This window comes from Desmodus rotundus, chromosome 5 (genome assembly GCF_022682495.2).
Source record: "Desmodus rotundus isolate HL8 chromosome 5, HLdesRot8A.1, whole genome shotgun sequence".
Classification (NCBI taxonomy): domain Eukaryota; kingdom Metazoa; phylum Chordata; class Mammalia; order Chiroptera; family Phyllostomidae; genus Desmodus; species Desmodus rotundus.
In genome coordinates, this window is record NC_071391.1 from 54997083 (window position 1) to 55141261 (window position 144179).

At 41.4% G+C, this 144179-nt stretch overlaps 1 protein-coding gene and 1 pseudogene across 3 annotated transcripts; both read right to left on the reverse strand.

Moving 5' to 3' along the window:
* Positions 1–11860: 11860 nt before the first annotated feature.
* RAB30 (RAB30, member RAS oncogene family) lies at positions 11861–92671 on the reverse strand. Of its 3 annotated transcripts, XM_053924386.2 has the most exons (6): positions 92455–92671; positions 52549–52900; positions 31318–31418; positions 27738–27821; positions 21994–22177; positions 11861–19896 (listed from the first exon to the last, which is right to left on the reverse strand). In XM_053924386.2, exons 3-6 carry the CDS (start codon positions 31408–31410, stop codon positions 19646–19648), a joined length of 612 nt encoding a protein of 203 aa, XP_053780361.1. In that variant the 5' UTR covers positions 31411–31418; positions 52549–52900; positions 92455–92671; the 3' UTR covers positions 11861–19645. The 3 variants fall into 3 exon arrangements, with proteins under 3 accessions (XP_053780361.1, XP_024428438.1, XP_024428439.1); XM_024572670.4 differs by lacking the exon at positions 52549–52900 and having other exon boundaries at positions 92455–92670; XM_024572671.3 differs by lacking the exons at positions 52549–52900; positions 92455–92671 and adding an exon at positions 57154–57542.
* On the reverse strand, positions 77736–85035 carry LOC112315884 (ADP/ATP translocase 2 pseudogene; annotated as a pseudogene).
* Positions 92672–144179: the final 51508 nt, after the last annotated feature.

Sequence of the window (144179 nt, forward strand, 5' to 3'; positions counted from 1 at the left end):
TAAGCTTGAAGTGGTAATAGGAGCAAAAATCAGGAGTAGTTTCTAGACACTCAAGTCCATAGAAGCACCTCAGCTAATAAACCTTAAGCTGTGAAACCTTAACTATCTCTGTTCAGCTCCCTTTACCATTCCCCACAGCAGCTACTCCAAATCTTCATTCTCCTCATGCCACCAGCCTACTGCTACTCTTCTTGCCTCCTCCTTCATGGAGAAGAGTGAGATCAGCTGGAATTTGCTCAACTTCCCACATCCATACCTACCCACTTGTCTATATCTGTACCCACCCACAGCTGCTTTCCTCTAATCTCAGAAAATGATGCACACCTTCTAGTTAGTGCTGAACTTTCTAGTATTTGGCTATTAATCAGTTACACTCATCTTTACCTTCTCACTCTGTTGGTTCTCTTTTTGTCCCCAAATTTGCATTTTGAAAATTTACAAACACAGAAGACTTAAAAGAAAAAAGGACTACAATGATATATCATCTCTACATATCACTTAGATTCAATTATTTTTAACATTCTGCCTTTTGCATATGTGCATATATGCATTTAATATACTGTCTAGATCTATACAGTTTTTGCTGAGCCATTTGAATTTAAGCTGCAGATAGGACATTTCATCCCTAAATACTTCAACATAAATTTCCTTAAAAGATTTTAACTACATAAGTACAGTATCATTGTCACACCAAAGAAAAATAACAGTAATTCTCCAATATCTAATATTCTGCTCATATTCAAATGTTTCTGCTTATCCCTAACTGTCTTATAATTGTTGATGTTGAACTGAGATTTTGTTAAGGTTTGTCCATGGTATGTGATTATGTCTCCTCTCTCTTTTTCTAGAGCTCTTACTCTCTTCCACATTAACTTTGTGAACACGTCAGACCACTGTTGTATAGAATACCCTACATTTTACACTTATGCACTCGTTTCATCGTAGTAGCTGTGCTTTGTCTCTCTTATTCCCCAGTGTTTCCTGTAAATAAGATGTTGCCCATTAGATCTCTCCACTGTAAAGGTGCATTTGTTTGTTTGTTTTTTTACTTTTTTTTTTGCCTATTCTCACCCAAGGACGCGCTCACTGATTTAAACAGAGGGGAAGGGAGAGAAAGGAAAAGAAACATCTATGGAGAGAGAAACATCTATCAGTTGCCTCCCACACATCCCTCGACCTGGGGTGGGGACCAAACCTGCAACCCAAGCATGTGCACTGACAGGGAATCAAACAGGTAACTTCCGGTTTACAGGGACGACACTCCCAACCAACTAAGCCTTTTTTTTTTTTTTTTTTTTTTTTTTAACAGTAAAGAGTCAGTATTATACTTCTCTTACTAGTGGTGTTGAATGAGTTTTCTTTTCCTTCTATCACTACATAGTCAAGAATTTTTTCAGTGGTTTAGCGTCCCTTATACTTACTGTTCTTTTTAGTCCATGTAATACTCCATGCTACCTCCCTGTTAATACACTTGTTCGTAGCCAGTGTCTTAAAAAAATAGTTTCTGTCAACTTTAACACAATTCACTATTCGACTTCCTGATGTGTTCTCTTTCCCACACCTTCAGTGGCTATAGCGTCAGTGGTTTTCTAACTCACATGCAATGAAGTTGCCATTCCTTATTTTATTTCTGTATTTCCTCTGTGTTCAGTGTACCATTCTCACGGTTCCTGGTTTCTTGGTTTCTGCTCTGCTTTGACCAGGGCTGCCTACAGGGCAGATATTTCTTTTGCAGGGCCCTTGTGTATGTAAACAATTTAATTTAAAAATCTATTGTAAAGTTTATGGGCTCCTGTAAGGTAAAGTGGTTTGTCAATGAAGATTTAGAATAATGAATAGAGAAAAGGTGTATGTTTGTTGTTCAGTCAGTGTATGTAAAGATTTTTTTATATTATACAGGCACCATCTCTTGCTCAGCCTAGAAAATAGTCTCATGGTCTTTACTGTCAAATGTGCCGTTTCTGGCTAATTTCACATCCCCACTGCAATAAGAGGAGTAATGCTGTTCCTACTCACAATGCCGTCACTCTTAAAGAACCTGTTTGTATTGAACTGTGCGGGTCTTTTCTCCATAATTCCCTTACACCACTTTTTTGATGCTGGTGACATCATTACTCATTATGCTGCATTCACTGCCTGTGATGACTGGCTTCCAGTAACTCTTAAAGGTAAAACTTTGTTGGTAATTACCAAAAATGAAAGTCTTACCCAGAGTTTGCAGTAAAGTGTAGATACTAATTTCTTTTCTGGTCATTATATTTACCATTTGGACTTTTGGAGCATAAGCATAGAACATGTATTTCACCATGTCTCCTCCTGAATGTGTTAAGCCTGAATGTAATTACTGCATTCCTGGCCACACTCGGGAAGAGAAGGCAAGAGACCCATGGGTGGAGCAAGAAGAGTGGTTTTATTTGTGCAGGGAACAACCATTCCTTCATCAACACTTCCTTAAGCTGAATCCTGGAGAGAACAGTCACCAGGCTTGTGAGCCACACCCTCACATGCCTAGGGGTCTGACTGACTGGAGGCAGCATTATAAATGGAGTGAAGAAAATTAAGAGCCAATTAACAGCCCCTCCCACACACACCTTTGGTAGTCCAGAACCCCCGAATTTATACCAGGTCCAATATGATAGTCACCTAAAAGCACATCGGCACCTTTCTGGCAGCCTAATTTCATACTCTTGTGTGAAGGAAATACTGCTCAGCCAGTGAGAACGGTCCACTCCTCAGACCCAGGACCATTCTGTGGGCACAAGACCCAGAACTCCCTGGGGCATTTGGTCCACACCAAGCATGAGTCCAAGGAGAGAAAAGACACCTATTTCAGGCACCAAGGTGAGACTTAGAAACTCTCAAGAGAGTTTGGGATCTGGCAGCCAGGTCCCACATGGGACCAAATCCAGGCTTGAGATGCCTTTCTAATACTTACGAACTGGAGGAGGATTTATAAAATTTTAAAGAAGGCAAACTAAAGCACAAGAGTCCCTAAAGTGTGGGGTCTGGGGCAGGATCCCTGCTTACTCAGGTCTCAAAGGTGCTGCAGAATCTCCCCCTTTGTCCTTGACTGTCTCCTTATTTGCCTGCCTTTTAAAAGATGGTGCCTTGTCCTCACTGGTGTGGCTTGTCCAGCAAACTGAAGGGTCACCCGGTGAGAGTCCCAGCTAGTACATGCCTAGGCTGTGGGCCAGGTACTCAGTTGGGGGCATGCAAGGGGCAGCTGATGGATGTTTCTCTCACACATGAATGTTTCTTTCCCTCTCCCTCCCTTCTCCTCTCTAAAAATAAAATCTTAAAAAAAATTTTTTTAAATTTAAATGTCAATGAGTTAGAGGAAAAAAAGATAAAAGTCAGAATTTTTAATAAAAAGATGGTGCCTTAATTTAGTGTTGTATTACAGTCCCTTCTATATGTACACTGGTTGAATTCATTCATTCATCTGTAGTTACCCTCCATAAGCTGTTTAAAGTGAAGTCTGTTTTCTAAACCTCCTGAGACCAAGCTTGTATGGTAGCGTTTATGTTGTCATTCAGGCCAAAATATGTGATGACTTCCACATGGTTTCTTTGACTTACGAGTTTTTTTTACAAATGTGTTTCTTAAAACCAGAAAGGATTTTATATTCAATCCTTTGAAATTTGTTGACACTTGTTTAGTGGTCCAGTCTAGTCAGTTTTGTAAATGTTTCGTGTGTGTGTGGAAAGAACATGTATCCTGCAGTTATCGGAAGAGAAATTTGTGTGTGTATACTTAGATATGTTAATCAAGTTGCTCAAATTATATATGTCCTCATCTTTCCCCTGTTCTGTTAATTACTGAAAGAAGGATTTTAAAATCTCCCTCTATAATTGTGAATGTATATATTTCTCATTTTAGTTTTGTCAATTTTTATTTTATATGGAGGCTATTATTAGGTATAAATTTAATCTTATAAATTTGTAATGGACTGAAAATTTCATCATGAAAGCCCCATTTCATTACTGTTAATACTTTTTGTCCTAAAATCTAATTGTTGTCACTACTATGTCAGCTTTGTTTGGTTAGTATTTGCAAGAGGCTTTTTTTTTTTATCTTCAACATTTTTTTAAATATATTTATTGACTATGCTATTACAGTTGTCCCATTCCCCCCCCCACTCCACTCCATCCTGCCCACCCCCTCCCTCCCACATTCCCCCACTATAGTTCATGTCCATGGGTCATACTTATAAGTTCTTTGGCTTCTACATTCCATATACTATTCTTACCCTCCCCCTGTCTATCTTCTACCTACCATTTATGCTACTTATTCTCTGTACCTTTCCCCCCTCTCTCCCCCTCCCACTCCCCTATTGATAACCCTCCATGTGATCTCCATCTCTATGGTTCTGTTCCTGTTCTAGTTGTTTGCTTTTGTTTTTGTTTTAGGTGTGGTTGTTAATAACTGTGAGTTTGCTGTCATTTTTACTGTTCATATTTTTTATCTTCCTTTTCTTAGATAAATCCGTTTAACATTTCATATAATAAGGGCTTGGTGATGATGAACTCCTTTAACTTGACCTTATCTGAGAAGCACTTTATCTGCCCTTTCATTCTAAATGATAGCTTTGCTGGATACAGTAATGTTGGATGTAGGTCCTTGCCTTTCATGACTTGGAATACTTCTTTCCAGCCCCTTCTTGCCTGTAAGGTCTCTTTGGAGAAATCAGCTGGCAGTCTTATGGGAACCCCTTTGTAGGTAACTGTGTCCTTATTTCTTGCTGCTTCTAAGATTCTCTCCTTCTCTTTAATCTTGGGTAATGTAATTATGATGTGCCTTGGTGTGTTCCTCCTTGGATCCAGCTTCTTTGGGGCTCTCTGAGCTTCCTGGACTTCCTGGAAGTCTGTTTCCTTTGCCAGATTAGGGAAGTTCTCCTTCATTATTTGTTCAAATAAGTTTTCAATTTCTTGTTCTTCCTCTTCTCCTTCTGGCACCCCTATAATTCGAATGTTGGAACGTTTCAAGATGTCCTGGAGGTTCCTAAGCCTCTCCTCATTTTTCCGAATTCTTGTTTCTTCATTCTTTTCTGGTTGGATGTTTCTTTCTTCCTTCTGATCCACACCGTTGATTTGAGTCCCAGTTTCCTTTGCATCACTATTGGTTCCCTGTACATTTTCCTTTGTTTCTCTTAGCATCGTCTTCATTTTTTCATCTAATTTGCAACCACATTCAACCATTTCTGTGAGCTTCCTGATTGCCAGTGTTTTGAACTGTGCATCTGATAGGTTGGCTATCTGTTCGCTGCTTATTTCTGGAGCTTTGATCTGTGCTTTCATTTGGGCCATCTTTTTTTTTTTTTTTTTTTTTTGTCTTGGCTTGCTTGTTATGTAAAGGCACAGAGCCTTAGGTGTTCCCCGGGGCGGGGTAACACTGGTCGCTGCGCTCTGACGCTGTACTTGGGGGAGGAGGCGAGAGGGAGCAATGGCGCTTGCTCCACTCTCTGCCGGCTTTCAGTCACTTCCCCCGCTACCCACAATCAAACTGGGCCCCTCTGGTGCTGATTTCTGAGTGGGTGGGCTTGTGCACGCTCTAGGACCCTGTGGGTCTCCAAGGAACTCTCCTGTGAGGCTGGGAGTTTCTCCTGCTGCCGCCTCAACCCCCACGGGTGTTTTCAATCAGAGGTTTGAGGCGTTATTTCCCCGCGCTGGAGCCCTGGGCTGCGTGGTCTGTTTCGCTCCTCTGCCGTTCCTCCTGGTTTATCCATGCGCGAATGTGGGGCCTCGGGGTCTGCTAGCTACAGCCTGGCCGTCCGCGTTTGTCCCACAATCCGCCACATTTCTGGATGCGGCAGCGTGGCCCCGAGTCCTCCACCCCAGTTGCCTGTCTCCACCCCTCCTACTGGTCTGGTGAATGTTTCTTCTTTATCTCCTTGGTTGTCAGACTTCCATGCGGTTCGATTTTCTGGCAGTTCTGGTTGTTTTTTTGTTTTTAAATTGTTGTTGTCCTTTTGGTTGTGCGAGGAGGCGCAATGTGTCTACCTACACCTCCATCTTAGTTCAAGAGGCTTTTGTTTTTGTTTTTCATTTCTTTTTTAGTGTTTCTGTATCTTTATGTCTTAGAGGTGCTCCGTATAAGCCTCATATAGTTGGAGTTTGTTTTGTTGTCCAGTTCAACAGCCTTTGTCCTCTAACTGGAACATCAGTCCACTAATTTACAGTCTACAATTCAATGATTAAAATATATTTCTGGGAACACAAATAGAGGACTCATGGCCATGGACAATAGAGGGGGGTTGACTGTAGGAGTGAGGGGGATGGGGCAGGGGAGAGCAATGGGAAAAAGGCGGGACAGCTGTACCAGAACAACAGTAAAAAAAAGTGCAAATGTGCATCTATACATAGATTTGTGTTTATCGTACTTCATACTTCCTATTTATCCTATTTAATGTTTCTTTTGTTCTTTTTGTTTGTTTGTTAGGTTTTTTTTTGTCATTTCTTTTTCCTTGTGGGTTTGGAGGTTAAATGCTGTCTCTTTTTCTTTTTACCTTAGAAATTACAACATAAATGCTTAGGCTATCAAAATACACATGGTCTCTGATTTACGTTTCAACTTGGGATTTTTTGACTTTATGGCAGTGTGAAAGTGACATGCATGCCGTAGAAACCATACTTAGAATTTTGAATTTTGATCTTTTCCTGGGCTAACGATACCCTGTAAGATACTCTCTCGTGAGAATGAGCAGTGGCAGCAAGCCGCAGCTCCTAGTCAGCCTCAATCGCGAGAGTGAGCGGCCAACACTCCAAAGTGTGCTGTGTTGCCCTCATTTCCTGGACACCATTCAGTAAGTTACATGAGATATTTAACACTTACTACAAAATGCACTGGTTAGATGATTTTTCCCACACATAAGCTAATGTAAGTTACCTGAACATGTGGGAGGTAGGCTAGGCTAAACTATAATGTTCAATAGATTGTGTATTAAATGCATTTTTTACTTATTAATGCATATTTTCAGCTAACCATGGGTTTATTGAGATATACACTGATGCAGATCCCGGCCCGCAGGATCGTGTGTTGTGGCTGCAATAGACAAATACACACAGACTACCGAGTCCTGTGGAGGAAAAGGGACAGCGAGGCCACTCTCTCAAGAGGAGAGCGCCCTGACCCTTGCCTTGACAGGCTTTTATTGCTTTTCTGGGCACATTACATTGAGGATGATCCTCATTTACTATGCACAGGTTCGCTTAGGCAAACAAAGGAGAGGGTGTTGCTAATTACATAAAAGAGGAAGGACATTTGCAAATGTAAAGGGAAAAGTGGTTAAGCTGGTTACACTCATCCTTGGAAGGTTTAGCTCAGATTTTAGGAAGTTACTTTAAAGATACGCAGCAGTAAACATTTGCTGCCTCAATTCAGGGTGAGGGAGTTTTAGCAAGAGCAAGCCTCATAGTGGTCTAGATACAATGCAGGCCTGATTCCCCACGGGAGAACCTATCTGTGGGCATGGGTTCTGCCCACCGAACCCCGCTCCCCACTGGCTTTTCTGAGTGGGGTCTGGGCCACATTTCCCATGCTTGGAACGGTTTCCCATCTAACACCGTAGTAAGTTGAGGAGCATCTGTAATTACAAAATCAATCGAACAAAAATATTATGACAATAGATATTGTCCAAGGTCACTGAAACAGAGACCCCAAAATCAGCAGTAGCTGGAAAAGCATTTTTCCACTCTTTGAAGATGTAAATTTCAGGTTCAAGTGTTTGATAAAATAGCCATAATTCAGCAGGCCTTAACCAGATTACTTGTCTCAGGGCTTGCAGTTTGGATGGTAGCAGATGAAGGGATTGATTGAAAGTGTTTGAACAAATATTAATTTGAACAGGCTGAATGGACACGACTAAATTCGCTGGAGTCAATAAATGCCATGGGGTATTTCCTTCATATATAACACAGTGGAAGTGGGCATGGCTACTCTGATATTAAACCTATGACTCTGAGTAGCCGATGAGCCCGATTAATTAAGACACCATGTACTGTTGACTGAATGTTTGTGTCCTCCCACAAAATCCCCAATTTGATGGTATTGGGAGGTGATTAGGTCATAAGGACAAAGCCCTCCTGATTGGGGTTAGTGCCCTTTTGGAAAGAAGTCACAGGGACCTCCCTCACCCCTTCTGAGCATCAATAAAATTTGTAGAATGTTCAGCCACATACAGTTTTTAGATCTTATGGTTTGATCCTGAAGATCAAAGAAAGGCTAGCCTGTGTTTTAAGCTTGTTTCACCTGGATGTGAAAACATGAGTGTTGTCTGGAAAGCCCAAGTACATTCTAGGTGTGAACATGTAGATAGGATGTCTTATGTGGTTTCCTGCAAGTAGTGGAAATAAGATATTTCAGTTCTTAAAATATTTAGAGGTGACCACCTGACCAAAAGCACAGGCACATGGTATGGTTTAAATATAGCTCCAGTTTTCATCTTTCAGCTGCAGGTGTATTTGAGGGTATATAGATAGCATATATCAGACACAGTTTGTGGGTAGTAGATGTGGAGTAATTGAGTCAATTAATGATAATGATCATCAAGGTTTTTCAAAACACCAATTTCCATATTGCCAAGGAACTGAGTGTCTGAAGCATTACAGTACCCAGTGAGAAGCACAGTAATCTAAACATGTACCTAATTCGGGAATAAACCACATTTACATTTTACTTCCAGTGATCAGTAATGATTTGTACATCAATAAGCATTTAAAAATTCTATTCAAGTTTGCGGTTTCTCCCATGTAACTAATGGAAAAACAAATGTGCAAGGTGAAATTATTTGTCCAAATTTCCTTAGTGGCAAAAAACTAAACAATGTAGAATGAAAGTATGTAACAGTAAGAGTTCCTCCTCCAGCCAGTGGTATTTGTCTCCCAGTCTTTGATGTTTATGACTTACTAGGTCATATTAGAATCATAAGAGATTGCCAATATCTAATCAGCTTTGACCTACAAAAACTGTTCCTGTGCTTCAACACTAATAGGACACTTAAAACCACAGCGTGTCTAAATTCAGAAAAGAAATTTCTGCAAACATCCTCCTAGTGAAGGTGCTAAAATAGCAAAAAGTAAGTTTCATACACTGCAGAGAAGCTGTAGACAATAACAAAGTTATAGTAAATGATTCTGCAAAACCCAGTATTTTATAAATGTTATATGATGACATCTAAGGTTACAGATTGCCTGTGCTTATTAGTTAACTGAAAATCACCATTCCAGGGAGGCCAAAGTCATAGATTTAGTCCCCGTGTCATCCTGTTAGGTTTGCCGTGCTCCGTGCCGCACTGTACGCTTAACCTAAGCTATTTCTTTTATTTATTTACTTTTATTTATTGTTGTTCGAATACAGTTGTCTCCCTTTCCTGCTACCACTTTCCCCCACCCCACCCACTCCCACCCACCCTCAATCCTTCCTCCCTTTGGCTTTATGCATGGGTCCTTTATACATGTTCCTTGACAACCCTTTCCCTTCTTTCCCTTGTTAGCTTCCTCTCCCCACCCTTCTGGTTACTGTCAGTTTGTTCTTTATTGCAGTGTATTTGGTTATATTTAGCTTGCTTGTGTGTTTTGCTCATTAGGTTCCACTTATAGGTGAGATCATATGATATTTGTCTTTCACCACCTGGATTATTTCACTTAGCATAATGCTCTCCAGTTCCATCCATGCTGTAGCAAAGGGTAAGAGCTCTTTTCTTTCTGCTACATAGTATTCCACTGTGTAAATGTAACACAGTTTTTTGATCCACTCACTTACTGATGGGCACTTAGGTTGATTCCAGCACTTGGCTATGGTAAATCATGCTGCTGTGAACATCAGGGTGCATAGGTTCTTTTGAACGGTGTTCCAGGATTCTTAGGGTATAATCCCAGCAGTGGAATTGCCAGGTTAAAAGGCAGTTCCATTTTCAGTTTTCTGAGGAAATTCTATACTGTTTTCCATAGTGGCTGCACCAGTCTGCATTCCCACCAACAGGGTTCCCTTTTCTCCACATCCTTGCCAGCACTTGTTGTTGTTGATTTGTTTATAATGGCAGTTCTGACCTGTGTGAAGTGGTATCTTATTGTGGTTTTAATTTGCATCTCTCTGATGGCTAGTGATGCTGAATATCCTTTCATAAGACATTTGTCTTTTAAATGCATGTCCCAAGGCAGAGGGTGTGAGACAAGAGTTGGGATGGGGTTGAATTTCAAAAAAAAAAAAAAAAGTGAAAATCCATGACCACTACAGTGGAGATAGGGGACACCTAAACACAGATTCCTGCACCTGCCCTGTTGTATATGGTGAGTAAATGAATGGCCAAATGAATGCCTTCCTAGTGATAAGTAAGTAGTCTCATTCTTAATGAAGGATAATATCTTAAGTGATATCTCTAAAGAATATAAAACCACCATATAATATGTAATTGAAAATATGTAGTGTCCCACAGCTCCTCAGTGTCAGAACTGAGACTAGAATTTGACTCCTTGTTCTTAGTGTACTGATACTTCCAAGATATCATTGGATAAAGCATCTTTCTCACCACTAGAAATAACACACACTTTTCACATCCTGAATATAGCAATCTTATTTAGTATTCTCAGAGGCCATAAAGATTATTCAGTATAGCCCCTTACTTTACAGAGGAGAGATCCATGGTGCAAAATGTTAAATGACTTGTCCAGGCTAGCCAGTTAAGAGAATCAACCAACCCAGGTCTCCAGATGGCCAAGTCCAGAGCATGTTCCGTGTCATGCTGAAAGACGGTGGTGTACCTAAAGCTCATGTGTTTTTTATATACTCTGATAGCATATCCTCCCAGTGTGGGCAACAGGAAATACTTATTTATGTACAAGTACATGGGAGAGCAATTTCCATTCATGATTTTTAAAAATCTGTTACAAATAGTTGTTGATACATTCATCCTTTGCACAAAAAATACATCTTTTACTTTGACTATCAGCATGAATTATAATTCTTAATCATAAACACAAGCTACAATGGACAGTCAGGTGGTTTGGCTATTTTTCAATCCCTTTTCAAGAAGAAAAATCCAAACTGTAAAAGACAATTGATATGTAAAGGAAAATGTGTATTAAAGGTGCTCTTTCATGGAATCCTGAAAGATTGAGTACTTCTCTCCAGCATGATTTGTAGCTGTCCTTTGAAACAATGGAAAGGACTGTAGAAATTCTCTGTATGATGACAACTGAAGCAGTCTTCATGAAAATGATTATCGTAGCTAAATAATAGGCTCATGGAAAAATTCTTATGGACATGTTGGAGAGTTAGCTGTTATTTAGGGGTCTCCTAAGTGAACAATTGATTTAAGAGTGTAAGTCGCATTACCTAAGTAGGAGTTTAAGATGTTCTGCTTAAATAAACACACACTCTTGATTTGCAAGACTACCTGCTTTTAAGAGAGCTGTGAAAACGTGTGTATGCAATGTCCACAGAAAACTTGAATGCAGTGTTCACAGCAGCGTATCTGTAGTGGCCAAAAAGTGGAAACCACCCAAATACCCATCACCTGATGAATGGGCAAATAAAGTGTGGTATATACATACATGCAATGCAATATTATTTAGTCATAAAAAGAATGTATTGATTCATGCTACAGCATGAAACCTGAAAACATTATGCTAAATTTAGAAAGAAGTCAGCCACAAAAGACCACACATTGTATAATTATATGTATGTGAAATGCCCAGGACAGCCCAAATCCGTAGAGACAGAAAGTAAAGCAGTGCTTGCCAGATGCTGGGGGAGGAGGGAGGGAGAGTAACTGCAAACGAGTATAGAGTTTCTTTGGGGGGGATGGTGGTTCTGGAGACATGTAGTGGTAATGGTTGTACAACTCTGTAAATATACTAAATAACACTGACCTGTACACTTTAGAGTGAGCTGTATCGTCCTAAGTGCTTTCACTGTAAGCATCTTTACTTACCACTGTGTAGACCATCATAAGGGCTAGCTAAGATTTGTATGTAATACCGAAATGGGAGTAACTGAGAGAATTTCATCAATGGTAACAGGAAACCAAACTGACAACTAGCTTAAATGTGTTGTCTTAAAAATATTAAGGAAGTGGATTTGTCAGTGAAGAAATGAAACCAACCAAACTGTCAACCAGTTATTTTATCTTTTTTTACAGCAGTTGATTGATTTGTCAATGGAGAAATGAAACCAAACAAAAAACAAGAGTTACTATATTTTATCATTTTTAATAGCAAAATGGCCTTATGAACAGTTATATAGCAAAAATGTTTCCGACAAAGATGTCTACAGCAAAAAATGCCGTACACAGAATTATATGGTGTGTGGATTATATTTTAATTTTTTAGAGAGAGTGCAACTTCATCCCTCCTTTTTAATATTGATTGAAGTTTTCAAAAAATCACCTTTCTACAAAATGGTCATCATGGGCTTATATTTCCAACAGGCTTTTTATTAAGAAAAAATACATGATCACGTAAGGCATGGAATAGTGTACTGTTAATATCTGCATATTAACATTTAGAGCCAAGTGTTATGTTTGCATTGAAGCTGATGGTTAGATTTGATACACGGGTGTATTCAGATATTATTGAGAGCCTATGCTTAAAACCAAGAGCAAATATTAAGAATTGAGTTCCTAAGATTTGATGACTGACACACATACTAAAACGATGTTGAAGTCCATGTTTTAATGAGAAGAGATAGGGAACAGGTGGGCGGGGGGAGTCAAGGACTCTAAATCTTTGTATAACAGCTTCTCTAAATATTTCGCTAGCTGCTGAGAAGCCCTCCAGAATGATGTATTTTTGCACTTTTCATCCCTATACGAAAAGTCAGGCACCAAACTGTATGCGGCAATATACACGGGGCACTTTTCCCTTTAGATGATCGACAATCTCTTCTTAACCCTTTCTTCTCTGAAATTTTGAGCAGTTTTGGGTTTTTTAAGGGGGGGCTGCTGAAGCCAGTAATTTTACTCACACATTTACACTTACACATTTACGTAGCTCCCTTACCTATTGTCAAAGGAGCTCCAGCCATCTGGTGTGTCTAGAGGACAGGACCCTGCAGGGAGCAGAAATTAGAAGCTAGCGTTTCGGTCATTGGAATTGTTCTGCAACAGGGACTTGAGAGCCCCAACACAACTTAAAGGGATATGAGGGTTGTTGAAAACTTTATTTAAATGAATTAGCATTCCTTATCAAATAGCCTGTAAGAAAGATCCACTGGCATTCTGCGAGTGTATAGGACAAGAGAATATTTATTCCTGTGGATTACATTTGAGAAAGCAGTATGTTTAGCAGCTGTTTTTCAGAGGGTTTATCAAGTCTTGCTACTGTTATTTAATCCAGGCAAAACTAACCTTAAACAAAAGCTATGCAGCATTCAACCAACTAGTTACAAATTATCCTAACAGACCAGATTCTTATCTTTTGTTATGCTGTACATGAATTTTTGCTTAATTAGACATTTGGTATTACAATTGTTATTTCAGAATTTAGTACACACATAAACAGGGAAAGAACCCCAGCTAAATTTCAACGTTGGTAATTACATCTATCAAATAATGTCATCTATGAAATTAAACTCTAAAAGCAGATGGTATAACTAGAATTATGACTGCATTTTTACTAAGAGAAAGAAACTAGGGCCCCACAGCCAGAATAATTCTTCAGAAGCACACTTTGTTATCAATTATGTTCGATAAAGAAAATACGTAACATAAGAGTTAGCCAACAGTAAGATTATAATCTAAATCACACCAATAAGAAGCTAAGAATTTATTATAAATACCTATCCTGACATTCCCTCAAGGAATAATTACCACCTTAATGAGCTTTTCTGACTGTCATTTTTAAAAATGAGGAAAAAGGGCAATAATAAATGGCAAACATGACCCCTTGAAAAGATAGGATCACCCAGTTTTCTTCCCATGAAGAACAGAATCAAGAATAAAGGTTCAAATTGCACAATGAGGTATTTCAGTAATAAGGTTAAATTTCCTTAATGAGGAGTTTACGACCCTGGAATTGCCTGTAGGGGGAGAGAGAGAGAATGCCTTTCCTGAAGTATGTAAAGAAATGAAGTCTTGGGTAACAGTAGTGCCCAAAGGCCCTTTCAGATGGAGTTCTTTTCTTCAAAACGAAAAAGGATTCTTTGTTTTGTCCTAAGGATCTATACTTGCATCAGAGCAGCCAAAGTCTGCTCTTAATCAAAGAGAAAAGAACTAATATATGAGTGCTTACTGTTACTAAGCACCGTACTTTCAATTTATCTTATCTAATTTTCACAGTCCCCACAGGCATTATAAGTCTATAGGTGAGGGAACTGATACTCAAGAGATTGTACTTTGCATAAAGTTCACTAGCCCATGGCAGTACTCGGACTCCAGGCACCCTCTATATACCTCCCTTCATCCTTCCCTTATGTGTCAGAATCACGGCCCTCTAGGGATTCCTTCAGGAACTAGAATAAAACATCTCCAAAAGTTCTGCTTTAACTCAGTGGGAAAGTAAAATTTTGACTCGTGTTTCATGAAGTCAACTAAGAGATGGATAGCTTTTATGCTCTGTGCTTTTAGCTAAAGGAATCAAAGGAAGTCTCACCCAAATTCAGGTGTTTCTACTGATGCAAGACCAATGACTTTATTATTTAATAAAGACCAATGAAATCTATCAGCCCAGCAAGGACGCAGGTTGTTTTGCAGGTGGAATCATTTGTGTCATGGGATTTATTAGCAAATGTTTATAGTTATCTCTCATTTTCAAAGACCTGCGTTTTGTTACTTTGTACATGAAGCAATTTGGCCTCCTTTCTGTTAAAATCATTTTCAGATCATGTTTTTGGTTTTTTTCCAAGAGAATCAAACCAAGTAACAAAATGTTATTTTTTTTCCAAAATAGATATCGGAGACTCCTTTATGCCGGTCATTTATCCGCCCATCTCTGATGGGAGCTGTGCACCTCATGTTGGTGTATTTATGGGGTCTTTAACTGAAGATTCTGCTCTACTAAAAAGGCCTATCCTGAAATCCTGAAGGACACCAATTATTCACCAAACTGAGCCTGATCTATTTTTGGCCAAGTGACAAAAACACAATTTTCATGATTTCATGTAACTTCTATTAAGACACCACCTTTAAAAAAATGTTTTAACTGAAGTTTGTGATTTCAACAGGACATCAACAAATGGACTGACAAAGGAATTCTAGCCTAGGGCATAAGGGCAAGTAGTCTGGCCCAACAACGTGTAACCAACCTCCTTCCTGGAAGGTAGGGTGCACTTTTGGCAGCCTTTTTTTTTTTAAACCATTATCTGTATGGGTCAACACATTTAATTGAATGTGTTACGAGGAGCAAAGCACTGCAACATAGAATTTTAAGTTAGTAGGTCATCTGGTCCGATGCCTGATCAATTCTGGGATCCTCTCTGCATCACCTCTGCTGAGGTCTTACCTAACGTCCACCTGACAGGGACCATGGCTGCAGCAGCGCCGTCACAGCGAACCCTCTGGCCTCTGTTTAACAGGCCTCATCACACCCCTTTGAGCCCCAGAGTCTTGCTCTAATGCACTAATTGCATTCCTCTTCCCCAAGCCTTATCTCCCCAAATCCTTCAAATATTCAGATGTCTTAAATTTTAAATCCCTTAACCATCTCCTTTTATGCTTCAATTTGTTTTTAATGTCCAAGTATGGCTTCCAACATTCCAATGTTACAGACTTAGGAAAGGAGATGACGTGTTCATCTCCCTTGGTCTAACATACTAATAATTAGGCAACTTAACAGTATTAATAGTTGTCTGAAGAGATGACAAGTTCTTAACTCAGTGTGCTTTCTACCCAATGTGAAGGATGTGTGGGGAAACAGTGTTCCTTGCGAATACAAGTAGGCTCATGTGACAGAAATGAAATCTGAAAAGAAGAAAACACATCCCTCTCTTATCCCAAAGTTAGTGAACTATACTCCTTATGTCTGAAAGATGGGATACATATGTTTTTTTCACTACTTTTGATGTTCTGGTTAAGTCTTAAAAGTATTATTATACTTGCATTAAACACATCTGTCTGGACCATGAATGAGGAAAGTAAGTAACCAGTTGCAGTTAAAAAGAAAAATTCTAGATGAAAGAAAGGGCAAACCCTAGAGAAACTCTTCCAGAGACTGGTGTGGCTTGGTTTATTAAAAAAAAGATGTTTTCATTTTAGAGGACCAATTCAAAATCACTCACAACTGATACTTATTCAGAATGATTCATTACCTGAGAGCTGATGCTAAATCTGGAAGAATTATGGGACAGCTAAAAGGGTAAGTGAGGGAAATCATTGGTCTAACACTGGAAGTCACCAGTGTCTTCCAAGGGCATGCAATCATGAACAGATGAGTCCAGTTTCCCATTAAATTCTCCCTCCACCCTCCAAGACGTCTAAATTCCTTAAAATAAATAATCCTAATCCAAATATCTTATTATTGCCAGTGGCTTTTAGCAAACCCTAAGTCAGGAATTAATACATTGTTAAATCAATCCATTTGACTTCCACTTTGAGTTTTTTTTGCTACTTTACTCAGGAAGAGACAGAACATGAAATGACTAAAAGGGAAAAAGAAAGGCCAGGAAAAACTAATAGGCTAATTTAAGTAATCCACAGAAAGGGTAACTGGCCCCGTATAATCAAAATTAAATGTTAACATAATTCAATACATCTAATAGAGGCAATATAAAGGAATAAAAAGCCTTGCATAGGTAAAGGAGAAAGCATAAAATCCTTTGAGGATGCAGTCTACACAAAGCTATAAAAAATCATTAATATCAGCAAGCTATATGATTTCACAGATTTTCCCAAACCTGATTCATGACATGAATATGATACATTGTCACATATTTAGTAACTTTAATAAAAGAAGAAAGATCACACCAAAAATTCAAGTAGACATGGAGCCTGACAGCCTTATGAGTCAGGTCAAACCAAACTGAATTATGAGAAAGCAACTTCCTTTTCCACCCACCATTAAATGGGAACTCATTTTTATTTAAGAAAACTCACCTTGGCAAATATTGCCGTGACAAGAACTAGTAGGCAAACAAATAAGTTTAGGTCCTGGCCTGGGTTGAGATGACATTTAATTAACATCCTTTCTCAAGTTCTTTTTGAGAAATTTTGATTTAACTGTTCCTCTTGGCACTAATTTATTCATTCAACTATACTTATTAAGCACCTACAATATTGTCAGGGGTTATTTTCAAACTTGAGCTACATCAGTGACCAAGTGTCCATAAAGCCTAATCTGGAATTCACACAACCAAGTGGGGCAGGGAAGGCCTACATTCTCCTGGGCAATGGCTGGGTGACTAAGTTACGGAAACGCTGGAAGGAGTAACAGGGAGGAAAGGGGCCAGGAGCAAAGCGTTCTAATCCCCTTGTAAGTGCAGCCAGCAATAGATAGAGGAGGGTGAGCCTTAGGGAATAAGAATTTCAGAATGCAAGAGTAACTCTAAGAGCTGTTATTTTACATAAATTTGTCCAATCTAACAAAAGTCTTACTTCAAGTTCACAAAGCAACTTGATTTTCAACACACTTGCTGCTGTGAGACAAAGTTGGGTCATGATGTACGAGGGTAATTGGATTTTTGCCCTAATTAAAAGATAATAAACCTAAACTTAGGCACATTTCCTCACAGTTTAAAAAGAGAAATTCTTCTGCCCAACTTGGTCAACTTGTTTTCTGAATACCTGTAGTTGCTGCCTTAGTGGGGAAGACGAGGGAAAAAAAGGCAACAGCTGTAAATTCTTTTGGTTAGTGTTTAATAAAATGATTTTTCTTTCCTGTAGAGAGAGATTCTAAAATAAAAACAATTCCAGCTTCTGGGCTCTCTCTTACTCATACGATCAGGGCAAACACAGCGGGGCCAACCAAAAGCATCAGTCCCTTAAAGAATAATGTACAGTCCCCATGTGCAAGGATGGGTCACTCTGCAACCTGCTAGAGAATTCTAGAAATGCTTTATCCATCTCGCATCTCTCCAGGACTCACTGCTTTAAAATTAGCTTTCAAACATCAACATATCAGGACCGGGATTGCCATCATCTACAGAAACAGTGGGATTACGTATTATATCCTTATTCCACCACTCACCCCTCAGTTATGCTAAGCAGCAAGCTACATAAACGTCTGAGAGCATCAACGTCACACAGGTTTATTTTTCCAATTTGCATTTGTATCGGTAAACAAATTGGACGGTATCAAAGTATGGCACTGAAGAAATAACACACATTCAGCAGCATGTCTTCCTTTTCGGAGTCCCGGTTTAAATTGGCTAAGTAAAGGCATATACGCCTCCATCTGAACTGGAGATGTGCATAACACATGCATATAAGGAAAGGAGGCAGTTAGGAAGAGGGAGGGAGGGAAGAGGAAAAAAAGGGAGAGGCCAGGAAAGAAAGGAAAAGAAAAAAAAAAAAAAACAAAGAATGCAAGTCCAAATGTAACACTACTACACAAGAGAGACAAATGACGATTGAACCTGCCTCCACAAAGCAGGTATTTTCTAAGGTTATCATTGAAGATACAAAAATGGTTCGTGAGAGTTTGCATCTGTTGCTGTTTTCACTCACACTAAAAACCTACAAAATCCTAGGCCTTGGTCTGTCCAAGATCCATAGTGCCGGGCAGCAGATGTGCCTGCGCCCAGGGCTGTGCTCTGCCTGGAACCTTCACTGCAGCCCAGTCATCCACAGTATTTTGGTCAGATCCGGTCTGTTTTCTCATACTTACTTGAAATGTCTTAGAGCTAATCTTTTATATTAGAATATTATCTACCATTATTTTTTTTCCATTTTTCCACTTTTTTTTTTCACTTAAAAGGGCAGGAAAGATGAGAAAATGGTTAAGATTTAGAGGGGAATGTAAAAGAAAGTATTCTCTTCCAACCAATCCACCCTAGAAAAGGTATAATGAGACTTTGAGAAAGAGTGCTGATTCATGGACTTCCCTTATTTTTTTTTATTTCTATGAAATACATTTAAGGACATAAATGTACTAAAACATTTGGTCTGTGAAATAGCAGAATCATTAGCACCAAAAGGAGTTGTGGAACTTGTATATATTATTAAAACAATAACTGTTAACTGTTGGTCATGGGTAAAGATTTCATTTCATTTTTTATATCCCAAAGTTCTTGAAAGTGCCTGTGGACAAGAGAAATAACACTTTTCAAAATCTCCATGGGGTCATCAACACGCACCATGGAGATAGTACTTGGCCTTCCCAGTTTTGGTTATCTGGTGGACAAGAAAACCAAGGCCCCCAGAAGCCCTAAAGAACAGCCCCTACATGTACCCACCGATGGGCAGGAGGGATTTCTCCGGACTGTGTTCAGGAATGCGCTTTTGCTTGCTTTTTAAAAAAACAAAAGCAACATGCTCTGCAGGTCATGGAGTGCCCAGTGCAATTTTTTCCTTGCTCTGCCTCCAGACTGCAAAAGGATGAAACCATTATATGTTCTGCTAATGCCGGCCTGTGGCCCAGGCCCTTGGCCTGCCATGCTTTGTAAACTCAGGAGTCAGAAGGTCCGAGAGCGGGAGCCACCATCACCGCCAGGTCTCCCCAGCAATTTGTGGCCCATCGGGGCAGCTGCTGATTCCTTTTGCTCCTCCGTGCCTCAGCCTTTAGTTGAAATTACAACAAGTCAAATAACTGATGCTTTTCCCTTCTCCAGGTAAGGGTGATGATACATTGTTCACAAGGGTGTTCTGCCTGGCTTCACTGATGAGGCGGCATGCTAAGTCAAGGAAGAGTTTCTCCACGTTATCAGATTCCTTGGCTGAGGTCTCCAGATAATACATGTCCTGGGCTTCTGAGAATTCTTCAGCTCTCTGCTGGGAGACCTCTCTCCTTTCAGCCAAATCAATCTTGTTGCCTAAAAAGGGGTAGAATCACAGAAGGAATCATCATTTGGCTTTCTGTAGGCTTGCAAACATCAAAATTCAATTCCATATCTGAAGTCGAACCAGACAACGGGCAAGTAAAGCAGAGCATATGGGAGTGTAATTACTGGAATGTTTAAACACCAGTGCCATCTGTAATGGCAAAGAACTGGAAACAGCCCAAATGTCCATCGGTCGGTCCCTGGCTGAATACACGATCATACACTGATTGTCATTTGGAGTCATCTGCCACTGCAAAAAGCTGCAAAGAATATCTCTACGTGCTGCCAGTGAGTGAGACACTGGGATGCATTGTTAAGTAAATAGAGCAAAGCAGAAGAAAGTGTGTATAATTCACAACTGTCTGTCTAAGAACAAGGATAAGAATATATACACAGTTTATTTGCTTATTTTTAAGGGGAGAATAAACCAAAATCCTAAAGATAATGGTTACCCATTAAACGAATAAGGTTAAGGGATACGGAGGAATAGAAACTAGACCTCTCTAAATATACCTTACTTTATAGATTTGACTTCAGAATCTAAATGTTTTATATAACTTTATAATTAATTATAATTATACAATTAATATGAAACTAAAGTTTAAAAGCAATTCCTAAAATTGAAAGCAAAGCTAAACAAATGGACCCATTTATCATGAAGTGGCATAACCACACAGAGTAACGATTTCACGTGAGTTGAGGAGACAGTAACTTAGCTATGCGTCCCCAGCCATATACATGTATACGCCAAGAATGAAAAGAGTTGAAGGGAAAAAATCTTGAATTGTCGCAGTAATCATCTTGTCAGTGGTAGTTCTGGCGTTGTTATTCTGAGGCAGCTATGAACATTTTGGGGGATAAAACAAATGAGTAACTATGTAGGTGTCATTGGGACAGGGATTTTGGGCATGAGAAAAAGGAACTACGGATATAAGATCAATGAGGTTAAGCCCAGGCTGGAGTCACTCAGGGGACTGAGCAGCAGCCTGTGAAGTGAAAAGGTCACCAGTTCGATTCCTGATTGGGGCCCATGCCTAGGTTGTTGGCCAGGCCCCCAGTCAGGGGCATGCGAGAGGCAACCACACATGGATGTTTCTCTCCCTCTCCTTATCCCTCCCTTCCCCACTCTCTGAAAATAAATAAAATCTTTTTAAAATGTTTAATGAGGTTAAGTAAAAGTTCTAAAGTTCTAAATTATAAATGGAAGTAGCAGCATGAATAACTCATGGTGTATTTTATCTTGAAAAACATTTCTACCTCCATTTTCTGTGAAATCCGACAAAGGTGATATGTCAACCATGTTAGTTGGCAACATTTTCTATGATAACTCCCACCTGGCCTGGGAATTCTGTGAGGCTGTCTACCCAGATTTCCAAATCATGTCTTGCTAGAATATATAGTAATGTTCCTTCTTAGGAAGAAAACATTTTAAACACCATATATTCTTAACATGTTGCCATCACCACTAGAGGGATTTTTAATGGTCTGGTATTTCGCTGCAACGCCATTCTCAGTGAGTGTACTTGTCACCACAGAAAACCACGGGCTGTATTCTGCTTTTCTCCCACACGAACCAGGTTCTACCTTCCTACAAAATGACACAAACTACAGAATTTCCCTTCGTAGATTCTTTCTGAAAATTAGAATTTCTCAAGTCAGCATAAATGTAAGAAGGGAAAAACTTAGCCTAAGTCCATTTTTTAGGCAAAAAAACCATTGCTTCACTGATGAATTCCTTATCAACTTCAGAGATATATTTTACTCCGAGACCACCAGTTTCTTGATGTCGTGATCAGATTTAAAATAACGTTTGGCAGCCACGTGACTTCATGGCAGTCGACCTTCTTCCCTGGAGCCTCCTTGGACAGAAACATCAGTGAGCAATGTTTCCTACGTTGCTCTTCTAAACCATCACCACGGGATAGGGCCGATTTCACTTCCTCTTCGGTTGCAGAACTGAATGTCGACTGCTTGAATCATACAGCCATAGACTACATTCTTGAAAGGTGCCAAGGCACAAGCTTTATGTGATTATAAACTCTCCGATGCCCCCCAAATCGACTTCTCCCCTCGTTAGTCCTTACTTACCAACTAGCACAGTGATGACCTTGTTGCTGGCATATTGCTCTATTTCCCGCAGCCACTCGGGAAGGCAGCGGAAGGATTCCTCACAGGTGATGTCATAGGTGAGGATCAAGGCATTGGCGCTTCGGTAATAGCTCTGGGTGATGGACCGAAATCTCTCTTGACCTGCTGTGTCCCAGATCTGAAGCTGAAAGGCACACGGGAAGGGTCAGGTTGGAGAAGCAGCAAAGAAAGCAAGCAGTGCTTTACTTAGTTCAGAAGTGGAAACACCTTCACCCAAATAATTTCATAGTTATTTTCTGCCCTAATAAAAAAGCACCTGTAGTTTTTAAAAAATCTGTTGTGTGTGTCTAATTAGGGACAGGCACTGCTTTGGTTTTATTTTTCTTTGTTAGATTATTTAAGAGTTTCCCCTTTACTCTTTTTTTTTCTTTTATTGAATTTATTGGGGTGACACTGGTTCACAAAACCATCCAGGTTTCAAGTGTACAACTCAACAAAACTATCTGCACACAGCACTGTGCACCCACCACCCCAAAGTCTATTTCCATTCCACTCCCCCCGTTTTGCACACTTCTACCTACCCCCACCCCCTTCCCTCTGGCTAATACCACACTGTTGTCTGTGTCTTTGAGCATTTACTACGTGTCAAGCTCTATTCTAATCACTTCACATGTAAAAACTCTCTTAATCCTGACAATAACTATGAGGTGGGTACTTTTACTGTATCCAATTCTCACAGGAGGCACAGAGACATTAATTAAGTTGCTCCACATCTCACAGGGAGTGTGTCCCAGCTCCAGTTCAGCCAGGCAGTACGGTCCCAGAGTCTGCCCTTGTTACCACGGTGCTGGCAAGCTGTCATTCTGTGACTGCTGGCATTGCAGTCAGCAATGGGAGAGGGAGGAAATCCAACCTCACCACCTTTACCAGTTCAAAATGCAAATGAATACACTGAGGTGCTATCTTTGTTGATGAAAACAGGAACAATGCTATGGCAGACAAAAGTAGTGACTTTCTTCCACAACTTCCGCTCTGTGACCTTGAGCAAGCCACTTAGTCTCTTTAGGCTTCAGTGGTTTCTTTATAAGAAAAGGTTAGTAAACATGTAAGCCTGCTGAGAGTTCACATTTTCTGAAGTCATCTACCAGTTCCATGACCTGATAACTGATGGTCCTAATTACAAAGAAAAAGGCAAAGCACTCACTTCTCCCTGAATTTCCCTGCCCAGAGCAGAAGATACTGAGCGAGAACTGTTCTCCAGAGACGGCTGAGTGCGGAACAAGACCAAAGGCCTTGAGAAATAACAACAATAATCTTCCCTTCTAACTGCATAAATTTCACACATCACAAAATGCATTCACCCCCATCAGCAGAACACATTTCCTCGGAGAAGCCCCCTCAGATTGGGCCAGGCTCCCCACCCCCACATACCCTCTCCTGCAACCCACTCTGTAACTCTCCCTCACAGCACCTGACACATCCGAATCATTTATTTAGTTGTAATCATTTGTTTGATGGCTGTCTTCCTCACTCAACTGAAAGCTTCATGAAGTAGTCAGGGTCCATTTTACTCACAGTTTGCCCTGCACCAAATAGAGTGTCTGGCACACAGTAGGCTGTTCAGGTATTTACCGACAATCCTGACTAACCCCTGCAGCAATCCAGTGGTTTAGGCAAGTTTAGGCCTGCCCATCATTAGCAGGCAACTCCATCACCTAATGGTTCCTCACAAAGCTGGGACCCGGACTCCAGGCCTCCTCATTCGCCAGCAGGCACTCGTTTCAGGCCACTGTGCTGTGTCCGCTCCCAGGGACTGATTTAAATGTGCATCGGCATCCAGACAGGATGCGTCGGCTGGTGTCACCCTCTGCTCACACCAGTTTAGCCAAGGAAACTGACGAGCGAGTGACGGGCAGGCTGTCCCTGCCTCCGGCAGAGACTCCTTCGGTTTGGAGTTGCAGCTGCTCTTCGACGGTGCGCAGGAGAGTCTGCGGATGCTGCAGGCGACCATACAGTTGTTCCGGCTTTTGCCTGAGCAACAGTTACTTCTCTGCTCTGCCCTGAAGGTGGGGGTATGGTTCCCCTCTGCCAGGACCTTAGACAATAGACTACTGGGTTTTTTTCAACAGACTATTGTTTTAATGCCACAATGAGCCTCTAAAAACACTTGTGATGGGATTTGACACTGTCAATCATTAGAAATCAGTATGTTTTCATGATGGGCACATCTTGAAAACAGCTTTGAGAATTAAAGCCACTGAAATATTTTCTTAAAAAGCTGACTGCATTGCCCTGCCAAGATGCTTTCTCATAGGAGGCCACCTGTTTCCAGCCTTGTCAGAGATTCTCGAGGATATCCATATTCCATTGCCTTTATCAGTCAACTTGGTCTCACCTTTCTCTCTGCAATTCATTTGCTCCTTTTCAGCATTTATAGCTCATTAATATATGCAGAGCACTGTCTTAAGCACAGGGATGATACAAAGATGAATAACACACAATCCCTGACCTCAAAGAGCTCACAGTCTACAGGGAGGGTAGACACAATATTAACTAACCACAATATCAAATATGAGATGTCCTTTTATGAGGCACCAGCAGGAGAAAACATCTCCTAGTGTTCGTCTCATGCCAGTCAATTCTGTCCTCAATACCACAGCCATAGGCCTTCTAGCCACTGTCGCCCCCAGCATGGGGCTACACTGTTTATCTCCTCGCTGTCTTTCCACCCTCCTCACACCTCTGCTGTCTCACGGTCACGGTCACGACAACCTACTGCAATCACTGGTTCACTGGAGTGCCTCCTTGCTAGACTGAGTTCTTCAAGGGCGAGGACTGTTTCTCACTTAATTTTGTACTCCCCTGCCTTCCTAACGAGGTCCACGGTGCGCGGAGACCCGTTTGAACGAGGGCTAACTGAACAACAAAGGCCGTGGAGTCACAGAGGAAGGAGGAGTTCTGCATAATGGTTAGTGGGGTACTGAAGAAGTTCTCACAGACAGCGTGTGTGAGATAGATGGTAGCGAGTTGCTAGGGAGCGAAGGCACTTCACCTAACACAGGCTCGGAACAAAGCATCTGCTGTAACACAGGACGGATGAGTAAACGGATGGACGGAGAGTCAGATGAGCAAATACATGTGCGTACTTTCAAGACTTTCCTATCTATACAAAATATGCCTGATTAGAGAGAAATCCAAAAAATCTTCTATTGCTATAGTGAAACTCCTAAAGTTGAAAGGTTTTAGACGAGCTTACCATTTTACTTTTTATTCATTTATTTATTATAGACTTAAAATATCAACGGATAGAAGAAAATTCTATGTACATTTTAGTTGTATTTTCTACTCCAGCACAGCACCTTAAGAAAAGGGCCTCTTCCTCAGCTTTGCCTTTACTGTTAGCAATAAGCCTTAATAGCTGTAAGCATCTTTCTAATTTTGATTTCCTGTCCTCAATCCTGGAAGCCCTCTCAGAAATAACTGAGACTTGTAGGGGAGGGGGCACAGAGGAGAAGTCAGGAGGGACCGGGGTTCTGGTCCAGCCCGCCATGCGCCCAGCGGGTGGTCTCTTTTCCAAGGTCTCTATGGGGCTCGGAGCAAACCTGCAAACTACTAGCAAAACAGACACTTAATCACCAGGAAGAGGTGGCAGTAAATGTTCAGGAAGAAGGGCAACAATAACACAGCAAGTGTTTCCCTCGCAGAGCCTGGGCCTCTCTGCCTCTTCAACTGAAAGACTGAAGAAGGTGGGCCTCATGTGTCCAAGTGTCAATGAGGCCCTTGGATTAATGTGGTGGAAAGGGCCATTTGGTACCTTGATTCTACATGTATGGCTACAGAGAATCACACACAAATGGGTTAGGGCTTCATCCGGGAGATAGCCAACCCTCACTTTTTACGGATGAAAGTCCAGAGGCCCTAACAGGCGATGGCGACAGGAACCACGCTGTGAATACAAACACGAGTGAGACACAACCTTGCTCTTGGGTGGCCTGTGGTCTCATGACGGAGTCAGATGTTATAAAAAGATGGGTTTTTAGCTGAGCACTTAAAAATGAGGTCATGGTTCGCAGGAAGTGGAATAAATCTAGTAACTAAACCTGGGGATTCAGAAAAGAAAAGTAAGCCTGCTCTTTAACAGCACGGACCATTTCTCACTCCCATTGCTGGCACACAGCAGGCACCGACACTTCCGGTGAGAGGAATGAACTCGCACACGTACGTGAACATAAATAGGAAACCCAGACACTTGGAAATAAAATGCCTGAAACAGTAGTCATCTCTACTCAGCTCCTCGACACGGCAGCCACCTCCACTCTCCTGGAACAACAGAGAGGCGCAAGTGGCTGCTCCTGCCCACGCCTGCTGAATGCCCACTCCTGTCTCCCTCCGACCCCCACGCCCTAGCGCCTTCTCCCCACACCAATGCAGGACTTCTGTGAGCTTTCCGGGTGGCATTTACGTGGATTTCACACCCTGTTTTTGTTTTCCGGAGCCCCCAGCTCTCCATCACTATTGTGTTTGGTGTAAACATATACAGCAAGGAATCACTCTGGAGTCACAGCTGGAAGAGCCAATGGAGCACTTCTGTCCCCACACAGGAACCTCGTCCAAAACACTTCTCTGTGTCTGCAATATGCTGCAGGAGCACCTGGGAACTTCTCTGTCCTTCCCAAAGTGTGTGAAGACCAGAACACAGGTGCATGTAGGAGAAGGATGCAAATGCCGTGGGCTCCATCTTGAGACGCTTAGGCTGGGAGCTAGCGGGGACTCTGGTGCCAGTTTTCACTGTGCAGCAGACACCAGGGTTGTGGCTACTTTCCATCGGCCTGAGGTCCAGAAGATCTGAGTGGGATTCCACCACCTCTAAGGGGCACGTCCCTCTACCCTCCTTGTGTGTGGTTTAGCCTCATTTCACCCACCCATCATCTTTCTTTCCTTGCTCCAAGGTGATGAGCTTATTGTGCCTTCACACCCCTCTTCTTTCATGGCAGGGCAGACCCCAGGAAGACAGTGGGGTGCACTAGCCCACCAGACTGGTTCAGATCCTGCCACCAAACTGGTTCAGATCCTGCCTTACCTCCCTTCCTAACTGTGAAGCCACAGACCAGTCACTCAACCTCTCTGAAACACATAGAATGAAGACAATTTACTATTTACCTGGCAACTCATGCAAAATCACCTAGTAGAGGGACTGACACATACCGGGTACTCGATAAGCACCACCCCCTCCTGGACTCCATAGTTCTTACAGGTGCCAAACTATTCAGAGGTCACAAAGTGGAAGGAGCAATCATGGAGTCCTCCTGCAGTACTTCCCCCTTGCTGGGAACAGGGGTATGATGGGAGACGGCGAATGACCCCTCTGACTGAGTAGCCCACAACCAACGTAGGAATCCACTGCTTCTTTCGCAGGGCTGCTGTTCAGAGGAGGTAGCACCGCTTCCTGGCCCAGCTCAGGCGATCCCAACAAGAAATTCCTTGCTTGTTTTTACATCACCTCTGACTGACATCCCAGGAAACAGGACCAGCTTGCCTCAGCCCTCCTTTCTCTGTCTTCCCATCTGTAAATGCATCACCCACAACCCCTTCCTGCCCCCATAAAGGGGATGTTTGGAAATAAGCTGCCATAGCTGAGGATATTACTTTCAACATGGTTTTCAACTGAGAGATATGAATAATGCTATGAAAACACTCCTTCCTCTCACACAGCACAACAAAAGGCATCGAAAACAGCGTCCTACCTTTACTTTTTCACCATTAATCTCCACTGTCTTAATCATAAAGTCAACTCCAATTGTGGCTCCTTGACCTGGGGGGAAAAGACCCTAAAGGAGAAATAATGAAAAACAACAATTAAGCAAATCTTTCAATTAAGTGAAATTTTCCCACTTCCCCCATCACCACCCTCCCCAGTCCCTTCCTTTGGCTGAGTTAACTAGTAGAGAACTCTGGTTTGTGTCTGGGAAGCCCTGTTTTAATTTAACTTTGTATGTATGTTTGTATGTTTTGAGGGATGGAGAAAAGAAGAAGGGGAGTAATTCTGAAAGAAAAAGAAAGGGAGAGGGGGACAAATAAGGAGGGGGACAAATAAGACAGAGAGTGCGGGCAGAAAATTGGAAAGGGCAGGGGGATCCAATTTCAGTGAAACAGAAAAATCAGATACAAGTATAAGATGGAGAAGCCTGGAGCCACAGGGATGAGATCAGGATTGCTGGAGTGAGGGCAAAATGGTAGGCTCTCTAAGGAGGGAACAGCAAGGAGGAGTAAAACCAGGGCAGGAACAGCCACAGGGGAGGACAACCAACATGCACAAACAAGCAGTCAGTACGAGGAAAATGAACAAGGCAAGGAAGCTCTTGGACTTCCCTCTGCCCTGAGGTGATGTAATTACATGAGATCAGGGCCCGTGATAACGGGGAGATAACTGAAGAAACAAAAGTCATGCAGGGAGAAAGTCCAGCAGCAATAGCACTAAACCAGTAGGTAGCGGCCTCAGGATCTCTGTGTGACCTCAGGCAAACCAGTTCCCCTCTCTGGGCCTCAAATCCAGTGCGTTTGAGGCTGACATAAGCATTTCAAAACAAAACAAGTTTTACCTCACTCATCTAGCAATAGTTGACTTTAAGTCAAACTTTTAAGCTGTGATACATTTACACAAGGAATACTATGCAGCAGTAAAAAACAAGAAAGAAACTCTTAGATTTTGCAGCAGCATGGAGGGACCTGGAGAAAATTATGCTTAAGTGGATTAAATCAGTCAGTGAAAGAAAAATATCACATGATCTCACTTCTATGTGGAGTCTAACAAACACAATAAACTAACAAACAAAATAGAAATAGAAGCTTAGATACATAAAACAGACTGACAACTTCCAGAAAGGAGGGGGTAAGGAGAACGGGATGAAAGATGGTGAAGGGATTAACCGAAGAACATTATGCACGATGCCCAGACTCGGGCAACAGTGTGAGGACTGACTTGGGGGGGTGGGGAGGGCTGGGTGGAGGTGGGGAAAGGGAAAAAAGTGTGAACAACCGAAACAGCATAAACAATACAAACATTTACAAACTTTTTTTAAAGTTTTACCTCAAACTGGAAGCTGCACAAGAAAGATTTCATCAAAATCGCACGTATAATATTACATAATATTTCCTGTAAGCTTAGGGAGGGAGGTGGAGGTAGAAAGCAATTTGATCGAGAAAGAACATTTCACCTAGTTTCTCTTCCCTCTTCGCTTACATTCCAGGATTTCCAGAAATTAAAATAAAATGGACTTTATTAGCTCTGGCAGCTAAGATTAGGCCATCTTTAATTAAGTCCATTCCTTAACAAAAGCATTCTTAATTAATGTTTAAACTTAAAAGGCTGAGCTTCAAACCAACAGAAAATGTTCCATTGCATGTCTGCAAAAGATGAAAACATAAACATTCATAACTTTACTTACAAATATTGAATCAATTTTCTTCTATTTTGGTTTGGCTCAAACACAAGGCTGCCAAGCTTCAAGTTTGCAGCTCCAGCTGTTTTGCAGTCTAACAAATGCCAAAAATTAAAACAAATCCTTCCCCGTGTCTTCTCCGTCATTTTGTTCCCCGACTCCTCATGCCTCAAAAACAGCTGAGTCCAATTCATTTTAACTGTCTACTAAATAACAAAACCAAACATAATCCTATGAAATATGAACTTTGGGGGGGGGAGTTGAGAGACTGCGAGGGGTAAAAAGTAGACAGAAATGAAAAATAAGGGGTAGAGTGTGTATTGATAAAAATCAGTATTTGAAAATGAATGCATTTTTACCCTAATGACAAGGTTTATGCTTTTAAAAAAAAATGCAAGATTCCTATGATTTCAGAGGTTAGAACACGCAGAAGAGAAAACTGATCAGGCTGAGAACCAGGAGACCGGGGTTCTAATGCCAGCCTTGCCGCTAACATGACACGAGGTACTACGGAGTTATCTCATCCCCCTGAGTTTTTCATCCATAAAATGAGAGGAGTGGGCTGATAATCTCCAAGGGATCTTTCGGTAATATGACAGTGTCACAGGAATTTTTGCAAAGGGGACTAAACACTGCTCTACATCTCTGCTGTCCTGTTCTGCCCAAAGCAGAAAAGCGGCCAATGTCGGGTGGCAGTAAAACCGGTCGGAGTGCCCAGTATAACACCATGGTGGTTTTGACTGACCCCAGATGCGTCAGCGTGTTCCTTTCGATTCCACGAGGCTAAGACTCAGAAAGAGCACAGGCCCTACTGTGCTCGTTGTCGTGGGGAAAACCCGGGCCTTTCCAAAGGTGACTTTCTGTCCTAAAGCTGTGTGTCTTTCCAATCTGCCTCTCCAGTTGTCCGCAGAAGCACAGACTGCTATTGCTGCACGGCGCCTTGGAGACCCACCTGTGTGCATCAGGGCGGCAGGGAGGCCCAGCAAGGGTGGGCAGCCCACCCAGCTCACGGAGGAGCCAGGGCCAGAGCTGGGCCTGGGTCCTGGGTCCTGACTCTCAAGCCACTGCAGGGCAGCGGGCTGCCCTGTGCCTCGGCGAGAAGAGCTGGTTCCACCTTGCCCAACTAGCACTTCGTGAAAATGCAAGATACTTGCATAACACCAGAAAGGTCGCCATTCATGTCTTTTCCGGAAAAGTACAAAAGAAGGTCAACCCCAGAACGATTTCCCACCATTTCTGTAAAAAAACAAGTATATAATCTCTGGCAGTAGTGCTCAAAAGGGCAGCCCCACAGGAAACTTGTACTAGATCATAAGATAAGGATTCAACCCAGAGAGAACATTTGACTTAGTTCAAATAGTCCTTCGCTGTTCTCGTTTCATACTTATTTAATAAACCTAGAAAAATCAGCATACTTGGTACTGAACCCATATGATTCACCGAGTTTTCTGGGAGAACTGGAGAGGGTGTAGGCAGGGAGTTCACTGGTTTAGTTTGTATTTACGTTTTTTAAATTAATATTTAGGTTTAATTTGATGTCTAGATTCATTTGTTTCTACCTTTGGATTATGATTAACTAATAATCTATTTATTCATCGAACAATCTATTTTTAATATTGCACCGTGAAAGCAGAAGACTTGCCCCTGTCAGTGAAGGACTCAACGAGAGGCACAGGGGGAGTGTGGCGGGGACCCACGCAGCCTTATTCCTGCAAAGTGGTTTAAAGAGCTCTGTCTACGCTTCCCAGCTGGTGCCCCTTCAAAGGGTGCGTTCCGAACTGGCAGCCAAGAGGCTGGCGCTGGGCCAGCCACTCATCCTCTGAGCTTCTCCTAACCCCGCAGGCCAGAGCAAGAAAGCCAGCCCTAGACTTCTGAGTGCTCTTACCTGAGTGAATCGTCGGACTAGGCACGTCTTCCCCACACCAGCGTTGCCAATTAAAACAATTTTAAACAGGAAATCATAATCTTCCATACTCATTTACACAGCTGCAAGGCAAACAAACACAGCAAGAGTGAGATGGGGCCTGGGCAGACTTGCCCACAGAGCTCAAGCTGCGCCGGCCCTGTCTCCTCGGGAACAACAGGCCTGACTCATTTGAAGAGCAATTTAACGCTTCCCTCTGGTGACTCTGGCGGTGAGGGAGGAACACAGGTGTTTGGTCACAGATGGACTTTATTCCTTCCCAGTCACCTCACACAACAGAAAGCAAATGACACAGACGTCCTTTTACCTGGTAACCTTTATTCTTCCAGGTAGTCAGGTCGCAGGTCACTCATGTGGTGAGATGTGTTTTCACATGGAAAGGAGATTACAAATCCATGCATAGACAAGCTGGGGGTGCTGGGAAGCAGGGCAGAGGGGAGTCCCTCCAAAGCTTCAAGGTGCTTTATGTACAGTCTGTGTATGCCTCTGGGAGGAAGGGTGAGGGACTGGGACACTGAATGAAGGGGGAGAAACTAGGAAGGAACCTCTCAGTTCCTCTTAAGCTGTGGGGCCTCGGGGTCTCACCAGTGGGAGTACCGCCATCTTTACCTTCGACCAGCACCCACTGCCATCCACCGCCTGCTACAGGGCCACCCAGGGTGCCCATGCCCACTCCCACGGGCTTTGGTGTATGTCACTTCCTCTGGCTGCGGTGCCCTCCTCCCACTCTTTCTGCACCAGCAGGCCAGTTCTTGAAGGCCCAGTGCAACCATCTCTTTCTCTCTGAATTCCTCACTGATCTTCCCCAAATAAAAGTAAATACTTTCGTTCATCATTTCTCTGTCCTAAAACTCCACTTGCTACATACAATTATCTGTTTAAATGTCTATCCCATCCTCAAGGGAAGGGATTACATCCTTCGGCTCTATTTTCCTCGCCCATGGGAGAGAGTTACACCGAGTAAATGACTACTCTAGAATTAAAGAACTAACCAGTGGTCATATTGCTTAGGTGCAAGCACTAGTTTCTCCAGTTGTGCTAAAAAGAACACTACATACTCTGTGTACTTCAGAGGATTGTTGTGAAGATTAAAAAAACAAAACTATACAAAAGAGCTTCGGTATCCATCAAGCCCCATCCTGTGAAAACAACTGTAATCTACTGAGTACCTATGACAGAACTGTGCCAATCACCATAGGAAACATAGAGACGCGGCAGTATCTGTCCCCCAGAGCAGCACGAGAAAAGTTCAATTCAAATGCGCACAGCACTCATTTCATAAGGTGCAGGCAGAACAAGTCCAGTGGACTCTAGAGGAAGAGGAAAGGGCTGACAGCAAGTCCACGAGGGGAAGGATGCTTGGGAGAGCTAGAGAAGCCTCAGGTCACTCCTACCAGCCAGCCGAAGGGCAGAGGGCTGCAGGTTGCAGGGCAGAAGGAGAGCCCACCATACTGAGACCTGTAGATCCCCTGTGTGCAAAGGTGATTTCTACAGGAGTTCAACAGGTCCTTGGAAAGATGACTGACAACCAGGCCAGGTGCAGCTGGCAGCTCATGGGGTTCTGTCCCAGGTCGGGGGACCAGGAAAGGAAAACATTCCTCTGTCAGCAGCCTGGATCTATAGGACATCGTTGCACTCACTGTATGCCGGCAATGTGCAATGCTGGGCACTTGATGTGTGTTTCCATTTATTTTCACAAGTCTATGAGGCTGGTATTTACGTTATCCATTTTACAAGTGAGTAAACTGAAGAGAAAGGAAGTTAAGAGAGCAGCCTGAAGTCAGAAAGCCAACAGCCAGACCTCAAGTTCAGAAGGGTACGGTGTCACCGAGAGAACTCTAGCTTTGGAGGCCAAGAAGCCTAGGTTCAGATCTTGACTGAATGGCCCTCTAAGTCTGTGCCTTTGGGCAAGTGGAAATTTTTTAGTCTTACTTCGCCATCAACCACATAGGCTAATAACACCTAGATCACGGAGTTGTGATGCTTGAGGAAATGAAAGAAAACCCCCAAGAGCAGTAGCTGACTAAACAGTCCCCAAATCCTCATGACACAGCTTCCATGGCCCGGCTCCTCCCTTCGCTATTGCCAGTGCCGCCTCCCTCCGCTCTCCTCGCGTCCCGTGCTCTAGGCCACTAGATTTCTTCAGTGTCTTGAACACCATGAGACTTGCTCTTCAGACCTTCACGTACACCGTTCCTTCTGCACACAACACAGAACACAGCCTCCCCTCACCGCCCCAAGCCCAGCTAACTTCTATTCCTCCGTAAACATCACTCTCCCTGGTGTGCTTCTCTGCCCTGTGAGAGAGGCTGGTCACCCTGCTATGTGCTCCCGCCATACCCTGGCCCTCTCCTTTAGTCATACCCACACGCTTTCCTGTACTCCATCATGTGTACGTGCCTCACACTCCAACATCATGCCTCAGCGCCTCAGCTCACACACACACACACACACACACACACACGCAGGACTGTGAGTAGTGTGAGAGCAACAAAGTGGTTCCGTCCTGATCCCAACCCGTCCCCGTCATCATCATCTCACTCTACGTTATTAATTCATTTCATTCTCCAAACAATCCTGTCAGGTGGACACTACTAGCATCCTAACAGGCAGAAGAGAAGGTAAATAAGAAGAGGTTAAGGCCCCACTGACTACTGCCTGGATCCAGCACCCACGTCCTTGAACCTCTGCCCTGAAGTGCCTTTCACAACACCTGGCTCACAGGAGGAGCTTAAGCAGATGAATTAAATAATGAAGGGTAGGCACTTAAGAAATGTGATTTCCCTTCTGTCTCTGGCTTCAAATCCAAAACTCTCTTCTTGCATACTGTAGTAATCTAAACAAGAACCAAGGTCAAACTCTGAATAAAAACTCAAGAGACATAGTATGTTAATTAAAATTCAAGCCATTAACCGTGAAAAGAAACTAAAACCCAGAGCCAGGCACAAGGACAGCAGAAAGACTGGAGGCTCTGTGGGCCTCCCGCGGACCACGGCTCACAGCGTTCACAAGCCCACGAGCAGGGAACACAGGAGGGGGCCGCGGTCTCCCTGTGCTGAGACTGCTCGCCACATGTTTACTTCTCCGTCTTTGACAGAGGTCAAAGAAACAAGCTGAGAATCCAGACGACAGCATCCAAATATAAGGACCAGAGAAACAGGGCTCCTAAGAGAAGGGTGTCAGTGCCCAGATTATGAACCTTCAGGAAGGGAGGGCAAAGAGTTACTTGGTCAGAGTCAGTGTTCACAGTTAAATCCAGGGTAGTTACCACCTGGAGCGAGCCACAGAATAAAAAGTAAGGCCCTTCTCCTTTCTGTGAGAAATCACTTTAATGCTCTGTTGCATGGGTTTTTTTTTTTTAATAAACATCTAAAAAAGTGTTTAGTCTCTTTAAAAACGCAGGCTGTCTGGGGCTAAGGCTGGACTGTACACTCCAGGTTACCTGCTGTGGTTACTGTTTCATTTCTAATAGAAAACACAGTGCTGAATGAAAAGCTCCCAAAAGTCTCTGGAAACTGCCCACTGGGGAAGCCCTTCTGTTTGGTAAGTAATGTAACAGCTCAGGCATCAGGATCACCATGTGATGAGGCAGCTTTGCAGGATGGAACCCCATTAAGAAGCAGTCAGTTATATGCAACAAGAAACTGGCAACAAAGTTACACCTTGTTTAGGAGGCAAACACACCCCAAAATATGCCACTGGCCAAGCTCTCTTCTAGGAATGTGATATTCTATTGTTGTTAATAATAATAATAGCTGACATTCAGTGCTTAAGATGTGCCAGGTTCTCTTCCATGAATACAAGTGTTCCTTCACTTAATCCTCACAACAACTCTATAAGGTAGGACTATTATCGTCACCCCTAGCTTTCAGAAGATGAAACTGAGGCACAGCGAGATTATCCTCAAGTTCCACAGCTAGTCAGTCTCAGGATCAGGATTCAAACCCAGATCCATCAAACTCCAAAGCCCAACTCCTTCTGAAACAGGACGCCCTGCCCCTTGCCTCACGGCTGACAGCGTTGCTGTATGTGTCGTGAGATCAGGAGGCTCTACTGAATGGAACCCCAGTCCCCGCTGAACCACAGGGCTCGAGGTAGGGCCACACACCGATTCCACATCCTGCAACACGGCTCCTCACCGGGCCCACCACGCTCAGGCTTCTTTTCGGAACTAGACCCAGACTTTCCCTGCACACCACCTCCACAGACCAGTCATCGCTCTTCCATGCGACTAAGTACCAGGCTCAGGGGTATAAACAGGATCACTGCTCAGACACACAAGTAAAGCCCCACATAACGTAATGACCACACTGGCTGTAAGTAAACAGATACATGCCTAAGATTCAAAAAATGAAAAACAGATGAAGAAAAGGAAAAAATCAATTTAAAAAAGATACAGGAAATGTGCACTTTGCAAAGCCTTTAGAGAAAAAAAATCTAAGCAATGTGATTTTGGCAACATAGATCATATATCAAAGTGACCTTTTAAAAGACAAAACGAAACTGTATTCACCGTTGTACATCACAACATTTTCCCCCGTGCCCTTTTAAAGATCTAGTACAACAGATAAAGTCAAAGCCTGTGGCGAAGAGAAGGCCAGGTCCTCGTCCTGCCTTCTGATCCCCAGACCTTGCCCAAGGACCGTATCCTTGTTCAAAAACCACGTGGCCCACTCAGGTACTTTGCCCTCGCAGGGTCTCAACCATAGTCTGTGAACCAAAGGGGCTGGGCGGACAGGCGCCAGAACCCCTTTCCAGGGAGGGGTGTGCGGCCTCTACCTTACACGAAGGAGGCAGCCCGGTAATGAAACCGGGGACCTGACTCTGCTGCAGAGCTGTGTGAGTTCCCTCCTCCGCAGAGGAGGGGTAATATCAGAACCACCACCACTGAATGCTTGGGAGGCAAATAAAATAATATGTGGAATAGTGACCCCTTTAAAAATAAAATAATCAAAAAGTTGTGACCCTTCTGACAAGAGTCACATATTCGGATTACAGAACATACCAACAAAAAGGAAAGAAAATCACCCATAATCTTTCCCCATCCACGCCCCCTACTGGGGATCACATTTAACATTTTGGTATGCATCCTTCTAGTTTCTTCATGCATATATACCCATATCTATGTGTGTATTTTGTAAATTTATACTTTTTAAAACAAAAACAGAATCATAACATTATACAAAGCTGTTGGTTTTTTCTATAGAGTGGTATTTTCCCAAAGCCCAAAATCAGAACTCACGGCCCACAAATAGAGACCGTCAACATCCATTCAACCTGTGCTCCTGTGACCCTAAATACTCAGGAACAGGGAGCGGGAGGAGAGAGACATACCTTTCAGAAATACTACCTATACAACCCAATGTTGGAGATTTAAAAGGTTCTGAAAATTCCCATAATGAGGAAAATCCAACAAACTTTGTTTACTCTAGGATTTACCAAGCATGATTTTAGCTCAGAATCTGTTTCTCATATAACACCTCTTAACATCCCCTGCTACCAGACCTCCATGAAACAGTGGTGTGGTAACTGCTATTTTACAGCATTTGAAATCAGGAGGAAGGAAGGGAGCAAAGAAGGAAGGGAAGGAGGGAAGAAAAGGAGAAAGAGGACACACCCAGTTAAATTTGAATTTCAGGTAGCAACAAATACATTTTAATATGTTTGTTCCAAATATGACAAGGGCATGTGAATGCTTTTTAGTATAAAAGTATGACCCAAATACTGTGTGGGGCATATTTACACTTAAAAATTATTAGTTGTTTATCCGAAATTCAAATTTAACTGGGCATCCCATATTTCATCCGGCAACCCTGCCCAGGGACAATCTGAGTCAGCAAGTGCAGTAGAAACAGAGGCCCTGAACACAACACCAGGCCCACCCAGGGAGGGAGACGTGTTGAGCATGGGAAACAGGACATACCTGATGAATCCAAAACAACTGAACAGAGAGAATAAAAGAGCGCAACAAGTGACATTGAAGAAGGCATTACTGAGCTGGGTGGGGCTCTTTAGCTGCTGGGCCACACTTTGGGGACCGGGCTCACACTGGCATACAGGGCTCTGCAGAAGTTTCTCCCTCCGGACAACCCCAGAGCACTGCCGGCCTTCCTCCAAGTACATGTAGGCATGTGCGCCTGCCTGGTGGAGGGGAGGTGCTCTGCATCCCTATGGCCCCTACTGTCCTTACGGACAAGAAGCATTCTTCAACAGGACACTCAGGCGGGCGTAGCCCGCTGCTGTGCTCCAGATGTATACACTGAGTTGAAAGCCTTTGAGCATCTTTTGCTCTAACAAGGTTCTGTCTCAGGAAGCTCATTATTGCTTAATTACTAGAAGGCACTTACTAAACATTACTATAGTCAACTGCTGCAAGCTCCCTTGCTTTATATCAGCTGTTAATTTCATGGTATTGCAAGGTAATTAGGCTCCTTTGGCCAGGGCTGCCCGACACCCACAGGTGCCACGGCTGCCCCACGTTCACCGGGCCGTAATCTCCAGCTTTTTCATATGGCCCATTACAGGCTACACTAGTCCGGACCTGCCAATGATCTCATGAACTGTTCTTATCATTCAATATGCAGGTGAGGAAGCTGAGGGTTTAGGTGATAAAGTGACTCACCCTGAATCACAGGGCAGTGAGTTGCAGGGTGACCTCTGTATCCCAGCCACGTGCAACGTCTCCCCTTTCCTGGAACACGCCAGTAATCCCAGGGTCCTGAGTGTTTGGGCCATGATTTGAATAGGTGCCAGGAGCCATGCTAAGTGCTTTCCATATATAATTTAGCCTTTTCAACAGCCTCATTAGGTAGGTTTTATTATTATTCCCATTATACAGATAAGGAAATTGAGGTTCGGAGAAGTTAAGTAATTTGTTCAAAATGACACAGCTAGTGAGTAAAGTGCATGTTTCAAGGCCCACATTTTTCTGGGGAAAAGTCAAGTGGGAGCTCTAGCTCACTATTAATGCTAAAATAAATTCCAGATGAATTAAAGATTTGGATTTAAAAAAATAAAGCGCAAAAGTCCTGGAAGAAAACTTGATACATACAAAGTCTTAAAGTGGGGATGACCTAAGACGTACTCAAAATCAAGGTCATAAAATAAAGAGAATGACCAATGTGACTAATTAAAATTTTAAAAATTCTATATGGCAAAACAATAAAAAAAACTGTATTTGGTTTTGAATTTTAGCTTCAGTTGTTGATACTTGTGATTTTGTTGCCATTTTACTGTTCATAGTTTTGATCTTCTTTTCACATTTAAACAGGAACAGAATCACAGAAATGGAGATCATATGGAGGATTATCAGTGGGAGGGGGATGGAGGAGAATGGGGGAAAAGGTACAGGGAATGAGAATAAGAAGCATAAATGGTAGGTACAAAATAGACAGGAGGAGGTTAAGAATAGTATAGAAAATGGAGAAGCCAAAAAACATATATGTATGACCCATGGACATGAGCTAAGGGGGGGAATGCTGGAAGGAATGGGGTACAGGGCCGAGAGGGATAAAGGGGAGAAAAAAATGGGACAACTGTAATAGCATAATCAATAAAATATACTTAAAAAACTGATTAAAATATGTGAAATATAATAACTAAGGACTAATTTCCTCAAATATATGAGTTCCTACAAATCAGTAAGAAAAACTGAATAACCCAACAGAAAAAAATGGGCAAAGGACACAAGCAGATATTTTACAAGACAGGAGGTAAATGGCACTTCTATATTTTTAAAAGATCAGCCTCACTCATAAGAGTAAATCAAATTCTAATGAACTTATAATTTATAATGAAAATTATAATGAATGTTTAATCAGAAGCCAGTTTTCATCACAGGTTGGCAAAGCTCATTCTGTCCTGGAGAGAATGTGGGGAAGTGGAGCACGGCATACTGCTGGTGGGAGGTAATCCACCACCACCTCTATGGAGCGCAACACTGATTTAAAGCAAAAAGGCTACTACAAACTCTCTGACCAGCAATTCCGTTTCTCGGAGTCTATCCTACAGTTACACTGATACACATGTGCAAAGACAGGCAGAGTAGGATATTCACTACAACAATGTTTGCAACATATGAAACAACCTTAAGGTCCAGCAGCAGGAAAATGGTCGTACAGGTTTTAGAAACTCTACATCAATGTGCCAGGCAGCCTGCTACAGACACCTGAAATGTGCACGAAGTGAAAGGAGGAAGGTAGAGAGTGGGATGGATAGTATGAAAAGGGGGCTTCTAATCATCTGTATACAGCATGCAGGATCTCTGCAAGGATACAAAAGAAAACTAACAGCAGTGTTTGCTTCTGGGGAGGCTGCAGTGTCCAGCTCTTTCTAGGAAAGGAGATGAGCTCCACTTCTTGAGAAGTCATACTTTGCCCGTCTATTCAGTCTACAGTAGTGCTCAAAAGGCAAGCCAGTTTTCTTAATACAGGGAGAGAGGCCCTTTTTAAAAAGCCTGTTTGGGATACTCTGTTTCTGTCTTTGTCTTTTTCTTTGTCTGCTCCACTGCACCGTTTCACATGGCATGGAAGGAGTGCCCCACGAGACTCGGGTTGCTTTTTCCAATTAATGGTGTGTGTACCACTGCTTCTCTATTAAACGATATCTCAGCAAGTTCCTGCACAGCAGATTCATTTCTTCATACCAAGTATCCACCATGCGACAGCCAAAACCAATGGGTAGAACAATAGTTTATTTGTGCCCTGGCCGATGTGGCTTAGTTGATTGGGCATCATCCCACAAGACAAAAAGTTGTGGGTTTGATTCCCATCATGCCCAGGTTTCGAGCCTGCTCGCCAGTTTGGGCACGTGCAAGGGGCAACCAATAGGTGTTTCTCTTTCACACCAATGTTTCTCTCCGTCTCTTTCTCCCTACCTTCCCCTTTCTCAAATAAATTCTTAGAAGTGTATGACAGCATCCTCTCTGCTAAATTACATTTTAAAAAAGATAGTTTATTTGCATCACTAATAAAAATAAAACTCCTGCACATGTGTATCATATTGTTGGGAACCACCCTGCCTGGTTTCAGAAGCTGTAACCCCCCATGGCAAAGGCTGACTGAGACACTTGGGGACGCTAACCCACTAAGGAGACAAAGCTTATCTCCCTGGCAGGAGCGCCACCTCTGCCCACTTTACTTCACCCTGCCTGGACCCCAGTGCATGACCGGTTAGCCAATGACAGGTAAGATTCCTCAAGGGAGGGATGACCTAAGACAAGCATGATCACGAGGGGGCCCACAGGGAAGGACTTGGGGGGCTATAGAAAAAGGGGATGATGGACCCTTGCCCCTCGGTTTGATATAGCCCGAGTCCTCATTCTGTCTGCAAGAAGTCTCCTCATCTCTTGGCTGCCTTACTTCCCCTGCTTGACCTAAGCCTGAAACAATGCTGGAGGTGGGTGCAGCCCTGTGCTGGAAAGGACGAATTCCCCAGGGAGATCAGGCCTGAGAAAGAACGAGTAAAATCCTGTGAAACCTGCTTTGCTAATACCCTCAATTTAAATGATAAGGGTCCAAGCATGAAATGAGTTTGTTTCCCCAAAGTTTCATGGCCCTTTAGCTATCTGACCCTGACTCAGAATAAGCCCTCAGAGTTCTTTGAAAGTTATCTATTGTTTGATTCTACTGCCTGACAATGATTGGTGGGCTTTCCATATATGCTCTGTATTCCTATGCAAATAAACCCAATAAAAGCCCATTGAGGGACAGCTTCCTGGCCCTTCTCCTTTGAGAGATAGGCCACCTCTCCTCCCCAAGCAGATCATGTCTTGGTAGACTTATTCTCAGCCACAATGCTGTGGACACTGCAGGCCCGTACCCGCATCAATATATTACTGCTCAGAAACTACTCTCACTGCACTCTGACACAGAATCTTCCTGGAGAAGCAGGAGAAGCCTGTCTTCTTCTCCCCATTTTACAGAAATGGATTTGAAACCAAGAGTGAGTGGCCTTGGGCCATGCACCCTGCCAGCAACAGCCAGAAGAACATTCACAGGTCCCCTGACTCTAGGTCAGAGCTGCCGCGAGGACAAATAAAGTCTGCGAAGGTAACTCCCTACTGAGCAAGGCCACGGGCATAACCGCCAAGGCAGCTGGCATGGACTCATTGATGAGAAGCAGCTCAAAAGCAGTCCTTGGGAATGTTTTTAACAACAATAAAAAAATTATTAAAATTTTTAAAAGATATGTAAGATATAAGAAATAAAGTAGGCCTGAGACCTCCACAATTATTATTTTCAAAAACTAAAGCAATAAAATATCTTACTATTTTATTCTTTGTATCCTCATATATTGTCTTTTATATTTTCCTATTTCCTAGAAACATACAATATATTTGGGATACTAGACACATAAGGAAAGTGAAAATTGAGCCTTGAACCAGCGTTTCGGTACAGTAACCAAAGCAAATGTCTAAGCCACATTGTTGAAGGGATAGTGCTCTGTCACCTTCAGTAGTGAGAAGGTGTCTGTTGCTGCACTGAGCACAGCTTTGGTTTCCTACAGAGGTGAAAGGACAAAGGAGGGCCCCTTCAGGGGACCCCCAATTCAGTGAACTCCCCAGGCTAATTTGTTTTGTAACATAGCACTTGGGAGCAGGTGTCTGACAGAGCCTTGGGTGCTCCTGGAAATACTAGCACCCTGTTTCCAGGGGGAAAAGAAAGATACCCTTCCCACTCATTAATCCCTTTACAAGATGGAGAGATTCTGTCTGCGAATCTTGTTTTTTGAACTGATCTGAAAAAAAAAGGGCCCTTCCAGACCCAACTTGCTGTTTCCTCTTCTCCACAAGCAGGTCAGGCTCCCTCCATTGTCCTCCTCCAACAATAAACAATGCCGCCCGCAAAGAGCTAGGGGAGGGGTGTTTTTGTCCCGACTCCCTCCTGTTGTTCTCTGAATCAGGGACTGGGTCTAATCTGTCCTCTGCAGAAGCCTTCCTGCCCTGTCTGGCTGGATGGGAAGGGCCTCCTTATCAGTGTCCTCGGGCTCCTCCCCGGGCTGAACACACAGTGCATCCCGGCCAGGCAGCAGGAGGTCAGGGCTGCAGCCCACAAATGGGCTCAAGGCTTCCCTCTGTCTGAGAGACCCAAGGCCTACCAAGGACGGAGGTGTCTCCTTCCCTGCCAGAAGACTGTCGCTCCAGGCTGAACCCTTATCAGTGGTTCACACAGATTCCCTCCTTGCTGGAAGCAGGAAAATAAAAGGGAAGAAAGTGTCCACATGCTCTGGGACTGCCACGGATGAGGAAAAAATAAGGAATTTTCCCAAGTTTGTGCAGCTTCTCAAGAGAACGACTATTTGCCTAGAGCCTCGGCACTTTACACACACCAGCCCATTTCATCCCCGAAACAGCCCTGTTGGGTGGGATTTCTTAGTTACTGTTGCTGCCAATAAGCTTTTACATCTATACAGCACCTCAGGTTTGCAAGTGCTTTCTAATTATCTTATCTGCATCTTGGCAAGTTTCTGATGTGGAAGACAAGGTAGAAATCCTTTCTCAGCATGGTCTCCCCTGGCCATCCCCTACACCCCCCCCCACACACACACACAGCTTGCCATCTGTCACCAAGGTCTGCAGATTTTCTTTCAGAAATGTTGCTTAAAACCCCCTCTGCTCCAGCTTGTCTCTACTGCACCCACCTGGCTCAGGCCTTCGTCAGCTGTCACCCAGCCTGTCTCCTCTACGCTTCTCACCAGGTAAAGGATAACGTGGCACAACTTTCCTCAACGGCAAGTTTTCAGTTTTCACCAAAAGCCTGAACAAGGGCCATGTTCTTTGATCCAGCAATTCTGCTTGGGGAGCTTTTCCTACGGGATGTTTCCAAGACGTGCCACACAAAGTTTCCACACAAAACTTTTCACAAGAAATGCATTCCAGTATTACTTCAAATAAACCCCCGAATGGAGAAAGGACTAAACATTCATCGAACGACAGCGAAGAGGTTATACTTTCTTAGAGCGAGATGATGTAACATTATGAAGCATATACTTGGAAGAAAATACACTTTTTAAATGCTTACCTCTAGGTGATAGAATTATGGATACTTTATTTTCTTCTTTACATATTTTTATCTTTTCTAAATTTTCTTCAGTGAACATAATTAGAAACACACTGTTGAAATATCACAAAGGCTCAGTGCCGAGGGAAACGTGAGACAGATACGCATGTGTGCAGCTAGCGGCCATCCACATTCAGTTGCTTCTTCTAGAAATCACAATCTCACCGGTACAAACCGAAGCCGTTACAGTGTTCAAAGCTTCCATTCACTGAGCTCACTGCTGGGAATTCACTTCAGGGAAAAAAAACTGAACAATCTCAAAATGCTAAATGAACAAAAATGCTCATTACATCTTATCGAAGAGAACTGGAAAGAATCCAAATGTCCAACAAGGGACAGTTCAGTGTGGAACATCAACACCATGGAATGCAGGGCAGCGACCAGAAATGCCAATTATGAAAACTATGTAGAAATAGGAAATAATGTTGACTATAGGCTGTAAAATAAAAAGAATACACAAAGCTACACTTGTCAGGACTATGAAAAATAAGTATGTATGTGAACAAGGGCATCTCAAAAATAAGAACATATGTTGTGTTAGGGTTGTGGGATTATAGGGAGCTTATTATTTTTTAAGCTTTGTCCTTTTTTAAACAAGTTTTTAACATTTTGCATGTACCACAGACACATTTCTTTTAAAAACTTAGAAAACATAGAAAAGGGGAAAATAAATTACCAAAAGGAATACAATCATGGTCAGTATTTTGATATGATTCTCCCTTTCTCTTTCTCCTATACTCTAGGTGGTTTAGTTTTTATCATTGTAATTAAGTTAAAGTTTTCTTTAAAATAATTACAAAATCATTTTGATTTTTTAAAAACAATCGGTGAACTTAACAGAAGACCTGTAAGAGAAACATCACAGCGGTTTTCGAGGCCCCGTGACAGGCGAGACAGGTGGGTCGCGTTCCTGACCCCTGCCGAGGTTCTCACGCCTACTTCAGAGGCCACAACCCCGGAGCATGGAGAGTTGCTGTGTCACTAAAAAGTTCACGTGGTTGGAAATTAAAAGGGATTTTACCAGGCTTTGAAAATACAAAGATACAATGATGAACTATGTTTTCCAATCAGAAAAAGCTTGAAGGGAACAAATGCAACTGGTCACTGGGTCCAAAATATTTAACCTCCTTTTCATCTCTCACGTCCACATTCACCTGCCCACCTGCCTGACCTTCGCCGGGCCAGCCTCTCATACTGGGCAGCAGCTGCCCATGCAGCCTGCTGTCTCTCTGCCTTCTTCCCACTTCCCCACTCGCACACAGACCTTCCTCCCCTCTGCTGTCGTCACGCACGGGCCTAACTTACATCCGTGCCACTCCTCCCCGGAGAGAAACAGGCACAGGGAAATCACTAAGCACCACTTGGGCTCTGCCAGCCATTAAGTGACTGTGGGCCCTGGCGAAAGTGGGAGGGGTGGCTGAGTCTGCTGTCACTACTGAGGGGCTCAGTTTCCATAAGAGTGTGATGCTTTTGTGCTTTTCAAACAACAGGGCCCCTCGACACAAACGGACTATTCATCGCTCACATGCATGTCTACCAAAGACTGCCTTCTGTTCCAAGGCTGGGGGAAAGCCGCTGTGCCGGGCTGACTGAGACATGAGATACCACCGCTAACACAGCAAACCTCACTCGGGCACTCCTCACGTCGAGGGAAAATGTAACTCTGCACTTTTTGCCTTAGATGCCTTTAGAAACCAACCCCTATACAAGAGGCAATGTGACTCCACAGCCACCTTTCCAAAGAACTAATCTGACCTTGTCATTCCCACACTTAAATCTCCTTAGGGGCTCCCTGCTGCCTGTACACAACTATCTGAAAGGAAGTACGTGCCCTGGTGAAGAGGGCCAACTTTGGAGCCAAACTGCCCGGGTCTGAGTCCTGCCTCTGCCTCAGGTGACTTTGGGCAAGTTCCCTATTCTTGGTGCCTAAGCTTCTCTATTTGCAAATAGGGGTAATAACAGTACCTACTCCTAAGGTGGTTGTGCGATTAAAGGAATGGATGTAGTACAGCACGAAGAAGAGAACCTGGTATGGAGGAAGCGCCCGATGAACGCTAGGTGCCGTTCCCGTCACTGTCACTGCTGGAGAAAGTTCATACTCCGAGCAGGGCACACAGCGCCACCCATGACTCAGTCCCTGCGCATCTCTCTGGCTTTGCTTCCTGTGGCCTTTGAGTTAGCACCACGGCTGACATCACGCAGGCACACGAGGCTCCCAGCCTGTGGACCCGAGGCAGCCTCATCCCTTCAGAACTTGACTCACATGCCCATTCTCTCCTTGTTGGCTGGCTGGTGAGCAACCACATCTCTCCGAAACCTCCCTTCCCCCTCCCCTCCACTTGAATCAGCCACTAGTGTCTCGGTGCCTCCACTATGGTATAAGGAGACGCTCTCCATGGACACTTTACTGCCCTCTCTGGTGTGTGTATCCTGCTCTCCCCATAGACCTTAAGGACAGAGGCTGCGAGATTCCCACCTGCATCCCCGTTGCCTGGCACTCAGCTTACCCTACATAAATATCTGTTAAATAAACGCAAAAGAGAAAGTGATCAGAACACACAAGGGCTGGGAATACTTTTCAGAGAACCTGATTCTACAGAGAATTAATTGGCAAAGACCATATAACCAAAGAGAAGAAGAAAATTATAATTTCCCAAGAGAAAGCCAAACCTTGTTATAACGCAGTGTTTCTGTGTGTACTGGGGGACAGGGGACAAGGGGACGTTAATAATGGTTCTAAACTACCTTATGTTGACTACTCACTGGATAATGCTTTTTAAACCTCTTCTTCAGGAAAAAAAAATAGAGACTCATAGCTGACTGGACAGTACCTCTCACTCTGTCCAGAGGGCAGGTTACTTAAACAAAAAAGACCGCAGGGGGTGCAGCTTGTAAGAAAGAAAGACAAGTAGTCTTTGTTCAATGTCTATGATGAGCCAGATACTTAGAAAACAGCACCGTTTCCATTTATTAAACTCAGTGTGATAGACACAGAACTACTCACTTTACGGGTATTATCAAATAAGTCCTCGACATTTCTGAGACAAAATTAGCTCTCCATTCTACAGAGGAGAAAAACATATTCACTCATCCATACATCTGTACTGAGCATCTACTATGGACAAGTCACTGGTCCAGGAACTAGAGCTATGAACAAGCCAAGTCCCCCCTCATGAAACATACATTCCAGGTGGGCAGAAAACAGAGCAATGAGTGAATGAGGAAATGAGCATATACATAAATGAACCAGAAGAGCATCAGACGGTGACAAGTGCTAGTGGAGCATTAAAATCGGAAGAAGGGACAGAGGCGACTGGGCAGCTATTGCAGACTGGGTTTTAGGGAAGGCAGGCCTCTCTGAGATGGCTGTATTTAAGATGTTATTTGAATAAGGAAAAGCCTAGCACATAAAAACGAAAGAAGACTATTTCAGACTAAAGGGGCTTAAAGTGAGAATGAACTTGGCACATACAAGAAACCAAAAGAACAACGAGACTAGGTGCTTGGTCAAGGAGAACAGGCAGAGAATGACACGGGGCAGGTCATGCAGAGCCTGGTCAGCCAGAGCAGGGAGTCTGCATGTCATTCTGCATGTGGGAGGCCACCAGAGGGATTTATGGAACGTGACACAAACGGATGAACAGTCTGAAACGATTTCTCTGGTCCTTGTAATGGAGGGTATTTTGGTATGGAGATACACGTAGGAGACTGGTGAAGGGGTTACTGCAAGTCTGCTAGGGGAGAGATGCTGTGGCCTGGACTAGGGTGCTCACAGTAGAGATGGAGGGAAGGAGATAAACTTGGGAATGGTTTTGAAGATAGGACTTGCTGGAGAACTGGACAATGATGGAGAAGAAAAAGAATCGAAAGTAACACCTAGATATTTTGGCTTGAGCACTTGGAGGAATAGTAGCACCACTGACTGAGGTTGGGAAGACTCAGGGAAGAGCAAGTTTGACGTGGAGGAAAACTCAAGAGTTCTTTTTCAGCAATGTTGAATTTGCACTGCCTCTTAGGCATCTATCTGAAAGGGAGTCTGGTGGTCCAGAGAAAGTCTGAGGATTAAGATGCAAATTTAAGGGTCATCAGCAAATGAATTGTTATTGAAGCTATTGGATTAGAAGAGGTTATCTTTGGAAAGTGAATAAGTAAAGAAGAGAAGGGCCATTTCAGAATATGGGGCATATTGTCATTTAGAGACTGAAGAGAATGGACTTGAAAAATAGGAAGAGACGCAGGAAAATAGTTTCCAAGAAAACCATGATAGACCTTGTCAAATACAGCTCAGAGAATTAGTAAGGTTACAAGGGAGCAGTGGCCTTAGATTTGGCAACACGAAGGTCGTCAGTTGACACAGACAAGACCAATCCTGGTAGAATGATAGGAAGAGACTGGAGTGAGGGGGAGAAGTCAAAGCCTAAACTATGGACAACTTCTAAGTTTCACTGAGAAAGGGGAAAAAAACTAGAAAACAGCCTGGGATGGATATAAAGGCAACAGAGTTTAAAATTAAATAATAAACAAAATTAGAAAAGGTTTTGGGATTTTATATTTTGCTTTCAGATAAGAAATATTAGAGCATGCTCATTTGCTGCTGAGGATTACCCAGGGGTGAGGGTAAATTTTATGATGGCAAACCAGGGGGCATAATTACAGGATCAAAGATCGATATAAGGCTACTCTTAACACAGTTAATAACGTGCCCCAGGTAAAAGAACTGGCAGGCAGAGGAGCTGGGGCCCTGATCCAGGTGTGTTTTGACTGGAAGGTGCGTCGTCTTTCTACCACACCGTTGACTGTAATATATACAGGGTGGGGCAAAAGTAGGTTTGCAGTTGTTCATGTGGAAAATGATACAATAATGAACTGTGTTTTATATACCCACAATTGTAAACCTATTTTCCCCACCCTGTATAACACAATAGTATTTGCAAAAAACAAAAAAAACCCAACTACAGTCTCTGAAGTGACCCATAACACAGACGGAAGGGATATTCAGAGAGCTGTGCGAGCCAGCACAGACACACACGCCCTCTTCTCAGGCGGACTTCTGCCATCGCACTTTCACTCAGAGGTCGCTTACGGCACGCCTAGCTTTGGCCCTACTGGCTGTAGGGCCCTCCACTGTTGCCCTTCTGTGTTCCTAGTGGGTTTGAGAAGAGGGTGGGGTCGCTAAATCAACCCCAGTGCACTCATGTAAGGGAGAAACTATAGGGAGTAAACTCTCCATTGACTGTAATAAGGTAGTAAAAAGAGTTTTTAAACACCAATTGTGTATTTATATTCAGCAAAAGTAAAGATGGAAATTAAGGAACATGATCATTCTTGTTTCCTTCCTCTTTACATGGCTATCTCAAAAAGCAAGTGACCGTGGCCATGCCTCTGGTCATCCGTTCCCCGTGCTCACTCCTGCTCTCCCACATGGCGGCACAACCTCACCCCTCCAGCCACATCTTTCTCCCCCTGGCTTCGTATTATCTGTTGTACTCTCCCTGTCCCAGGAAGTCCTCTCTCATCTCTCCTTCTCTGAATCTTTATGGCACTAGGTACTGGCTCTTGATCATATTAAGCCTTAAAAGTATTCTCTGATTCAAATATCAGAGTAAGAGTAACAGTACTTTTCAGTAGGAATTCAGTACAATCATTGGCCACTGTTACTTTGAGGAGTTGCTTAGTCGTGGAAAGATTAAGGCGGATCTGAGTTGAAATCGTGGCTCTGTTTCTCCTCTGACAAACTGGGTAATCTTGAGCAAGACACCTTCTGAGCCGAAGTTCCCATCCCTAGATGAGTTCCCCATCTAGAAAATGGGGATACCACTACCTACTACCCACTACCTGGATATGTATCCAAAATGTGCTATACAGCTTGCTTTTCTGCTGAAAACTGTACAGTGGCTTCCCATTACATTCAAAATCAAGTCCAAAACTTTCAACACGTTTAAACCAGCGTCTCGACTTCCTCAGCCTCACTTCTCACCTAACTCGCATTTCATACTCCAGTAATAATAAATTCCTCATGATATATCTCACCCCATGCTTTTATTTGTCTGTTTGTTTCTATTTCTGTGTGTATATGTACTTTTGGTCCCTTCAAGCCCTGCACTCTTGCTCCCCCTTGCGCAGCATCACTCTCTGGGAAGCCTTCCTGGATTTGTCACCTTAACCCCCAACACAGGTTCTCCCATGATACCCTGACCACAGATTAATCATTGCAGCTACCCCACTGTTTATAATTCTTTATTGACAGGACTATTTGCTCCATAAAACTAGGGTTCCTTCAGGGAAAGGCCTGAGTTTTATTCATCTTTGTGTCCTCAGCACAGTGCTGAAACATACAGGTACTTCCTCCTACTTCACCTTTCTGGTGCCCATTTCTTCATCTATGAAATGGGAAGAATACTATCTACTTGACAAGTTGGGATTAAGGTTAAGTATCCAAAGCTGACCACATGGTAGCTGGCATACAACCAGCCTTCAGTACATTTGATTAATATTCTCAGTACCTCCTGACTTAGCTTCCCTATTCTGCCCTCAGGACCAGGCTCTCAAGCCGGCCCTATGCCCTTGCGGGGAGCCCTGTCCCCCACCCATATCCCTCAGCAGTTAGAGTCCTAAGCTCCAGACCTGTCTGGGGCTCCCACCTCTGCCAGTGCCCCCTGGACTCTGCGGATGACTCAGCTCGGGCAGCAGAGGCAGCACTGCAGACGTTTCCCAAGCACCTTCGTACCAGGCAACGTCCCAGATGCAGTGGAAGTGACACAACATGTGTAAGGAACTGGTGATCTCCTAGGGAGTAGGGGAGACGTAGGGAGGCAGTCAGACAAATGAAGGCCATGCAGTTGAACGAAGGAAAAGGTTCTGTATCTCTTGGTGGAAGGCAGGAAAGCCTTGGAGAACATGGCATCTGAACTAGACCTCAAAGGATGAATTCATGCCAAGGGGCTATTTCCAGAGATGTGTGTGTTCCACAAAACACAAACCTAAAATCGGCTGCTCCTCAGATGAAAAGTAAATCTAGGAAATTCTGCCTACTGCATACCGTACAGGAGACCCACAGTGCACAGCAGCAAGACTCGGAGAAGTCTTAAAGTAAAGAACCTTATTTAACTTTGTTTAATCCAGCACTCCAAATTTGACTCTGGTTCTCTATATTCCCTCCCCCCACCGGAGGGTCATCGTAGCATCTTGAGGACATACCTTAAGAAAAAACAGGTTAAGTGTTACCCTTGCAAAGTCATATTTTGCAACAGGACCTCTTATAGATAACACCTTAACACCAATTTTTTTTAAACAATGTAATCAATAATTTTTTAAATTTTCCTGGCATTTTGCCCAAAGGGGAAAACAGGCAATGGGAGACCGTACAGAACTAAGTAGCTGTTGAAAGAACGAACACCCTCCTTCTCAAGTGGGAGGGGGACTGTAGACCACAAGCCTTTCCGCCAAGGCAGGGAGGGAAACGACGCATCTCTGACCAACTCCTTCCTTCTTTGGTAGGATGTTTACACTCCAGTAGCCACCCCCCCTCCCTCTCCAACCTGCTGACTGGGTGAAAAACATCAGACTTGAAAGCAAACGGAACAGCGTTGCATAACAACAAGCCATCGGACAAGGCATGCCTTGCTCCTTAATATTTACCAAACAGTGGTGCCAGTAAAGGGCGAGAAGGGGCATTGTCTGCTGTCTGTCCTCCCCCTGGAAGCACAGTGTTCAACCACCGGTCTGTGAGTTAACAAAGGTTTACTGGCAGTGAGGCATTGTGCTCAGGATTCAGAGAAGAACAAGACACAGTCCTACTCACAAGTCCTGCTTCGCAGGGGAAACAGGCAGGTAAAAGAACTGCAGCGCAGCACGCAAAGAGCAAGCAAACAGTTCTACAAGAGGGGAGCACAAAACGCCAGCAAGGCACAAACGCAGGGCCTCCTTCACTTTGCCTAGACTCAAGGTCTGAAGAAAGATGTGGTAAAATAAGGAGATTCCCCTTAGTGCTCAGAAGATTGGGAACGGGTTTTGAAGACAAGTCAAAACATACACAAATAAATAAATAGGGCCTGAGGGTTGAGTAGAGCAGAGCAGGGTAGCGCACGACTGAAGAAACAAATAGAAAAGAGCAGCCACTCTCCCTGAGAAGAGCAGGGGCTCACGGAACAGCTGCATCTGATTGCACTGGCTCCTGGAACTCTCACAAAAAGTCAGTGGAGTGCTTTTTTTCTTTATAACAAAACCAAACAAGTCCAGGGAAAAAGAAGACTGACTTAGCAGTCTCAAGAAATCTGAATCCTAAACCAGATGCAGGGCAAGCTGAGACCCAGGCCAATGTAAACCACAGCACCCTCCCAGGCCCGGGACTGGCAGTCCCGTGTCCCCAGGGGTAGAGGATGCTACAGTAAAGAAGACAAGAGTAGAAGCTGCTTGAAAAGAAGTCCAGTCCCTGTATCCTCTCCCCACTGCCAGAATTCTACAGGCTTAGTCTCTGGAGAGCCGAACACAGAAATGTCTAGTATTTGCTTTAAAACAATCTGGGGGAAGGGTTTGGGGGATACAGATGAGACAAAAGTGTCCATGAAGTGATCACTGGTGAACCTGGGTGATGGGAACATGGGGGTTCACTGTACCACCCTCTCTACGTTTGTAAATCTTTGACATTTTCCATCGTAAAAAGTAAGGGTGTCTGTCCAGAAGGACGCAGGACGTCTGAAGGGAAGCAAAACAAAGGGCGCTGTGCCTGCTAAAGGCAGAGTGCCACGCGTCTTCCTGACTACACCACAGGCAGAAGCCCACGCCCCACAAAGAGGAGTGTAAGACCCCTCCCGGATGCTTGCCACCCTGGAGACGCCGCCTCAGGGGCCCCCCAAAACAGCCCAGTCATGCTACAGTGAGGCTCAGTTAATGCTATCATCCCATATCCAGTTCCCTGACAGCTCTATTAAGATAAAACTCACATAGCCAGTTCGCCTTTTCAAAGTGCACAATTCCATGGTGTTTAGTATACTCAGGGTTGTACAGCCATCACCACTGGGGTGGTTTATTAAGATATACTATTAAACTTCATTAAGATATAAGTCACATACTCGATTCACTCTTCTAAAGTACACAGTTCACTCTTCCGGGAACGGCGTCGTCAGGAACTCACCGTGCCCCAGCCTTTGACACACCGTTGACAACACCGTCGAGTCTGTCCTGCAGCGCGGCCTCTAGCAAACTAGGCTGTCCCGAATCCCGCCAATAGAATTGTTTACCTTTATACCAAAAAAGGTCGGGAGAGCCGCAAAACCTGCACGTGGCATGCGCCCAGAACCACTTCACGGACTTCGAGCTGCTGCGAGACCGGACGTTGTAACGAGGTTGTCTAAACCACCCACGTGGGCGGGCCTGTGGCGCATGCGCGTGCTACGTGTGTCCCTGACGGGAGCCGGCGGCTCTCCTTGCTGAGGGGCAGGGCACCGTTGCGGACGTATGGAAGGCACGAGCCCTGAGTCAGAAAGCTAAATTAAAAAAAAAAAAATGATGCTTTTTGAGTAATAAAAACAATTAAAAGGCTAAAAAATTAAAAACTAATAAAGTATACAATACAGCAGTGTTTCACATGTCACAGAGTTGTACAACCATCGCCACAATGCAGATTAGAACATTTCTATCACCCTCCAAAGAAAACCCTGCACCCATCAGCACTCACTCTGCATCTCACCCACGCTCCAGCCTCAGGAAAGTACTAATCTATTTTCTGCCTCTATAGATTTGCTTATTCTGAACATTCCACATAAATGAAATCATACACTATGGGGTCTTTTGTGAGTGGCTTCTTTCACTTACCATAATGTCAAGGTCTTGACAGCATTTTCTTTTTTTGAAGATTTTATTTACTTACTTTTTTAGAGAAAAGGGAAGGGAGAGAGAAAGGGAGAGAAACATCAATGTGTGGTTGTCTCTCATGTGCCCCTCCACCAGGGGCCTGGCCTACAACCCAGGCAAGTGCCCTGACTGGGAATCGAACCAGCAACCCTTTGGTTCTCAGGCTGGCACTCAATCCACTAAGCCACACCAGCCACGGCTTGAAAGGTTTTTTTTTAAACCCCCCCCCAACCTTAATCAGGGCAATACAGCCAAGGATCACATCTGGAGTGACATCTTGGGGAAGACTCTAATAAAAACACAGACCACAGCAAACACAAAAAAAGCAACTTGAAGGAAACAGATATTATGCGGGGGGAGGGGAAGAAGTACCATTAATATTCTTACAAAAAGGAAATAAAACTGCATCCACGAAGCGAAAATAGATACTATTAGAGGAAACACTAAGAGAACAAGAGAGCTCTTAAAAATTGACAACTTAATAGCAAAAATTAAAAAGACTCAATAAAAGGATTAAAAGATAAAGATGAGGAAATGTCCTAGAGTGTAAAGACAAACATATGAAAAACAGGAGAGAGAAGTTAACATTCTAGAGGACCAGTACAGGGGTCCCATATCTGAATAAGAGAAATTCCCAAGAAAGAGATAACAACAACCAACCACCACAATATAAACAAAACTGAAGAACAGAGGGGTGCAGGCTGTAGGGTGGAGAGGGTCCAGAACACCAAGCACAACGTGAAATTACTGCCGACAGAGGATTCTACAAGCTGAAGGATGCCATTCACCAAGTGCTAGAAAGAATCAGAGGGTCCAGCAGAGTAGGAAACAAAGGACCGCAAATAACTACCACACGAAGAAGCCAACCAGACCAGAGAAGGTAAGTCCGCAGAGAGACACAGTGAAGATGGTCATCACCAACAATCCCACTGTTGTTAACCCTCTATATATTTAAAACATATGATTTTACAATTTTCAACACTCTCAGAAATAGAGCCCGAGTACCCATCACCCAGACTCAATAATTATGAACATCTCGACCTGTTAACTTTGATCTATCCTTTTTTTTCCTTTTTAAAAAATTTGTTTCCATATTTTAAAACAAATTCCACATCATATCATTTCACCCCTATGTACTTCAGAACCCATCTCTACATTACTCATTTTCTAACACCACAATACTACTATCACACCTAGAAAATTAATAATAATCCCTTGACATCAATCAGTCCATAATAAAATTTCCCCAACATCTCAAAAACGCCTTTTTACAATGACGCTGTTACGGGCTAAAGTGTGCCCTCCACACACACACGAATTTTATGTTGAAGCTCGACACAACCCGCAGTACTCAGAATGTGACTGTAGCTGAAGACTGGACTTTAAGGATGTATTAAATTAAAATGAGGCCTTTAGTGTGGACCCTAATCCAACCCCACTGGTGTCCTTGTAAGAGCAGATCAGGACAGAGAGACTGAGAGAGAGAGAGTCACCAGGGTGGCATGTGCACACAGGGGCAAGCGTGCGCAGAGACAGGAAGAGGGCAGCATCTGAAAGCCAAGGAGAGAGGCCTCAGAGGAAACCAACCTCGCCAGCACCTTGATCCCGGTCTTCCAGCCTCCAGAACTATAAGCAAATACACTTCTGTTGTTTAAGCAACCCAGTCTGTGATATTTTGGTATGGCAGCTATAGCAAACTAATACATAGACTACACAAATCAAAACAAGGTTTACACGTTACATTTGGTTGTCATTCTTAAGCCACATTATTTTTTTCATGCCATTAACTTCTTGCAGAAGCCAAGTCAGTTGTTCAACACTGATTTGTTGATTTGACAGAGAGAGAGAGAGAGATTGGGAATTCATTGTTCCACTTATTTATACATTAATTGGATTCTTAGATGTGCCCTGACTAGGGATTGAACCCACAACGCTGGCATATCAGGACAACGCTCTGACGAACCGAGCTACCCAGCCAGGGCCCTTAGAGTGTAATTTAATTTGTCATCCTTTCTCCTGTATTCCTACTAAGTCAAAATCAGCTCTAGAGGCTTAATACGATTTAGAGGTCTACTTTTAGGTAGGAATATTCCATAGGTGGTACTACACACTCTCTTTTTAACCTGACAAATTATGATAAATAAACTTGGTCCAGATTCTTTTCTGATTCTATTTGCCTTGACCATGTGCTGATGAAGTATCTGCTGTCCCCTCCCTGCTGTCCATCTGGGTTAGCTGATGGCATTTCCTTTATCCCACAGATGAGTTTTGCCTTGACCCGCTCTGTAAGAGCTAGAGACAGGCAACAGAGAGACTAGCGGCAGAAAAGACAGAGCAGTCCACCCTCCGCAGCCACACGTAGCTGGATGTGCAGTGCCTGGCCCACGCACCACCCCGCCTGACGTCGCAGTAGTGGTGCGCCTCAGATTTCCTAGGGTTTACTCACAGCCTTGCCCAGTGACTCCCCCACTGGGACCTTTGGGAACTCCCAGGGAAGCTAAAACCAGACTATGACCCCAAGTAAGTTCAGCTTATTTTTAGATCTAAGAGTGGTAGTGTCACCCTTTTCTGACAAAGCTTGCTAGATTTATGCTTGCATCTTGATTTTTAAATAACTAAACAACATATAGTTTAGTAATACCAACATGGGTGACTAAGCCATAAAGAAAAGTAAGGGAACGATGAACACAAAAGTCTAGATAACCATTGCTTCTGGTGAGGAAGGAGAGAGATTGATTCGGAGGCAGGAGGACAGAAGCAGCTTCTGGGGCCAATAATACTCAACTGGGTGAGCTGGGTGGTGGGCACACAATTTTCATTCCATTATTCTTCTTTAAACTGTGAATGTGTACAATGTGTTCCATATTAGTTATTTTACGAGAGTAGTGCACCGTGGCTAGGATGCAGGGCTTGCACAGTAGAGTGAAAGGAAAAAAGACTGAAAATGGAGTTGACTCTGAAGGCAACTGGGAGTCTCGGTGATGCTCTCTTGAGGGTACCTAGAGGGGACATTTATACCCAAGATCAATGACAAGGGCTTTCTCATATTCTTTCCATCAACCACAATGTCAAAAATCCTTTTTTTTTTCCCCCTCATAAGTTGCCCAGAGATGAAACATCCAACATTGTAAGCCTTTCAGCAGGACTCATAATGCGTTGGTGTATTTTTCCAAAGAAAGGAGCTTCAACTTGCCCTGGGAGCACATCTGCCTCAAATTCTTAAGTGACACAAAGCTGGGAGGGACGCAGAACAAATGCTAGACGGCAGAATTGGGATAGATCTTGGTGAGCAGGAGGGACAGGTCCAATCCAGGCAAGTTATATCACAGCCCCATTTACTGAGAACATAGGATATGCCAAGAGCTTTACATAATTTATCTCACTGAATCCTCACAACCTCAGGGAGACCCAGGGAAGGAACCTGCCCAAGGTCACAAAGCACGTCAATAGCAGAGTCATAATTTGAACCTAGGTCTTCAGATTAAAGTTCAGTCACAAGTGAGATTTCTTCAGCTACCAGAAATTAACATTTAAAAACTAAATCATCTTCACTAGACTCAGTCTGTCACCCTCAGAAAACTGCCACCCAATTCTGTTTCCCCTGGGCTTATGAGGGTGTCAGAACCTCAGAAAAAGAGTTACACCAGACTGATTTCACTGATGAATGTAACATTCGGGGACCCTCCGATAGCTTCCAGGAAACTTCTGTCTGCACTCCATAGCAAGTCTGTCATCAAGAGCAAGCTGTAAACGGGTTCCCAGCTCAGCTATGTCTGCCTCCCCATCTGTATTGAAGAGTTGGCAAAATTCAAGCTCTGCTATTGTAGATGAGGGTCCCTTACACAAAGGTTGCTGAGCAAGACCCCTTAGCCAGCCTGTCCCCCACCTTCAGTTTTCTCTCATCCTCGGGCCGCCGCTAGTTGATGGGTGTGTGAGGCTAAGAGAACGGCACACCAACTCCAACACATAGTCACAGGGAACGGAACAATCCAAAATGACAGCCAGAGAATTTTAATGAAAACCAGAAAACTCCTGGCCACCAAGTCCAAATGCAGTTGAGGCTGCCAGCCCCTCCTCCTGCAGCTAAGAATCCCTGAGCCAGCATCCTCCCAAAGAGCAGAGAGAAAAATCCATTTTGCATTCAGCAGCCTCCCTTAGCAGCCACTTTCCAGGGTCATTTAGGTGAGAGGCAAGGCACACACTAACTGCAAGAGAACCCGGGGGGCCCTGGGAGGCACAGGGTGTGGCAGCAGCAGATCTGAGCCAACAGATTATGAAACAGTCATTTAAACAAACAAACAAAAAAAAAAGTGCCTTTCTGCCAAAGCTGTCTGAGCACAGCTGCATACAAGGCTAGTGAGGAATCTTAACAAGCTTAAAGGGACCGCATTTCAAATAACCAAGAACCAAAGGTAATGAAAATTAGTATCTTGAGCACTTACTATGTGTCAGGCGCTCTTATCTCACTCTGCATTCACTTTGAGGTGGGAACTATAACTGCACGTAACCGATAAGAACACTGACTCAGAGGTTAGATACCTTGTCCGAGGCACACAGCTGCCAAGTGGCGAACCGAGACTCGAAGTTCAACATGGGAGACACTTGTCAGAAATAAACTCGGAACCCTAACCTAATAAAAAGAATCACTAATTACTGAGCATCGACTACGGACGGCCCTGGGACTAAGCTAAGACTTTTGCATTCACTCTATCATCTAATCCTCGCAGCAACCAAACAGGACAGGAATCATTACTATCCCCATTTTCAGTGAGGACACTAAGGCTAGATGTTAAATAATTTGGTCAAGGTCATGACACTGCCAGGATATGATCCCTGGTCTCTCTTATTTCAGAGCCCCCATGTTAAAGTACCCTAACAGCCCACAGAGGGGAACCACGGAGGCCATCATGCCCAGCAAGCAGGTTCCAGAGAGACTTCTGTCACCCTCCCCAGCAGGTAACCCATGTTCCAGGGTTACCTATTTTTAAAAAAGATTTCACTTATTTATTTATAGAGAGAGGGGGAGGGAGGGAGAAAAAGAGGGAAAGAAATATTGACGTGACAGAGAAACATTGATCAGCTGCCTCTCGTACACGCTCTGACCAGGAATTGAGTCCACAGCCTTCATTTTGCAGGACGACGCCCAACCAACCACGCCACACCAGTCAGGGCATCCAGGGTTGCCTTGTAGTTCCTCTGAGGGTTCCTCAGTGGGGGCACAGAATCACTGGCTCTGGGCAAGCTGACAGTGACATTTCCACCTTCCCAGGGACTGTGCGCTCTGTTGACACTGCATGTGTGAAGCAGAAGGCTACCACCATGACCTGAGATGCTTGTGAGCGTAGAAGCCAACAGCTCCTTTCTGCAGGCTCTGCTCCACAGGCCCACACACCTCACAGCAACCTCCACCCAACCCCCACAGAAAAGCTCACAGGCCTATTTTGTATTCTTGACAGGAGACCATGTGCCTCTTCTTAGAGCAACTGTGATTTCCCAAGGGAGACAACTGTCTAGACAGAGCATCCCAATCCATCTTGACAAGAGACGGACCCCAACAAAGTCAGGTCTGAGCATTTAGTTGTGGGGAGGTGTGTTCAGTGGCCCAGTGAAGGCCCTGGACCTGGCACCCTGTGTTATCAGACTGAGCACCACTACGCACAACAGCTGATATCCAGGGTTAGAACTGTCTTCCCAGCCACACAAACATTACCTCAGGGGAGTCCCATGCATCTTACACCCAGCCGATGAGTCACACACAGGCACACTATGTAAACAGTTCCATTAATCAAGCTGAGACTCCAGAGAACTCTTCTACACATGTTCAGAATTAAGCACCAGCCTTTGAGGTAAGCTGAACACCTCATATGGGCCAGGTATGTGGAGGTACATTCACACCAGATATCTTAATTATCTTTACAACATTCTGTGAGGTAGATAAGATTGCTATTATACAGTTAAGGAAACTGAAGCCCAGAGAGGTAACATAATTTGCCCCAAATCACAAAGTTGCAAAGCTCTGATTCAACTCCATTTTTAACATGATGCCACACCCTCACATTCAGTCAATGATGAGGCCATTCATTATCCCTCAGGCACTTAATGCGACACCTTGTGTGCACAGCTGCTGTGCCACTCGTAAAGGACGCGACTGCTAACGTGACAGCCTAGGTCCAGTCACCAAGAACTTATATCCTCATGAGGAGAGAAGGCAAGGTGGTCTGAAAGAGAGATACAGGATGATGAGATAGGGCTTTAGATGAGTGATCAGGACAGGCCTCTTGGAGGAAGTGGCATCTGAGCTGAGACCTGGAAGATGAGAATGAGCCAGCCATGTGCAAAGCTCAGAAAAGAAGAGCACAGGCAGAAGACACAGTGCGAGAGCCGTCTGCAGGAAAACACTTGGCATGGCCGAGAACACAAAGGCCACCAGTAAGTACCAAGGCTGAGTGAGCGACAGGGAAGAAAGAATGTTTGAAGTGAGGTAGGGCCTCGTTGACCACAAAAAAGAGTTTGGATTTTGTCATAAGTGCAATGGGAAGCCAAAGAAGAATTTTAATTAGGGAAGTGACCATCTGATTTGTGCCTAAAGAGAGAATTCTGGTTACTGGGTGGAAGAGGGAGTACAGGGAGGGGGCGAGAGTTAGGGATGAGGGCAAAGCGCTCAGCTGATGTAAGGGCTCTCTCCCGGTCAGTGCCGTGGAAAGTGGAACGGGGTGCTGATGACTTCCCTGTCATTGGAAACATTAAAGAATAAACCAGCCCTGGCCGGTGTGGCTCACTTGGTTGGAGCGCCGTACTGTAAACTGAAAGGTTATGGGTTCATTCCAGGTTGGGGCCTGTACAAGAGGCAAGAGATCGATGTTTCTCACTCCCATGTTGATATTTCTCTCCCTCTCTCTCTCCCTCCCTTCCCCTCTCTCTAAAATCAATAATCATGTTCTTGGGTGAGGATTAAAAAAGTAAATAAATAAACCAGAAGACCCCTTAGCTAGATGGTTAAAGAATTCAATAATTGGGCAAGCAAATCCTCCTAAACCTAAAATCCTTCTAAACCTTAGAATTCTGTGGATTTAAGATAAAATCATTACTAATCTGACTTTCAGGACTGGCATTTCCAAAAATACAGGGCACAACTTCCTTGTAAATCCTACATTTTCAAAGGCAAATAAAAACAATATTAGCTTATTTCAGTCAATATAAAGTGATTCCTAGTTTACTTCTAAGTGTCACACAAGACACGGAAAGGTTTGGGTGTAGGTAAAGGCACAAACTATGGAATCAGACAGCCCAGGCCAGCTCTGCAATATCTGGCAAGTTATTTAAATCCTTTGTGTCTTAGTTTCTTTTTTTGAAAAATACAAGAAAAATAATGCCTAATTCAGGATAATTGCTGTGAGGACCAAAGTCCAATGTCTGAAACATTATAATAAGAATAATGATAACTGACATTTATGGAGCCATTACTATGTGCTAGCATGTACTATATAATCCATTTGCATTTTTTCATCTAATCCTTACCTCTCCCCAAAAAACAGAAGGTAGGCACTATTACCATCCCTGTATTAAAAATTAGCAAACAGATTTCTAAAGGTTGAGTAACTTAGCCAAAAGTCATATAGCTAGTTATTGCTCAAATTAGGGGGAAAAAACCCAAGCAAATAAATTCCAACAAGAAGTTGAAAGACAAAGGCAAAGAAGCCCATATATACATAATTTGGGGGGAAGAGGGAAAAGATGTAACCTACTGTTAAATTTAAAAAACAATTTAATTCACTAACTAGACATTTAGTAAACATTTATTGAACATACAAATGAAGCAGGATGATCCAACATGGTGGCAGAGTAGGAGGAAGCTAACCTCCTCCCAGGACCAAGCTGGAATTACAACTAAATTATAGAAAACTCATCCTGAATAACCAACTGAACACTAGCTGGAGAGGAGCCTTATAACCAAAGACTTATGAAAGAAACCACATCACCACAACAAGACTAGTATGGAGTGTGGAGGAGGTGCAAGAGGGCCAGCTGGGCTCCCATGAATGGCTGCTGAAGTTTCAGAGGGATATCTCAGCAGCTGGCAGAGGTGGGGGTTCCCCCTGAGAATTGTGGTGTCTAAACCCCAAGGTGGGATCCCCAGCCTACAACACCAGAACCAGTATAGGAACCCAAATAACATACACCTTTGAAAAGCAGTAGAGTTCCTGTTAACCAGGGAAAGATGTCTAGAGATACAGAAAGCCTCTTAAAAAGCCAATACACTAAATTTTGTTTTTAGCCACTTACCCTGGGCTCCAGCAGAGGGAGGGCAGATGAGACTAGAGTCATGTGAGAAGAGTCTGGTGTTGGTGGCTCTGGAGAGAGAACTGAAGGAACAGCCACCGGCATTCCTATGCTCACTCATACCCCATACTGCAGAAGCCATCCTTCTCGGTCAGAGCACAGCATCAACCTGAGAGGAAGCAGTAGCCCTCCAGCAGGAATCCCTCTTGCCCGACCATATGGAGCTTAACCCCAGCCTCTGTGGAATACATCTGGAGGCGCTTTAAGTGATTAAGCCTAACAGGAAGCCTGCAGATGGAGGCAGATCTCTAGGAGCTTTGAGACTTCAGCTGACTCTCCCCAGGGCCTGGTGCTAGTAAGAACCAGTCTTGGTGTGCAGCCTAGTTCTTTCTGTATACACCCAAGTCCAGCAGAGGGAGCCACAAGCTGTGGATTGCTCCAAACAGGTTGCCCAGGGCCAGTCACAGGAGGTGTCTGACATAGGACTTCACCAGAGTCTTTGCATATCTACCTAATACAGACAGACAAACACAAAGAGGCAGCCAAAGTAGGAAGACAAAGAAACAGGCCCCAAATGAAAGAATAAGAGAATTCTCCAGAAGAAAAGATAAATGAAATGGAGGCAAGCAATTTATCAGATAGAGAGTTTAAAGTAATGAATACAAGGATGCTCAACAGCATGAAAAAAGACAAAGAAGCCATAAAAAAGGACCAGTCAGATATAAAGAATGTGATATCTGAAATAAAAAATACACGGGAATACACAGTAGGGTAGATGAAGCTGAGGACTGAATTAGCAATTTGGAAGACAAGGTAGAAAAAACACCCAAGGAGAGCAGAAAAAACATTTGTTTCAAAGAGGAGAGTTTAAAGGACCTTTGGGACAACATGATGCATAACATCCACATCATGGGAATACCAGAAGGAGAGAGAGTGAGCAAGGGATTGAGAACCTATTTGAAGAAATAATGACCAAAAACTTCCCTAATCTGGTGAAGGAAAAGACACGCAAGTCCAGGAACCGCAGAGGGTCCCAAACAAGATGGACCCAGAGAGGCCCACACCAAGACACATCATAATTAAAATGGCAAAGCTTAAAGACAAGGAGAGAATCTTAAAAGCTACAAGAGAAAATCAGTTAGTTACCCACAAGGGAGCTCCCATAAGATGGTCATCTGATTTCTCAACAGAAACACTTAAGGCCAGAAGGGATTGGCATGAAATATTCAAAGTGATGAAAAGCAAGGACTTACAACGAAGGCTACTTTACTTAGCAAGGCTATAATTTAAAATTGAAGAAGTAAAGAGCTTCCCAGACAAGAAAAAGCTAAAAGAGTTTGTTACCATCAAACCAGCACTGCAACAAATGTTAAAGGGCTTGCTTTAAGAAGAAAAATAAAAATGAACATGTAAGTGAATAACTGAATGAATAAATCATTCCAACAAACACGGAGTTCCTACCAGGCACAGCATCAAAAAACTAAGGTTGCAGAACATTAATTTAAATGCAAGTTGGTCATTTAAACCACAAGCTTCAAACTGCAGATAAATTGCCAACATAATGCCCCATAGTCCATAAAAGAAGGTCCTAAGAAATATCATTCTCGTACAGACCAAAAGAAGCCAGAGTAACTACTGTTCTTTCTTTGGAAAGTCAGACAGTTAGAGGGGTGCTCAGAGCAGGTGGCAGAAGACAGAGTCCAAAATAAATGGAAGCCTACCAGAAATAGTTTCCAAGAAAAGATGAGAAACCTTCCAAAGGAGGGAGAATCTAAGAGAACAAAGCCTGACTTATTAACTAGGAATCTGCTAATGAACTTCATTAGAATTATAGGAAAGAACAGCAAGTCTCAAGGACATTTAGATGAATGGGTTAAGGAGGAAGGGGACACACAATTTGTTAAGTAACAAAAGGTAACTGATTAAAAACAAGATTTAAATATAGAGTGTGTCTTATGGAATCAATGTGAATTTCCAGGGCATGATAATGCTGTTGTGGTGATGTAGAAGAATGTCCTTACACTTAGGAGCTAATTATTGACATACTTAGAGATCAAGTATCATGATGTCTACCCCCCAAAAAATAAATCTGCATAGATAAAGATAAAGCAAATGCGGCAAAATGTTAAGAATTAGTAAGTCTAAGACTTTTTGAGTATCCTTTATACCAATCTGTTCATTTGAAATATTTGGAAATGAAAACTCAGAAATATAAATGCACACCTATCTCCAGAACATGGTGATACCAAATACTTGTCTGGCAACACAGCAGCCACCGTGCAGTGAACAGATACTTCTGTCCTCTGCCGTCCTCTGCGTCCTCCCCCTTTTTACTGAAAGTGACTACTGCTGCTGAAGAGGGAGTGGAGTAACCCAGGGGTACACCCCGGGAGAGTTAAGAGAAAGACTCACTAATAGATAAGAAATGTTTAAAAGTCAGTATGAACAGCAAGCAATTGCTAAGTGAGATTTTTCTCCCTAATATAATTGGGAGGAAAATGTAGCAGTTGGCTGAAACTTAAAAAGAAAAAAACTTCAGCAAAAAACATGGGCAGGTCCTTGAATTATTTTGTGTTAGAAAACAAATATTCTTCTGTTTATTTTAAGGGATTTCTCAAATGCCTACTAATGAGAAGAGTATCTTGTATTACATCTCTTCCCCCTGAAAATCCCTCAAGTTCTTACCAATACAGCCTGAATCTGTTTTTTCCAAACCTAATGAAAGCCTCTTTTATTTAATTTGGATTTTCCTCCCAGTGACATGCAATTATTAATGCTGTGTATTGACTTATATGAACCAAGCCAGGGGTGTAGGTTCAAAGGAGATAACTTTTTGAGCTTAAATCCAAGAATCTCAACTTTTCTATGCCACACAAAGAAGCTCTGCTTACAATAAATGGCAAACAATGCCCATGCTGTTTTTTATATAAAAAGCAGTAATTTAGATAGGGTTTTTTTTTTTTAGAATAATCTCTACAAATCTGTTAAAAATGTTTTTGACTTCAAAAACCTCCAATGAAACAAGCCCATGCATTACCATTCCACTGTCAGGTGAGAAAAGCATTCAACTTACAAGAAAGGAAAACATCACAAGGTACCATACATCTAATGAGTTGGTTGTTCTCATCTGTCACAACTAAAACATTAATGCAGCAAAGATATTTGTTTGGGGCATTCTTTGGCTCAAAGCCAAATCCATGCACGCCCATGCCTTCTTATCTTAAAGGATCCCTCAATTCTTTAGCCCACAAACCCCAGGATGCCTCACATTATAGTTTGAAACTATAATACAACTTTAAATTAAATGGTGGTTCCAAAAAAAAAAAAGAAGAAGAAGAAGGCACCACATGCAGAGAGAATCTTCCAGTTGCCTCTACTTCTGAAACTTCACCAGATTCAGAGAAGCCAACTAGGCGGTCACATCTTCAAGGAACCTTTGATATTCAAAAAGAATTCTTCTGTGGACGTTCATTCTCAAACTGTTCAGTGACACTGTAAAGACAGCTGCAGAGCAATAGGCTTTTCTGGCTCACATCTGCATGCTAGTGCATGCAGCTGGTGAAAGGATGAGACATCAACAGACCTGGGCATAGGTCTAGCTCAGCCACTGAGTTCCCATTCACTTGTCAATAAAACTGTTAACTGCTTAAAGTACAATTTGATTCACTGATTCATTGATTCATTCACTGGACAAATATCTGTTGAGCAAATTTTACATGCCAATCCAAGAATGGGGAAACACACACGAAGGGGACGTGCGCCCTGCTCACAGAAGCTCATAAGCTAATGAAGAAGCACAGGCCCAACACTTAGGCAAGTGGGAGTAAAGGTTTCTGAACAGGTTAAACATTTGAGCCTGAATTTGAATCCTGGCTCTACCACTTATTGGCTGGGTGACTTTGGGCAAATTTTACTTAACCTGTTCAAGTTTAGTTTCCTCAGCTGCAAAATGAGGATGGTAATTATACCTATTATATTGGGTTACTGTCAGAGTTAAACGAGGTAATATATATTACTGCACATGTCAATAAACTTTCTTTTCTATTTATTTATTTTAGAGAGAAAGAGTGGGGAGGGGAGAGAAGGGGGGTAGAGAGAGAGAGAAATAAATTGATTTGTTGGTCCACTTACTTATGCATTCATTTGTTGATTCTTGTATGTGCCCTGACCTAGGATCGAACCTGCAATCTTGGTATATCAGGACAATGCTCTAACCAAATGAGCTATCTGGACAGGGCTATGTCAATAAACTTTCAATAAATATTGGCTGTGATTATTATTCTTTATTATTATCTGGATGATTTTACTAGATATCATTTAAGGTCCTTTGCAGCACTAAGATTCTATGAATTAATTGTGTGACCCAGAAATTTAACATCTTTGGGCCTTGTGTTCTTTATCTGTTAAATGAAAGGGTATATAGCTAAGTGATCTCTGAAGTCCTTCCAGCTCTAGAATATTAAAAGGCTCTATGATTGACATTACATGATTTCAGATGTGTCTCGGGGCCCCTGCTTAAATAAACCAGTACAACAAAGCAAGTGCCAAATCAGTCATCTGTCTCTAGTGAGGGTCTGACTCTTTTTTCACTTTAGTTCCTTTAATTTCATAACCCACCCATGCATACATAGACTATACATGAGGTATGAGTCCCCAAAGAGAAAAACAAGCAAGTGGGGAAGACGCCAGGACCCTGTCCCCTTCCTTTAGTCCAGACAGTGGCATCCAAAACACAAGTGGGAGAGGCATAAAGAATGAATGGATTCATTCACTCCCCACAGGAGCATCCCACATACAGCAGGAGTGCCTTCCTGTGCCTCACAGCACCCACTACTTGTCTCCATATGCGACTTTCCACACGGCCTCTTATCTGCCTGCACCTACAGCTAAGCTGGTTGAGGCCCGGGACTTTGTTGTGCTAACTTTGCATCCTCAATCCAAAGCACAGTGCCTAGAACGTGGTAGGCACCTAATAATTTAAAAACAGACTAAAATTCCTACTTCCCCAAGACCAAAACTATACATCTGCAAAATGACTAGGCACTTCGGGGATCCTTTCCTAAGGGTCACCAATCCAACAATGGCAAGAACTAGCTGTGTGACCATGGGGGAGCGGGAAAGGTAACGAGTGGGGGGAATCATTTCACCCTCTGGCTCCCCGTTTCCCCTTTTATTAAAAAAAACGAGGGGAATGGATTAGATCAGGGTTGGCAAAGTATGCAACTATGGCTCATGGACCAAATCCAGCCTTTGTGCCCCACCCCCAAGTTTCAAGTAATTTTCACATATTTAAATGTAAAAGCAAACAAAGAATAATATACATCAGAAACTGTGGTCCCCTAAAATGAATATACTTACTCCCTTGTCCTTTACAGAAAAAGCTCGCTGCCCTTGATTAGATTGCCACTGAGGTTCCTTCAGACTGCTGGTTCCTTAACAGTCCGATTCCGGCTCTTTGCAGAGAGTATTCCCCAAGAGGGAAGCAATACTCGAGGCACAGCAGGAGCTCAGTTGTTATGTGTTATTGAGTAAATGGGCTCTGCAGCAGTGACCCTAAGAACTAAGTCCCCCACCAAGAGGGTCCACGTGTATCAAATGACCTCCTATAAATGCCCCCAGGATCGACTCCCCACAACAAGGGGAACACGTGGCTCTGCTGGCCCTTTGGATGACAGTGGCCCCTGTACCAGCCTGGAGCTCAGATAACCAGGGTTAAGACTCACCTTGTTCCACCAAATAAAAAAGACATTTAGCCATCCCCTGAACAAACACCCCTTGGGCAAATTATAAGGCTGTCTAGAAATAGCTATCAGAAACACAGATCATCTGAACAGATTATCTTAATAGCCACGGACCCAAGGGAATAAATCCCACCTACAGTAAGGCATACAGAATAATATAGCACAGAACATTGTTTCTTCCCTCTGTTGTTAAGAATGTATAATACCAAAACAAGGACTGCAAACAGTTATGTCAGGGCAGCAAGCCAAAGAAAGACTAGAATATATGATCCTATTAACACTAATGGAAGTTGGAGCAGGTGAAATAGAAAACAAAGCTCCCTGCCTCCGCTCTCACTACACATACTTCTCCCGAATAAACAGCCAGTAATTGCTCTTTTAATGTTCCTCCTCTGTACACCCATAAATCACTGCTAAGGATATACCTTTTGCTGATTCCAAAGGATGAGTTTCTCTTTCTTTTCCCCCCTTCCCTTTGCTCTTCCTTATTCTGTGTGCCTGCAAGGCATTCTCCCAACAGGGGCTAGGGATGCTTTTCTGCCATCCCTCAATCAAGCATCTCCAGTAGGACAAGTACAGCACACCCCAACCTCACACTTTGTCGGACGGTCCTTAGAAATTTCAAAGTTGACCTAGAGATTCTGCCCTCTTTACTTTCCTCTAATGAAGCTACTTGGACTCTCCCTCCTCTCAACTGACCAGAAGCCAGAAGGCCCCCATGCCCAGTAGTGAGTTGGATTCACACATGTCACCCCCCACCCCCAGCCCCAGGCACCATGCTCCAGAAGCACTGATCTGGAAGGTTGAAAAAAAAATCCTGTCTATCTCAATGGTTTCTTCCAGGTTCTTCATAAACCAGGGAAGAGAATAAAGTTTGCATTTGTCTTCCTGACTCATTAGGTAAGCGTTTTCTAAGCCAGAATGGACAAACAGATGCTGGCCCTCTGCTAAGGTCTGTATGAACCTCAGAAAATTCCCTTCACTTCCCAGAGTCTTGTTGTTTTCATGTGTTTTAAGTGAATAAAAACAAGTTTAATCTTAGCTGAAGGATAAGGACAATCTTTGCTTGGAAGATAAGGATCCTGCACTCAGGTTATAGTGTTGGATTCTGGGACTGTCTGAGGAAGAGGCCAACAACGGCTGTCCTCTGCTCCCTGGTCCACACAGCCTCACCACATTTTCTCCCAATCCTACCACTGCCATCCCCGCTTCATGGACAGAACACGGCCCTGAGCCTGCACCAGCCCTACTTGGCGGCTCCTGCTCTTCTGCAGAGCATGTGATCCAGAGCAGCCACCTAGGGCCTGAAAAATCACCACTCAGTGAAAAAGATTCTCTGGAAGGAGTCTAGGTAGTTAATGTACAGAAACGCAGACTGCCACCACCACAAGATAAAACTGCTATCCACTTACTTAGTCTCTATACAAGGCATCGCAGACTATTAATATTTACACAAAGAGGAGACTCACATGTGCCTTTTGAATGTGAAGTTTAATAGGAAGTTTGAGGTGATTCAAATAAGTGTTGAAAAACACATTGGCCTACCTATTATTATCAAGTATATGTGGGGAAATTGCATACTAATACTCAAATTAGACTACTATTTATTTTTTTAACAGTGTACATTCATCTTGGTAAACATAGCACAACCATTCTCACGCCTCAAAGCAGAATTGACCATGCCCTCTACTTTGGGGGCCCAATGTACCCTGTAAGGACTTTAATAACAGAATCTGCGGCCCTTTATTTATTCATTTGTTTCTATGACTGTGTCCCCATACCCCACTGCTTCTAGGACCCCAGGCCATAAGTCCCTGAGGACAGGGACGCATCTTATTCCTTCTTGAGCACTCAGTGTCCAACAGACTGCCTGGCATGCAGCAGGCACTACGTAACACCGGATGGAAAAGGGGGAGAGGTGGCAAGCATTTAAGGGCAGAAAATGAATCATTCATTGTTACCTGGCCTATAAATGTGTTTTCAATTAATGGATGGACTAAAGAAAAAAAGAGCAGTGGTACTGAAACATGAAAGTATAGAGCTTGGTTGTGGAGTAATAAATATCATCTTTCATTAGTTCTAAAAACATTTTTTCTTACATTTTGGCAGCTTGGAAATTAGGGTGCATTTTACAATGGAGGGCATCTTGGTATTGTGTAACATAGTCACACCTCAGAACTCATCAGCTTCGGAACTCGTCACAGGCTGTACTGGTCACATTTTGATGAGAAAAAAATGTTTCAGCACTTGGCACTTGCTCCAGATTTGTCACACGTGCTAGAACTTGCATGAGTCAAAACACTGCCCCGCAAGAGAAAATGCTTCATCACTTGTCACTTGCTCACCGCTGGGCATCCCTCTCGCAATGAAACAAAGGTCAATGTGTCAAGTGTCACAGCAGCTTGTGAACAATGCAGAATCCGCACACATTTGCTGTTACTGTCCTGTACTTTTGTGCATTTTAAGTGCTAATCATGGGTCGCAAAAAGGTTAAGAGTGATACTACTAACCCTAAAATGTAGTTCATAAGACCCACAATTAGAAAGAAAAACGAGATCGTAGCTAAGTATGAGAGTGGTGTAGGTGTGACTGATATCACTCATGTTCTAGATGCTAAGTAAAACTGTATCGACGATAGTGATAGTATAGAAATAAGGAAGCAATTAAAGCAGCAAGTGTTGCTAAAGGTGTAAAGTGTGTGAGTAAGCAACGTTCACAGACAATGGAAAAAGCTGAAAAATTGCTTTACATGTGGATTAATGAAAAACAGCAGTTGACAGCATTTCTGAGGCAATAATTTTCATGAAAGCTAGGCGATTGCATGCTGATCTCTTAAAAGACAAGCCTGGTATGAGTGATGAGAGCGCTTTAAAGTCAGTGTTTAAAGTCAGTCATGGATGGTTCAATAAGTTTAAAAAGGGAACTGGCATTCCTAGTGTGGTGAGGCATGGAGAGGCAGCCAGTGCCAACAAAGAAGCTACTGAACGAGTTTAGGGATTATGTAGAGGCTGAGGCTTTTATAACCCAACAAATGCTTAACTGCGACCAGACTGGTTTGTTCTGGAAGTAAATGCCTAACGGATCCTACATCACTCAAGAGAAGGCATTGCCAGGGCACAAGCCGATGAAGGACAAGGTAACTCTATTGTTGTGTGGGAATGCTAGTGGGGTTAAAACTTAAGCCTCTACTGGTTCATCACAGTGAAAACCTGTGAATTTTCAAAAGAGAGAGAATGTGATAAAAAGCAAGTTAAGTGTGACATGGAGGGCCAATACTAAAGCTTGGATGATAAGGCAGTTCTTTACAGAGTGGATAAATGAAGTTTTGGGCCCCAGTGCGAAAAAATACTTGCAGGGAAACAAACTGCCTCTGAGGGCTTTGTTAATTATGGACAGTGCTCCTGCTCACCCTCCAGGCTCAGAAGACGACTTACTGGGAGTTCAGTTTCATAACTGTGAAGTTCCTGCCCCCTAACACAACTCCTCTGCTCCAGGCCCCGGACCTGGACCTGCAGGTCGTTTCCAACTTCAAAACACTCTATGAAGGTCCTTTTCCAGAGGTGTTCTGAAGTAACCTCGGATACGCATTTGACAACCAGAGAGTTCTAGACAGACCATTTTAATATCCTCCACTGTTACTCTCACAGATGAGGCCTGGCGTGAAGTTTCTTACAAGTCCATGAACTCTGCCTGCAAGAAATTGTGGCCAGAAGCTATAATTCCAAGGGACTTTGAAGGCTTTGTGGATGATCCTGGTAGCCCAACAGTGGACCATATTGTGTCTCTGGGCAAGTCCATGGGCCTGGAGGTCAATGCTGAAGATGTCGAAGAGTTAGCGGAGGGGCACACAGAGCAGAGCTCAGCACTGAGGAGCTGCAGGAACTTCAACAGGAGCAGCAACAGAGAGTGGCTGAGGACCTTTCTCCAGGTGAGGAGGAGGGAAGGGAGGAGTGTCTACTGCACTGATAAAAGAAATGTGCAGTAAATGGGTTCAAAACTTGGTGGAAAAACATCACCCAAAGCTCTAGCAAGCAGCCCGAATGTGGACCTGTTCAATGAACAGTGTCATACTTTAGAAACATTTTGAAACAGACAGAAACAAGTTTCTGTTGATAGGTTTTGAGTGAAATTGCCTAAATCTGAGTCTCCAACAGTGTTCAGTGAAGACAAGAGACAGAAAACAGAAGAAACCCCTGAGAAATTGCTGGAAATTGTCTTGGAAGAGGACTCCTCCTGCAACAATTAACCCTTCTCCTCCTCCTTCTCTACCTCTCCACCATCCCATGATGCCAGGAATACCTTTCAGTATAGGTAAAGTGAAGTTAAATTTTATTTTATTTTTATGCAATTAATTGCTTTTTATCCATGTCTGTTTAGTCTTAAGGTTCTGTATTACAAAACAACATCATTACTTAATATTAGCCCAGTAAAATGTGAAAGTTCTGGGGAACTTTCATGAATTATTTCTAACTACATTATTTCCTATGGGGAAAGTTTGCTGAGTACTTGTCAGTTTCAGCACTCATCAGGTCAGGAACAAATTAACGGCGAGTACGGAGGGACCACTGTAGTTTTGTTGGAACCTTATTTTCTTTGTCAGTGGTACACAGAATAGTCATACATTTTCCAAATGATGAAGGCATGGATTCAGTGAAATATAACCGTTTGATTTAGCTGTGGTAAGAAGGATTGGAAAGATGACTGTAAAACTGCACTGAATTTTCCACAAGAGTAGAAACAAAAGGAGAGGTTAGGCCTTTTTAGTGGCTGGCAAGTGGGGTGGCTGTCTCACAACGATTCCTCCTCTCTAAGAGCAGCCCCAGTGGGGCTCTCAGTGGCCAAGTCTACACTAAATGACCCTGCCCTTTTGCCCACCACTGATTGGTTCAAGAGTGGTCACATGACCCAAACTGAGCCAATCCTTACTCTGAGAATTTTTATCAGGAGCCAGTAAGTATATGCCAGTTGTCTCTGCTGCTAACAACAGTGAGATTAAGAGTTCAGGAATGCCCAGGTTGCAGGGCTGATCCCCAGTCAGTGCACAAATACGAATCAACTAATGAATGCATAAATAAGTGAAACAACAAATCTGTCTCTGTCTCTCTCCTCTCTCCCTCTCTCTTCCCCCTCCTCTCTCTCTCTCAAAAACCAATAAGTTAAAAAAAAAAAAGTTCAGGAATAATCGTGGCCATGCTCCCTGATGTGCAGGAGAGAAGCAATAGCAAGAAACAGAATCTTAACATCATTTGATTCCCTTTGTGACTCAAACGAGCTATATGCTCACCAAACCTTCTTCTTCCTGCAAACAGGCCATATTTCTCAGCCTACTTTACCATTATGTGGGGTCATGTACTGAGTAGTAATTGATGGAATGAGGACAGAAATGATATAAGCCACTTCTAGACCTGGCACATGAGAACCTCCCACACAAGATCCTTCAATCTCCTTCTCCACCTGCAGGTTAAAAGGAGAGAACTTTGAGACACCTAGAGGAGAAGGGATCCACAAGATGGAAGGAGCCTGGGTGGCCTAACTGGGAAACACCATGTTCAACTGCTACACAAGCAAATAAGAAATAAGCTTTGTGTTAAGCACCAAAGTGTGGGAGTGGTTAGGGCAATTACGTGCTCTAATATTTCTTGGTTCCAGCTGCACCCATCCTTCCATGGTTACATGAAATACCCCAGTGTTCTTCCCATAAATTCCCCCTTTGTCCAAGCTAGTTTGAGTTGGGGGTCTTTCATTTACAACTTAGAGAGTTCTGAGGAACACAGTCAAGAAGAATAAACTGCAAACGCTTGAAGTGGCAAGAAGAAAGAAGTACGCAACAATCCCCAAGTGTTTAGGGAACACCTAGAAAATTTCTCAGAACGCAGTCATAATTCTAACACACTGATGGCAATACACAAAATGCTCTTCAGTTCCCAAGGGCCACCAGCTCTAAAATCATCGACCAGTTAATAGTAAGATACTCTCTCTCCATTCTCATTCTGTTCCCAGAAGCATGTACCAAGTTGTAATAGCCCAGCCTTAGGGTTCACCTGCTATGGGATATCCTCAGGAGTCCTCAATCATACAGAACCCTAACAAGCAAGATAAACCTCATTTATCATACATAACCAGCTCTGCTGTCCCATGATTTATTGGGAAATGGATTGACATAGAGCTCTGAGGATTCAAATAATTAATCTTGGGTAAATAGCTCTGGGTATAACTGAACAACCCTGACCAGAGTTTTCAAAGATAAATATTCGAGAATCATCAAAGCTTCTGAGAGCATTTATAAGACTATAAATGAAAAGACTACAAAAACAAAGAGGAGAATGACGCCATTAATGCCTACTTGAGCAATAAAAAGGTTTGCCAGGAACTGAGGGCCAGTGATGACAGAGCATGCATCCGGCTCAGTTTCCAGAAATGTTTCTCATTAAGCCAAAATTGTTTTATAACAACAAGCACTAACATCCGTGATATATTCTACGGGCTTGCTATAAATTACTTTTGCATTATACACTGAGTTATCTGACTCTCAGAACAGTGCGAAGATGAGATTGTCACAGCTGAGAACACGGGCTCAGGCAGGTCCAGTGCTCATGGCCCCAGGATTTGTGACTTCAGCCAAGACTTGAGGTCCAATGTCCTAACCCCAGATCCTCTATCCATTTCACTGTAGCCCAAACTATGGAGTTCCAGGGCTGGGAAATGGCCTGGCTAGACGAGACTTTTTCCCAGTGCAATAATTCTTGAACCCATGTTGGAGGTTAGTTTTCTTGTTTCATGCAGCCATATGTGGGAACTTTCTGGGGGGTTAAAGGTCCTGGGATAGATGTCTGGCCTGCCTCCAGATCCAGCTGGGAAAACATTCCCTTACATAAGACACCATAGCTTATGCCCACAGGGAGGCCTTGAGGGAGGAGGAGGGGGCCTGAGGCATGGGTTAGAAGTGCTGAGACCTCCATGAGATTTTGTCAGAATGTCATAGCTGGAGGCCTTGGAGAGCAAGACAACAAGGTCTCCTGGGACTCCAAAGATAGAATCCAGGGCAAATGAGCTGAAGATGCTCTTTGTTGGAGAAGGAGAGGGCATCACCTATGTAGACCTAGCTGGTCTCAATCAGCATTGTGTCAGATGATTTCTATGAGCCATTTGTAATAGACAAATTATCAAAATCAAACATTCATATACTGTCTGGGAAAGGCAAAAAGGGGGGAAATAATTAACATTTTAGTAAGAGCCATTTACCCCTGGTAGCTGGTGATCCACCAACTCAGAAGAAAGACACAGGAGATGGAGGGAGCTGTCCTTCAGCATGGTGGAAAATGTGAAGAGCTGGACTTTCCTGACTAGTGTTACTTCCTGGGCTCCAAGGATGAGAGGGAGGCCCTGTACCACAGTGAAGTTTCTCCAGAAATAGAAAACCCAGGATTGTGAAGGAACATGGGGTAGTGTGAAGTGCAAAGGTTTTGATTTAAACAACCTGTGCTGTCTGTAGTTAGCTACAACCTCTTTAAGCTTCAGTTTCTACATCTGTAAAGAATAAGAACACCTATCTTACAGGACTGTGGGGAGGATAAAACAAAATTATGAATCTAAAGGGCATAGCACAGTGCCTGATACACAGTAGCTGCTCAATGAATATTAGCTCCTAAGTTTTCCCCCTCAACCTCACTTCAATTCTTTAGCATTGGAATTCTAATAGTTAGTCATTCTAATTATTAGTAGTCTACCAGCCCTTAGTAATTTTGGAAGAATCACATATATTATCCAATAACTTCACTATTTCACTTGCCTCTTTGATATATAACCATCTGTGACTTTAGTTGAACTCTGGGCCCTTGGGTCTCTTACTAGTCTACTTGATGCTTCCTAAATTCCAAGGAAGGAAGGAAAGGGGAGAGGAGAAGGGAGGAAGGGAGGGAGGAGAGAAAAGAATAGAAAAGAAAAGGAAAGAAAAACTCCTAGGTCTCTTTGCAACTTTATAATCTTTCTCTAATCTGAAAGAGAATCCAAACCTTATGGATCTTCAGCACATAGCTGTACTTAACAACGATCAAATTCGACTAAACTTTCCACAAGGCTTAAAATAAAAAGGAGTTCTGACTTTACCAATGTTTTATTGAATTTAATAAATATGGCCATAGGGACAACAGGAAGGATGAGGTTCTTGTAGTCTTCTTTATTATCCTCCTGATTTTTGGAATCATTTCCTCTTGACATCCTCTTATCCAAGACAGGGTCAGGCACCCCTCCTCTATGCTCCAGTCTTCTGTATACACCACTACCAGCAATATGACTATACTGTACAATAACCATCTATTTTATGTCTCCTTCACTAGGTTACAACTTCTTTCAGACAAGAATAGTGTTCTGCAAAATCTCAATTACCAGTACCCACCAGCACAGCTCCTGGTATATAATAGATAATAAATTAGTGTTGGGTGGATGGATTGATGGATGGATGGAAGGAGGGATGAACAGGGTTTCTAATCTGAGAAAATATTAGAAATAATCTGGTCTAATACAAGGTCTTCATTTCACAGATACGGAAGGAGCCTCAGAGCTGTAAGATAACTCAGCCAAGGTAGCCTCAAAAGCAGCAAGAAGAGCACAAGTGGTGGCAGTCACATGCCATTTTGACTGTGAGTTCAAAGAGACATCATTTCTCACTCACCCCCAGGGGGAGGCAGTGTAGCCTGGAGGACACAGAATGGACTCCACAGCAAAGTCTTGTTCCTGCTACCTATCAGTCATGTGACTTTGGGCAAGTTACTTCATCTCTGAGTCACAATTTCTGCATCTGTTAATTGAGACTATTAATAACTTCAGAGTTGTTGGGAGGTATTAAATCCACCAACATATATCAAGTGCCTAGCATATTTAGCACTGTGTGCTAAATACATGTTTACTGAATGAATCATGCATAAGTCCCTGTCCAGCATAACACAACCTCATGAATATGGTTTAGACTTTGCATTTAAGTCTCTGCCCACATGGAAGAACACTGAGACACCCATAATTACAGAGCCATGTACCTGGAGATTTGTTCCTTGCTAGAAATGGATCTTAAAGCAGCACCAAGTAGCCTTAATAACTTTGCTCACTGTTCCCTTCACCTGGGTTGCCCTTCCTACCTTCCTTATTGTCACCAAAATCTTACCCATCTCCAACTGCCCAGCTATATCTACCCTATCTAGGAAGCCATCTCTAATTCCTATAATTTCATTAGATCTTCCTGTTTCACTAATTAGTTTCATTTGTGGTAAGATATACATAATATAAAATTTACCATCTTAACCATTTTTAAGTATACAGTTCAGTACTATTAAGTATATTCACATTGTTATACAACCAATCTCCAGAACTTTTTCATTTAGCAAAACTGAAACTCTATGCCCATTAAGCAACCACTTCTCCACCACCCCAGCCCCTGGCAGCAACCATTCTAATTTCTGTTTCTATGAGTTTGACTATTCTAGGTACCTATGTAGTCACCGTGTCGAAAGTGGAATTATACAATGTTTGCCCATTTGTGTCTCATTTATTTCACTTAGCGTAATGTGTCCAAGGTTCATCCACGTTGTAGAATGTGTCAGAATTTCCTTCCTTTTCAAGACTGAGTAACATTCCACTGTATGTACATACCATATTTTGCTTGTCCATTCAACTGTTGGTGGGCACTTGGGTTGCTTACACCTTTTGGCACCTTTTGGCTATTGTGAATAAGGTTGCTATGAACATAGGTGTACAGGGGTGCATCTGTTTTACCTCCTTGACTTGAGTGTGAACTTCTTAAGGGCAAAGACTAGGTCTCAATCATCTCTACAGTTCTCAAGGTGCCTGACAGGTGATGGACACTCAATAAATACCTATCAAGTAAATAAGACAGAACTCTCCTCCAAACACAAAGTGAAAAAGTAATCATTTCCACACAAATTTGCAAAAGGGCAGGATCACAGCAGAAAAGCACAGGCTTTACAGTAAGACAGTCTTCATTTCTGATCCTGGATCTGCTTCTTACTGGTCATCGGATCTTACGTATGTTATCGATACTTCAGCTCTCAGAGCTTTAACTTCCTCATGTGGTTTTTGTTTTTTTTAATTTCAGGTATTTTTTATTTCTTCAAACGTTCTGTTTATCAGGAGTGACTGAAATAAAAAGTATAATTGAGCCCCACCATCATCATGGAAATGGCTTTTAAAAAAACTGGTCAGGTGAATATTATTGCTTCCCATTTTCAACCAGTAAACAGTTGCCATTGATAAAGAGACAGTCAACAGTCTGTCAAAAATGCTTAGGGACAAAACCAAGGTGGAGGGTGGAGGCGGGGGAAGGAGGTGGGTTTGGCTGGGGTGGGGTGGAGGGGTGGGGAGAAAATGCAGACAACTGTAACTGAACAACAATAAAAAAAAAGTTGGAAAAAAATAAAATGTAGATTTGTGGCTTACATAAAAAAAGTGTTTAAGGTATGTCACATAGACAACATGTCTGTTCATAGGGGGTGGGGGCAGGAAAGACTAGGAAATAAGTTATATGAACTTCTGGACTTCATCATACAAGACAAGCACAAAAGCACCACATGCCTCTGAGAACACTGGACCATGAATGCTTGAAAAAATATTTGCCTCCTTCATCACACGCAATCTTGCCCCAGTAGTCGAGTGTGCCTTGTACATGATATCAATTTCTTCGAGCCTGACTGGATCATCATACAGCAAGAAACAGTGTCAAGCAAATAGAAGTCAACCCAGCCACCGCTGTGATGGACTGTGCAATCACCCAGCTGATGAAGTTGTGAGTATTCTCCGGAACTGGAAGCATTCCCTTTGCAGAGTCATAGATACCAAACTAGGCAGCTCAGTATATGATAATACCCTGCACAGGCATATTAAAGCCTTGGTACAGGCCCTATATCCCATCAGATTTGTAGATCTTAACCAAGCAGTCACTGAGGCTTTTGATTTCCCTTTCAGCTTCAGCTCTGCCCACATCAGTTGCTGGATGGGCAAAATCAAGAGGATACACAAAACACAATGAGGTGGCCCCAGCAGCACCACCTGATGTCAGGTTCTCTGCAAAGTAGCGCCAAAACTGGGTTCTCTGGTCCTCACCACCCAGGAAGATCTGCTTGTACTGACTTTTGAAGGCAAAGTTGAGAGCGTGGGTGGGGAAGTAGCTAATGACATTGGCCAGGTTACCACACCAGAAGGATAGGACTCCCTGCTCCTTGGGGATATGAATCACGCCCTTATATTGCTTATCTGCTTAATGGGTGCTACTACTGTCTTGGAGATGGCCACAGCCACTCCACTTGCCAGGAAGTCTTTGGCAAAGGACACGGCGGCATCTGTCACGTTGAAAGGAAAGAAGTGGGCAACTGCAGGACTGGACTCATAACCGACTGGGACTCCGAGGTTCTCCTCGTGTGGTTTTGCCACAATTAAATGCTATATGTAAACTTATGTAAAGTAGCACAGCGCTTGGCACATCATACATAAACTCAAAAACTGTTTGCCAGTATTATTATTATAAAGTTATATAATAAAAGTCACTTACTGTGCATACAAACATGCCTTTTAGCTTCCTGACTATGATTAACTTTAAAAGCAAAAAGCATGCAGTATTCTGAGACCAAACAGCTTATGGCAAGTAGTAGTCAAAACAGACACTATCACAGCAGTAACAATGAATCCAGATTGGTGTTACTGAAAGCTGAATCATTTTTTAAAAAAGATTTTATTTATTTCTTTTTAGACAGAGGGGAAGGGAAGGAGAAAGAAGAGAAGGAGAGAAACATCAATGTGTGGTTGCCTCTCATGTACCCCCTACTGGGGACCTGGTCCACAACCCAGGCGTGTGCCCTGACTGGGAATCGAACCCACAACCCTTTGGTTTGCAGGCCAGCACTCAATCCACTGGTCCACACCAGCCAGTGCTGAATGTGGAATCCTGAACTATACAGTTACAACTCTAGTAATTAGAAATGTTGTCACTTCAAAGGGACAGACCTAAATGTTATACTAAGGATCACCTCACTTGGCAAGGCAGCCTGTCCAAGATCTCATAAATGTTTTTTTAATCAGAATTACTTGAAGTTTTTTTGGTGCCTTAGCTAAATCTATTTTGAGTTTATTCAGTCATGTTTTAAAGCTTTTAGCAAAAAGATGAAAGAAAGAAATAGATCTTTATTACTCTTTCAGACAGAAATATTTGTTTCAATCTGTCAGAAAGGAAATTGAACTCCCCACCCTACTCCCAGTTCCTCTAGGACGTGAATTCCTTTCTAGGTTGCTATCTGAATGTTCCAGACCAGAAACATTCCTTCCAAAGTTAGCTCTTAGAAGATAGTTTTCAAGTATTAGAGGAAAAAGCTTCTTAAGTTTCTTTTTGTCTGACAAAACAATTAACACTGGGCATGGCTAATTAAAATGGTTCTCTGAGACAAAATCAGAAACTTGGTTGTGTGGTGGAGGAGAGAGAAGGGAAGGAAAAGTAAGGCTAAATGGAAGTTGCCTGAATGCTAATGCTGGTCCAAATATGGCCCCAAGCAAACCACCCCTAACTTTTCTAGGTCAACCCTGACTTCATGTAAATTTAACACTACATTAAGATGATCTGTTAAATGGCTAACTAAATGAGATTTGATATATATATTTTTGGAAGACTGGGTAATTCAATGAATTTATAAATAAAGAAAAAACTCTTTGTCAGACCATCAATTCCAATTTTGGATTCAGAACAACATGGTCACCATCTGCCATGTGTCAATTTTAATTTGGCTCCCAAGCACTGGCTAAGAGCTACTGGCTGCCTTATCCATCCAGGATGCTCACATGTACCTCGAGACCCACCAGGTGAAGGGCACCATGCTGAGACTTGACACACGGGGCCCTTTTGAATACTCACAACAACCCTGAGCTCTAGGTATTGGCTTCTCCCCTCACTCCTTTTTAACGGTTTTGAATTAACTTCAGACATACCAAAAAAAAAGAAAAAAAAAGCGAAATTACTAGAAATTCATATATACCCTTTACCTAGACTACCTAAATGTTAATATTTTCCCATACTTGCTTTATCATTCTCTCTCTGTAAATGGATTTTACATTATCATTACTTGGTATTTCCTTTAAAATAAGGACATTCTCTTATATTTTCACAGTATGATTATCAAAATCAGAAAATTAGTAGAGATATTACACTATAATCGAACCTCAACCCTTATTCAAATTTCACCAGTTCATGAAATAATGTCCATTACAGCAAAAGAAAAAAATCTTCTCTGGTCCAGTCCAATCCAGGATCACATGATGCATTTAGTTTCTCTGAGTCTTTAGTCTCCATTAGTCTAGAACTGTTTCTCAGTCTTTGTCTTTCTTGAACTTGACATTTTTTAAAAATATGGTCCATTTATTTTGTAGAACATTTCTCAATTTGAGTTTATCTAATATTTCCTCGTGATTAAATTCAGATCATGCATTTTCTGCAGGAATGTCGCCCAAGTTATATGTCCTTTTCATTTGTCGATTTGTCTCATCACTGGAATTAACTTTGATCTATTAGTAAAAATGGTGTCTGCCACCTTTCTCCACTCTAAAGTCACTCTCTCCGCCTTTGTAATTAATAAGTAGCTTCAGAGGAGACGCTTTAGACTAGACTCCTCTAGGGCAGATGAGGAGCCTCAGGCTAAGAGAAGGTGTAACTTGCTCAAGATCACACAGCTTAAAAATGCCAGAACACAGATTCAAACTCCAGTCTGTAGCCTCCCATACTTGGGTTTCTTCTAAAGCGCCCCACACCTCTGAGACCAGTCACCAATGACTAAAGCAACCTTGTCTAATGCCCTCACCATGCACACTGGGGACACCAATGTGAGGGCACCATGGCCCACAGAATCCTGGTACTTCCATGGTCTTAAGAACTAACATGGTACTAGCCACTCTGTCTCTAGAGCTGCTTCTAAAGAACAAGAAAACTGGATGCAACACTATTCAAAAGCCCCCAGATCTCTGGGCAATGAACCTGGGAGAGCACTGGAGAAGGAAAAGTCAGCTGGTATGGAAAAACAGAAGAGGAAAATGTATATGCATCAAGACACCAGTCCAAAGAAAACCCTACGGCTAAGGCCATCTCACCACACCTTGACCCTTCGGCTGGCCATCTGAAACTTCTTTTTGAGCTGTCATTTCTTTCTATTTTCTCTTTTAATTTTATTATATTTTTGGCATACATATTACATTGGTAATATATTCATATGGTTCAAAACTCAATGTGACATACCCATTAGAAGGGTTATAATAAAAAAGACAGATAATAACAAGTGTTTGCAAGGATGTGGCGAAATTGCTGGAGGGAATATAAAATAGTGCAGCTGCTTCGGAAAACAATTTGGCATTTCCTCAAAAGTTCAAACATAAAGTTTCCAGTTGACACAGCAATTGCATTCCTACATACAGATGTAAATTAAATAAAAACAAATGCCCACTTAAATACCTGTATGAAATGTTTATAGCAGCATTATTCGTAACAGTCAAAAGGTGGAAAAACCCAAATGCCCATCAACTGACAAATAAATAAACAAACTGTGGAATATTCATACGATAAAATATTATTTGGTAATAAAACAAGAATGGAGTACCAACCTATGCTACAACACAATGAACCTTGAAGAGACTATGCTAATTCTTTAATTTATATGAAATGTCCAGAACAGGCAAATCTACAGAGATGGAAAAGACTGTCTGGGGCTGGGGCCCTGAGGGGAGGAAGATGGCAGATGACCTCGAATGAGCACAGGGCTTCTCTGGGGGATAATGAAAATGTTCTAAATGTAGTCTCCTGGTGGTTGCACAATTCTGTGAACACACTAAAAACCACTGAATTGTACACTTTAAATGGGTGAATTGTGTGATATGTGAATGATAGCTCAATAAAGCTACTTGAAAAGTCAGCATTATGTAAAATAGTAAATGTTAAGAAATCTCACTACACACACGCACACCACTCACTCCTACTGCCCTATGCCAATAACCACTTTGTTATTTTACATCCTTCCAGGGGTGTCATTGAAATGTGGGATTTAGCCCCATTTCTTTCACAAAATATGCACTGTTCTACCACCTTTCTTCTTTCACTTAATATGTCCTTGGAGATCTTTCCACATTAGTACCTGAAGAATACCCTAATTCTTATTTGTAGTTTAATAGTTTTCCCTTGTGTGAACATATCTATTTAACCAGTTTCCCACTGATTTACACTTAGGTTGTTTCCAAGCCTTTGCTATTACCAACAATGATGCAATGCTTTTAACTTGGTTTCATCAGATGACCTTCTGCTCTTGGACTGCCAGGAAGCAGCGTGAATAGCAGGAACAACTTCATAGTCAGTCAGAACTGGGTTTGCATCTGGCCTCCTCTACTACCTATGTGACTCTGGGAAGATTACCTGCACTTTCGGAGCCTTAATTTCCTCACTTATAAAGTGGACAAAATCTCACCTACTTTATTAGGTTGCTTTTAGGGTCAAAATTACACAAATATATACCCTGTGGCCAAATCTGAGACAATTTGTGTATCAAAATGCATAAGGTTGAAAAAAATGAAGACATAAGGTTGGTAATGGATTATAATACATTGGGTGGATAAAAGAGTCTAAGTGATACAAAAAAAAAAAAGAAGAAGAAGAAGGGATGTGAAAGCTCATCAAACAGAAAAACATCAATAGATACCAATTGACCTAGGCAAGGATTATGAATAGATGATAATCTTTATCACTGGAGGAAAGTTATTGAGGAACACGATATCTAAACAATCTCAAAGGATCACCCCATAAATTATGTTATTAATTACAAACAGAAAAGGGTACTTTTACAATGCAGAGATCTGGCAATACCACCTCACCCAAATGATCAAGCCTCACATCACCAGTGATGTTACAACTAACATTATGTGTCACCTACTGTGATGTAAGGGGAAGGGTGCAACATTCCCTATGGGGAATTCTTACCACAAATGTTTAACCTGAGACTAATAGTGAGAAAATAATCAGACAAATCCAACTTTTAGTCTACAACAAGGCAACAGACTTGGAATCTTCAAAATTTCAATGTCTCCCTGGCCGGGTGGCTCAGTTGGTTGGAATGGGGTCCCATACACCAAAAGGTTGCAGGTTCAATCCCTGGTCCGGGCACATACCTAGGTTGCAGGTTTGATCTCTGGTCGGGGCATGTATAGGAGGCAATCTATTGATGTTTCTCTCTCACATGGAAGTTTCCCTCCAACTCTCTCGCTCTCTCTCTTTCCCTCCTTCCCTTGTTCCCTCCCTCCCTTCTTCCCCCATTCTTCTCTCTCTAAAAAATAAAATCAATAAACATATCCCCAGGGGAGGATTTACAAAATAAAATTGCAATGTCATAAAAGATATGTTAAAGGAAACTAAAGAGACACAGCTACCTTGTGTAATGCTTGATTACATGTTGGGTTCAAAAAAAAAGGTTATCAACAACATTGGAACTGGGAAAATCTGAAAATATTACTGTTTTAATGTAAAGTATTATGGTTACACAGAAGAATGCCCTTGTTCTTAAGAGATACATGCTCCAGTACTTACAGATAAAGTGTTGTGATGTCTGCAACTCAGTTTTAAGTGGTTTAGGAAAAAAGTGTGTGTGTGTGTGTGTGTGTGTGTATAGTTAAAGAAAGCAAATGAATCTAGATGAAGGGTATATGGGGTGTTCACTGTAATATTTTTGCAATTTTTCTATGTTTGCAAATTTTCAAAGTAAGTTGGGGGGAAAAATCAAATAAAATATGTAAACCACCTGGCACCCAGAGGGTGCTATGACAGTTCACATCAGTTTCAGTTAACTCAATAGGTCTAGAAAGCTCCTATCCCTATGCCTGTAGGTAAAATGAACCACATTAAAGTAAAGGCCACCAGGCTGTCCTGCCTTTGTGAAATTTATAGTTTGGTCAGAAGGCAAGGCAAGAACAGGAAGCAGCTGCAGAAGCACCGGTTTTGGTTCCAGAAAATCTACCTAGGGCCTACATCTGCAAAATTTTTTTAAGCTAGGTAACTTTAAAAAAAAAAAAAAAGTTACTTAACCTCACTAAGAGTTGTTTCCTCATTTATATGGAGAAAATTGAGCTCAAATCCACACCTAGGACTGAGAAAATAAGACAGCATACATAATACACCCTTGTAAAACATCTTTTATTGAAGACTCTCTTTAAAAAATATTAGTCTCCTGGAATAAAAGTGGGGAAGAAGGAAATCTCCTGGGTGGCGCCAGCTTTGCTTCCCTATCAGAACACCCAGCACAGGACCTTGCATTTGGCGTATGCTCACCAATATTGGTTAGAGAAGTAACAAGCCACAACACGAGACACAGGTCTCTTGGGCTACAACTTCTGTTAAAGGAGAAATGAATATGAGCTGGCCCAGTCAGAGGCAGCAGCCCTCCACAACAGCCCGTATTTACGTGCACATAAACTTGCCAAAATCTTTTAAAAGTACACGTTATCTCATTTGAGCCTTACAATAATCCCCATTTCATAGATGAAGCAACTGCAGCGTAGATGAATTACCCACTTAGCACACAACTCAAACTTGGGTTTGCTCCGCTCAGCCACAAAAGAATGGAAATAATTGGCTAAAAGAACGGAAATAATTCACAGCTCACGATGCTTACCATCTCTTCGTCGGGGTCTCTGCTGGGGCAGAGTGAGTCACTGCTGGCTACTCCTACACTCATACCTTTTCTGCAGAATAATGTCAAAAATCTGCCCTAGGATTGGCTTCTATTGATATCCAGAAAGGTGAGCAGTCAGGCCTTCAACCACCTGCTTCAGATATTTTAAAAGTGAAGCTTAAATTCCCCTTTTTAGTGTCAAGGGACTGAGATGGAGAGGAAGTAAGCAGAAGAGGCTTATTTTCATGGTGTCCACATTTTAGCGAAGTTAACCGTAACTCGAAAAGAAAATTTCCTGCAGAATTTTCTGCGGAAAACTCTTGGCGGCTTTATTCTTTCAGTTCACTTTTAAATATCATGCTGGGCCGCACGCAGGGATACTGTATTTTACTTCTCTCTTCCGGAGGTCTCTGTGTTATGTATATATCAACCTTTATTGCAACCATCACAAAAAACAGCAGGAACGCTGAAATTCCATTTTTGGCCATTTTGTCCACCCGTGGCAACTTCCTTCCCTTAGTGAGAGAGTTTAGCTCAAGTGGCTAATGGACTAGGCAGAGATACGTAGCAATGGCACTGTCAAAGACTGTTTATAAGAATTTAAATCAGGGGACAATTAAAGGGAACTGTTCAGGCCATCTGACCTAGTATTTCTACCTAGTATCCATTACAAAGGGATGCTACTCAAACGCTCACTGCAGCAGTGGCCAGCGGCCATTACAACGGGTAGGTTAGAGCCAAATGCAAAAACGTGGAATGAATTCCCAAAATACAACGAGTTAAAGAAAGAAAGCAATGTGTATTATATATTAATATCATTATTTTTATGTGGGAGGTGACACAGGGACACACATCAACATCTCAACAGTTGATTATCATTGTGGGCGGAATTAAGGGGAACTTTTCCTACGTAGTTCATTGTGTATTTCTGTGATAAGTGTTGATTAATCTTTTGTCTAGAATCAAAAACCAAATTTAAGGTATATATTTTTGGGGGGGGCTCCAGTTTGATCCAATATTTATTGTTCTTTTACAACATGTCATTTTTGGTTTAGAAACTCCTTGTGATTAGTTTTCCAACAATAACTCAAAAGCATGTAAAATAAGATCAACCTACTCTCTATATAAACACCCAGCAACTGTGGCCCTTCACCCTCCTGGCCTGGCCTGGCTGGACCTTGTTCCCTGAGGGTGGGGGCGCTTGCCCAGGAGGGACCAAGGATGCGCCCACAGCCTTCTCCATTTCTCAGTCTGAACAGTTCAGCTACAGTCAGACTCTGGACAGGGGGTTTCTGTTGCAAAAAAACAAAACAAAAGCGATAAAATAAAGATTTTCATTTGGGAGAGTGAATTACCAACAAGGTAGATATTTATGTGCCCCTTCTTGAGCTTTCCTTTTCACTTTGGAAACAGCTAGTTTGCAGCTCCGCCTGCATTACTACCTCTGGTCACATCAAAGATAGAGTGCCAGCTGTACGAGTTTGCCTTCTTATAGAATAGACAGGATCGTGCTTAGTTAGAAAGGACACAGAGATCACTGACAATATCCCCAACAAATGGTATTCCAGCACACAGACTGTTAAATACTTGCAGTGATCAAGACAATCACTACCTTCTGAAGCAGCCCTTGACGTCCTCTAGCGTTGCTGTAGCGTTCCTAGAAACATGCCAGGCGAAGCAGACAGTACCATTATCACATTCAAAAAAACTTACACTGTTACTGATTGTCCAATAAGCTGCTCCCATTAAAATTTCCCCAGCTGTCCCCAAAATGTCTTTTACAGCTTCTTTTTTTAAAGTCCAGGATCCAATCAAAGGTTACATGTTGCATTTGGTTGTCACAACTCTTCGGTCTCCTTTAATCTGTCAGATCAGTCGCCCATACATTTTGTTGTATTTCATTCTGTTTGTCTTTCATGGCGTTGGCATTTTCAAAGATCACAGGCCAGCTGTTTTGCAGTATGTCCCACAATCTGGATTTGCCTGCTTTTTTGCCACGATTAGATTTAGGGTAAACACTTCTGGCAAGAACTCTGCATCAGCGATGCTGTATTCTTTCTGTTGCATCAGGTTTTCTAGTTACTCTAAGTTATCTTCCATTCATTTTGTCACTGTGGGCACTACGCAAGCATCGGCTAATAAATAAAATATTTAAAACAATAAATACATTTAATGTTAAGAACTGCTACCATGAGCACCAGATATACCAGGCATAGTACCAGACTTTCAGAACATAGTCTCTCATTTAAACCTGACAACACTCTTGCAAAGAGACAGAGGTTCAAAGAAGTTAAGTAACTTGCCCAAGGATACACACGTAGTGATAGATGTGTGTGCACACGTGAACTCACACACACACTAACATATGATCTCAGGGGTTCATGGTCTCCCTCCATGGATCCTCCAGGGACAAATTAAGAACCCCTACCTTAAACTAACCTTGAGGAGGCCTATCTAGATTTTAAAGGTTGGATTCCTACGGGGAAGAAACTGAAAATAAAATATCTATGGTCCATATAAAATTCTTCCATTCTTGGAAATGTTCTTATTTGGAGATGGGCCACATTTTCATCACAGCCAAGAACATAGGGCAATGGTCCCATAAATTATTATACTATTAAGTATTTTTATGTTTGTCATCTTTTAACTATTATTCAACAAAATGAGAAAATAAGGAAAATGTAAAGAATTTTTCATAAAGCTAAATATATATTTCTTTATTTTAAAATTATGCTCTTCTTACAACTCTTGTTATCAAATGTCCTTTATGGGTTAAAAGTGAAAGGGGACATTTAAAAAGGTACGGTTTTTTTCCTTTTTTACTGTAGCTTTTCCATTACTAAAAAACATCTTTATGACCTGGCTGGGTAGCTCAGTTGGTTAGACTGTCCTCCCAATATGCCAAGGGTTCAAGTTCGATCCTGGGTAGGCACATACAAGAATGCATAAATAAGTGAACAACAAATCTCTCTCTCATCAATCAATCAATCAAATTTTCAAAAATCTTTGCTATAGAAAAATTGTCATCAGCTCGTGCCCCCCGCCATTTTATCTTATTTTTTTGTAACTTTATCTATAAAATTCAAAAGTCTAAGACCCATTGATTTCAGGAACTATATACAATTAAATTATTTTTTAAGAAACTAATCTGAATAAAGGAAGTCCAGATCAAAAGGAAAACAGATCTGAAATATTTCTGAATTTCCCCAAAAGTCATCCACGAAACATCTCAAAGGCGTCAGGTCTCAGGAATACATGTTAATTGATTTGTTAAAGGCATTTCGCAGTTGACATCTGCATTACTAATTACCCTCTTCCAACATGTGGATATTTCCAGCTTTTGAATGGGCCTTTAGTGACCTAGATTAGTTCACTCAATCAACAAATATTCACAGAGTCCCTAATTTATGCAAGGTACTCTATTAGGTGCCTGGGGACACAGTCTGGAGAGTTCTTTCTGCCTCCTGTCTCCGGTCAAAGGTCGCCAGCCCCTTTGTGGATACTATCCTTCCCCCAGGAAAGAATGAAAGCCTCCCTTCGCACTATGCTCTCCTACCAAGACCTACACACCTTTCTATATGTGATTATTTGTCTTTCTCTCTCACCTGAGAAAATTCTCTCAAAGCAAATACTACCTTATTCAATGTCATCTTCTTGGAACAGTACACATATAGCTTGTGATCAGGATACATTCGTGGGATAGATATATTTTACAGATGAGGAAATTAAAGGTCAGGAAAAAGATGACATGTCCAACATCATACCGCTAATAAATAAGTAGGACCCGGTCTTAGAATGCTCTCACCAGAGCTCTCTTCTATTCCGCTGCGCTGCATCATACATGCACGCAGGGTGAGAGAAAGGTCTTAGATGTCTTCCTGGAACTTCAAACTCAGCATGTCCCAAAGTCACTCCAAGTCACTCCTTCTTGAAAAAAGCCAACAAAAATCTGGACCCCATCCAGTGTTCTCATTCTCCATAGGTGGCACCCCCAGTGACTCAAGGAAAAACTCAAGTCATCTTGATTCTCTCTTCCCCCTATCCCCACATCCAATCAATCAACAATCTCATCAAATGTCGTGTCTTTATAATCTTTTCCCTTCTCTTCAAGCCCTCTGCCACTACCCTAGATCCCAGCCACCATCATCACTTACAGAGATGAAAAAAAAAAATGACTTACTACTTGGTCTTCACACATTCAGTTTGGCCAATTCTCTCCAACCTCTTCTCCACTTAAGTGCCATGGTGACGTTTTAAATATCTTTCTACATATGTAATTGATCTAGTTAATTAAAGTCCTTTACTAAGTTCCTATTCTCTTAGGATAAAGGCCAAAATTCCCTGTGGCTCAGAACACTGCCCACCTCTCCAGCCTCATTCTTTTTCATTCTGGTCCCTTCTCCCATATACTGACTGCTCTCCTTTCAAATCCTCATATTCACCACTTTTCCCTGTGTTCTTTGAACATGCAGTTCCCTCTGTCAGAAACCCTCTTTGTGCCCCTCCAAGAACCTCCCATTGACATCCTAAAGTATTTACACTCACTCAAGTCTCTTAAAATGTCACTCCTACAGGAAACTTCCCCCAACTCCCCAGGTGAGGGGAGAGTAACAGTCAGGCACTCCTATTCCACCTTGTAATACAAACCCCTTTGTCAGTAACATTCACCACAATTGCAAAAACTTGTCTAACGATTGTCTCCCCTATTAGAATATAAACTCCATGAGGGCAAGAGCAGCGTCTCATTTCACTGATGTACCCATAGTCCTTAAAACATAGTAGCTGCTCAAATAATATTTGTTGTCAGAATACCAGGCTGGGGCCAGAGCGTAGCAGGCTATGACATGAGGCCAAATAAACCAAGAGGCAAGGATCATTATCCTTTTGCAAACATGTAAACTGAGACATCCTTGAATGGCATAGTTATTTAAGGTCAGAGAGGTAGCATTTCTCCTCCCGAACATGCTAAAAAGTATGGCTGGGAGAGGGAGCATCTTGGGAAAAGAATACAGAAATGAGAAAGTGGTGATAAAGAGGTCTAGGATGACAGCTTCTGAATCTGCTTATCACACTAGTTGCCTCTGGCATGGAAAGTCTAACCGCCAGACAGACTTTCCATGCCTAGAAAAGCACTAATGTTAAACAAATATAACTACCACCGCACCCTTTTTCTTAACAGGGGGGTATAAAATAACAAATTTCTTTCACCCACAAAGGAGAAGAAACCACGGGAGAGAAAGATTTTTTACTCAAATGTCCCCCTCTCTCCACCCCCAAAAAAGGCAGTTTTGCTACCTGGATCGTGCTCCTCAGTAACCAAAAGAGAAGTGAAGGGGAGAAGACCGACCGCCTTCCCACCAATTACTGGAGCAGGGGGAATAAAAAATAAAAAGAAAATATTTCATGTAAAGCATTTAAAAAACCTTGCTAACTGACTGGCAGTTCTTAACACAGGTAGCAATACAGTTGGCATGAGCTCTACTGCAACATTTCACTGTTCATGCTGCCTACAGCCAAGTTATGTCTGTCACAAGAGCCACAAACCAGGCCAAGGGGTCAGGCTCATTGTTGCTCATGCTGCCAAGCACCAACTCCAAGAAAAAGAAAAGATAAAGCCTCCTGTGGAATTCTGTGGAATAAATATTCACCCTGTCTACACACACAGCCTGGAGTTTCTGGGTGAGGTAGAGCAGGGGTGGGGAGGGTTTTCAGAGATTGGAAAAGAGACTTAAACAAATAGATGTGATATACTGGTGATGAGGGAGATTCTGAAACACAGAGGAAAAATGAGAATTGCAAATAGGGAAACAGGGAAAGAAAGTGAAAGAACTTCAAGACATGTAAAGGAGTGGGGAAAGGAAGGTACAGGGGGAAAGGGTAAAGTGCAGCCAAAAAAGCAGATAGTAAGCAACAGAGAGAGAGGCAAAGCCAGGCAGTCCATCTTTCCCCAAATCCAAAAGCTGCTCATTGCATTCCAATAAATCACTCTACTACAAAGCTCATACAATGGTTTAACCTTTGTATTCTGTAACAAGAAGCATTAAAAGAAGCATCACCCAGCTGTAACTTTGGAGATCTAACGGTCTGAATTAAAAATGGGCAAAATCAGTTCAGCAGGAGAAGACAACCAGTAAATACTTTCCTCCAATGCCTGACTTGACTATAAAAAGGTTTGGCATTTTTTTTTCTTGTGTGTATGTGTGTGTGTGTTTTTCTAAAAAGGCTTGGCATTTTAGAGTTAAGTTTAAAGTACTGGCATTTCTCCTTCTTCTGACATTGCAAGAGGGGGTTGTGGTTGACCCCAGGACCATTCATTTCCAAGGTTGTAGATCTCTCAGCTAAGACTGACCCCATCTGCTCTTGAGTCAGCCAGTTGTTTATCTCAAAGTAAAATATTTATGGCACTAATCATCCTAATAACTCACAAGAAAGCCAACATCATACAAGTCAAGAATGCTTTCTGTCCTGTTAAATGTGTCAGTTCCTTTAAAAAGAAAAACTAAAAACCACTACTATGCTCCTTGGCTTCCTCGGCCAGGATCACTCTTCCATGTGTACCTTTCAGTAATGCCAAGTGAAGGTTATCACTGTTTCTAACTTTCCCTTTCCCTAATGCCTTAAAATTAACCCAGGTTTCATTAATGATCCCTTCTCCAAACCGTTATTTGTCACTGGTGACTGCGCCTCAGGAAACAGCAGCTCATTATGGTACATACCACTGCCAGTGGCAAGGAGCCTATTGCAATGTAATTTAAAACACTCACACAAGCACAAATCTGTCGGCTCCACTTCCAAACAATCCTGAAATCCTGCAGTCGGGAGAACATTTAACAAAAATGCTGCTTCCAGCAGCCTAAGAGAAGCTTCCCCAGATACGTGAAATATTTCTAACTGGCACGGAGCGCACCATTAAAGGACACTGTCACCTCAAATCAGCAGGAAAGGCGGCGTAAACGATATAGACACACATATAAATTAGAGCTCTTCAAAACTTAACCTACCTAGAGGAAGCCCGCTCATCTTAAAAGCGAATAGTGTGTGCTTGCCCAAGCGACACAGAAATGTTCTAAAGTAGTGCGACCACATTAAATCAGTGTCTCCATTTCTCCGCACGCATCACCCCTTCAGACTCAAACCTCAGCACTCGGGCCGTTTGTGACAGGACTGCAGTCTCCCACCTCCGCCTTTTTCTGATTTTCCAAGAGCACTTCCCAACATCCTCCCCAGCCCAGCCCCCTCTCTCAGCTTCAAAAAGGTTGAGGGGAGTTGCACTAGAGAATTGGCAGGAATCTGTCCTCCTGCGGGGGAAGGTTTCTGGAGTTGGTCTTTGCAGTGACCCAAATTGCACAGAGCTTTTCGCTTAGCATCGCTTGCGAGCACCTCCCCAGTCCTCCCTCCCCCCACCTTCCCAAAAGAAAGCCTTGCGAATTAAGCGGGAGGAATAACTTGGTATAACCGTTTGAATAAATCACTTCAACTCACCTGGTTTGGGATTTTTCTCCCCACCCCAGGCATAAACAGAAATGAGTGCGAATGAGTCACGCACGCAACGTGAGATGGTAAGATGTCTTAAGTCCAAGGGCTGGAGTCAGTCCCTGCCCTGATGCCGCTGCTACTCTTAGCTCAGCTGGAGCGAGCGGCAATCACAAGCCCAGCAGCGGCGGGGGGGCGGATAGACCGTAGCACAATGAATGCAGTGGGGTTTTTGCAATGACATCACCCCTCTGTCCAAAGGGCCCCAATAGCCATGCTCAGGAGCGCTGCATTCTGGGAATTGTAGTCTTCTGACGGCCTGTGGGGACCCTGGGGCTATTGCCGGAACTACAATGCCCAAAATGCGCCAAGGTCGGACGCACCCTGAGAGGACGAAAGGAGCGAAGGAAACTCTGCCGCCATGTCAGGAGTGCTGGGACGTGTCTGCGGAGCCGGGCTGAGGTTTTAGGGAGCGCGCGAGGAGAGTGATAGTGTGTTGGGCACGGTGAGGTCGCGGACAAGCCTATTGAAAATCCGGGGGTCCGAACCTGGGAACTGGAGTGGCGAGGCTTCACCTGGGGACAGATGTAGGGCGGGTCTGGCTGGAGGCGGCAGCCAGAGGTCGAGTGGGCCTCGTTCTCACGGTCCTGCAGGGTTTGCATAGGCCCCCTTACGCCTCTTGCTCCATTTTCTAAGTAAGGTACTGAAGGAGTCAGCCGGCTTCTCGGCTCCGAGCATTATTTAGACCAGGTAACAGAACAGTCGGGGTGGTTGGTGACTTTGTTGGGACGCGGGGACCCCGGACAGCGACCTTCTCGTCTGTGGTTAGAGAGGCTTCCACGCACGGAGTCGGGCGGTCCCTTCCAAATTTATTTTTAATTTTTTAATTTATTTTCCATCCTTCCTTATCCTTCCAGAAGGTTTATGACTCTTCGTTGGTTTTTCATACAGAATGATTTACAAAATGGTCCCAAGAAATCGATGTTGGGAAGGTAGACAAGTGCTTTGGGACGGACGGTGCTTTGCCTCTGCAATTAAGAAAAGATAAGGAGCAACCTAAAAGAGTGTACCTACCAGCAAAAGGAGGAAGATGTTGAAGGGGGATATTATTGACGCTTGCGATCGGTTCCCGAGTAGCATGCGTCCTTGGGTCAACTTAGAGTACACGCTAAAATACTGCAGAGTTGAGATGTTCATTAGCATGGATAACCAGCTTATTTAAATTTGTGGTACTCCATATTTACAACCACTTTAACAACTAATTTTTTTAAACTAATAACTGAAACCAAAATCACTAGTCTTTATTTTGTCTAGTATCTGGAACTTTTTTTTTTTTAATCAATTGTTACTAAAACAATGCTCTTGTTTATTTTTCAGAGTCTGTCTACACTATGGAAAGATGGGAGCTTTCTTCCCCTCCTGAGGGTTTCTGAAGGGTTAAAAATGCTGCTATATTTTGTGCTCTTTTTCTTCCTCTCCTTTGCACTTTATTCTGAAAACAAAATTAACTAGTTACTTTGGGTCAGTAAGGTATGCACTTCACCTGTTAGGAGTTAATACAACTGTAACTGATAAATTCTCTTATCAAAGAAAGGCTAGGCCCAATGATTGATTACAAGTATAAAAACATGGTAGAAATAGTCTCTTAAATGTGTGCGGATAACTACAAAAACAGTTTTATGAAGAATCACATATCTTGTTTTGGGGAACGAGTCACAAGATGAGTGGGTTTGTTTTACTTTAAAACAAAGGTAATATGTATTGGTCTCATTCATTCATGAATACAACAATGGGAAAGGCTCATGCAAATAATTGTCATTCAAAAATACCTTTTTAAGGAATGGTGGTAAGTACAGGAAAAGGAAAAAATGTTTACTATTTTCTTTCTAACCTTCAATATAACTATAGAAGTGTTTTAAACTTAATAGACTAGAGAGGTTCACATTTAGGCTTAGTTTTGAACTCTTAAATTATTTTTATTCAGGCTGTTTTTGTGTCCTATGCAACATTATAGTGAATTTTGTTCGTTTTGTAACATATTTCTTTATATAAGCAATAACTTCCTCAATTTGAGTTACTGTGGAGGACACATTTGTGGGGGAAGAAACCCTAACAGATTCTCAGAAATCTCGTGTGTGAGAAGTGAGACGTGTAATGATTTCTGTAATGTGTCATGTGTTTGGGTAGTTTGCAGCTTTTCCAGCCTTACATTCTATGGCCATCTAACCATAAAGAAACAGATCTAGCTAATATCTATAAAAAGACTATGGTTTAACCCTTAATTTTTAGGGGGAAAAAATCTAATACTGTTATTTAGGAAATTTTATTTACAAAATTAATTTTTGAGGAGTTGGTCATGTCAACTTCTGAAACAGTAACCTCAATGTTCCAGCGAAAACACTGGGTTAGGGGAACTTTGAAAAGTGGAATTAGGCATGCTTTAGGTAGATACAGAAACCTACTTTTTTCCATCTGTCTAAAGAGAATTAGGACATTGATTTTTATTATAATTAGAGGTAACTCATTAAAGAATATTGTAGTGAGTCAGTTGAGTTGCTGTTGGAACAAGGGTTAAGTATCAGGATCATCTATAGCAGGGGTGTCAAAACTCATTTTAACTGGGGGTCACATCAGCCTTGCAGTTGCCTTCAAAGGACCGAATGTAATTTTAGGACTGTATAAATGTAACTACTCCTTAACTAGGGGCAAGGAGCTCGGAGCTGCTACCAAGTAGAAACAAGGTGGAGGGCCAGATTCCGCCTGTGGGCCTTGAGTTTGACACCTGTGATCTATAGAACTCTAAAATATATTATTGCTCGTGCATCCCTGCCAAATTGTCCAGGGTTGGAACCAGGTATTGTGTATTTTTTCAACTACAGGTGACTGTACAGGGGTAGGGTAGAGTAGCCCTTCACATCCCATATTTGTGTTTTCAGTAGTAAGTCACACTAGTAATGTTTTGGCAGAGACTTTAGGTTTATAACTAATTAACCCATAAATGAATTGTGAAAATGTATAGATGAAGAAATCACCTAGGGATTAATTTATACTTGGTAGTTGGGGAGGGAGGGAAGAAAAGATCGATTTTAGCCTCGAGAATGTGTACCAAAATACCTTGACTTAACTGGGTATTTTTTAGAGTAAGGGTTTAGCCTAATTCTAAGGAGGTGATAAGAGACACATCCAGTAAGAGCTTAATGCTGTGATAAAAGTACGGTAAAGAAGTCTCTAGGTGGAAGCAACCAGATATTAGAATTTTCTGCAAATAATTTTTTAAGTAACTCCTTTCCCTGAAACCTAATTTAAAAAAATTTTGATGTTATCTTAGTATTCTTGTTATTTGGATACATGATATGTAATACTGTATCTTCTTTAGCTCCAAATTTGACTCAAATACTGAATTCGGGCTTTTTTACACTCAAAATCCTGTAGCATTCTTTCAACCATATCTGCTAAAGAATAAAGACAAGACGCCAGAGAACAAGCACTGGAAATTTTTAAAGCAGCCCCCAGATGCAGACACATAAGGGATCTATTGGAGAAGGAAGGTCCTTTTGAGAGATGGTAAATGAAAACTCACTGTAGTGTCTTAGAGGATAATATCAGTGACCTCTGGATTCCTGCTGCTTTAGTTTGAAATCTTTCTTTTTAAGATTTTATTTATTTTTATTTTTAGAGAAAGAGGGAAAGAAACATCCTTCAGTTGCCTATTGCAGTCCTCCAAGGAACCTGATGGGGTATCGAACCCTGTCTTCGAGATGACACCCAACCCACTGAGCTATACCAGTCAGAGCTGAAATCTAGTAACATTCTAAACCTCAGTGATCGAAGCCTCAAGGGTGTGGGAGAGAATTAAACAAAATAATCTATGTAAAGCATTTAGCTAGGGCTTTGGAACAGGTGTGTGTGTGGTTAGAAAGTAGCTCCAAAGTACATAGGACCCCAAAGATAGGTATTACTTCAGATTTACTCTTTAAACAATTTATTGATAAGTCAAACGTACATGACCAAGCTGTAAGCTATATTACCAAAATACAGCTTCACTTCTTCCTGTAATAGAGGGCAATAACAATTCTTTTCACCCCTTACCATAAGGAATGTAAAATACTGATTACTGAGTTGTGTCATTAAGGTTATTGTAGTGCCTGAAGTGGCTGCAGAAATGTGATAACAGATTTGCTTGTGTACCTCTGTAGCTTGAAAAAGGCTCATAGTTGATTATGACAATCAGGTCCTATCTTAATTGAGCATCACTGTAGTTCTCTAAAAGATAATCTTTAAATTATAAAAAATGTTAGAATTACGTCATGCTTTACACAGTTCTAAAGTAATGCTTTTATATTCCAAGCCATGAAATTTGAGAGAACAGCTGTCTGTTGTCTGCCTTTCTATATCTCTCTTCCAAAATACAATCAATTTTCTTTCTTGTTTCAGAAATGAAATGCCAGCAACCCAAAGGTGATGGAGACCCAGCAGTTAGTTACATTAAAATTATTCTAACCTGATCACTGAGTTGAGACTAACAAGCTTAAGGGGGGGCGGGGGGAATACATTTTACCAAAAGATCTTTTCAGGCCCCACCTTCGATGGAGTTAAAAGTCTTCTGCAATGTACATTTCTGTAAGTGGACACATGAGCATGCCATACAGGGTTCAGCAGTTAGAGTTTCCTAAAGATGATCTTTAACTCATGTAAACTAACATTTCACATTTTACTTTGAGTTAATATTCAGGAAAAGCATATTTTCTAGTCTTCTTTAGTTGTGTTTATAGCAAATTGATACAATTTTAACTTCTGGCTTGAAAATGCCACTAAAGGTAAATGTAGTAAATGCCCCAAAGTCAAGATTTAAAATCCAAATGTGCATAGTTAATTATTAACCAGAAAAATCTGCCCTCTTTCTCAGTTTTTACAGGTTTGGGTAATTAAGGTGTCTGCTCGTGTGTGTGCAAGAAAAAAAAACATTGCAAGGATAAGTATATGAAAATGAACTTAAATATAATATGTTCATGAATATAGCCATTTAATAACATCATCAGGTGATTCCTCCACCTAATTTCACTTAAAATCACTGAGATAAAATAATTTACCAAATTCAGACCTCTTAAGTGTAATCCCCCTCTCTTATGTTCCCCATTTAGTCTTTCCGTTTTGCTCAGTACCCATTATTGTTGAAAGTCCAAGACATAGATGCCATTTTTTTAATGTTTCTGTGTACATATATTCCGTGAAGATTATAATCCAACCATGTGAGCAAGTATTGCTTAATGAAGGTGTGTAATAGTTTTCGTAGGGAAATGAAAAAGTTATATATGATTTATACCTTCACCCAAATGCATTTAAGACATTTTTTAATAAGAAACCCTGCAGTACTCTACTATAGATATCAAGTATCAGTATTTGGTATGTGCAGTTTCAACCAGTTCTAAATCTATTTCATTCTGTAAGTATGGCATAATTAACAAATAAGTACAAAGCTCTAGAGGTACATGGTGATTATGATCCATCAGACCATTAAACTCAACCTTTTTAGTGTCATTTTCAAAAAATACAGAATATTGGATTATACAAGGAGCCAATATTGAAATAATTATCAAAAATTAATTTTTTGATACAGGAACATGCTTTATTAACAAGATCTGGCACTGGATGTAATTATGTAATATTAACTGAACAAATATTTCAAGTTGTCTACATTTACTGCTAACACTATGGTCTATTGCCTACATTCAAATTTCATTAGAAGTTACTGAAAATAGAGATGTAATTTTTTTTCCACCTAAGACCTACACACTGAAAAACTTACGATGCCTTACCTCATTCAATTCAAAATCAGATTATACCATAAAGTGGATTTAAGGAAGTTAACATATTTCTCATGGTGAGGATGCACTTTTTAGAAAGAACTAAACTATCTGCATTTGTTTTCAGTTAGAGACAGGCAGGGGGAGAGGCTGCTTTGCTGTTATCTGAAAGTGTATATTATCCAAGCTTGTCTATCCACACATGGAACATAGTAAGAGCTCAGTAACAGTAGAATGAATGAATGGACTTTTTCTACAAGGGGTTCACAGTTTGAGAACATTAAATTCATCAAGGTACAAGAAAAATGAAATACTATAGTAGGGTTGAATGCTTTATTTGCTGATTGGAGGGGACTTTGTATCTTAGTGAGTCCTAAGTAGAAGTAAAAGTTAGGGCTAGCTACTATTCTCAAGTGGTACACTGGTGTATGAGCTCCATGAGGGAAGCTTTTTGTGTATGTGGTTCTGCAGCTGGTGTATTACAAAAGCCTAGGCAAGTGCCTGCCACCACCACCAAGTGTATCCTCACCTAATCAGCCTCAAATCGGTGGTACCTCTTTTTCTCTAGACACTGCTCAGACATTTCAGCGTTAACCTACCTCAAACCGTGGAAAGGAAAAATCCTTCCTTAGATGTTCAATAAGTGAATGAAATGATACTTTCTCCACAACAGAAAGCCAATAACTACTAAGTATGTTTTCGGCTTCCATTTTTAAATAAGGCACAAATCTGCTCAAGGTCACCCATTAACAAACAGAGGAATTAAGAATAAAACTCGGGTTGTTAACTTAAAATCTACACAAGAACTGCTACCCCCAATCTTTTTGGTTCCAGGGGCCCGTTTAGCCACGAAGTGGGGTGGGGACAGGAGGCGGAGCGCAGGCTGCAATGCCAGGAAAGCTTCGCTGGCTTGTCTAGTGCAGCCGATTCTCAAGAGGCCTGGGCCCGGGGACTTCAGAACCCCTATTACAGGGGAAACAAGGAAGTAAATATAACATTTAAGTATCTCCCATTTGGTCAAGACTACAAATGCGGTCCTTCACCCACATTTCCCAAAGATAAAACGTGAAACGAAGATGGTGTGGTAAAACAAACGTCCCACAACTATTTAAAAGCACGTTTTTAAAAATAGATAAGCTGAAGTTTAATGCCGCATTTTTCTGGGGGGCGTGGGTGGGTGTGTGGTTGGTTGGTTGGTTTGGGGTTTTTTCGTTTTGGTGTTTTGTGGGTTTTTCCCCCCCTTTTACAATGTATCTTGTCTACCCTCCCAGGAAAAAACAGTTTCTGGGGTTTGTGTTGGTAATTTACAACGGAAAGGATTTAGTGCCCCTTCTCCCCCTCTACCCCTCATCAGTATCAATGGGTGTGTTTTCACATAGCTTGTTTAGAAGGCTGTAAAGCAGCTTATACAAAAACACTGGACTGGAAAAACATGTTAATGAAAGTGAATAGTGGTTTTCAAGCTTTTTTGATCCATATGGGGCCCATTAGGCTGATGTCTCTAAATTAGTGCATAATACAGGAACATATTACAATTCTGGTTGAGAAGCACTAACGCTGGTCAATTCTTAAAGAAATAGAACTTCATTTTACAGGTGAGGAAATGGGGCAGCTGGCAAGTACAGCCTGGCTTGATCTGTGGAGATGTGTAACTTTACAGGTTTTACCCATGCTGCTAGGTGTGAGCATTCATTCACTTCACTGCAGAGATGTCATTTGATACCAATTTGCTGACATAGACCCTGCTGGGGATGTTTCATAATACATAGTATATGGACCTTATTGCCATTCTGAATGTCAGGGATTTCTGAATTGTGCGTCACACCTGGTCCCAAGGGTTTAGGATAAAGGATTGTTGACCTGCAGTTACTTCCTTTCCACAATGGTCATCTAGGTGATTTGGTACTTAGAAGCATAAACACAGTGACAATGTGTCCCATACTTTACAGAACAATTTTCATTTTCAGTATTCTTTTTTAAGTTGTAGTTTTTGTGCAATCCACATGACAAATTTTGAAAATAATTGTGGGTATACAGCATCATTTAGTACTTGAGCTGTAAAGGTAGAACCAGTGGCAAATTGTGCACCAATGCAGAGAATTAGAAAACCACCCTTAAAATTCACAGTGCACCCTAAAAGCTAACTAGGATGTCTAAGAAACACTTGATTCCACCATCTAACTCCCTTGTAGCACAAAGTTGCAAAATGACTGGCTCATAGACCAGATTATTGCTTCCTATAGGTAATACACTTCTGCCTGGCATACACACGGTAGACATGCAGCAATTGTTTAATAGATAAGTAGTTAGGTTTATAAAATTTATAGTAATCTTATTGCTTAGTCCTTTAATAATTGACTTACATCACTCCTTATCACCTGCCTCTTAGGACAGATTTTGTGCTAGTGAAGTAGACTATCAGACAGTGAAGGAAATAGAACATTGCTTGATGAAGTTCTTCAAGGCTTGGACAGGAAACTTAATTGGAATCCTGGATTCCTAGTGCAGAGAAGACCATGATATGTGAGAATAAAATAATTTTTGGTAACTGGGCTTTATGCCATTATGCATTAATGCCATGACCAATAAAGGCATTACTGTAACGCTTAATTTATCTTCTAAAAGAAGCCTGCAAAATTACTCCAAAATGACTTTGTATAACGTGACAATATGTATAAGGTGACAATAATTACTGTTTTCCTTCAGGATCTGATTTTTTATGTAAGGTTTCAAGATGATGCAGACTTGTCAAAGATGTTTCATTCATATATATATGAATGAAATATATATATATTATATTATATATATAAATATATATATTAAATCTCCATATATCCAAAAAGTCCGTTTAGTTTTTTTCATAAAAGATACATTTTTCATTTTCACCAATAACTATTGATTTGGATATTTTGAGTATGTCATTTACTCAATGGATCTCTCTCCTTAATCAATTGAGTATGCCTTTACTCAGTTAGCCACTGGTTCTACCTTTTACAGGTCAAGTACTAAATGATGCTGTATACCCACAATTGTTTTCAAAATATAAGTGTCATGTGGATTGCACAAAAATCTGTCTCCCACATAGAATAACTGATTGTTCTCAGTGTCTCAACTTCAATTGGTCTACATGACGTAGAGTATCATCCGGCGAGAAATCTCCAACACAAAATTTCACAGACCACTGTGACACATTCCATCAGTCACAGCCCCTTTGTGCCCTGAACAAATCTTTGCATTTCAGTTGCGTTTTTACCTTTCCTGAAATAAAGTGTAATATGCCAAAAATGTTGCTCATTTTCTTCCATCTTTAATATTTAAACAACTACACAAAAATTCAATTTTGACAAGTTTTTTAAAAAATGCATGCTGGTATGACAGCAGTCACAATACAGTGTAACAAAATTGTGTCAGATGAAGTTAAAGACAACTAAGCGCTACTAGAGCCATCTTACAGAACAAACCAAATGAACTTTTTGGCCATAGGTACATTTTTTTCATTCTGTAATTAGGTAAAGCATTATTAGGTTACCTCCACCTGGTCTATTTTTCTGTCACCCAGTAAGGTTTTTCATCATCAGCCGTAGTTCTATGAAGGGACATTAAAAGGTCTCCTGTTGCACACCATAGCACCAATGTTTATAATAGAACATTAAGATAGGTTGAAGGTTTCCATGATCACACTCAATCTTTCCCTATTTTCTGCCCTTTTATTTCCCACTTATGTTTGTATACTATTAACTACATTGCAAAATAGCCACTAAGTTCACATTTCCTGTGCTTAAAACGACTTTTGTTTCTTCAGCAGATATTCATTGAGTATCCACTAGGTGTCAGATATACTAGGTAGATTCTGGGACACCGAGATAACTGCAGACATGCCTTTAGGCCAATAGTCTTGTGGAGGAAAGGTGAGAAAAGCCAAAAAGTTACATTCTCATATATTCTAGTGGAGTGGGAGAGTTCCTCGTTTAAGATCACGAACAACCATCATTTCCAAAAATATCTCCCCAATAAGTCTACCTCCATGACTATTTGCCTCTGGGCAGGAAAACTAAGGGGCATTAATAGGCTATGAAATTGCTTTATTCCCCCCTCCTTTAAAAAAAAATTTGTTAGTTTAAAATGTTTAATACAGTGAGACTCTTGATGTATGGTTCTATGAGTTTTAACAAATGCATAGTCATGTAATCACCACCGCAACAAAGATAGAGAACAGTTCCATTATACCCCCCACCAAATTTTCTTGTGCTGCCACTTTTATAATTTTTGTAGTAAAAAAGTATTTTTCAAAAAGTAATGTTTGAATGTTACATGTACAACTTGTTCAAAAAAAGTATTTGGGACAGAACTTTTTCTAATAAGCCTCTTTAGAAATACAGATATCCAAGGAGGTGCTAAATTATTACACCATTGTTAGTCATCTACACCTTTGTGTAGATCAAGCTGTTGAAAACAAGACTCAGAAAAGGTAAAGGGTACATGTGGTGTATGTAGTATGTGTGTTAGGGTAGAAAGAGTACGGGGTCAGCGGCTAGAGTTGGAGATTAGGACCTGACAATGTGTTCTGAACAATGTGCATGCAATGATAGGTATGGGTAGTGTGTTTTGTGTAGCATTAAAGGCCCTGTGTTCTTAAAGATACAGGGTACCAAAGAAAGAGATGAGCCCTGAGGAGGGCTGGCCTTCATGTAACATTTGATCTGTCTTTATTTGAAGCTGCAGAACTGGGATTCTAGTACTGACTCTGCCAGTAACTTGTCTTGAAAAGTCACTTCCCCTTTCTGGACCTCAATTTCATCATGTGTAAAAACTAAGATTGGATTAAGTATATTCCAAAGTCCAATTCAGTGTTCTCCAGCTACACCTAAAACCCTTTGTGTATATGTGTGACTGTGTGTCCTCAGTTTCTGTCCTCCAATTTTAACTGGAGAGACACATGTGTATAACAATAACCAAACTCAGCAAGCATTATGATCTCAAAATTTCGTGTAAGTTGATGTCAGAAGTGGCAAAGTTAAGGCTGATCTGAACTGGACTCCTGTGAAATAGCTCTGTAATACCGAGCCTTCTCATGTACAGAATGACTGAATATACTGCAATGTTCCTTGTAGTTTCGCAGGTTATGACTATGAAACCTGGTCAGTCTTACCAGTATTACTTCTCACTTCCCCTGGGTTTGCACCTGTTGTTCTAATTTTGAATTTTTTGGTTTATTTTTATTAGCCACTACTCATTTAGTACCATCTACGTGCCAGAACTTTTTACTGTAAAGTATTTGACCTACATTATTTAAGGATTTTTATACTGCTGCCATCCTTAATAGACATACAGATACAGGGAAATCACACCATGACTTCCTACTCCCAACCTGGATAACATAGTCCTACAGCAAGACCTCCTTTCAATGAATATTAAAAGTAGCACTAAAGAAGAGAAGAAGGGGGAAGATGTATGTGGCTTTAAATTGATAAGTGAAGGGAAATGAAGTAACGATTGAGGGCTAACAATGTGCTAGGCACTTTATATGTCTGTCTTTTTCAGGTGATTGAGAGAAGCAGATAGGTAGAGATGTCACAAAGGAGCCTGCTTTCTTTTTTATTCCCCTCACCTGAGGACATTTTTTTCATTGCTTTAGAGAGACAGGAAGGGAGAGAGAGAAACATTGATCGGTTGCCTCCTGTACATGCCTGGACTGAGGATCAAACCCACAACCTAGGTATGTGCCCTGACCAGGATTCAAACCTGCAACCTTTTGGTTACAGGACAATTCTCCAACTGAGACACACCAGTGAGGGTGAGCCTGCTTGTTTTGATAACAAAAAGGAGAGAAACTATTTCATACCATAAATCATTGGAATTATTCAGAATATTTGTTTTTCATGTTATTCTCCATTATGAGGGCACAGACATCATAGTGCCTGTATGTAGAGTTTGGTGGATGTTTGTTGAATGAATAGGGATTTTTCTCATACCTTAGAGTAGTAGTTTTTAGGGTCCATGAGCCTCTTAGAATTTTAGAAAAACTATGGACCCATCTCAGATGTCATCTCCTCCATATACACAGAAAGAAACAACCAAGTCCGTCTCATCCTAACCACCTTTCACATATGCATTTGGAATGTTTTTAGTCTCTCTTACACTCCCCTCTTGAGCCCCAGGTTAAGAGTTCTGCCCAGGAAACATTTCTGGGTATCCAGGCAGCCTAGAAACATAGCTTCATTAACATACAGTGCTACCGTCCTTTCTTGGTCCTTTATAGATGAGGGAAAACTACACCATAACTCCTGAGCATTAACTAATGGTCATGTTCATTTTTCTTTTTATGAGCAAAGATTGTATTCAACTTGCTCTTAGGTTGATTAATATGTGCTACAACCAAAGGACCGGCATTACCTTATGAGAGTAACATATCTCTGGCTTTCTGTTTTTACCCCTCCCCATTCAAATACCCACTTAAAACACAGTTAGGGTAGTGCCCTTGTCAGCAAAATTGTATCTAGATAGAGAAAGATAATTTAAAACCTGCCTTGTCTCATGGTGGAGGAGAATGACATGTAAAAGAAATACCAGGGTTAGGGGTACCAACCTCCCGTGCAGTGGAAAATTCAGGTATATCTACAGATAGCCATCCACACACAGTGATTCTCTGTGTGGATGTAAAAAAATGTTTTTTTGTAAAAAAAAATTACATATAAAATGGACCCATGTTCAAGAGTCAACTGTATTCTAAATAATTCCAATTATGATAATGAGAACTACCCCATAAAGTTAGTTGTGAGGATCAGACTAGTTAAAGTGATGACTTTTACCTTGACATAAAATCCTCAGAAACTAATACAGTCCAACCAGATACCTACCTAATCTCCAAAAGTGTTGTTCCTTTACCGGGGCTGGTGAGGCTCAGTGGATTGAGTGCTGGCCTGCGAGTCGCCGGTTTGATTCCTAGTCAGAGCACATGCCTGGGTTGCAGGCCAGGTCCCCAGTACAGGGTGTACAAGAGGCAACCACACATTGCTGTTTCTCTCCCTCTCTTTCTCCCTCCCTTCCCCTCTCTAAAAATAAATAAATAAAATCTTTAAAAAAAAAAAGTGTTGTCCCTTGTACATATGACAGCAAGACCACTTGCATCTCACCAGGCTTGTAATGGAAAAAACTAGAGTTGTTTACTATTATTGTTAAACTGGAAAGCAGGGAGTGTTTGATCACACAAATTAATGTTTTGAGCATTTACTCTGTGCTAGGGGCTTTTGAAGTTACACAAAAGCTTTCTGGGTGAGAGTGAGAGAGTCTCCATTGTTCACATACCCAAGGCTACACAGTTACAGCTAACATTTGATCTCTTCCTGTACGCAAAGTTTTATTCAGAAGTTTCTCAATATTTAGAAAAACTCTGTAAAATACTGTTAATATTGTCATCTCTAATTTATCAATGAGAAAATTGAAATTTGCAATGGTCATGTGGCTCAGTTGGAGTGCCATCCCATACACCAAAAGTTTGTGGGTTCGATCCCCTGTCAGGGCACATACCTAGGTTGTGGGTGGCCCATGTGGGAGGCAAACAATCAAATGTTTCTCTCTCTCTCTCTCTCTCTCTCTCTCTCTCTCTCTCTCAAATCAATGAACAAATCTTTGGTTGAGGATTTTTTTTTTAAAGGAAGAAAATAGAAATTTAAGGAATTAAGACAATTTATCTAACAATATTAGAAAGCTAAGACGTTAAACTCTGGCTGATTTGACTGCAAAGTCTTGACTCCATTCCAATAGGCTACCAAAGCTTCCAAGCATTATTGTTAATCTTTGTTGTCCCTGAGGTGGGGGCAGTTGGTAAGGGAGGTATTAAGGGGAAGTTACTGGGCCATATCTGAGATGTGGTGCTTTTCTCTGCAAATAAGTTTCTTGTGAAATTAGGTTGGAAGAATAAAATTAAGGCTGAGGAAGGTGGAGGTGGCGTGGTTGAGCCCGTTCAGGAACTGATTACATCTGAGCTGCTGTCCCTTTAGCCTGCCAGCTGACTCAGAACTGGCTGATTGGCCAAAGCCCAGACAGGTTGATTTCATGGGCTGTGTACTTCAAAGGATCTGATTCCTGGCACTGCTATGCACACTGCTTTTCAGAGGGCACAGTCTTATGGGTGAGGGAACAGGATGGTCTCCATGAAGTGTTTGCCGAAGGCCAAGGCAGTGTTTGCTCTAAATCCAAATATACACAACTTTGATCTAGCCCTGAGCATGGTTGAAAACTGGGTATTTAAACCATAAGTATTTCTCTACAGTAAATACTATGGGCCTGAGAGTCAGATTCTAATCTTGGCTCCCACTCAACTGTGGATGAATAACTAGGCCTCAGTTTTTTCATGTGTGAAGTGAGGATTAAGGTAGTACCTACTTCATATGGTTGTTGTGAAAATTAAACAAACACTCATGAAACATTACTCATAATTATTTAAAGAAAACTCATATTTTATAAGAGCTTAAATAAAATAAATTAATCCTTCATCATTCTTTCGCTTAATAGACACTCAAGGTATTTATTATTTTGTTGGGTGGGAGGGGTAGAGAAAACAGCTGCTTTGTTTAACACCTAAAATGAGCCGTGTGTGTGTGTGTGTATGAATAAAATCTCCTTTGTTTTCACTAAGTTCTTTCAGGAAAGTGATTTTTATTCTTCAGACTCCAAACTTAAATCCAGGGACTCAGAGGAAGATATCTCTGTGAATAACATTTTGCACTGTCATTCCTAAGAACTAGCAGAGAGCTGGCTCAAGCTAAGGAGTGTAGGTTTGGCATTGGGGTACCATAGCAGTGAGCCATATATTTTTAAAAATTGTTATCCTATTTAAGGTTCACAGAAATCCTATGAAGTATATTCCCGCTTTATAAATGAGACCCCAGATTGAGAGAGGTATAGTTATGTGCCTAAGATCATATAATCAACACTAACTCCAAAGCCTATGAATAAGATCGCCTTTATGCATACTGGAACATGTTATTCAGCAGGCAGCCCGGCACACAAACAACTATGTACATTCAAAGTGCTGTTATTGATGCTTGTAGTAGGTGCTTGGGAGCACAGAGGAGAGAAGGAAAACTTGGAGCAGAGGGTGGGTGGTAAAGATGGTCCCCTTCACAGGAATAAATGCTAATAGTAAGACTTCATGTGGGAATGAGATAGGGGCTTTTGCTGGTAGAGGAGTTAAAAGAGGTCTTTCTCAGTTTCCTCAAGTCACCATGAAAGAGGGGTTAGAAGAAGGGCTTTCTGGAATTTCTCAATACGACTGCCTCTTGATCTAGTTTTGTAGTTGCAGCAAATGTTATGGTTGCAAAAAACCTGTCTCCAGAGAGACCAGTTTATGTTGTTTACTTGGGGTAAAATGGTGGGGTTACTATATGAATGATGTCTCTCTACCTCCGAATTATCTATACTTCCTTGGGCTTTTGGACTGAATGCAAATAATAGCAACTAACTTTTTTTCTTACTGATTTTTTCATTGTATTTTTTCCATTACCGTTTATCCCCCTATACCCTCTCCCACCTCCATACAACCCCCTCCTGCAACAAACTCATGTGGCATGATCATCAGGTACTAGTCACTACTGTGCTCATAGGCCAGAACCCTTAACTAGAGAGAGGTAGAAGGGTTTTTGTCTGAGTCTGTACAGCAGTCCCTCCCTTATTTGTGGTTTCACGTTCCAAGGTTTCAGTTACCTGCTGTCAACCATGGTCTAAAAATATTAAATGGAAAAATCCAGATAAAAACAATTCATAAGTTTTAAATTGCACACCATTCTGAATACTATGATAATATCTTGTTCCTTCCGACTCCATTCCTTCTGGATGTGAATCACTCCTTTGTCCAGCATGTCCATACTCTATCCAAGGGTGCCCACAGGCTGCATGTGGCCCAGGATGGCTATGATGGGCCCAAAACAGAATCAAAATTTACTAAACCATTTTTTTGCTCATCAGTTTTTGTTACTGTTGGTGTATTTAGTGGGTGGCCCAAGACAACTCTTCTTCCAGTGTGGCCCAGAGATGCCAAAAGTTTGGATACCCCTGCATAATACCCATCCCATTAGTTGGTTAATAGCTGGCTTGGTTACCAGATCTACTGGCACAGTATCGAAGTGCTTGTGTTCTAATAACGCTTGCAGTAACCTAACTCTAGGTGACCATGATGCCTGCACCATTCACCTCACTTCCCGTCATCACAGAGGCATTGTATCATCGCATATCGTCACAAGAAGAAGGTTGGGTATAGTACAATAAGGTATTTTGAGAGAGACCACATTCACATAACTATTACAGTATACTGTTATAATTGTTCTATTTTATTATTGGTTATTGTTGTTAATCTCTTACTGTGCCTAATTTATAGATTAAACTATGTATGCCTGGGAAACAACATAGTATATGTAGGGGTCAGTACTATCTGCAGTTTCTGTTACTGGGAGTCTTGGAATATATTCTGTGCACATAAGGGGGAACTACTATGTCTCAAATTAAGTACACTTAATTTGGACATATATCCTCAATATATGTAGATTACTCTGCTAGTATATGATGCCCATTATGAGATGTAAATAAAATCAAGAATTTTAAGAAAGGAAATGAAGTTGAAATAAACTTCAGGTCAAAAGATATCCTTAGGATTCTGTACTTGCTTTTAATAGTGAACATAAATTAATGTTTCAAACAGGCTACATAATTGTTTAGGATTTTTTGGTCAATTTATCAGATTTGATTACATCACAGGTGGCAAACACAAGGCCCGTGGGCCAAATCCAGCCCTCCACCTTGTTTTATCCTGCCCGGCACCTTGTTTCTACCCGGTGGCAGCGCCGAGCTCCTTGCCCCTAGTTAAGGACTGGTTACATTTACACAGTCCTAAAATTACATTTGGCCCTTTGAAGGCAACCGCAAGGCTGATGTGGCCCCCAGTGAAAATGAGTTTGACACCCCTGGATCAGATCATCATTGTATTTAATCTCGTAATGTGACTGATACTAAGTAGATTCTGCCTTTTTTTAATCCTTCAATTAACAGAGTTCTTTTCTAGCAATCTTTTTAAACCAGCTGTTCATTTTGTGAGACTTAGTTTAGTGAAAATTAGATTTTAAAGAAATTTATCAATCTTTTTTTGAACTGCCATGTCACTGACTCCTGAAAGTGAAAGAACCTCTATTCATACCTCACGTGACACGTGAGTATCAAATATAGGGACAGTGTGGGCATGCCAAGTTCAATCCATATTAATAGAGGTTAATTTTTTACAATTAATTACAAACATACATTGAAGTTACAAAATTTTTATCACACTTCAGTGGATTGTCCTACATACCTCCAGAGCGGCAATTTTCAACGTTTTTCATTTTGTGGCACACATATACTACTGAAATTCTGCGGTGCACCAAAAAATACATTTTTTTGTTGATCTGACCAAAAAATAGGTATAATTTTGATTCATTCACACTGGACAGCTATTGTTGTGTTGGCAGTTGTCATTTTTTTATTTGACAATTAAGAGGAAAGAGATCAGTGCCCTTGATTAAATAGTCAGGTATTGCATGTTTAAGAAATTCTTGCAGCACACCGACGGAAAATCACTGCTCTCGAGTGAGCACGCTCCGCTGTGCAGATCAGTGGTCTGAGGAACAAAACCTGCAGCAATGAAGTGGGAATAACCACTCCCATCTTTAGCAATGATTGGTCGAAATTCACTTATGAATGGCAAATGGGAAGGGTACAACACGATGTCCCAGGAAATCAGAAGAGCTGAGCATAGCTGAACTTTTGAGAGTGTGGCCTGTCCCTAAATAGCCTAATTTGGCGAGTGCCTCAAACAAATACATTCTAGTTTTTAAGAAAATGGGCCTTGTCAGAGCTACTTAGATCTGCAATTTACTAGCCATTCAATTCTGGAAAAGCAACAACCTCTTGGGATCTTTCTCATCTCTGACATGAGGATAATTAACACCAGCCCCTATCTCACTGAGAAGAAGAGTTTAATATGTGGTACTATTAAACCTTCACAACGTACATAGAGATGCTGAGCTAAACTCTTTATGAGGAATTAATTTAATCCTCACAATATACTAGTATGGTGGAGGCTAACTAGTTGTTCACCAAAACATTTTCATTTCCTTCTGGGCACACAAAAGGACTACATTTCCTGACCTCCCTTGCAGCCATACTATTGGGTTCTGGCCAATGAGATATGGACAGAAGTGATGATCACCATGTCCAGGCCTGACCCGTAAACCTTTCCTTTGAAATTCTCCATGTTCTCTTCTGTCATCTTTCAGAGGGACCAGCAGAACCAATGGGTGCAAGGGCCTCTCTCTTCCTTCCCCCAGCTCCAACCTGCATTGGATTGTGATGTGAGCCAGAATTAAACTCTTATTAAGTTATTGAGACATGGGGTTGTTACAGAACTTAGTGCATCCTAACACAATGAGGTTTGACAAGAACCCAGAGAAGGGAAAGATAGAGTGTTTACAGCGTCTGGCACATGATATACAATAAAAAGGGTAATTAACCTCATTGACTTAGGAAATATAAAGATTACTTTTTAAAAAAATTATTGTTGTTTAATTACAGTTGTCTGCATTTTCTCCCCATCCCTCCCTCCCATCCCATCCAAACCCACCTCCCTCCCTTGCTTCCACCCTCCCCCTTGGTTTTGTCCATGTGTCCTTTATAGCAGTTCCTGAAAACCCTTCTCCCCACTGTTCCCTCCCCCCTCCCCTCTGGCTATTGTTAGATTGTTCTTAACTTCAATGACTCTGGTTATATTTTGTTTGCTTTTTTCTTTTTAAAGATTACTTTTATAAGATAGCTTATGTGCATCTATCTGTAAAAGTCCTTTGGGTAAAGTGTGAGAAAATGTTAGGAATCCTCAATTAACACTCTGGTTTCCAAACTTTTCATAGACACCATTGGGAACACCTCAGTTCAACATGTTTCTCTAGGTTTTATAAAAATTCACAAGTATGAGTATATTTTTTATCTGCATTGGTAATCAATGGTTCCTCCATCTTGATCTCTCAAGTTAGCTTGTATATAATAAATAGTTTTCCTTCATTCTAACACATTTTCTGGACATTACAGTACTTAGCTGGAGCTGTATTTCTACCTTGAGGTTTTGAATTCCTATAATTTGGATTACCCTTGCTCTCTGAATTATGTCATGTCGTATTTTTGGTCTAGCAACTATTGCTATGTTTTCCTCTCTTTCTCTTTCATGCTTGTTGGTAAAATTGATTCTTATAGAATTGCATGAATAGCTGCTTAGGCTCTTGACTTCACATTTTCTCCTCAAACATGAGATAAAGATGAATTATTTCTTCTTGTCTTTGGTGAATCAGAATATTAGCACAGCCCCTCAAAGACTACTTGCAGCTATTACCCTTATCATGCATGTCCCCTCAACCTTATGTTTCCAAAACATTCAGGAGCTGAGTAATTGGTTTTGAAGCCTTGATGAGTGTTCACAGAAGCTATGTAGCTTAGAGGAAACAAACAGGCTGTGTGTTCAGAGAGACCTGATTTCCAGCCTGGAATAGCCACCACCTAGCTCTATGTGACCTTGTTCAGTCAGTCAACTTCTTAGGAGTCACAGGTAAAATGGAGGTGGTAAACCCATTTTGTGAGAGTGATGAGAAAACCCACCTTGCAAAGGTAAATGGGATGTTTAGGCTGATTTGACTTGTGAATATGGATACAAAAATCTTTAAAAAATACTGGTGAACCAAATCTAAAACAGGCATCATAACTATGTATTCACATCAGGAATATAAGTTTGGTTTAGTGTTTTTAAAAATCAAAGATGTGATTTGTATCTTAACAGATTGATGGGATAAATATAGTCATTTCAAAGATGCAGAAAACATTTTTATAAAATTCAGCATGCACCCATGAAAACAAAAACCTTGGCAAACTGTGAATAGAACTTCGTAAACTGATAAATGATATCTATTTAAAAGCCTTATACTTAAGGGAACAAAAGCTTTTTTAAGATGATAAAAAGATAACTTTTGAAAGTATATCATACTAAATGGTTAAAAGATGAAAAGTTTCTCTTTGAAATCAAGAATAAGATTCCTTTTATTCGCCATTGTCCTGGAGGTCATATCTAGCTCAGGAAAGCAAAAAATATATATAAATAAAAGGTATTAAGGATTGGACAAGAAGAAAGAAAATCTAAAAACAACTACATATAAATTATTAGACTTAAGGGCTTAGAAAGTTACTAAATATAAGACTAATGTATAAAAATCAGTTGTATTTTTATATACCAGTCACAAATTGTTTTTATAAGTATCTGAAATAGACAACTTACAACAGCATTAAAAATATTGAGACTTAGGACTAATGTAACAAAAGATGACACTATCTCTAAGGAGAAGACTAAAACTTTGTTCAGAGACATCAAAGAAGACAAATCAGTGGGGAAATATGCATCATGTTCAGACTGTCTCCTTCACCCTGCTTCTTACTGCTGGGTAAAGTATTCCAGCTGGCCCCCAAATCCCAGTGCCTCAGAACCCTTCCTTGCACTATTGTATGCAGTCCTGGACATAAGCTCACTGTTGCCTGCTCTTATGGCAAGGAACACTCTACTGGGGCTGCATGGTAGACCTTGATATTTGAGAGTTCTGGGGAAGTCCAGCCCTTCTCCAAACAGAACGACAATAGTCAACATTTATGGACAGGTTCACTCCATTCAAATCACATTCCTTCATTTGACCATTAGCACAAGCTCATCAGGAAAGGATTTGTATTATTCCCATTTCATATGTGAGAAAACTGAAGGTTCTCAGAGACCCACAGTCAGTCATGGGTGAGAACTCAAACCCAGCGTTTTTGACATTAAATGTGATGCATTCTCTTATAAAGAACAATATATATTTTTTTCTTTTATTGCCTCTAGAGAGAAGGAAAGAGAGTGAGAAAGAGAGGGAAAGAAATATCAATCGGTTGCCTCTTGCAGCACCCTGACCAGGAACTGAACCCTCAACTCAGGCATGTGCTCTGGCTGAATCAAACCTGTGACCTTTTGGTTTGTGGGGTGATGCCCAACCAACTGAGCCACACCGGCCAGGGCTAAAAACAATATATTTCTGAGAGCAGCCCTGTCCTACCACATTTATCAGGACAAATACAATGTCTTCTGTATTCTTGAGTCTTTTGACTAGGCAAATTTTTTCCTGATGCCTCTATTCTCAAACAGCTGAGTTTCTGTAGGCACATTTTCACATCTTAAGAAGAGAAGAGTTGGAAAGAAGAAAGGAGAGAGAAAAGAAGGGCTGTTACAGTATTTGCCTCACAAATTGGCAGCTGATTTTTGTAGACAAGCCAAAATCTCCTTTACCTTGCCTGTGATTTATCTCTCAGGCTTTTGAGTATTAAATGAAGTAAAACATGAAAAGGGCTTAGCGCAGTGCCTAGTACAGAGTATTTGCTCAGTATGTGAGTATGCTAACTATTGCTACTGGCAACAACTACAGTCACCACAAGAAGATAATCCTGCAGGCTTTACAAGCAGGGTATCACCAAGGTCAGGGCAGAGGACACAACACCAGACTGACTGCAGCCTCCTTTTCCCTGGAGAACTACAGTGGGGAGGAAGACCCTTGGAAGCTGCCTAAGTGTTTTTGATTCTCATCATGTAATTCATATGGGAACTCATATTGTCTAAGGCATTTCCTATGTTCATTCTTTTATTTTTTTACTCAGTTGGTATTTACTGAAGAGAACTATGCTAGTTGCTGAGAATGTAGAGAAGTACATCATAAGGTAGCATTGCACAGGGAGCTCTCTGGTGATCATTCCAGGCATCACGGTTTGAGGGAGTCCGAGACTGTTCGTTTGGAGGAAGACGGGGCAGACTACCAGGTATGGTAGGAAAAGTATGAGCTTTGGCATCAGAGGGATTGAAGTTTTAATCTGTGTACACTTGAACAAATCTTTCACATGTCAAAACCTCCATTTCTTCATCTGTTAAATGGGAATGATATGTTTACCATGAAGAGTAATTATGACAATTCAATGGTGTGTATGGAATATTCCTGACCATTCTCATGAAAATGATCTGGCCCTCTTCCCCTCCAACTTCTTTGTACCAAGTTGCATTTTTTTTGTGTCTTTTGTAGTCATTTTCCCTTTAAACCTGACCTTACTTTGCTGTAAAACCTGTTCTCAAACACAGAATGATAAAATGGAGAAGTGGGTGGGACACACACTGTACTTTGCCCCCAACCAGGAAGCCACTCTCCCAATTCCTCTTCCCACACAGCCATCATTGTTTCCAGCACAGACTGCAAAGGTCAGTCATCCTTAATTGTCCGTGACCAAGTACTTTGGGCCATCTCTGCTTAGTACATCAAAAGCAGTCCCTTTGGTGCAGGTGGGCTATTTCCACATTGGCTCTTTATCCCTCTGTGCTGGTCGGACTGTGCAGAGGGACGAAAGATCCTGTAAGGAAGTTGACTCTAAAGGGATGCTGAATATGTCATTTTGGGCTCCTGATATATCAAGACAAATGGCCTTTGTCCTCTTCTGGAGAGTGATGGCATTGCTTCTTTGTGTCTATTTGAATCCAGCTCTAGACACTGAGAAAGTTGTTTTGTTTCATTTTTCATTTAATTATTTATTCATTTGTTCAATCAGTAGACACTTTCACCACCAGCTATGTGCCAGACCTTGAGGAAGTAGCAATGGGAAACACAGACAGACTAGACCCTTAGCCTTATGGAATTTACATCCTACAGGTGGGGGGGGGGGGAGAATGAGAGAGAGAGAGAAAGAGAGAGAGAATGAACCAAGGAAATGTATAAAAGAGTAATTGGGTAGGATGGGAGGCAAACAAACAGAGTGGTCAGAGTGGGCCTTTTGAGGAGAAAATATTTAAATTGAGCTCTGAGGTGCCAATTATGTGAAGAGCCAGGAAAAAGCTCAGCAGAGAGAAAAGTAAATGCAAAGACCTCTGAGTGGAGGAAGGGCTTGGCAGGTTTAGAGAAATTAAAGGGGTATGAAATGAGAGTGGAAAGGCTGGCAGAAGACAAATTAAACAGGGTTTTTGTAAGCTTGGACTATGGAATTTACTTTAAGTACAATTCATTAAGTATTCAACAAGCACTGATTGAGTGCCTAGTGAATGCCAGGCACTGTTCTAGGTTCTGGGCATGTAGCAGTAGCATTGAAAGTAACCATTAAAGTTACATTCTAGCAGGGAAGACAGGCAATAATAAAAATAACTAAAATGACATTTTTAGATAGTGCTAAGGAGACTATTTTAACAAACTAAAAGGAGCTAAGAAGTGTCGGGTTACAAGTTTAGATAAGAGTGGCCAGATAAGGCCTCATTGAAAAAACTACATTTAAGTAAAGATTTGAAGTGTCCGTGTGCTTTCCAGGGATACAGCCCTAAGCCAATCCAATATTTAGAGGTCAGAGAAGTTAAGAGCACCAGAAAAGGAGAATAGCAAGAAACATCCGAAACAGTAAGAGAAAAATCAGGCAAGTGTCCTGAAAGCTAGACAATATTTTGGGGAGGAGAGAGCTCAACAGTATGAAGTGCTACAGAAATTAAGTAACGATGAGAACTGAGACCCAGTCATAGGATTTTGCAATGTGGAGATCATTGGTAACCTTGAGAAGAACCGTTTCACTGCTGTGGTGGAAGCAAAACCCTGGCAGGAATATGTTCAAGAGGAAGTTGGAGGAAGGGACCTGGAGAGTCTGATTATAGACACTTTCAAGAAGTTGTATCATAAAGTAAGGGGATGATCAAAAGAGGGTTTTTCCTGCCCTGGCTGGTATGGCTCAGTGGATTGAGCACCAGACTGTTAATTAAAAGGTCACCGGTTCGATTCCCAGTCAGGGCACATGCCTGGGTTGCAGGCCAGGTCCCCAGTTGGGGGGCACATGAGAGGCAACTGATTGATGCATCTTCACACGTCGGTGTTTCTCTCCTCTTTCTCCTTTCCTTCCTGTCTCTCTAAGAATAAATAAAATCTTAAAACAAACAAAAGAGGGTTTTTCCTCCAAATTTTAAAAAATGTTCAAACGTACAGAAAAGTAGAAATAACAGTACACTACCCATATATCCTTCACCTAGTTGCAGCAATTGTTGCCATTTTGCCACATTTGCTTTCTCTCTGTAGAGAGGGTTTTTTAAAAAATATTTTTCAAACTATGAAATATATAATGCATATACAGGAAAGTTAATAAAACAAAATGTATAACTCAATGAAATGATCACAAAGCGAACACCCATGTAACCACCACCATCAAGAAACAGGACACCACCGTTGCGGGTCTGGCTCGGTTTGTTGGCACATCATCCTGTACAACAAGAGGTTGGGGGTTTGATTCCCTGTCCGGCACACAGCTGGGTTGTGGGTTGAATCCCTGAGCAGGGTGCTTATGGGAGGCAACCAACTGATGTTTCTCTCTCACATCAATGTTTCTCTCTCCCCTCCTCTCTCTCTAATACCAATAAATACTTTAAAATAAAAATAAATAATAAATAAATAAAAACAAATAGAACACTACTGGCACCCCCTTCCTCCCATCAAACAGTAACCACCAACCTGAATTTTCATACACAAAACATACACAGGAACGTGCTTGTGTAAATTTCTTGATGCAAGTGTGCATGCATTCCATTAGGTTTATTCCTAGGAGCACAGTTCATTTGTATATGCGATTTACTTCCGCAGCTATTACAAAAGAGTGTTCCTCATTGGTTGAACCAATTTATATTCTCATCACCAATGAATGAGTACTGTTGCTCCACATCCTTTTCCTTCTTTTTCTTTCTTAATATTAACCATTTCAGTCGGTCTGTTGTAGTATATCAGTGTGGTTTAGTTAGCATTTTCCTGAATCCTAATGTTTATTGGCCATTTAGATATCTTCTTTTGTGAGGAAGCCTGTTGACAATTTTTGCCCATTTATAAAATTGGCTTGTTTAACTTTCTGTTATTGATTTGTAGGTGTTTTTCTTATGTACTCAATATAAATTATAGTACATTATGTGTTGAACACTTCTTCTCTCAATCTGTGCTTTGTGTTTGCATTTTTTTAATGCTATCTCTGGATAAATAGAAGTTCTTCATTTTAAGGTAGTCAACTATTCAGTCTTTTCCTGTATTGTGCTTTTTGGGGCTCTGTTTAGGAACTTTTCATCTTCTTCTTGGTAGCTACTCTGCTATGTAATCCTGTAGAAGTTGTATTGTTCTGATTTTCCTCTTTAGGGCTGTAATCTACCTCAATGTTGAGTTTTGTATATTATCTTTCCTTTTATAGCATATAAACATCTAATGACCCGGCACCGCTTTCTGAAAGACTCTCTTTTCCCCACTGTTTTAAAGTGCCGCCTTTGTTATAAATCAGGTGTTCATATGGCAGCCATTTCTGGGGTTTGTCTTCTGTTCCATTGGTCTATGTCCTCTCCTTGCACATTACTAGATGTTTGCAAAGATGATCATAGCCTTTGGGGGTTTATAATCCCCTCTTTTTTTTTTTTTTACCTCATCTGACACCAAGTTCCCTCTTGATCCTTACCCAAATTTGAGAAACTTGAAGCTTATATTGTTATGTTATTTTTCTGAAGAGTTATTATGTTATTTCTCCACCTTTACTCCATAATTCAATACCTGTGGTGTTAATGTTCATTTATTTATTGTTAAATATTATTGTTCATATTTTTGGCTTGGCTTAGTGTTTTATTTTAACTGTCTTCATTAAGGACTTAGTATAATGAAGTGTATAATTAGCTTTGGGAACAAAAGTCCAAACAACCATGCAATCAATTATCTTGCTAGGCTCAGCAAACACTATCTGGTTACAATGATGAAAGCATTTATCCAATGAAAAGGCTAGACTACAATATGATTTATATGGAAGGAAACTAACAAGTTGATTAGTGTTGAGCAAAATGTAAATACATGATTTCTCCAAGATAGGCAATGATATAGAGTCTATTCTGGCAGATACTCTATAAGATCCAGTTCTAAATCATCAAGTGTTGTTGTTCTTTTTCCCAACAGCCCATTACTCTTCCAAAGTAGTTATGTTAATTATGTGTTCACAATCCCAATCCAATTTAACAGTCCATATATTTAATGAAGATATTATCATTTGGAGGAGGCACTTTTGTGTAACATTTGAATATGACTATATTTACAGTGTCACAAATCTTTTTTTTTTTAAATATATTTATTGATTATGCTATTACAGTTGTCCCATTTCCCCCCCCACTCCACTCCATCCTGCCCACCCCCCTCCCTCCCACATTCCCCCCCCATAGTTCATGTCCATGGGTCATACTTATAAGTTCTTTGGCTTCTACATTTCCTACACTATTTTTACCCTCCCCCTGTCTATTTTCCACCTATCATCTATGCTACTTATTCTCTGTACCTTTACCCCCCTCTCCCCCTCCCACTCCCTTATTGACAACCCTCATGTTCTAGTTGTTTGCCTAGTTTGCTCTCGTTTTTGTTTTATGTGTGGTCGTTAATAACTGTGAGTTTGCTGTCATTTTTACTGTTCCTATTTTTGATCTTCTTTTTCTTAGGTAACTCCCTTTAACATTTCATATAATAAGGGCTTGGTGATGATGAGCCTCTTCAACTTGACCTTATCTGAGAAGCACTTTATCCTCCCTTCCATTCTAAATGATAGCTTTGCTGGATATAGTAATCTTGGACGTAGGTCCTTGCGTTTAATCTTGGGTAATGTAATTATGATGTGTCTTGTTGTGTTCCTCCTTGGGTCCAGCTTCTTTGGGACTCTCTGAGCTTCCTGGACTTCCCGGAAGTCTATTTCCTTTGCCAGATCGGGGAAGTTCTCCATTATTTGTTCAAATAAGTTTTCAATTTTTTGTTCTTCCTCTTCTCCTTCTGGCACCCCTATAATTAGGATGTTGGAACGTTTCAAGGTGTCCTGGAGGTTCCTAAGCCTCTCCTCATTTTTCCAAGTTCTTGTTTCTTCATTCTTTTCTGGTTGAATGTTTGTTTCTTCCTTCTGGTCCATACCATTGATTTGAGTCCCAGTTTCCTTCTCATCACTATTGGTTCCCTGTACATTTTCCTTTGTTTCTGTTAGCATAGGCTTCATTTTTTCATCTGTTTTTCGAATAGATTCAACCAAGTCTGTGAGCATATTGATAACCAGTGCTTTGAACTGTGCATCCGATAGGTTGGCTATCTCTTCGTCGCTTAGTTGTATTTTTTCTGGAGCTTTGAAGTGTTCTGTCATTTGGGCCATTTTTTTTGTTTGTCTTGGCGGGTGTGTTACTTTAAGGGGCGGAGCCTTAGGTGTTCACCGGGGCGGGGTAATGCTGGTCGCTGCGCTGTGATGCTGTACGTGGGGGCGGGGCTGAGAGGGAGCAATGGCGCCCGCTTCACTCTCCTCCGGATTTCAGTCTTTCACTCCGCTACCCACAATCAAACTGGGCCCCTCTGGTGCTGGTTCCCGAGTAAGTGGGCCTGTGCACACTCTAGGCCCCTGTGGGTCTCTCCAACAACCTCTCCTGTGAGGCTGGGAGTCTCTCCTGCCGCCCCAACCCCCAGGGGCGCTTTCAATCAGAGGTTTGAGGCTTTATTTCCCCGAGCTGGAGCCCTGGGTTGCGCAGCGGTCTGCTTCGCTGCCCGCCGTTCGTCCGGTTTATCTGTGGGCGAATGTGGTGCCGCAATGTGCTATCCGCCACTCTGCCTGCCCCACTCTCCGCCACTCTGAGTCCGGCCCTCTGGGTTTATCTGTGCAAATGTGGGACCGCAGGGTCTGCTAGTGCTCGGACTGCCTGCGCCATTTGTCCCACACTCCGCCAGTCTCAGTCCCGCCACAGCCACGCGAGTCCTCTCCACCCCAGTGCCGTCTCCGCCCCTCCTACCAGTCTGGATGAATGATTATTTTCTGTTTCCTTGGTGTTGGTCCCCCTTGCTGTTCGATTCTCTGTCAGTTCTGGTTGTGCGAGGAGGCGCAGTGTGTCTACCTACGCCGCCATCTTGGTTCTCCCCAGTGTCACAAATCTTAATACAATTTAACATGTTTCCCCGAATGCATTGAAGAGAAATGACAGAGGGGGAAGGGAAGAGGCTTTTTTTTTTCTGTAAGAGGGCGACCCTGGTCAATTCAGAGTGGAGATAGCCATGAATTATAATGGGTTCCTCTGAAAATTGTCACATTTAAACTAAACTGATAATACAGTAGCTCAGGAAATAATTCCTGGTGCTTTGCAAACGTGGTGGGCAGTTTGCCTCCTTGCATGGTGTGAGATAATATTTTCTCCCTAAATCATTTCTTTAATCCTAGATAACTTGGAACAGTGCAAAGAACATTAGTTTGCAGACAGACATATCTGACTTTGAATTCTGATATAAATTGGGACAACCTAATGGTTTTTTATTTTGCATATGTTACTTTTCTAATTTGTTTTTAAAACATTTAAGTGGGCTATAATATTTTCCTAATAAGATTACTGTGAAATTGATTAAATGCAATGTGTGTGTATTATTTTCTTTTGCTCGATTTTCATATATATGTAAATGTACATATAACTAATAAAAACTTTTTCTTAGCAGGTGTTTAGTTATGTTAGAGGCCAAATTCTCTACCATGTGTTCCTTTTCTTTTTAATCTATTAACTCGCCTAGATTACTTCTTTCTTTCTTTCATATCTGACATTTATTGGGTCATCAAGTTCTTTTGATTCTGCTTCTGAAATGCTTTCTAAATTGGCGTCATCATCTTCGTTCTTTCTGGAAATGCCTTAGTTCAGAGTACTATTGCCTCTTTCCTGGATTATTGTAATAACTTAATTAATTTATTTCCCTCCCTCCAGTTGTGCCACTTCCAAGCCATTTTCCGCACTGTCCAGTGTTCCTCAAAACTCGGTTCTGATCATGAGTCAGCTTCTCTCGCCTGAATCCATTTGATGGCCATCACTATTGCACAGATCTGTCCCATTCACCTTTCACCTCCAATGTCTCACAGAGTGTTCTATGTTAGCCACCCTTCTATTAGCTTCTTTCATTTTCTATGATTCAATTAGGATATGGCAAACTTTCTGAACAAAAAGATCTATAGTGGCTTTTAAACATATGATAGAGATGTTCAACTTGACTAAAATAACAGATCTGACAAATAAAACAGAGGTATCTTTTTCAGTTTGGTAAAGATCGAAAAGGTTGACATTACATTATTTTGGCTAGGGCGTGGGAAAACATTCTCACACATTATTCATGGAAGTGTAAATTGGTACTATCTTTTTGACAATATCTATCAAAAATGACCCCAACTTTAATCTGGCATTTCATTTACCCTACAGAGATATACACACAAAGACGCAGGTGAAGACTGCACTGCAGCACTGTAAGAGCAAAAGATGAAGAAGTACCAAGATATCTGTCAATAGGATGATGGTTATATACAACGCTGTATATACAGAAAATGTAATTCTACAGAGCCAATAAAAAGAATAACATAATCTATGTGCATTGATATAGAAAACTTTTCAAAATAAAAACAAAATGCGGAGAAGTACATGTGGGATGCTATTATTTGTATAAATTTAAAAAAGATATTTATGTCTATACTTTATATATGTATAAAGTATATACACATATGTGTGTATATATATAAAGTATTAAAACATCTCTGGAGTGATATATAAAGTATTGAAGGGAAGTTGTTGCATCTGAGGCAGCTAACTAAGGACAAGGGGTAATAGAGAGATGCTTTGCACTTCTGAGTACTGTTTGATTTTTTTTCACCAGGCACATGTATTATTTTTCAAAAACAATAGAGTAATGATACCAGTGTGGTACTATGCTGCATCTCAAAACAGTCCGATGAGTTGCATTATTTATCTCTAACAGAGAGCTAAACTGATTATGGATGAGACTGTTGAGAGTATCTGGTTAAGGTCCCTGTGTCCTTAAGAACCGGAAGGGAGCCCTGACCAATGTGGCTCGTTGTTGGGCATCATCCTGCAAAGCAAAAAGTCAACGGTTCACTTCCCTGTTGGGGCATGTGCCTGGTTTGCAGGTAGGCGATGTTTCTCTCATGCATCAATGTCTCTTTCCCTCTCTTTCTCCCTCCCTTTCCCTCTCTCTAAAAATAAATTAATAAAATATATTTTAAAAAAGAGGGCGGAAGGGGAAGCATTTTCTCAATCTGTTGAGATCTTGCTTCCAGGAGTATCCTCTGTTTGACTGAAATAAACTCTTATAAAAATTTTCCAAAAAGAAGCAGCAGAAGGGATACGAGCCAGGCCTACCTGGTACCACTTGCCCAAAACCTGCCTAGGGAAAACCTCAGTTGTGAAAAACACCCCGTTGTATCCTGAGTATGACTCTGCATGTCTGTGCCATTTCCCCACTAGGCCGGAAGCTTCTTGAAAACAGGAGCCATCCATCACTTTATCTTCAGCAATTATCACAATGACTGCCACATGTTAAGTCATCAGTAAATGTTTATTGGCATGAAGAGTTGGATGATTTTCTTTAAGCAACCAGATATTTATGAAATGTAAATACTAGAACCTGCCAATTTTTTCTAAAAAGTAGGCTATTTTGATCTGTGTCTTCATCATACCAAACAAGTTAAGAAGGAAAAATGGGATAGAGATGTCAAACACTGAAGCCACAGAATTCAAGCTATTTTCTCTGCTGTTTGGTTTTCCAGGGCATAAGGAGAATAGTTCTTGATAACCTTTTTTTTTTATATTGATTTTTGGAGAGAGAGAAAGAGAAAGAGAAACATTGATTTGTTTTTCCACTTATTATGCACTCATTGATGGATTCTTGTATGTGCCCTGACTAGGCATCAAACCCGCAACCTTCGAATATCAGGACGATGCTCTAACCAACTGAGCTACTTGGCCAGCACCAGGAGAATAGTTCAAAACTTTCTAAAAACACATGCGTCTTCATATAGCTGATGGGAGCATGTGAGACTGACCCTGTGGTTTATTCTGTGAAACATTTTACTAGATGCCTCTAGTTTCTGGCTATTTCTTCATGTGTCAATGAAGAAACATGTGTCCCCACCGGCTCTAGTGGACCTGCCTTTGAGATGTACAAACACTGTGGTATTTAGAGACTTGCTAAATCAGTCAGCAACCCCTGGAAGGCATTTCTTCAAAGCCAAATTCAAAGTTCCTGGAAAATTTCCAAAATAGTACTTAAAGCCATGGTTAGTTTCCTGAACCTATAAGAAGTATTTCTTGTGGAAATCTCGTATGGGTCTCCCCTAACTTCCCAGCTTCTCTGGGAGTTTAAGTTAACCAATGGAGACCAAGGGGGTGAAATTTGAATCTATCAACTGGGACTGAAACCTTGGGCTTATCACCTTAGAATCTCAGAGAATTCCTTTCTCAGCAGTTACCTAGGCAAAGTGAAAGGATACAATGAAACTAGCACAGACTGGTGGGCTTCCTGTGGAGCACACTCACACCTTTCTTTTCCCTTTCTCAGGGATGTATCTCTGCTCTCTTTCTAAGCTCTAAGGGTCCTGGCAACACTTGCAACCAGGGGAGCAGCAGGAAATGTCAGCTCATTCCCAGCTAACCCCCTAAACCTGTCTCCAAGGCCCTCTTTTCTCTGACTTTCCGGTGAACCAACAGCTGCTCTGCCTTGACACATTTCTGTCACTATGACTTTTACTTCTTTCTCAGTGAGTCCACGCTGCCCTGTGTAGCTCACTTCTTTGTTCTGACATTTCTAGAGCATCAAAGCAGAGCACTGCCTGGGCTCTCCTTGTTGCTTCTTATATTCTAAGCCCTTCCTTTGTTTCACTATCCCCAGCTTTAGTAAACAAACTCTCAAGATAAAAAAAAAAAAAGCAAAGAAAGAAGGAGGGAAGGAAGGGAGGGAGGGAGGAAGGGAGGAAGGAAGGAAGAAACAAAATAGCATAGACTGAAAGTAGGCTGACTACAATTTGAAACTAGGTTTTGTCAACAACTGGTCATGTGACCTTGAGCAAATTACTTAACTTCTTTGAGGCTCTGTGTCCTCATTTTGCAATGTGTGGTAAGAATTTGATAGCTTGTCATCAGAGCACTTCTAGGCACACAGTAGGTACTCAAAATTTTTTGTTGAGTGAAATAAGTGAATAACATACTTAAGATGACTGACATGGAGGAGTTTAATAAATATTCTCTTCCCACTCTCCACCTTTCTCCACTTTGAGTTCAGGCTATGTGTCTTTGGTGAATGTTTTCCCCTTCAAGTCTGTTCCCAAAAGTCACCAAAGCCTATTTTTAACCAGAAAAAAAATAATTAAGGCAAAAAGGGAGCATGTAGTGGAAATGTAGTCAGTTCAGCTTCTAAGCCCTCAAAGGATAACCTTGTGTTTCTATTTGTTTGGTTAAGAATGGATCTGTCCCATTTGGTTCAGCAGAGAAAATCTTAACTTTTAAAACTGTGTATCTATAGTGTTGCAAAATGGATTAGAAACAACAAGCGTAGGACAACCATTACCAAACAGCGCATTAAAATCTTCTCCCACTTTTATTATGAAGACACCATGGATCAGTAGGTGAGCACATAGCTTTAACCTTTGACCAACTTAGATTAGAGTCCAAAGTCTGTCACTTATTTTCCTTGTGAGCTTGGCAATTTACTTAGCCAGTCTGAGCCTCAATGTGCTTATCTGTGAAATGTGGCTAATAAGAATACCCACCTCATTTCTTTTTAAGATTTTAATTATTTATTTTCATATAGAGGGGGCAGGAAGGAGAAAGAGAGGGTGATTGGTTGCTTCTTGCACAACCGCAACCAGGGACCTGGCTTGTAACCCAGGCATGTGCTTTGACCGGGAATCAAACCAATGACCTTTCAGTTTGTGGGATGACGCCCAACCCACTGAGACACACCAGTCAGGGTCCACCTCATGGCTTTTGTAAGGGTTGAATGAAATAATTACTGTGTTTGCCGTGGTGCCTGGCACAGTTCACTTTCAACAAATTGTGGCCATTATTATCATAATCTCATTTAATATAATCCTACCAGGTAGCTACTTTTATTGCCTCTATTTCACAGACAAGGAATCAGAGTCTTAGATGATGAACATAAACATATTTAGCATATCACCCCATAAATGGTAAAAGCTCAAAATATGTGAGCTTTAAAGAAGAAAAAAGTCAATGGTCCCCAACCTGCAGGTCAGGATCTGTGATTAAAACTTCAAGCTGGGCACTGATCCTTTATGCTCTGCAGGCATTTTGTGTAGGAACAGGAAACAGAAATGGTCTATTCACTGGTCTGTCTACTCCCATGTGCCAGAGTCCCTGTACAGCTAGCACATAGGCATTGTAGGTACTCAGTAAATATTTGCTAGTCAACCATGTGGACCAAGTGAGCACACACAAGCTCCGTTCTGGATCTTCCCCATCAGGAACTGTGCCAGTTGCAATTCCTGCCCCAGCCACTTCTCTTCATCTCAGAGCTTCTGGGAAATCAACACAGGGCCTTCCTCACTGAAAGGTAAGAAGATGTATGACTCAAGCAAAACAATTTAGCTTTTCTTGAGATGTCAAACCTGCAAATTTCATCCAAAGATAAAAAATACTGGGCTATGCAGCCCTGACAGTGTGGCTCAGTTGGTTGAACCATTGTCCCATAGACCAAAAGGTCTTGGGTCCGATTCCTGGTCAGGGCACATACTTAGGTTGCAAGTTCAGTCCCCAGTTTAGGCACACATGCGCAAGGCAACTGACCGTGTCTCTTACATCGATGTTTCTCTCCCTCTCTCTCTCCCTCCCTTCCCCTCTCTAAAATCAATGAGCATATCCTCTGGTGAGGATTAAAAAAAAACTGCGCTGTTCACATCTAATTGAGAAACATCTCTTAGAGTCTTTATTAAAGGTAGGCCTGGAAAGACTGTAGCATTGTTGGGGATGAGCAGTACTCATGTTTTTCTTTTCTTTTTTTTTTAAACAAACATGTTTAAACTTGAATAAATCAATAACTAAAGCTTTGAAGACCTTAATTTTAACAAACAGATATTTTTGACTTACAGCAGGAATATAAACATGACCCTAAAAATGTGTTCACAAATGATTGTTCTTGGTTAACTAGTAAAATTAATTCCAAAATTGAGAGTCCTTTGGAGGATCATAGTTTTTGGGCTTCTTTTTATGTCCATAACAGAACAACCATGTAGGAAAGAACTTGGGAATGTTTTCAATGAAAGCATGTTTGATTGTCACTTTGTGCATTTCAAAGACAGGAAAGAAAGCCTAGGAAGACAAATTTTAAAGTAGATATTAGCCGCTTTAGAATCGACCCTTCTCAGCTAGAATGCTAAAGTTCCCCATCAGTCACTAGCACTTGAGGTTGAGCAAGTAACACACACTCACACGCACAACCACATATACATACACACATGCATTTGGTTGCAGTGAAGATGAAACAGGTGAAGACGGTAAACTTCTTAGCATGACGAGGCGTGGTGCCCAGGGCGTATTGAGTAAATGCTAGCTCTTATTATCAGAGCAAGAAGGGTTAGAGTTAGAGGCCAAATCCCTTTACAATAAGTTCTCTTATCTAAGGGCTCAAGTCCCCAGAAGACGGTCCCCAGAAACAAGGTGTTATGGCTGTGTTTATAAGGAATTGCCTAGAAGACAGGCCACTGTGACGGGAGTTGAGTGTGAGATACTGGGTGAGAAGAGCATAGGCCCCAAGTGCTGACCCTAACCTTTCATCTCTGAGATTTGGGTCCCGCACCTGAAAATCATTCCCAGGACTTTTCCGAATAACAAGAGAAATATGTAGATTATAACCTTTTATAAATTGTGAAATACTCTTAAAAATACTAATGAGTCCCTTTGTCCCTTGCCCTGTACTGGCCATGCTTAAGAATGCTGTGAGTGAGGTGCCAAGTTCCCCATCGGCTAGGTTGCAGAGGTCCCCTGACCTCACAGCCAATCTTAGATACTGAGCCGCCAACGTTGCAGGGTAGGAGGCATAAAGGAGATCCCTTCACCATCCTTCATCCTGATCAGGAGAAGTCATCCGCACTCTCAGTGTCCTTACAAAGGATCTGGGAACTTGGAGGAAAAGGGGACGCTTCAGGAAGAAGGCTCTTGTTCTGCACTTTCTTTTCAGAAAATATTCCTGAGATGAGCGCAGACTTTTCCATCTTCAGGTCAACGCATACAGCTGGCATGTTTCAGGAGTTCTTCCCTTACAGCGGCAGTGTGGTGCCAGGGAAAGAACTCGAGAGTGACTCAAGGCTTGGTTCAAAGCACCTGTCCTTTAATCAATGTGTGACCTTCAGCTGACGGCTACTTCCTTTGAACTATGTCTGCCTCTCAAAGCTACTTTCTCTGAACTACATCTGCCTAAGCCAAGCCTTGAAGAGAGAGGAGACATCAATCATTGCTCAGCTCACCCTTTTGCTCTTAGAAGCCACAGTTTTAGTTCCCAATTAGGTTCCATCTTGAATTGGTCTCCAAATTTTTCCCCTGAATTGCTCTAGTCTCCCCTATCTTGTGAGCTCCAAAACTATCTTCTTCATTTGATAATTTAGTATTGAGGCCTGAACCCAGTGCATAGTAGGTTCTCAATTCATGCGTGTTAAATGACTGACTATAGGAATTAATTTAAAACTCATTGTAAGCTCCTGATGAAGTCCCCAAAGTACTCAGCACAGTGCAAAACAAGTGTTCAAAAAGTAGATATTGATGAATTCATTGATTCTGCATTTGTCTTCCTCCTGCTTGATGTGCAGCTTCTCTTCCTCGGGAAGCTGAAATTTCCTGGCATGTTTTCCATTTACCACCAGCAGTCACCACCTGCTAGTACAAACTGTTGTATTTGGGAGACTTTTGGAATCTCCCTTGTAGGCAGGGTTTCCAAATTTAGCAAATAAAAATACAGGATATCAAGTGAAATTTGAATTTAAGATAAACAACAAATACATTTTTAGTATAAATATCTCCCACAAAACATTTGGGGTGGGGGGGAAATGGAGACAACAGTACTCGAACAACAATTTAAAAAAAGTTAAAAAAAACATTTGGGTTACACTATACTAATAAAAATTTCACTGTTTAACTGAAATTCAAGTGTAACTGAGATCTGTATTTTATCTGGCAGCCCTCCTTAGAGAGTATCACCCCAAACACTAACACCAAAATGCAAGTGGTCATTTCTCAAAATTACTCCCTTTAAGCTCTGGCTCATTAAGTAGTCAGTTTCCAAACACCCCTAAGGAGACAGTCAGTTGCTTTATCTTCCTTTAAGCACAGGGCTTTCCAGAGTCCTGTGTTTGGGAAGAGAGACTCAAGCCCCTAAGTTTCCTGCTTGATCTCAAACTTCCTTCATCCACCAGTGAGCTGCTCTCTCTAGTCTTAGCCATAGGAAAAGTGATTCTAAGTACTCCATCAGTGCCAAGAAATTAGAACATCCTAACACTATAATTAGGTTTCACCTGCACTGTACCTGAAACCAGTTCATTCTTACAAATCTCTCTGCTGCTGTCTTTGAAACAGAAGCTTCACCTCTTTCTTCAAACACTGAAGACATTTTAACCTATCTTTCGTGTGTTTCCTAGTGTGCCAAGTCACAAAATCCTGCTTTTGTTCTCGTTGCTGCTTTTTATTTCTTGTTGTTTTTCCTACAGAAATATTTCTTGGACCTGCAAATCTGATGTCATCACCCAAGGCCTGGATTGCAGCAAGTGTTCCAGCCCTCTGGCTCTACTGTATCTGTGCAACTTCTGGCAAATTTATCCTTATAGAGTGTCATTTTCCCACCTGGGATTCACCTCTGGGAAAAGCTGGCATGAGTCTATTTCCCGTTTAACAAATCAATACCAGGCTCTACAGCCCAGCTTTCACCGCCCCAAGCTTAGAGTGTCCTCTCCACACCTGCCTGCTGTACACTGATGCAATCAAGTTTCTGTTGTACTTGCCAGTCCCTGGGCCTCATCCCCGCTTCTGGCTACAGCAGCCTCATCATTCTATTTGCCTTGAGTCCCTAAATCCCTTCCTCTTCCTCTGAGTCAATCCTTGTCCCTTGCCTCCTTCAAAACCCCGCCCATTAGAATAACAAAGTCTATCTTGGGGAGGAGAAGGCCTCTCCATAGGGGAGAAACCGAAAGAGGAAAACATAAAGGATCGTTCAATGGATTTGCTAACACAAGAATGAAAAGCTTCTTTACGTCAAAATGTATTATAAACAAAGCAAGAGAAACTAGGAAAATTGTTTGCTACATTTAATAGACAAAGTTAATATTCTTAATATAATTTTACAAATCATTAAGAAAAATAGATATTAGTGTGTGACACAGACATACAGTGTAGAAGAGGCCAAAACATGAAAACCCATAAAACTTCAGTAGTATTAGAGAAATGAAAATTGAAAGAACAATGCACTTCCCTTTGTTTTTATCAAATGGGCATTTTTAGAAACGACGATGCTCAGTGCTGAGTTGAGTGTAAGAACAGGATCTTTCGTACCTTCTGTAGCAATCAATTACAGGGTGTTCTTTCTGCTACTTTAAAATAGCATAGATTTGAAAAATCTTATTACTTTTACCCTACCAGCAGCGTTTGGCAATTTTTCTGCAATAAGTATGTATTCTTTTTACAATTAACAATATACGTAAATACATTTTTTTAAATCCTATAAAAATTAAAGGGAAGATGAGAAATGAGGAGAAAGAAAGTACATTATCTTAATTCTAATTGACCCAGTTTAGGAATTCCTGATTGCCACTAGCTAGATTTGATTAAACTTTCAAGCCTAGAATCCTCACCGCAAAGAACTGTTGTTGAGAACAAAACAGAAAAAAATATGTAACTGTCACCATAGTACCTGACATTTTGTAAACATTCAAAAACTGGTGGTATCTATTATTATTCTGTTGTATCCTCAGCATATAGTTTCAGTGTTCTGCATATAATAGGTGCTAAATTAAAATGTCTAACTGATGGTGTGATTTTAAAAAATCTGTACCTTTAATATTCTTCTTTATTGACCCCATTCCGTCTTTCCCCTATTCCCTTCCTCCTGCCTGTTCTACATCTGTCCCATCCATCCCTTTTCTCCTTCTTATTACACTCCTTGTCTTATGGAACAATCTTTCACAAGTGCTCTGAACAGCGTTTTTCAAAACCCAACTCCAAAAGCTACTGACTTGTCAGCCTTACCTGAAGGTCAGTAGCAATGACAAGGGGCCTCAGCCTTCTCTTCAGTTGCTCCTTATTTTATTAATACCCGGTTGGAAACTGATCTGTCCTGGGAATGCCTCCTGTGCTTGACTGCACCTGAGACTGTTCACATGAGTGCTTCCTGGTGGCCTGTGACATGTTTGCCTTCTGGCTTTTTCTTCCCTCCAGGTAGAAGCTAATACTGTGTCTCTTAGGATGCTTCCTGCATGACTATGTTCATCAGTCTTGTAAATCAAGTTTATAGCATTTACTAGCTGGCAAAACATCTCCCCTTCCCTTCCTCTTCCCCCATCTTTTCATCTCTTTCACTCCTTTACCTTTCCCCTTGAAATATAATTATTATTCTTTTTTTCCCTCTGACACGAATTTGTATTTACTTTGGGAAAACAGGATGAATGTTTTTTTTGTCCATGGTCTATAGGTACAATATTGACTATAGGTCCTTGTATCATTTCAGAAACATACACCAAACACTTTAGGGTGACTGATAAGAGATAACAGCAGAATGGGATCATGCCACGTGCACTGGATTCTCCCCTCCACATCCTCATAACTATTAAGGTATATGAGTATGGTGTTTGCCATTAGAACAGATTTGAATTCTGATAACATCTCTCTCCAAAGGTGGAATTAAATTTGTATAAAGAATATAAAACACAATCTAACACACAGTGTGTATAGGGATACCCCCTAACACAAGGGGAAATGTGATTTCCCCTACCCCTTTCAAGATTCATTTATTCTGTGGGGATTTATAATCCATTCGAAAAAGCCAATGCCTACATAGATGAAGTAAACACTAGAGACTAAATGAATTTATCAAACGCTTAACACTTTCCATAAGCACTTAGCAAACATTACCTCATTTAGTCCTCACAACAGGTATAACTCCAATTTTAAGATGAGGAAACGGACATCCCTACAGGTGCCTACAGGTGGAGCGCAGGCAACCTGGTACTGATGCTGTCCGTGTGCAAATCCACTGTATCGTACTCTGCTCACTCATGCCCTGCACATAGTAGAAACTGAAGAAATCTGTTCAAGTCTCTCTCTAACCCCTTTGTCCAAAGCCAAAAAACCACCACACTTGCCCAGAAAAGCATCCCTTGTCTGTTCTTTGATCAAAACAGTTGGCTGCTTTGCACATAGGCTAAAATTCCAACCCCATCTGGTGCAGAGGAGCCAGGGGAAAAACTGAAGTATCTTTTACTGTCAATGGTCTGGTTGCCATAGGGCTAAGGACTCTGTAATAATAAATACCCAGGATGTGAAGCAGATGACATATTTTAGAGGTCCTTTGGACTCCACATTCTCTTTCAAAGAAACATCATATGGAAAACCTTGCTTATATTTTCCTCATTTAATTCTCCTTATGAAGTATTATTTATAGACCTAATTGATACTGATGGAGAAATTAGGGGCCCTAAATGTCCAGTTCCCCAAAGTCAACCTAGCCAGGAAGTGACTTAGGATTTGAACTTTGCCTGTCCAAAGCTACTGAGGTTTCGATTATCCTACGCTGAGAAATGGTGATATCTAAAAGGGTTGTCTGGGAATCTTCCCCTTACCTCCACAAAGCCCAGGCACCTCACCAGTGAAGTGAGGTTGATGACTTATGTTAATTCAGGTATGCTGTGGTGTGTGAATCCCTCTTCAGGGACATTTAGAAGCACTCTGCATTCTCAATCAACAATGAGGGGGTAAATCTGGCAATAACATTTTTTCTTAGAACATTAAGAGTAAGTCTTCCGGGCATCAAGTTAGTAGCTCTGATTTAAAGCCATGATAAGGGGCAGAGAGCATTTTGTTCAAGTCAGTGTGTGGTTCTAGCCATCAAATTAGTGATATCAAAATCCGTCGAAAGTTCAGACTGACTATATAAAAAGACTTATTGTAGAAGCCCTAGAATTCAACTGTAGTTAACCCTGATTCAATAATGCTATCGTTTCATCTGCTGGGTAGGTTTTGCTGAGTGTCTCATTAAGACATTTGAGGATGTGGCTAAGAATGTGGTTCAACTCTGATGTAATATGTCTTTTTGAAATCATTATGGACACTGACTTTTCTTGAAGTAAACAATGTAACCATTAGAAGTTGCACAAATTTATGTTTTTAAGCAGAACCTACACCATATTTAAAAAACCCAAATGATTCCATCGAAGGCATACTTTAATGAGAAAATTATTCTACTTCCAAGGTGAAGATTGAGCTGTTAGCGTAAGAACAAATGGATTCTGAATGCTCATTGATCAAACTATCACCTTTTTAGACTTGGTGATAATCTTGACTGGGTTTAAGGTACATTTACTTTAGCTTAGCAAACACTTTCTTCTTAAAACTAACTCACACTGTGGGGATCCTGGATGCTTCAGGGGCTTATGAAAGTGGTAATGGAGACTCTAGAACGACTTTCAACCTTTCGGGGGCACGCCAGGCTAAGGCACATGTTACCTTTGGGGTTGCACTGACCAACTCAGCGTGCTGTCGCTCCGATGGGCAGTCACAGACGATCGTGACTATTTAAAAATGATGAAAAAATCAACAAAACAAACGAGCAAGCAAAATATAACCAGAAACATTGAAATAAAGAACAAACTGACACTAACTAGAGGAGGAGGGGGGAGGAAATAGCAGGGGATAAAGGGGAAGGGTTGTCAAGGAACATGCACAAAGGACAGGGACAAAGCCAAAGGGGGGTAAGATCGAGGGTGGGAGGCAAGGGTGGGTGGGGTCGGGGGTGGTGGTAGGGTGAAAATGGAGACAACCGTACTTGAATAACAATAAAAAATAAAATTAAAATTAAAAATGATGAAACAAATAATAATTATTAATTAATATAGTTTGACTAACAATATTTTTCAAAATTTGGGATCCATGATGGTAGGGGTGTGGTTTATGTGTACAAAAAAGACAAATCTTTAAAAAGGAAAAGTTTGGGAATTACTGTCCTGGAGTATGAATTAATAAAATCAGCAAGACTACAGAGGGATGTTTAAAATACAGTATAGTTGATATATATTACAAAAAAATTGGATGGAAATAACTGAAATGAAATAGTGGTTGTTTTGGTTTGTAATCGATAGGAACTTAATCATTTTCTTCTTTTCTTTATTTTCCAAATTGTATTTGTTGAGTATGTACTCACTTATAATTGTAACTATACATCATTTTTAAAATTACAAAGTTAAATCATGATTTCTAAGCAAATATTTTAGAAAATACTAACCTATACACATTTATATATTATTTTTATGTTTCACCTAATCAAGGTCCTTATAACCATTATTTTTCCCCTATTTCATCTAGTTTGGACCTACCTCCTTCATTTAATGCTTTTAGTTTAACGAGAGAATGATCATCAGGGCCTGACTCTTGATATTGGCTTGCAAGTTTCAGAAAATAATGTCAGATCTGTCAACTGATTGGGAGTGACCTAAAAGGGGTTAGGACAAATATGTACCCCAAGACAGGACTACAGATTCTTCTCAAGAATTAGCTCTAAGTTTGCCTTAGTATCCAGAGAATGAGTCAATTAAACCTGCAAACTCTGTGCTTGGACATAGCCTGGGTTGGGGCTTTGGTTCAAACAAGAGGCAACTCATTGATGTTTATTTCCCTCCTTTCCCCTCTCTCTAAAAACCAAATGAAACAAATACAGATTCCAGGGTTTTACCCTGAACCAACTTAATCAGAATATCTGGGGTGAAACATAGAAACATGCATTTTTAACCAGCATGCCAGGTAAATAATGTCCTGGCGAAGACTCTGGTTAACATGAACAAAGCACCTATGGGTGTTTAACTCAGGATAAATTGATTGTAAAACATACACCCTGGTTCTTTATGAGTTATCTTGCTATATAAGGTCATTTGGCTTTATGCCCCTTTATCGTTTTTGTCATTTAGATTTATTAGCTTTTTAAATGGCAATTTTGGCTAAGTATTCCTATGGAAGCCATCTGAATAAAAAGTTGAGATACATCTGATATAAGATTTTATTGTTATGATTACTATTGATATTATTTTGATTTGGGGATGTATGTGAAAATTCTTATAGTACTGGAAAAATAAGTTTTGTTACTTTTATGGAAAAGAATAAAATTAAAACAATCCTGGCAAATTGTGGACAAATGGTTTCTATCACTATGTAATAAGTTGAAGTGTCCTTAGACAGGGAAAGGTCATAGGATGAAGCTAGCAGCAAGGATAAAGCAAGTACACAAATACTACTAAAACAAAATGTGAGATGATATGTCAAAAGAAAAACGCAAAGCATATGAAAAGACACTCTATATCATATGTCATCAGTAAAATGCACACCTATTAGAATGGCCAAAGCAACAGGAACTCCACTGATGGTAGGAATCCAAAATGGTACAGTTCAGCAATCTCTTAAAGAACTAAACATACTTTCACCACACGATCCAGCAATCATGCTTTTTGGTATTTTCTCAATGGAGTTGAAAACTTGTGTCCTCACAAACCCCTGCACAGGAATGTTATGGCCGTTCTGTTCATGATTGCTAAAACTTGGAAACAACCAAGACACCCTTCAGTAGGTGAATGGATAAGTAAACTGTGGTACATCCAGGCAATGGAATGTTATTCAGTACCAGAAATAAATGAGCTATCAAGCTGTGAAAAGACATGGAGGAATCTGAAATCCATATTACTAAATGAAAGAAACCAGTTTGGAAAGGCCACCTACTGTGTGACTTCAACTGTATGATTCTGGAAAAGGCAAAACTATGAAGACATAAAATGATCAGTTGTTAAAGGGAAAGAAGGGATGAGCCGGTGACTCTCAGAGGACTTTAGGACAGTGAAACTACTTTGTATGATACTGTAATGGTGGACACATGTCATTATACATTTGTTCAAACCCACAGTATGCACAACACCACGTGTGAACCCTAATGTAAGCTGTGGACTTTGGGTAATAATGATGTGTCAACGTAGGTGCACCAATTGTAACAAGTGTACAAATCTGGTGGTGGATGTTGACAATGAGAGAAACTATATCCGTTGAGGGCCTCTGCACCCTCCTGTCAATTTTTTTGTGAACCTAAAACTCCTCAGAAAAATAAAGTTTAGCACTGACTGGCATGGTTCAGTTGGTTGAGAATCATTCCACAAAGTGAAAAGTCCCCAGTTTGATTCCAGTCAAGGCACATGCCTGGGTTGAAGGTTCGGTCCCCAGTCCGGGGGTTTGGTCCCCAGGTAGGGCATGTACAAGAAGCAACCAATTGATGTTTTTCTTCCCTCTCTGTCTCCCTCCCTTCCTCTCTCTCTAAAAATAAATTAAAAAATAAAGTTTATATTATAAAATGAGACATAAACACAAATAACATGATATAGGGCTTCAGAGAAGGAAAAATTTTATTCATTATGTATTCATTCATTCAACAGACATTTATTGAGCATCTATTATTGCCAGGTACTGTGCTAATCAAGAAGAGGAATGTCTGAGGAATTTTTTTTGTTGAAGCATTATTGACATATAACAATGGCAAATTTAAACTTAATATTATTTGCCAATAATTACTTTCAGGACTTCAAAGTCTATCTTTCCAGACCTACTTGGAAGTCAATGTGTTGTAATTACCGAATTTTACATCAAATGATAGTTTCAAGAAGGATAGAGGGGAAAAAACCAGACATTTCTGGAGTGCCCACTAAAAGCCAAGCATTGTGATACCAGCTTTAGGAACTTTATCTCACTTAATCCTCACAACCTCCAGGAAGGTGGGTGTTTTTATCTCTAATTTACAGATAAGGAATCTGAGGTTTAGCTGTTGAAATAACTTGCCTGAAGTCACACACAAAGTGGTGGGACTGTATTGAAACTAATTCCACTAATTCTGTTCTAAGTAAATTAATACAACAGTTTTAATGGTGGTTTCTCTATAGAAACAATAATTATGATCTCAGGATTAGTTTAAATGGCTTAAAAATTACTTTACTGTTGTTAGGAAAAGTAAACAAGTTTGGTGGGGAGACTAGCTACAGAGCATGGACCGCTCACAAAAAATAACCACAAAAGAGGAAACTCTCAGAAATATTCAATCCTTGCTTAACGTCAAACTTTTTCCTCCTACGATTTGTGGTTACCCTATTTGCCTTGATGTTCTTCCAATAATCAGATACTTGCGCCTGGGTAGTCAGCCCTGCTCCCGGGGTTTATTTATTTAATTGATTATCAGTATCTTCAACAGAGAACAAGATAGTGAGTATTAAGCTTGAGGAGGTACTTATGTTTTTTATTATTAGCAGACCCCTAGAATACTAGCCCAAAGAAAAAGATTAGCAGAACACTCCAATTAATGGCAAATTAGGAATAAAAAGGTAGGTGCAAAATGGGTGATGAAAATTCTGAAATTACCTGTGTTTGTGGAGTACTGATCCAATAATGCAAACTGAATTTGCATTATTACTGATGAACTCTCGGATTTTGTGACTTTCTATGAAGCTTGGACTAGATCTACTCTTTGGATAGAAATAGGTTGCAGTAGAATCAGACCCCGTGAAGATCTAATTGGATTTATTAAGTAATTCATGAATTGGGTGGCATCTCATCTAGCAAGTAAAGAGGTTATATACTCCAGGGGTTATACAAGATGGAAGACTTTTATAGAGAGAAAGGTAGAACAAGGACTCATCAGCAAGAGACAATTGAAAGTTCATTGGAGGAAAGAGTTTAGATGACAATGACTTCTCATTGACTAAGCTGCAGCATTTCTATTGGCTAGGCTTGTTGCTGGGTGAGAGAAAATCCTTCTCTCCTCCTGCCGGACTAGTATCTGCACTTCCTGTTTGTGAGTGCAAGGTGCCTCTCTTCCTGTTGGAGTCTGTAACTGAATTAACTGAGGCTGTAATTGACGTGGTCTTCCTGCTTGGGGTAATTAACAGTGGGAGTAGTAAAGCATGAGAGTTCCCTCTGTTGGCCTTCCTGACTCTAGTTTTAGTTAAGATTTCCTTTATTAATTCACAAGTTATAGATCAAGAGGTTGGGAGTGATCTGATGAAGTTGTCGTCTATTGGAAAGATAGAACCACAATCAAGAAGAGTCAAAATAGCATGCCTAGGAGCAGGCAGGGAGGGGGCCTAAAGGTTATAACAGAGAGAATAGAGAGGGAGAAGACCTGTGAGAGAGAATTAAGACTGGATGCAAAACTCAAGGTGGAAAGCAGGTCTGGTGTTTCTAGACTTGCCCCTGTGGCTGAGAGTGCCACCTCCTCCTGTGTTTTTTATTTCCTGTTTGCCCCATAGATCCACTCTTCACTTTCCTTCCCCACTCCATGCCTAGGGCTTCAGTCCCTTCCAGCTTTCAGTTAGGCTAGAATAAAAGAATGCCCTTACCTAAGAGTGGGGGCAGGGCAGGAAGGGAGGGAGGGTGTTTATTCTCTCGGCTTCCTCCCTGTGGCACCACTTCTGGCTGCCTTAGTCCCTCAGCCAAAGTCACAGTTCCTATTGAGGGCACCAAATCTACACATACCTCTTTTGTTCTAGGTTCTGGAACCCCTCTCTGTCCTTGTCCTTTGGACCTTGGGTTGATTATAGCACAGCTACCACTGGTGTCTTGTGGGACCTTGATGTTCACTTTAAACTTTATTTTATTTTTTAAAAGATTTTATTTATTTATTTTTAGAGAGGGGGGAAGGGAGGGAGACAGAGAGGGAGAGAAACATCGATCAGCTGCCAGTTGCCTCTCGCATGACCGCAACTGGGGACCTGGCCCACAACCCAGGCATGTACCCTGACTGGGCATCCAACCGGTGACCTTTTGGTTCAGGAGGCCGGTGCTCAATCCACTGAGCCACACCAGCCAGGGCTAAAATTTTTCAAATTGAGTTTTAGAGAGAGAGGGAAGGAGAGAGAGGGAAAGACAGAGAGAGAAACATCCATTTGTTGTTCCACTTATTTATGCATTCATTGGATGATATTCCTTGGCCTATCAGGATGGCACTGTACCAACTGAGCTACACAACCAAGGCTGATCTTCACTTTTATAAATCTGTAAATAAACATTCCTTAGCTTTCAGAGTACTGATTGTTTCCAATCTTGACTATTACACTTCCTAATATTTATTTTCTCTTTATTTGGAAGCAGAATGCTTATTTTTACCTGAGTTCATTGCTACACAGCTAAAAATCTATTTTTTTCAAGTTTCTCTTGTAGTTAGGCAGGGCCACAGCAGTAGAAATGATATACAGTCCTTCTTATATCTCTTAAATAGGAACAGGGTCCACCCTTTTCTATTCCTCCATCCTGCTGTCTAGACAATGATGTGATTCCTGGAGCTCCAGCATCTGTCTTGGAACATGAGACTTAGAGCCACACCCTAGAGATGGTGGAATAGAATGTGAGAAGGGGCCTGGGTCTCTGACAACTGATAGCTTGCTATAATAGCCCTGGACTACCTGTTTGCAAATAGGACTATTTGCACGAGAATTAAAGTCTATATTGTGCAAGTCTCTGTTATATTGGGTTTTTCTGTTATGTGCAGCCAAATAAATATTGTATTTTTGTAACTGAGGCTTTATGCTGTGGTAGCTACTTCCTGTTTATATAACCTTTATCCTCCATAACACATTATTTTTTTATTGCCTGCTTCCTTCCATTAACATGTAGGCTCCTTAAGGGCAGGGATTTTGCTTGTTTTGTTGTATCTCCAGCACTTATAACAGAGTTCACCATTAGTAGGGGCTCAATAAGTATTTGCTAAAGAATGAGAAAACAAATGAATTAGGTATCTGATGCAAACTGCAAAGGTGGACACTGCTGATTGAAGGAGCTACACCAGGAAGTGTATCTTGTACTCATTAATATATGGTGATTACATTGTAGTCTTTTTGTTTCACACCTCCATGCCTTTGCATGAGCTGCTTGTTCTGTCCAGAATTGGTTTTCCACTTGTTCATGAAGCACATTCCTACTTATATGTCAAGTTTTAACTCAATCATCATTTTTTCTGGGACACTATTCTCCAGTCATTGCAAGTAGTGTTGATCTTTCTTTATTCAACTCTATTTTTAATTCTTAGTTAAATTACAGCACTTACCACACTGCGTTGCATTAATTGCTTACATATCTGCCTCCTCAGCTAGACTCTGGGGCCTTGAGGGTAAAGTCTATGGCTTATTTATCGCTATCTTCCCGGCATCCAGCCTGAAGCCCATCTCATAATGAGACTCAGTATATGTTTTCTGAGTTACTAGCAAGATGAAAGAGCTGAGGCTGTATTTTGATTCCTCGAGTGAGAGTAAAAACCATAAAGTACTTTTGAATTACTAGTTCAGTGGAAAAAATACTGTGCGGGACCAGGCGAAGGACAGCCTGGTCCCAATCCTGGAACTTCTTCCCAGGTGACCTCTTTAAATATTTTTAATCTCTTTGAACATCTAAACCCTCAACTGTAAACTGGGATATAATGACCTCACATGGTTGTCGTGATCAAGTCAATGATTTTGGGTGAAAGCTCTTTGTAAATAAACTGGTAAGTTTCAGGCAAGAGCAAACAAATTACCCAAGTAAGGAGTTTGGTCTTTTTAAAACAATCCCAGAATGTTTTCCTCCCAGTCCTCTATCTACGCAAAGATATATCTATGCTGTAATTTAGGTCCTTCTCTTTATTCTTAGACCTCAAAGAACTTCTGTAGGCTGGGGCAGGTTCACATTTTGAGGCTGCTTGTCTTGAATCAATCTTCTCCCTCTGATGCAGGTAGCTCTAGGATTGGATATGTTTCATTTAGGATTAATATTTATGACAAGACCTTTCCTTACCCTCTATGAATCTAACACTAAATAGCAGCCAGAATCTGAGGCTTTCTTGTACTTGAAACCTGTGCTAAATGGCTCTAGCACGTAGAAGACCTCTCCCCTCAGCTTCTCAAAATTGAGCCTTTAAGACTCACTTTGTTTTCCTCTTGTCCTTTGAGTCTCTTCTTGATTTGCTCTAGTTTGTTAAAGAACTTAGCAACTCAGCCAGCGAGAGGAGTCCTTGATGATCTAGTGGGAAGGGTAGAAGAGGCAGGGGGAAGACTAGAATGACAGAAGAGCCTTTTATTGGCTACCCTTAGTGCTCAGGGATGTTTTCATGGGCCTCACCTAGACTTATACTTTGATCAGATGAAAACATGGGGTCATTAACTCAGCCCTGGACTAATGCCAGCTAGCAACACTGATGATGTAATTGCTATAGTGTGATTCTTCTGGGCTGGCTGCTCAGGGGCATCGGGGGCCCAGCTGTTCTTGGGGGATCATGTGGATTTTGCAAATTTCTCTAGGGCTTCCACTGCTTCTGTTTTCACAATGGTTGTAACTACATTTTCCTATTTTCCCTTATAGTGTCTATAATCTCAGATTAGTTTTGGGATTCAAATATCTCCCTTTCCAAGTCATAGGTGGCCTCATGAACACTGAAACAGCTTTGGCACTCAGTTTTTCAAACTTCTGCTCCATTCAGATTATTTCTACCATGCTTGCCATATTTCATCTTACTTCCTCACTTTTGCCCTCACTATCGCCCTCATCTGTTGTGCTCTTCCTTATAAACATCAAATCATCCTTCCATACCCAGGTCTCAAGAACCCGCCTCAGTTTAATTCAACTTTTCTCGAACTCCTAGCATCTATGATGTGGTAGGCACTGTGTTGGAGCGTGGGAACACAAAGGTGAATGAAATGAGAATGTGTCTCCTGACCTCATGGAGCTCACATTCTTGGATGGAAGGAAGGCAAGTAAACTCACTGAATACAATGTGATCAGTGATATCAATTAGTGGCATGGAAAATGCGCACGCCTGGAAGAGTTTAGGGCAACTTATGTGTTTTCTACAAAACTCTTTTGAACCACTCAAGACCACACTTATATATATGTTCTGGGAACTCATTATACTTGGAATCACTTAACTTAGTTCATGTTACTTTGGGTCACAGATTTAAGCCCCTTGAATTTAAGAACTGTGTTCTTTTGTAACCACCCATGTCACATAACATATTATTGAGCATTCAACAAATAAGTATAATATTCACTAATACTTTTTGGCTTAATAGTTGTTTGCTTGATTTGGGATAGAATGGACTTAGAGAAAGAGCTTGGGATGGAAAATTAGACAACACTGGGTTCTAATTTTAGCAATGGTATTTGTTAGTGGTAGATTTTGGCAAGACATTTAGCCTCCCTGAGTCTCAGATCTTCTTCTTAAAATGGAGATGAGAATATCTTCCTCTGAAGTTGTTATGATTTAAGTTAGATAATTTAAGTGAAGTGCCTCATTTTAAAGTAAAATTCTCTTTCTCCTTCCTCCTCTTGGTCTGAGAGGGCTGTGGGAAAGAGACGATCCTTTGCACCTCTTCACAAGTAAAGTGACCATATTTTTAAAGTGAAATATATGTTTCATATGTCTATTGGCCATCTGTATATCCTTTTTGGAGAACATAGGCCTATACAGGTCCTTTGCCCCTTTTTTAATTGGATTGTTATTTTGGTATTGAGTTTTGTAAGTTCTTTACAAATTTTGGTGGTAACCCCTTATCAGATGTTTTGTGAGACAAATATGTCCTTGCCTTCTGTGGGTTGTCTTTTTATTTTGTTGATGGTCTCCTTTGCTGTGCAAAAACTTTTCAGTTGGATGTGGTCCCGTTTGTTTGTTTGTTTATTGTTTTCCTTGCCTGGGGAGATATAGGATAAATTATTGCTACAAGCAATGTCTGAGACTTTACTGCCTAGGTTTTCTTCTAGGATTTTTTAGATGCTCAATGTCACTAATCATTAGAGAGATGCATATTAAAACCACAATGAGATACCATCTCACACCTGTCAGGATGGCCACCATTAATAAATCAACAAATGACAAGTGCTAGTGAGGATGTGGGGAAAGGGGAACCCTTTTGCACTGTAGGTGTGAGTGCAGACTGGTGTGGCCACTGTGGAAAACAGTATGGAATTTCCTCAAAAAACTAAAAATGGATCTGCCTTTTGATCCAGTGATCCCACTTCTGGGGATATATCCAAAGAAACCCAAAACACTAATTCGAAAGAACATAAGCACCCCTATGTTCTTTCGTTATTTACAATCTCTAAGATATGGAAGCAGCCCAATGGTCCATCAGCAGATGAGTGGATAAAACAACTATGGGACATTTACACAGTAGAGTACTACTTGGCCACAGGAAAAAAAGAAAATTTTACCCTTGTGACAGCATGGGTTGACCTGGAGCACATAATGCTAAGTGAAATAAGCCAGTCAGGGAAAGACAAATACCATATATGATTTCACTCATATATGGAATCTAATGAGCAAACTGAATTAACAGGCAAAATAGAAACAGACTCATAGAGAGGTGGATGATGATTATTGGTGGGGGAGGTTAGAAGGTGGAGGAATAGAGCAAAAAGAAAAAGGACTCATGGACATGGACAGCAGTGTGGTGACTGCAGGGGGGAGGGGCTATAAGGAAATGGTAATGTAAAAAACACACAATTTTTCTTTAAAATGAAAAATATGGTCACAAACTTTGGAAACTTTTCCCCAGGTTGTGAATTTATTCATATAAAAATCATGCAAATCGTAAAAATTAAACAATATCTGGTGATTCATGTAATCATAAGATTATAAGCTCTATGAGGATGAGGATCATGTCTATCTTGTTCAGTATGTAACTTGCTTGTTTCATACGGGTATTCAATAAAAATCTAAAGGAATGAGTAGTTTGATGATAGGAAATTTATATAAAAAGATATATAACACTTCATAAAAATCAGCTTCAGTTATCTGGATATTTGAAATTTGGACTATCTTAAAAAGTCCAGATCAAAACTCTATCCTTTTGACCCCACTCTGACTGCCTGTGGCACAAAACCAGGGCCTAACAGTGTCTGATTCGGGATGGTAGGCAGTAGGACTCCATAGTGAAGGAGGGGCTCCTGAGAGCTCAGTGGGGCAGCTACAGACAGAACAGGCACAGACACTGGAATTTCACACTCCGATAATCTCCAACAAGAATGGATTTAGAGACAGAGCTTGGAAAGTAAAGTCTAAAAATGCCCCCAAATATTGATTTTGATAACAACAGGAAGGGTGACAGCCATCTAGCCAACTATTCTCTGAAAACAGGTGAGGCTTTTGACCAGTCATGGGTTGTTAGGTGGGGGATTGGTAGCACCACGTTTCTAGAGTATTTTCTGGTTTTCAAAACACGTTGCTTCTTTCTAGTTTCTAGTACAGTTTAGGTAATTCAATGAACATTTAAGCATTTTCTTGGTCCCAGATAGTGTGCTTAATACCATAGGACATAAATATGAATGCCATCGTTCTTTATGGTAAAAATAATGACCATTTATTGGGCTCTTAATAGTATTTGCCAGGCACTGTATTAAGTTGTGTTTTTTAATGTATCATCTCATTTAATCCTCAAGTAATCTGTGAAATTACTATTATTATTATTGTTGCTTGTTTTACACATAAAGAAAATGACCTGTTATGGTCACATAGTTAACAAGCAAGATTAACGAGTAAGTTAATCAGTAAGGTGTGGCGTCTGGGTTTGTTTACCTGATTCAAAGGCCCTGTTCTCTTAACAAGCTATCAAAAGACCCTAGTAAGTAATTAGACAAACAGTTGCTCACTGCTGGAAATGCGTCTCACATCTGGTATGAAACAAAGTAAGTTATATGTTTAAAATATTCAAAAATTTAAGTGATCTTTGCTAAATAGGCATTCCTTACACCAACATTTT

Bases quoted from the DNA above. Each gene is read 5' to 3' on its own strand.
- RAB30 (XM_053924386.2), bottom strand. From the start codon at position 31,410: ATGAGTATGGAAGATTATGATTTCCTGTTTAAAATTGTTTTAATTGGC. The intron at 22,178-27,737 runs GTAGGACGCTGT...TGTGCCTTTCAG, and splicing joins TTAATGGTGAAAAAGTAAAG to CTTCAGATCTGGGACACAGC. The intron at 19,897-21,993 runs GTAAGTAAGGAC...ACCCCTTTTTAG, and splicing joins GGTCATCACTGTGCTAGTTG to GCAACAAGATTGATTTGGCT.